This window comes from Lichenostomus cassidix, chromosome 10, assembly GCF_008360975.1.
Source record: "Lichenostomus cassidix isolate B80296 chromosome 10, HeHo_3.0, whole genome shotgun sequence".
In the NCBI taxonomy this organism is placed as follows: Eukaryota; Metazoa; Chordata; class Aves; order Passeriformes; family Meliphagidae; genus Lichenostomus; species Lichenostomus cassidix.
In genome coordinates this window covers 18,755,813-18,886,170 of record NC_139491.1, presented here as the reverse complement: position 1 = coordinate 18,886,170, position 130,358 = coordinate 18,755,813, and the positions used below count along the sequence as shown (strand labels likewise).

The window sequence follows — 130,358 nt, the reverse complement described above, 5'->3', positions numbered from 1 at the left end:
GGCAGTGGCCACTGCCTGTGCCACCCCTGCTCCCCGATTGTCCCTGAAATCCTCCTGTCCCCTCCTCCCATGGTGCTCTCACACCTCCGGGCTGGGAGGAGACCCTGCAGTTCTCCTGGAGCGGGGCAGGGGCAGCTCAGCCGTGCCAGGGGAGCAGGAATGGCAACATTTCCCGTGTCCAGGGAGAGCAGAGAAACACCTGCCCTGGGGTCGCCGAGCTGTCTCCGAGCCTGGGGGACACTGCCCGTGGCAGGGGGCAGCAGATGAACTTTTCCAGCCAAACCTGGCTGGGATTCATTCACACGGAATCACTGAGGTGGGAAAAGAGCTCCCAGACCACTGAGTCCAAGCTGTGCCCAATGCCCACCTTGTCCCCAGCCCAGAGCACCGAGTGCCACATTCAGGAATTCCTTGGACACCTGCAGGGATGGGGACTGCAAACCTCCCTGGGCAGTTCTAAGGCCTGACCACCCTTTCCATGGAGAAATTCCTGCTGCTGTCCACCCTGAGCCTCCCCTAGCCCAGTCTGAGGCTGTTCTGTTCCTGTCCCTGTTCCCTGGAGCACAGCCTGACCCCCCGGCTGTCCCCTTCTGTCAGCAGCTGTGTAGAGCCACAAGGTTCCCCTGAGCCTCCTTTGCTCCAGGCTGAGCTCCCTTCCCAGCTGCAGGTTCTGGGACACAGCGAGCGTTCCCTGGGCACGGCGGAGCCCCTTGGCCGTGAGCTGCGCCCGGGGCTGTGCCACGGCCGGGGTGGCAGCGCAGCCCGGGGACAGCAGATGGCAGCGCTGCCTCGCTGCTGAAAAGCTGCACGGCATGGGAGACCCACGCTGGTGCTGCTGCTTCCGAGTGGCAGCTCAGGGAAGAACTCAGGCTGGAAATCCCATTTTTCCCATGGAAGCTGTGGCTCCCAACCTAGGACCAAGGGTTGCCTCAAACACCTGCAATAAATTGGTGCAGCACTTGTAGACTTTTCCCCAGGAAGAACAGCTGCCCAGCTCCACCTGAACTGAGACTGGATTTAAACCAAGTCACCTTCAAACAAGTGTTCCTGCAGCAGCTCAGGGTGATTTAACTCAACAGCCTTTGCCAAAACCACTGACCCATTGCAGCTTTTCATAGGATCAGAGCATGGTTTGGATGGAAGGGACCTTAAAGCCCAAACAGTGCCATCCCTGCCATGGGCAGGGACACCTTCCACTGTCCCAGGCTGCTCCAAAGCCCGTCCAGCCTGGCCTTGGACATGTTTAGGGATCCAGGGGCAGCCACAGCTTCTCTGGGCACCCTGTGCCAGGGCCTCACCACCCTCACAGGGAACAATTCCTCCCCAGTATCCCATCTATCCCTGCCCTCTGGCAGTGGGAAGCCATTTCCCCTTGTCCTGTCCCTCCATCCCTTGTTCCAAGTCCCTCTCCAGCTCTCTTGGAGCCCCTTTAGGCACTGGAAGGGTCTCTGAGGTCTCCCTGGAGCTTCTCCTCTCCAGGTGATCACCCCAGCTCTTCCAGCCTGTTTCTGTGGGATCAGGGCTTCCCCAGCCTCACTGAGGCTTCCAGCTGGTGACACACCTCCATGTGAGTCTTGAAAGCCAAGCCTGGAGCTGCACTGTGGCTCTCCAGAACCTTCCAGACACAGCGAAATTCCTGCCTCTAAAGCAGTTTGCCAGCTCTGCAATGTGGTGGCACCACAGAAGTCCAGGGAAGGGACATCCCAGGAAACATGTAGGGCTGGCAGGGCATGGCAGGTCTGGAAAGGGAAAGTCAACCTTGGCAACCGTGTGGGAAAGCAGCCACGGGAATGTGAACATAAAGGGGAAAGAGGGGAGAACAGCCCAGGTCCAGCCTGCACACCTGCCTGGGGAAGGACAGGGAAAGCCTGAATGCCATGGAGTGCCAGGGACAAAGTGAAATCCAGCAAGGATTCACTCTGGGGCTCCCCACTGGCTGTGGGGGAAACTCTTCTGAGCAGTGCTTTCCCTCCACAGGCAGGGCTGCAGGCAGCTGCATGAGGACAGCAAGTTTTCCCCTGGCCTTTAGCAATCCCAAATCAACTTTTCCCAACTACTTCCCAATTCCAGCTCCTGCTTCCCACCCTTCTTCCAGCACACTCTGCCCTTCCCTCTCCACAGGCACAGGGACCATGGCTCCCACAGGCAAACTCTGGGAAAACACTGACTTTTCCTGGTGATTCCTTAGGAGAAAATCCTGTTCCCCAAACAGGCTGTTCCAGGACATCCCAGCCCCAAGGGAGCTCTGCCCACAGCAGGTTGGTCACAGTGACAGTGTCACCACAGCCCTTTTTTAGCCCCCAAATGCACCAGTGGCACTAGTGCCAGCCTGGGAGCAGGAAGTGGTGCTGCTCCAGGACCTGGAGCTGTGGATCCAACACGCTGCATCGCTGTGATGGGATGTTCTCCAGCTGCTGCAGAGGCTGGGAGGAGACAAGCTGGGATGCAGCAATAAAATCATCCCCCATGAACTGAACCCAAACCAGGACTCACTCTTGGGAGATGCAAGCAGGGAAAGCTGGGCTGCCCCAGGCCCCTGTGCCTGGAGCTGTGGCCATGTCCCCTTGTCCCCTCTGTCACTCCAGACTGGCTGTGCCTCCAGCTCCTCTGATCTCCTCTCCAGGAGGGGAGAGCTTCGCCCCTGGCTGCAGACCTCAGGAGAAGGGAAGCAGAAGCTCCACCAGCGGCTGGCAGGGCCTTGAAGGCAGAGCTGGAGCATCCAGGGGCAGGGAAGGCCTGAGCTGAACTCCAGCCCCTCTTGGGACATTTCTGCAGTGAGCACGAGGCTGCTGCTGACCGCCAGGACACGGGGAGCAGGCTGGGGACTCCGGGGGCTGCAGGACACAGCTTTGGGGTCAGACACGCCAGGGACAGCCCGGGCAGGGGTTTTCCCGGTGGAAGCCCAGGGAGGCTGCGTTCCCGACAGCCGCATTCCGGCATCCCTGTGCGCCAGAAAACGGCGGAGCCCATCGCTCCCCGGCGGCAGCGTCTCCATGGTGACAGCATCCCCTCCGCGGTGACAGCAGCCCCGCCATCCATGCCAGCCCTGCCAGGGCCGGGTGCATCCCTCCCTCTCTCCCGCAGGGGTTTTCCCTGGCAGCCGCTGCTGCGCCGGGCACATCCCGCTCCCACCCGCTCCCATCACTCCCGCTGCGGTGACAAACAGTCCCTGGCACCGGGGACGGGCGCGTAGGCGCTGGCAGGGAGCAGCTGCCAGGGAAACCCTGCCAGGGGCTCTCCATCACTGCCGGTGCTATCCCAAACCCTCTCCCGGCCCCCCCAGCCCCGAGGGTTGTTCCGGGGTTATCCCGGGCGGGGGTGTTCCTGTCCCGGGGAGCAGCTTCCCCCTAGCACTGGGACCGTGTCCTGCCCTCCCCAGCCTAGACCCTCTCCCGCCCTCTGTTCCTGCCTGGCTGCTCCTGCTTCTGTAGATTTCTCCACCTTTTCCCGCAAGGGCGCAGAGCTCTCACAGCATTCCCATGTCCCGAGGCCAGGCTGCAGGAACAGGGGCTTCCAGAGCTGCATTCCCTCCTGGATCCCTACAGCAATTCCTGCCCTCCCTGCCCGGCTCTGGGCACCAGCACAGATCCCTGGGGTGCTTCTCCCCAGCTGGGAAGGTGGGGATGCCACAAAGGACAAGGCAGCCCCAGACATGGGGCAGGAGGGGAAAAGCTACCCAGTCCTGGCCCCAAACCTGCCAGCACAGAGAGGACCCTAAAAACAGAGCACACAGCCCCATTCCCAGAGCCAGCACCTTCCACAGCCTTCCTCTCCAACCAAGGCCACAGAGCACCTCCAGGGGAAGCAGCCATGGCCAGGGGGACAGAGCACAGAGCTGGGGCTCAGCCTTGCCCCACAGCTGCCCCCAGCAGCCAGGAGTTAGAAGGAGCAGCAGCACCCTCAAGAAAGGGGGTTTGGGTAGCGAGTCACCCCAAATCCCCCAGCACTCTTACCTAGGCACACACAGAGGGACCTGCTACTCCTTCCTACTGCTCCTTCTTGCTGTCTGCTGCAAAGAACTGGGATAAGCTAAATTGGAACCTGCTTGTACCCCACACTCCTCAGGTGTTCCCCATCACCTCCCTCCCAGGTGTTTCCCCTCTCCCTCCCAGGTGCTTCCCATCTCCATGCCCAGGCCAGGGCCTTCCCCAGCTGCAGGACATTTCCCTGAGTGCCCAGCCCAGCTGCTCCAGGCTGGAGCTGCTCCAGTCTCTGCCCTCCCAGCTGGGCTCTGCTTTGGCTGGAAAGGGGGCTGGGAGCAGTGGGGCGTTAATGGGATGGGAGTTGGATTAAGGACGGCCCTTCTCAGCCAAGGCTGCTCTGTGAGAGCCATTGGGATCTAATAAAACCCACCAAGCAGAGATCAGCATCACAATAAATGAGAAATGGATGCCGAGTCCCCGCAGTGGCTGTGACTCACAGACTCCTAGAGGATATCCCCGAGCGCCCAAGGCCGGTATCTGCCTGCTTTTGTACCACTTGAACCAAACCCTGTGATTTTGGACACCACTCTGCTGCAGACGGGGAGGAAAAAATGCGTGAGTTGTGTCACGAGTGCCCCCAGGTGTCCCTGCTCGTCCCTCGGCAGCCCCTGCTGGGTCTGTGGGGTGGAGCTTTCACGGCAGAACCGATCGAAGGCTCATCTCAGCAGCTCTGCAGAGCTGTATGCTGTCCTGAGCCCCACGGCCTCCCCGGGAGCACCGGGCTCAGCGGGACATGAACACGAGCTGTCCCGGCGCTCCCATGGCGGCAGGGAGCGGGCAAGAATCCCTCAGGCCAGCGCTCCTGCCCGGACAGACGTGTGCGGGCAGGGATGTGCCCTCAGCGCCGTGCCGCTCCTTCCCGCGGGTCCTGTGCTCCAGGGAACCCACGGAAAGCAGGAATGCTCACGGAGGGGCGGCGCTGCAGCCCTGTCCCCTATCCCTCCTCCCGAGAGGGAGAAGCTCCCCGGCGCGGCGGCTCCGCTGGGTTTCTCCGCAGCGGCTGTTCCCTCTGCCCATGGCGCTCCCTTCTCCAGCCTGTTCCCTCTGCCCAGGGCGCTCCCTTCTCCAGCCTGTTCCCTCTGCCCAGGGCGCTCCCTTCTCCAGCCTGTTCCCTCTGCCCAGGGCGCTCCCTTCTCCAGCGCTGTTCCCGGGCTGCAGCACCAGCCGGAGCTCCCATCCCGGCAGCTCCAGCCCCGCCGTGGTCTTGCGGAGGGGCTGAAGGGATGCTGGCCGGAGCTGACCACCACATCCTGCGGCCGCAGCGGTGGCCGGGAGCCACCCCCGAGGCTGGGGAGGACAGCTGACCCCGGGTCACCCCCAGGGCCAGGTGGAGGGGACAGCACGTGTGCTGCTGCGCCCGCACCGCGTGAGCGCCGCTGCCATGGCAGCCGAACAAAGCGGCTGGGGAAAGACACGGAATGAAAGGGAAGAGCGAAAATGACCCTGGAGAGCTCTGTAATTTGCAGCACAGCCGGGGACAGCGGCTCCCCGGGGAGGGAAGGCGTTCGGACGCGTGGCACCGCGACATGCTGTTAACGCCTTCCTGCCCGGGCCGGCAGTGCATCTCCGGGCTGCTCCCGGGCCCTTCCCTTCCCTTCCCGCCGGCCAGGCTGGGACAGCTCCTGCCCCACGTGCCTGGGTGGAATTCCCACAAAAGGCCTGGCATTTGCAGGGCCGCAGTTCCCGTTGGAACCCAGGAAACTGCGGTGTCTCCTCACTGAAGCAAAGGAGCATCTCCCTCTCCGGAGAGGCTCCGGGCGGTGTGTGTTCCGATCGGGAGCTGGGGAAAGGGGGCTGCGGGGAGCGCTTTGGGCTCAGCCGGGAGCTGCAGGGCTGCGCTGCTGCTGCTGCAGAGGGGAGCGATCGGCTCTCCTGCCTCTGAAATGGCACAACCGGCTCAGGGCTTTGTTCCCTCACTGGCCGGAGGAGATGGCGCTGTCTCCAGCTCCATTAAAATCAGAGCCTAAAGCCGGAGCGGGGCTTGAGAGGAGGGTGCTGGAATCAGTGAGACACAATGTCTGGGGCCTCTGCAAATGATGTGACAAAACCAGTGTAGACACCAAACTCGTGCTAAAATTCAGCCCCTTTCATTGGCAGGGAGGGATGGGTTTGGAGACATCCCTGCCCATGCAGGGAGCAGTGCCCTGGGGCAGGGACAGGGCTGGGGACACTGTCACTGTGCTGGCTCTGACCCCCAGCTCCCCAGGGGTCACTGGGAGCAGCCTCTCGCTCCAGCCCACAGCTTGCCCGGGGAGCACCCTGGGAGCTCAGGCTCCAGCACGGAGGGTCTGCACTGGAAGCAGAGGTTCTCAGCACCTTGGGCTGTTCCAGCCTCTCCCCCGGGTTCCCCTGCCAGCAGAGCAGCGTCCAGCCCAGGCTGCAGCTCTGCCAGGAGCCGATAGCATCGCTCCCAACATGCCTGAGCAGCTGCATTTCATTTCTGCAGCTTTCTGAGCTGAGCTTTGGGCTGACAAACCGGGGCAGAGGGGTCAGAGGCACACACACCCCCTGGGGTCACAACGGGGGCATTTGCTGGGGTGGGGAAAGGGACAAACGGGGGGACCAAGGAACAGCAGGGACGATGGAAAGCTGCTGCAAAATAGCCTGCAGCTTGCCCTGCTCTGTTCTCCTCCCCCTGCAGGGGCTGGAGAGGTGGCAGCAGTGCTGGGCAGGGCAGTTACCCCAAGGGAAGGCTCCTGCCTCCTCAGGGAATGAATTACCCCAGGGAAGGGTCCTGCCTCCTCAGGGAATGAATTACCCCAGGGAAGGGTCCTGCCTCCCCAGGTGCCAGCTCTGCCTCCAGCTCCCTTCCCTGTGGGAGGCCAAGCCTGACCCCTGTGCTGTCCCTCTCTGGGCTCCCTCAGCTCAGGCTTTGCTCCCAGCCTGGCTCCCTGGGGCTGGATTCCCATGCTGTGTCCCTGTCCCAGGCAGGTACACGGCAGCTGGCAGGGCTGGGCTGGGCTGGTGCTGTTCCCTCACCACATCTCCAGTCTCACTCTGCATTTGGGGCCCTCAGGGGGTGCCCTGCTCCAGCTCTGGCACCAGGGCATTCCCAAGGCACGGGAAAGTCCCCTGGCAGCGCTCAGGGGTGAGCAGCGAGGTGTCCCTGTGCCCCAGGGGCAGCACTGGGGGCTCTGCCAGGCCCTAAATCCCCCCCATGCGCTGTTCACACTCTGTGCCTTGGCCAGGGGTGGGGCAGTGCCTTGTGCCCCTGTCCCACCTCCCAAAGGGGTCCTTTCACACAGTAACTGGTTGCAGTGTGCCTCACGGCCTGCAGCTGTGTGCCACTGTCCCAGCAGTGCCCGGCTGGCACCTCCGAGCTCAGCCCTGGGGCTGGGGCACTGAAAGCTGGCACTGCTGCCGGGTTTGCTGTATTTGAGGTCAAATACACACCCTGATGTATTGATTTCTTTAAAGGGGTGCTTCCCAGCTTACTCGTGGTAGGGAGGGAGTATTTTCCTTCTGGGTATTCCCAGGAATACCTGGCAGGGTACCTGAGCTCTCCAGTCCTGTGCCCAGTGCTGCGAGATCCCTGAAACTGCAGAGGACATGAAAAAAGCACTCAGTGGGAAGGCACTGCTGGGAATTGCTTTGTTGTGTTGTCTCTGTAACCCCAAAATCTGCCAGAGGGTGCATCGATTGTGAGCCCAGGAGCTGCTGCCTCTCTCCAAAGCCAGAGCCTGCTGTTCTCCGGGGCACAGGGGGAGTGGGGTGGGCAGCTGGTCCAGCCAGGCCTTCCAAGTGTGCTTTAAGAGCTCAGATCTTGGATTTTGTTCTAGTCCAACCTTGCAAGTTTACGCATCTTCTGTGAAATCTTAATTTTAAAAGAAATGTTGGCTCGGGCAGGAGTAACAATCTGTTCCCCCTGTAATAGGAATGGCATGGAAAATAAAAAATCTGGCCTAGAAGCTCCTTTTGAAAGGCAAACCAAACATCTGAGTGCCTGAATTCCCTCATGGAAACACCAGGCCAAGGTGACCCCCAGGAGTCACTGCCCGGTGGGTTTGGACAGGAGGAACTCAAAGCTCAGAGTCAAGGCCAGCTTTACCCTCCTAAAACACTTCAGCTGCCGCCCTTGGCATCCTCCTGCAGCTGCTCCTCTGCTCCCTGTGTGGCTCCTGGGACAGTCCCTGGCTCCAGGGCTGTGTCCTGGACAGGGCTTCTCTCCAGCCATGGCTCCCATGTCTGTGCTAAAGTGAAGGATTTTCCAGCCCAAATCTGCAAAGCAACTGCCACACTTCTCCCTTGGTCTGGTGAAAACTCAAGTGGAGGGGGAAGTTTTGAACTTTTCCTACCAGGGGCTCAATACAGAGAATGTGTGAGGGGTGAATGCCCTGCCAGAGCTCCAGAGGCATCAGGAAACCCAGAAAGACTTGAGAGGATGTGTGAGGTGGTGAAAACCCTACTAAAGGGAACAGAGCAGGACAAGGCAAAGGGCTGAAATGAGATTTTCCTTCTTCAGAGCTCACCTCATGTTGCCTGGAGCTCACCAGGGGAAGCACACAGCGAGTCAGAGGGGTGGGTTTTTCATGTTTTTATTTACTAAGGTTTTTATTGTGTGTTTTATATTGCAAACCCCACCCCTAGAACTCTTCCCCTCCCTTCCCCCCAAAAGAAACCAAAATAGAACAATAATAATAATAATAATAATAATAATAGTAATAAATATAGTTCCACCTACTGAGACAAGCCTAGTGTTGACTGGGGTCCAGCCAGAATAACTCAATGTTGGCTACTGCAGTGCTGAGAGCTGGAAACCCAAAGCAGATCCCCGAGGGAAGCAAAGCCAAGGAGATGTCCCACAGCGAGGGTGGCACAGCTGGGCACAGCTGGGCACAGCCAGCCCCGGCTGCCCCTGGGTGTCCCTGGGGCTCAGTGCCAGCGCAGCAGCCACGGGACAGGGATCCAGGGGGATGGAGGCCTTGCCCACCTGCCTTCCCACCCAGATCCAAACGGAGCTCCCGAGCTCTCCAGGTGCTCGGCCAGGGGCACTCTGGCACACGGAGGGGGGGAAAGGTTTGCTAAAAACCCAAAAGAACAGAAAAGGATATTGTGAGTCTTCCTTCTACCTCTGAAAACATGAGAGGTTCTGTGAGTCTGCTTCAATTCCTGTTTCCAGGTGAGCCTGTACATATTTGGAAAAGCAGGATCTAGAGGTTATAATTGTCACCTGCCAATCAGTCCTACAGGAGGGTCAGGATTGACATGTATTTTAAAACTAGGATATACATATATATATATAAATGTGTGTGTGTGTGTGCTGACACGTGTGCATAAATAGGCTACAGATGTGTGTGGCTACCCTATGGATATAAAAGCTGTGTGTAGATATAGACACATCTATAAAATCTATCCACACACACCCACACCCACACACACATGCTCACCCTCCCGCCACACACGCTCACACGGACAGAGGTGCATGGAGCCGCTAGAAAAAAACATTTCCAGAGTCCCCCCGACCCTTTAAGGAAGACCAAAGCTGATCCCATCTGAATCCGGAGCCACCAGAGCAGGGGGAAGCAGGAGTGCCCAGGAATGCAACACTCAAGGTACAGGCACGTGGCAGAGAGTTCTGCAAACGATTCGGTATAAAAACAACTGCCAGCAGGGCTGGGGGAGCTCAGAGGGAGGGGTCGGCACTGGGGTCAGGCAAGGTTTTGGCACTGCTGCATGGAGTCCTGCATTCCCTGGAGGGCTGGGAGCCGGGAGAGCTGGGACAGGGAGGCTGCATGTGAATCTAACGAGTGTTAGAAAAGTTGAGCACCTGACTTGGACAGAGAGGTGGCCACAGACACCCCCAGGCCTAAGGAAACCCCGGCCAGAGAGAGAGGAGGGATCAGAGTGACACCAAAGGAGACGTTTGCCCTGGAGGTAAAGGCTGTGGCTTCTCAGTGCTGCTGGCCCCACTCTATGCTCTCCCCACGGCGGCTGGCCCAGGTCAGGGAGCCCAGACCCTCTCCAGGTGCCCCAGGCGTGTCTGCTGACGCTGCAGGGGACAGGGAAGCCCAGCAGGCGCAGGCTCTTATTGCTGGTGAAATCAAACCAAGGATTTCGGTTCCCCCAGCAGGGGACAAGCACACACCATGGCTGGCCAAATTTCTGGGCTGATCTGGTTGTAATGGTAAAAACACCTGTAAATCTGGAGAGTTCTTGCCTGGGCACCAGAGCTGTCCTGGGTGCCCCCAAACCACCCTGGGCTGAGGAGGAGCAGGGCTGGGGACTGCACCAGGGCTGTCCTGGGTGCCCCACATTGCCCTGAGCTGAGGGCTGCACCCACTGCTCAACCCTCCTAGTTCTCCTCAGAGCAGTCACCCATGGACAACCGAGATAAGTGACAGAGGGGACAGAGTTAAAGCGCTGCCTCTTCCTCCATCCCTCCCCGTGCTTTGCACACACCACGGAGAGGCTGAAGCTTGGGGCTTTCTGCCCGGAGTGCTGTCTGAGCCAGAGCTGCTCCCACTGCCCACATCCCAGAGCACAGAGGGATAATGCCTGCCCTCCCAGTGCCTTACGAGGGATTGCTCCCTGTTCCCCGGAGTAAGAGAGGGACAATCCGCAGTGAGGCCTGGCCATCTCCTGGTCACCTTCATCTTCCTCAGCTGGAGTCCAACCCAGCCCTCAGCCCTTGGGAAATCCCTGGAGGGGTCTCCAAGGATGAAACCCCCCTTCCCGGTTCCTCTGCCACCTGCTGAGCTCAGGAGGTGACCTGGGAAGGGGGGAGGGACACTTTTGGTGTGCGCTGGGCCACCCCTGTCCCCCAGCCCCAGGGTCACAGCCAGGGCTGTTCCACAAACAGCAGCTCCAGCCTGACCCCGCGGCCTCTTCCACAGCCCACGTCAACCTCGGGGCTTTGTCTCAACAGGAAAACCTTTTTTGGTGGCTTCTATGGCTGCTCATTCACGTGTTCCAGCTCAGGCACGTGCCCCGGCTGTGCATTACCTCGTTGGATTAAATTTGCTCGTATCCTTTTGTTCCATGTATTAAAATATTCTATAAAATCAAGTGACCAAAAATCTATAGCTCTAAGAATACCTGGTTATCTTCTTTTTTTTTTTCGTTGTTTTTTTCTTTGTTTCTAAGCACAGTTAAACCTAAACAAAAGAAATGGAGGAAAAAAAGAGAAAAAAGCGGGAGTGGCGCGGGGGGAAGGAAAGGCAAGAACTGCTCGGTGAACTCATCAGGAGCTGATGGCAGGGCTGGCACGGGCAGCTCCCCCGGGAGTCCTCACAAATTGGAGGGCAGTTTGGACCTGACGGGCTCCAGATCCCCCGTGAGCACGATGGACTCCTTCCGCCCGCCCGCGGTCACAGCAGCAGCGCCGGCCCCGAACACCAGCGGGTGCGGCAGAGAACCTGAGGACATCTGGCGTGGCAAAGTCACCCGCCCGGGGATGGAGCTGCACGGCTTGCCCAGCAGTCCGCCGCCGGGGAACGGCGAGAAGCCGGACACGGATTCCCTGGAGGAATGAGGAGAGCTGCGGTGGCCCAGCGGCTGCGGCAGCTCGTGGGGCAGGGAGGGCTGGGAGGCCGAGATGAGCTTGATGTCCTGGTTGAGGCGGCCCGGGGGCCCCGCGGCCCGCAGCGGCTGGGGCTGGCCCGGGGGGCTGGCGGGCTGCGGCAGCAGCAGAGAGCCCTGCGAGCCCCCGGCCCCCGCGGGGCCGCACTGCAGAGTCCTGCTGGCCGCCGGGCTCTGGCTGGGGGGGCTAAGGCCGGAAGGGGTGAAACAGGGCGAGCCCACGGCGGGCTGCTGCAGCGGGGACGCGGAGGCGAAGGGAGGCCGCTCGTGGTGCAGCTGGGCTACGGTTCCCGTCAGAGATCCTAAAGCACTTGGATGTGTTTGGCACGGGCCCGGGGCCGGCCCGCCCGAGGCCTGCGCCAGCTGGCTGAGGCTGGACGAGGGAGAGTTGGAGGAAAGAGGGGGCTGGAAGTGGTTCATCCCCGCCAGGGTCCCGCTGCCCGAGAGCTGCTGCAACTGTCCCCCCTGCAGTGGTCTCGTGCTGGGCTGGAACTGGTTCAGGAGGCTGGGGGGCGAGTTTGATGAGAGCTGCGTGAGGGATGTCGATGGGGAGCTGGTTGTGGCTTGCTGGAAGTGCCCAAATCCACTGCTGGAGAGAGCTGGCTGCTGCTGCTGCTGCTGCTGCTGCTGCTGCTGCTGCTGCTGCTGCTGAGGCTGTGGCTGTTGCTGCTGCGGCTGCTGCTGCTGCTGAGGCTGTGGCTGTTGCTGCTGCGGCTGCTGCTGCTGCTGCAGGGGCTGAGCTGAGCCCAAGGGTGACCCCGAGGGTGCATTTTGGAACTGGCTCAGCCCCGCCGACGAGGTGCTGCTCAGCCCCGGCTGGCCGGAGCCTCCGGGTGGGGATCCCACCTGGAAGTGGCCCAGGCCGGCGGCGGCCGAGAAGCCGGCGAGCTGCTGGATGTGGAAGGAGGAGGACGAGGGCGTCTCGGCGCCCGGCGTGTGCAGCTGGGACGGCGTGCTGGACGGGGAGCCCACGGCCGAGGGGCCGGCGGACGGCACCAGCGACTGGAACCGCTTCAGCTGCCGCGGAGTCTGGTTGGGCTGCTGGCCCAGGGAGCCCAGCACGGACACGGGCGGCCGGAAGATGGCCGTGGGCAGGCGCGGGTGGTGGGTCAGGGCGATGGCCACCGAGGTGGTGGCGGCGGCCGCCTGCAGCGGGGCCTGGATCAGCGGCGTCCAGATGACCGGCGTGGGTGTGGAGGCGGCGGCGGCGGCGGCCTGCACGTTGTGGGCGCAGTGGGCCATCTCGCGGTCGTGCTGCACGATCTGCTGGATGATCTCGTTCTCCTGGTAGTTGAACACCCCCGAGTTGAGGTCGTGCTGCACTTTGTGCAGCAGGATGGAGTTCTTCTTGCCTGTGGATGAGGGAAGAGAGAAAGGGTCATTGTGGGGCTTCCTGCCAGGCTTCCCTGGAATGCCTCCCTCCGCTGTCCCTGTGGGATCTGTGCACAGTCCCTGCTCCAGCAGCAAGGTGACAAACACCATAGCTCCTGCTCCTGGGGAACAAACAACCTCGAGATCCCGCAGAACCGTGTCCTGCAGGACACTGCTCCTTGGAGAGTAAAGAAGCTTCTGGTAAGCATGGCAGGCTGGCGGCAAAGCTAAGGATTTGGAAGATTTCCTTTTTGTACCTGAGTTTCCATTAGGAAAAGACAATAAACCCTCAGAATATAAATCCAGTGAGGTCTCCAGCCACTCTCCAGCTTCACCTTCTCCTCCTCTGTCTCATGTGCCTCAGTCACTCTGGAGTCAAAGATGGGGCTTCACTTGAAGGAAATTTCTCTGAGTTAGGACTTGGTGATCTTGGAGTCTTTTCCAACCTGAAGGATTCTGTGGTTCCATCCCATGACTTTGTGAGCTGGAAAAGCTCAGCTGGGCCAGGTAGGGCCCTCAGGCATCCTGCAGCTGCCATCTGAACCTGGCTGTGCCCTTAGAGCCCCAGCTTTAGGGAATGTTCCAGCTGGATTCCCAGCCTGCAGCCAGAGATTCCCAGTGCTTTGCCTTTGCACTGGGCTGGAAAATGTGGTGGAATGGTTTGTCCAGCCTGGAAGTGCACCTGGCACCAGTGGGATGAATCCTAGCCTGAGGGACAGAGCCACCAGGGCAGGGGCAGGGCCTGGAACCAGAGGAATCTCCTTTGGATCCCACCCAGCCAGCTCTCAGATCTTTCTGATCTGAGGCACATCTAGATGACAACCAGATGGTTGGTTTTTTTTTAGTGCAGGATGTAGCTTTTAAATGTGTAACAGATAAAAGAGTAAGAGTTTAAGGACATGCCTCTTACTCCAGCCAAATGGAAAATCAAACATCTGGCAGGAGAGAGCTGGAGTGACACTCTGAAGAGGGTAGGTGGCACCCTGGTGTCCTAAAAAGCCACTCTGAAACGGCAGAGTCTTGCATAGAACTCACTGAGTTCCAAATCCACCGCCAGAAAAAGGTGAAACAACTCTTGTGCCAATAAAGAGGAAATTGTGAAACAGGAGGGAGATTGCAGTCACTTCCACCGTGATACTGGGAAGATAAAGTATGTTGAGTTCTCACTGCAAAGCATGGGAAGTACAGAAAATCCCCCCATGGACAACAGCAGGGAGTAAGGACAGCATGCTCAACTCCTCTCAGAACAGAGGTGGTTCCTCAGCGACAAAGGGAGCTGTTCCCCAGCATTGCCTTCCCTCCAGAAGGAACCAGCAGACTGCTCTGAGCCAAGCCCACGGAAAGGCAGGAGCAATCTGACTGGAATTGCAGATACACACTGGAGGAACACAGTGAAGATTTTCCCTTCCCTTCCCCTTTTCAAATCGGGCCTTTCTCACCCCACAAAGGCCAGGGAGTGGCTCTGAGGGCTCTGTGGGGAAAGCTGCTGTGGGCTGAGCTGCCCTGAAATGCTGCCAGAGTTCTGATCCTGGTTCTGCGGGGATGTGGGGGATGGGATGGGATGGGATGGGATGGGATGGGATGGGATGCTCAAAGCTCTGCTGTTTTGCCTACTGCCAATCACTCCCTTCAAAAAAATAGGCAGAAAGGCACTTTTTTTCCACTCAGAGCAAGATCCCAGCCTGATGAGGACCCAATCCTGAGGGCAGACAGTTTGGAGCAGCTAAAGTCATTCCAGGGGCTGGAAGTACGTGTGTAGGAATTCTATAATGGCTGTTCTGCTGGACTGGAATAGCACTGGGTACCCCTGGAGGGACAGATCCTGCTCCTGCCCAGAGCCTAAGGCAGCACCAACGTCACCTTCAAATGGGGTTTGGCAGGGAATGGCACAGGAGGTCACACGGAGTCATTCCCACCTGGATCTACTGAAATCCCATCAAATTAGAACCAAAGAGCTGCTTGAACACACTCAGAGACACCAACTGGAGAGAGGAGAACCTGCCTAGTGCAGGGAAGGGAGGAGGTGGCCAGTGCTCCAGAATTCCAGAGGGACCCAGACTGCAACTTTGCCTTCCCTTCCCGGAGTCGAAGGGACAAATCCCAGCATGGGCAATGTGCAGCTCCTGCAGCGCTGCAAGGTCAGGCTGTGGCTGGGGACAGCATGCTGAGCTCAAAGCAGGCAGGTGACAAAGCTGCTGTCCCCAGATAAAACCAGCCCGAGGGAATGGCCAGAGCGGGAGGAGGGGGAACAGCTTCCCAAAAACTCGCCGGCAGCCACGGCCCTGTGCTGTTGTCATCACAGCTCATCCCACTGCTGGAACTCCCTGTCAGCTGGCTGTGGCTCCTGGCTGCTCTCTGGGCTGATTCCCAGGGGAAGCATGGGATAAATCGCCCTGGATGCTGGGGTTGGTGTCCCCAGCTCAGGGAGCAGCCACAGCCCCTGGTTCCTTGGAAGGGCTGAACACACCATGCTGATGCTTCCCAAATGTGCCTGGTATTTACTGGAAATGGTTGGATCAAAGCTCCTTAGGTTTGTGTCAAGTTGATAAAGTAATGCCAGTAAAAACCTTGGAGTGATTCTTCCTGTTGGTTTTTAAAACAGAACACTCCATTTTCCCCTTTGAAAATCCCATTACACTTCACTGTTTCCCTGAGCCCAGCTTGCCTCTATTAACTGTTTCATTAGATCACATTTTTGTCTTCTGTTTTGCCAAGAAAATATCAAATTTCTCCTCCAGAACCCTGCAGAAGATTACTGAAAATGTTCTTCCAGCCATTGAAGGGGAGAAGAATTTTTTCCAAGCCATTTTTCAAAATTGTAATTGGCTGGCAAGCTGAAAAATGAATTGGCTTCGCCATTGTAATGAAGTGCATAATTTACATGATGTTTCCACGTGCCAATACGAGCCCCGCTGGTTGCTGCTGGAGAAAATGCTGCTTCCCACATGCCCCAGAGCAGAGGAACCATCTGCAACCACCCCGAGCACCACCTCCCCTCCCTGCCTTCAGAACACCCTCTGGGCTCTGAAAACTCCCTGTTTGCCTCACTGCAACAATGGGCTAAATATAGGGGGGGAAAGGAGGATATTTCGAGCCTTGGAGATGTTCAGAGCAAAGCTCCTGGTGCTTTGAAGTGGAGTGGGGTATGTAAAATTATGGAAACGAAGCAAACAGATGTTGCTCCCCTAATTAAGAACTGCAAAGTCAGATTTGCCTCCACTGTAGATAGCACACAAAAGAACAGGGAAAAAGGCTCATGTGATTTCATAAAAGGAGCCAGCACTCAACAATAATTCGTCTATCAAACAATCAAAATTAGCTTTCTGTTGTTAAAATTCTGCCCAGACACAGGGGAAATCAGCTGTGACTTTCTGTTCCTTTCTCCTTTCAGTTCTCTCCGAGCCCAGTGGCTGCACTTTAAGAATTCAGGTCACTAAATTGCTTTCTGAATTTGCATGTATTTGCAATAATCTCGTTTTATGAGGCTGCCTCCTGCCCTGGCCTGCTGTTGGCGTGGCTGCTCCCTGCACAGGGCACTTCCCACAGCTCCTCACTGATTGTCCTGGGACCAAGGCTTTGCACATCCCAGCTCAAAGGAATTGTTAACCCCCAGAATAAGGGCTCTTTCCCTGTTGGAGAGATGTGAAAAATGGATGGATAAAAGCACAGATGAATCCGCACTGAGCTGTATTCCCTGCCGTGGGAAGGGTTCTGCTCGCAGCTGAAGGAGCTCTTGGAAAAGAGCTCAGCAAAGCCAGCTGGATCAACGTTCAGAGCATCCTCAGAATACTTCCCAAACTGCTCTGGACGCTTGCAGTGACTGCCCCGAGAGCCTGGCTGTGGAAATCCATGGATGTGTGAGCCCTGGGGGCACATTTAGGATGGACAATTCCTTCCCTCCCTGTACAGCTTGGGCCTGTTGCTGATTGCTTCCCCGCTTCCAAAAAGCAGATTATCCCCCAAAACACGTGGTGTCCCTGTGGACAGCTAGAGCACAGCAGGTCAAACACACACGGAATAATGGCACCTGATGAATCCCAGCACAGCTCCATTCCGGATAAATGAAGCTCTTCCCTCCCACTCTCCACACAGAGCTGTGCAGAATGAAAACAGGGAATTATCCAGAGCTGGGCAGGCTGTGACTGTCATGGAGGGTGCAGGGCTGTGCCATTCCTGCGGCTGTGACTCCACAGAGGGTGCAGGGCTGTGCCATTCCGGGGGCTGTGACACCCTGGGCTGGGCAGGCTGTGACTGTCACAAAAGGTGCAGGGCTGTGCCATTCTGGGGGTTGTGACACCGTGAGCTGGGCAGGCTGTGACAGTCACAAAAGGTGCAGGGCTGTGCCATTCCCGGGGCTGTGACACCCTGGGCTGCCTCGGGCACTCGTGGCTCTTGCTCAGCACTGCAGGCTGAAGCCAAGAGGTGCCAAGGCTCCTGCCCTCCCTCCCCAGTGCCCTCCGGAGCTGGCAGCTGTGACAGGACACGCTCTGGGACACTGTGGGCACGCTGGCACTGCCAGCTGGTGCGCTGAAGTGTGGGCTGGCTGCAGACAGCTCCTGGAGTGCCTTCAAGGCAGGGAAAGTCCCTCAGGAGGAGAGGTGTCATTGGTGAGCAGGGCCTCCTTCGTGTGATTAAAAAGAGGGTTGGAAATTATTTATCAAGGTGCTGGGATGGTGAAATGTTACCTGAGCAGGCGTTTTATCTGGATGCAGCCAGCAAAGAGCTTTGTGGCCAGCAGAGAGCAAGGTCAAACCAGGGCTCCTGAGCTCTCCTCAGCACCCCCACTGCTCCTCTCTGGTGTGCCCGGGGCTGTGAGCTCCTTCTGGAGTCACAGGAGGAATGGCACTTCATATTCAGGTGAGCAGGGCTGCCAGCTCCCCTTAATTAAGCTGAAGTAATTGGCATTCCCCCATGGCTGGTGAGTTACTGACACCTCTCCTCAGGCTAAACACAAAATGCTCTGAGTCACGGCCTTCCATTCCAAAGAAAAAGAGATTCAGGGGCTCAGCTCCTGCTGAAGTCTGAGCTCCCACCCTGTGCCAGGGAGCCCTTCCAGGTGTGATTCACCTGAGCCACCTCAGGAGCCACCTGAGGAGAGACACATAACCTCTAAATGCCTTTTTCTCTCTGCTGGATAAATCCAGAGCTCCACACTGGAGATGATGGGAGACAATTTTGAGTCAGAGGAATATCCAGTGTCACTTCAGTGTGAGTCCTCATGGACAGTGACATTTGTGGGTTATTCAGGGGAGGAGAGAGGACACCTCTCAGGAGCACCTGTGTTCCCTCTCAGGACTTGAATAGGAAATTCCAGCCCTGTCCAGTGGGAATTTGCAATGAAGCTTTGTGCCAAAGCACAGCCACGCTCCCCCTGCACACCTGGGCTACAAACCCAACGGGATCTCAGCTGCAGGAGTGTGGTCACGAGCTGGCAGGCCAGAAGTTTGGGGACAGCTATTTTTGTGGCTTTTTATAGACAAAGCTTTTCAAATTCCTGCCACCGGAGTATCTTGAACAGACACTCTCACGCTGCAATAATATCATAAATTATATTTAGAGGCTGGAATTGTGTTGTCTTGGCTTTTCCTTGGTTTTTTAGCATCTGCAATGCCTGGAGGAAACCAGAGGCATCTTTAATCCTGACTTAACTGGCATCTTTGTAGCAAAACATATGCAAGTGGCATTCAAAGTATCTGCATTTCAAACCACGTGGCAAACAATTCCTGAGGAAAATGGAAACAAGAACTTCCTCTGGCTTCTAGGAGGCCTTCAGCTCTCACCAGTGACCTTGATGTGGGTGGGGAGGACCTAGTGCCAGGCATTCCTGGGATTCATTTCAGCCCATGGAGCAGCGGAAGAGCATTGTCCCCAATATTCCTTAATGCTTCAGAGCACTTGGGTTTGCCAATATTCACCACCCTTGCTGGCTTTACTTTCAATGAGCATTTAAGTGGTGGTGTTTTACAAGTGCAAATACTTGTGAAAATCTAATTTGAAGCTCCAGTGGTCACTGAAAGCCAGTTCCAAAGGCAGGCAGGAGCAGAATGGTGTGACTTACGTAACGGGGCACTGCAAACTGGGGCACTCCACAGACACTGTCACACACAGGGAGAGAATCCCTCACTGCAGAACCCACAGAGCCTCTGCCACACACAAATCCTACACACAGCCTTAGAGCCTGGGCAGGAACCAGAACAGGGGCTGATTTAATTGGGGGTAAATGATCATTAATCAGTGATCAGCCCAATTTCTCTCAGTGTCAGCCTTCCAGCCCTGAGCCTGTGGAGTGTCACAAGTGAGACATTCTGCAGGCTGAGGAGTTCTCAGAGGCTGAAGTTACTCAGACTTAAGCAGGGCCACAGATCTTTGTAGCATCCCAGCCTCTGTCAATTCACGGAGACTAATCCCTTCCTGCTGCTTCCCAAACCCTCCAGTGGCAGAAATCCCACAGATGTCTCTCCAGTCACTGGGACTGCATGGACTGAGATTTTCCTGCCTGCTCCCTTGATGCACAGGGGGAATACTGGATGGATCTTGTCCTGGTACCACAACAGTGACAGGGCCCTCTGAGCAATCTCCTGTACCCAGTGAGGTCTGGCCTTCCCAGGGACATTGTCACCCTGGCCTTCCCAGGGACTTTGTCACCCTGGCCTGCCCAGGGACTTTGTCACCCTGGCCTGCCCAAGGACATGTTGCCACCCTGGCTTTCCCAAGGACATTGTAACACTGGCCTTCCCAAGGACACATCACCTGGCAGAAGGGAGCTAGGGAATGCACCACCGACTTGGAAGGAGGCTCCCCTTTGCTTCCACCTTGTGCACAGATCCTGAGCTGGTTGGGACAGGAGCCACTATATGGTCCTGCTTCTGTTCATCCCTGGTTTTCAAGATCTGCTGTTCCTCAGCTCCAGTCCTCCAGGATGATTCCTGTACTTCCAGAGAGTCTCAGCAGAACATGGCAACCTTGAATTCCTTCCAAAATCACATGCTGGTACAGAGCTACTGCCCTGCTTCTTCTGGAGGGTGCATGTGCCAGGGGAAGGGAGGAAATGCCTTATGGAAAAAGGCAATTCCACAGGATCTGCCAGCTCCAGCAGGGTGCACAGAGCTCCTCTGGGCAAGTCCATGGGGCAATTCCAGCCATGGAGTGCTGGGCACCACAGGGCTGGAATGGGCTCGGGAGGAGCTGTTTCCCAATAGATGAGATGTGGAGCTGGGGGGAGGCAGCTCTCAGTGTGACTGCCAGGGACAGCAGGGTTTCCAGGGGCACAGGGACTGGTGCTGGCTCAGGACAGCAGCACAGCAGAAGCAAGGGGGGCAGTGGCACAGCCCTGCACCTGAGGAGCTGCTGTTCCACTTGCTTTGTGTCACTTTCTGACCTCGTGCTGACATTTGCAGCTGCCTGGGGAAGGGGATTTCTCCCTGGGGAAGGAGCATGTGAGGCTCTTTGTGCTGGGTCAGAATTTTCTGTGGATTTCAGTTCCGTGTGCAGGGGCACAGAGCTCAAGACAAGAAGCACAGGATGATCTGCACACCTGATCCCACAGTCCCAGAGAGCAGCAGGCTGAGCAGCAGTGAGCAGCCAGACCTGCAGAACTTGAGATCAAGCCAAGCTAGCCCATCCTGGCACTGATATCACATTTTCACTGTGGTTTGTACAGCCTCATTTCAATTACCCAAGGGCTGGGCCTGCTGCCACTTCCACCAGGGCCTCCTGAGCTTGGGCTTTGCCAAACTGCTCCTCAGGGTCACACTCCATGATCTGCAGCAGCTAATGAGATGCACAGAATCCAATGCTCCTGGCAGGAGAAGCCCCAGAGGCACTGCCCCCTGGCAGGGATGGAGCTCAGTCCCTATCCCCTCAGCCCATCATCCTCCTCACCCTCGGCATTGTGCTCAGAGCTCCGTGACCTTTCCATGCGGGAAGCAGTGGGAATGCAAGCACTTTGCAGGGATGGATAAGGAGCTGAGCAAGTGACACTGGGACTCCAAAATGCTCCTCAGCTCTGCAGCCTTCCTGCATGACTGTGCATTGGTCACTTCATCTCTCTGAGCTGAGCACCTCTGGCTGTGACCAAGGAATGTTATCCTGGTCTTCCTTAGTGGGAGAGGAGACAACTAGAAAAGGATGTCTACAGCACAGGCTGTGTCCCACACAGGACAGGGAGCATCCTGTGATGGGTCACTGTGAGCTGGAACAATCACAGAATCCCAGGGTGGTTTGGGTTGGAAGGACCTTAAAGTTCATCTCATCCGACCCCTGCCATGGGCAGGGACACCTTCCACTATCCCAGGTTGCTCCAAACCCTGTCCAGCCTGGCCTGGGACACTTCCAGGGATCCAGGAGCAGCCACAGCTTCTCTGGGCAACCTGTGTCAGGGCCTCACCACCCTCACGGGGAGGAATTTATCCCTAATATCCAACCTAAGCTCACCCTCAGTAGGTTTAGATTAGGGTCCTGGAGGACAGACAGACTGGGATCTCCTTCCTTTCCCAGCCCCCGCCCAGGAACTGAGCCCCGAGCCTGGAGAAGGCTGCCAAGGCAGCAGGGAAAGACGGAGCCTCTCCCCCTTGTACTCACCAATCCTGTCCAGCCTGTCCAGAGCCACGGTCTCGAAGGCTCTCCTCATCATGGGGTACTCCTCCAGCACCTCGTTGAAGTTGTCCACAGACAGGGAGTAGAGGCGGCAGTAGGTGTCGGCTCGGACGCTGGCCGTGCGCCGGCCACGGGTCAGCAGGCAGATTTCTGCAAGGGAGAGGGCTGAGAGCAGGGCAGGGACACCAGGACCCCTAAAATCCCTCCCTGCCCCTCAGAGCCCCCTCCCAGCCTGCTCTGCCCCAGAACACACAGCCAGGGTGAACACTCTGTGTGTGCACCAACATTTCCAAGTCGCGGGGGCTCAGCTGTGGCAGTGCCACACACAGCTGCTCCTCAGGGGCTCTGCTGGCCCAATCAGCCTGGCAAGGTTTGTTCTGGGGAAGTATCAAAGGTGGCATCGTGCATTCCCATTGGAGGAATTGTCTTTCTCCAGCTCCTGGTGGGCACTGGGAGCAGGAGGTCAAGCCGTGCTCTCTTTGAAGCCAAATCTCTCTAGATTAGTAGTGAGGCCCTGTGCTGACCTGTGCCTTTGGTGCCTGGTTGGAATTTCGATCCCTGCACCTGGAACATTTCTCTTTCCAGAGTTTTCAAAGATTTTTATGTCTGTGCCACAAGCACTGCCAGGGGCAACATGTCAGGGGCACCTCCCAGCTCTGTGTGTGTTTACACTGCTGCCATGCTCTCCTCAGCACTCAGCTGGGTACAAACACACAGCCCTTGATTCACCCACAGCTCCCTGAACACTCACCAGAGAGCTCCCAAACCCTGCTGTCCCACTGCTGACAGTCTGGGCAGCAGACAGGCACTCAGGACAGATGGTGTGAGCTGCAGAGTGACAGCTCCCTGCTCCCCAGCAGGATTCATGCTAAGTCTGCCCAAAGCCCTGCTCCAGCAGCACCACAAGGTTGTGAGTGCATTCCCAGGCTGCTGATGCCTTAGGATTTTAGCTTCTGTATTTTTCATCTATCTGTAACCTTGTAATGCCTTTTAGTGTATAACTCCATATAGGGTGCTAAGCTCCTGCTCTCTCATTTTTAGACAAAACAATTCCTCTCTAAGCCCAAAACTCAAGGACACCTTACTGTCTCAGGCCCCAAGATATGCAAAAACCAGTGAATTATGGGGAGCAAACTTGGGCTAATTGACTTCATTACCTGAAGCTGTAATTGGAGGATTAACCCCAGATATGCAAAAGGACAGAACTTATAAAGTATGAAAAACCCATGACCTGTTTGCCATTTAGGGTGTAGCCCCTGGGTGGGCTGTGAGTGCCCTAAATGCACCTGAAGGCCCTTCAATAAATATAACTGCTTTTTATTCTCCTAACTTTGTCTAGCCTCTGCTTTAGGTAAGCCCAGCAAGGCATCACTGCTTTCCCAAGGAAATGATGCTCAGGAGGCAGTGCTGTGTGTGTGAGGGGCTGTGATGGAATGTCATGGGCAGTTCCAATCCCATCTGTCAGTCAGGGGATCCTGACTCCAACCCTCCAGCTCCCAGTCCCAGCCTGCAAACCCCTGGTGGTCCAGGGAGGTCCAGACAGCTTGTTTCACATGAACCAAGAGCAGCAGGAGAGTGGGAAATGCATGACAGAGATTTTTGAGAGGAAAAGCCTCCCAGAAGGGAAGGCAAGGCAGGTTTGGCTCTGCCTCCCCTCAGCAGATCATTAAAGGAGCTGCACTCGGAGCTTGTCCTGCTGCCTGCCTCGGGCTCTCGGAGCTCTCACGGGCTCTGACAGCAGAGGGGGCTTTGTGTCACTCCTGAGAGCAATGCCCTAAATCCTTCCCAGCCTCCTGCCGCTCCCACTGCTCCGGAGCTCTGCTGCTCACACATTCTGCCTGCCTGCTGACCTCCAGGACACTCTGCTGAGCCACAGGCAGGGCAGGTGAGGGACTGCTCTTCCCTCCCTGTTTCTCCAGCCCCTCGTGTGGCAGGTGCCAGACAGCAGGAGTAGGAATGTGCCTGGAGATCTGAGAACAGGCTGTTTTTTACCTTTAGGTTCTCAGCTTCGTCGAGCTGTCAGAAAGAACCTGCAAGGACCAAGTTTCCCTGCTGTGTTTTGTTGTTATTTGTGACCCAGGCTCCTGCAGTGCCCACCAGTCCCCTCCCACTGCACCATCCCCTCTCTGGTGAGCTCTGCAGGTGGAGCTGGAGGTGCTGGGGGTCACTCCCAGTGGATCCAGGCTGATGTCAGGAATGCCTGAGCCCAGCAGGGCTGTGGCTGTGGGAGGGGGAGAGAGCAGCACGCACCTCCAAAGTAGGAGCCGTCGGCCAGCTTGGTCTCCTTGTTGCCCTTGGTGAGGACACTGACCACGCCGTGCTGGATGAAGTACATCTTCTTGCCGATGGTGCCCTCGCGGATGATGTAGTCCCCGGGCTGGAACACCTCGAACTTCAGCTTGGTCAGCATGGATGTCACGAAGTTGGGGTCGGCGTTGGCAAACAGGGGCATGGAGGCCACCAGCTTGCGGCAGTTGAAGTTGATGATTTCCTGCCCACGTGGGGTGCGAAGGAGAGACACGAAGAGGAGGGGATGGGGAGCAGAGAGGACACATGTGGTTAGTGAACACCTGTGGAGATTCCCCACCTGAGCTGTGCATTGCCAGGTGGGAGAAACTTGCTGCTGCCTCGGTCTGGCTGCCTGTGCAGGCTGGGGCAGGCGCTGGATGCTCTGAGCATGGAGCAGGGCGAGCTGGACCCAACACCACCTTCACTGCCTTCATCCCTCTGCTCCCTCCTCCCCAACACACCCAGCAGCCCTGTCTGTGCAGGACGCCGTGGGCTGGGAGGGAGCACAGCACTGTGAGATGCTGGGTGACAAACCCAGGGCTCCTCTCTGGGCAGTGTCACAGCTCACCTTGGCCACCCCGGCTCTCTGCTGCCCGTGCTAGGCAGTGAGGTACAAAACAGCACAAATGTGCCCCGAGGAGGAACCATCCTGGGCAGATGGGGACAGTGCCAGGGAGGGCAAGGAGAGGAGCTCAGCAGGCACCAGCAGGGGCTGGATCACCAAGGCCGGCTGAAGAACGCCCAGCTCAGCTGCTCAGCTGTCAGCACAGCCGGGCCGTGCCTCCCCCGGGGCTCTGTGTCACTCGCAGGGTGACAGCTCAGGAGCTGCTCCGTGCCCTGGCAGCTCCTGCTCAGGATGCGCTGCTGAGTCAATCCCCCAGCACAGCACTCCACGGGAATGGGGATAACTGGAGTTGGAAGGAGGATAGCTGGAAAGATCTGTCTGCTCCCCAGGGAGGGTTTCAGAGGGGTGCCCTTGGAAACTTGGGCAAAACCGGGTTTAAAATCTGGCTAGCACTCGCTGAGCTCTTTTCTCCACCGTGGAGAGGCATTGCTGGGGGAGGGAGGCAGAAGGCAGGCCTTCCTGGGGCTGGTGGGGGACAGTGGGGACACACCTGGGACACCCTGCACTGCCAGGATGCAGCAGGGAATCAAAGGAAGGGGAGGGGGAAGGGGGCTTCTCTGAAGGCTCCTTCTTCCTTTGGCTGCACTGCTGTTCCACCTGGTGGATGGGCACGAATGAGGCCAGCACAGGGTTTTAGCCAAACCCATGAGTTGGGAGTTGCTGAGCCGCTACCCCAGCGGCACTGGAACGCTCCCCGCCTGCTCCCCGCCCCTCTCACCTCGCGCAGCGGCTCGCTCAGCTCCCCCAGGATGCTCTCCTCGTCGAACATCTTGCCCTGGTAGCGGTGCTCGTAGTAGTCGTGGATGCGCTGCCGCATGTCGGCCGGCAGCTTGTGGAAGGACATGTACTGCTCCACCTGTTTGTACTGTGTGGGACACAGGGGGGACAGTCACCAGGACAGGCCACCGGCGGGGACTGCTCCCTTCGGCCACGCAGGGAATCCAGAGTGGGACAGAGTGGCTGCCTGATCCCACTGGGAGGAGCGGCAGGCCCTGTTGTTGTGTCCCCCAAAGGGCTGCCCCACTCTGGGACTTTGAAACCCATCGTCGGCCAGGTGGCCTAAGGAGACTCCTCCAGGTTCCCTGGGTGCTGAGCAGCCTGTGCTTCCCTTGATGTCTGATGGGTTTTTTTGGTTTTTTTCATTATACTTTTATACCCTTTTAATATACTTCATATCCTTTCCTATTCGTGTACTTTTACTCCCTTTATTTTAGCTCCACATGTTTATAACTTTTGTAGTATAGCTTAGTTTAGAATTTTTTGGAGAAGACGAAACATCTCTACAATCTCAAGAATATGAAGCACCAACTTTGAACAGAGCCTCATCCTTGAGACATGTTTTTGTAAACTAAATTGTAGCCTTTTGGGGGGGAGGTAATTAGCATAAGGGGGCAATTACTTCATTTGTTAGGTTTCTTATTGGGGAATTTTAGATAGGTATGCTAATTGGTGAGGTGTAGAAATTGTATACGCATGGTACCCACGGTTGCTTTTTCCGTCGTGGTACCACCTTTGACAAAGGTGCACCTGGGATCCTATTAAACCAAGGTAATACCCTTTTTCCTGTACTGCGACGTCTGCATCTCAATTTTTACCAGCATTTTAGGGATCACCCTCACCCATGGCCAGGGTTGGGAGCAGGGCTGAGGAATGTCCCCTCAGCAAATGGTGCAGGATGGCAGCAGGACAGTTCCCCTGCTCCCAGTGAAGGTTGCCCGAGGCACACAGCAGGATGGTGCCCAGGCACAGAGGTGCAGCCCCTTGGGGCTGTGCCAGGGGAAGCACAGAGCCTGCCCGGTGTGCACTCCCAGCCCAGCTGAGGGCACACTGGGATCAAATCCCGGTTATTGGGCTGGAGCTGCACAGCCCAGCCTGCTGCTCCTCCCCTCTGTGTTCCTGCCCGCCCTGCCACCATGGCACCTCTCCTTCCCCATTAATGTCTCCCCCTTTTCCTGCTTCCTGTGATGCCGGATGATTTTTGCCTCTTTTTCTTTTATATATTTGTAACCTTCCCAGTACTTCTGCCTACCCTTTTCCCCAGCTAGAAAGACCAAACACATTCCAGAGCTCCAAGCCTGGGGAAGCACAAGGCCCCTGTCCTATCTTGGTTCTTCCTGGGGACCAAGGTCTTTGAGACACATTTTTATAAACAGGTACAGCTAGTACCAAGGGTGGGGGCTCCAGAGAAGGGGCTTGACCTGGGGGAAATTGCATCACCACTTGTCCTCCAAACTGGTGCTATTTATCAACTATGCTAATTTTCTAAAATTTAGAAGACTGTATTCAGCCCTCTGGGGCTGGACTTCTGTGGGTATTCTTCCAGAAGTGGTCCTGGAGCTGCAAGAAAGATCCACTTTTCTATGAGCTCCTCGACTGAAATTCTCTCGAGTTCCATGTCTAGGCTGAAAAAGGCAACACCTGTGCCCCCTGCACTCATCCTAACCCACCCATATTTTTACCTATGGTTTGCACTTCCACCGTGTCGCTTTGAGGGCAATCCGAGGGCACACCCTGACTGATGGCAGGGCAGTTTTGGGGATAAATGGTGCTTTCTGTGAACAAATGAGGCATCCCCGAGGGCCATGGCTGTATCAGGGCCCTGTTGTCCTTGAGGTGCTGCAGGACAAGGTGTGTGCAGGGGAGGGTCACTGGTGGTCACTGGTGGTCAGTGGTGGCAGTACAGGACATGACCCCGAGTGTGTGTGACGGCGAAAGCTGACACAAGGACTGTGCTGCTCCTTTCCCTGCCCTTTTTCCCTGATCAGTGTGTCCCTGAGTGTCCCTTCAGTGCAGCCGGAGCTGGAGAGGTGATCAGTGAAGTTGTGCTCAGCACAAGTCCCTGCTCCAGGCACAGCCTGTGCTGGCACTGCCACCAATGCCACCCGCAGCACGGGGAGCAGGAATCACCCCCGGGAGCCAAGGTGGCACAGGGGACACTGGGGCTTCCTGGCATCCCCAAAGCACAGGAACTGGCCATGAAATTCCTGATCCCTCCAGCCTGGCCAAGGCAAGGAGTCACCACGTCCCACTGGCAGGAAGCCCTGCCCTTTGTCACCTGGATGGCTCAGGCTCTGTGGGGACTGCCGGTGGCAGGACAGGATGTGCCACCTGCTGGGTGCCCAGAGGGAATGAGGGAGGGGAAAGGAGTGGAAAACAGCAGCTCCCTCGTGGGCCAAAGAGAATTTTGCAGGTTCAGAGCAGAAAGTTTAAGGGGTTTTGGCTCATCTGACCGCAGATGTCTCCTACCACTGGAGAGGCAGCATGAGACATCCATGGACTGGGCAAAGTGGGCACAGGATGTGGGACACTCACTATGGAAAGGGAAATCATTAGGAACGAGCTTCTGCTGGCTCAGGTTTATGAAATTTATCTAAAATCCACAAAGGGTTCTGCTTGCTTTAATGCTGCATTTTTGTCGAATAAATGATTTGCCAAAAATATCCCCTTGTTCTCTCAGTCTTAGAGCAGTGGTTGAGCAGGACCAGTGACCAGTGTCACCAGTGCCACCAGTGCCTCTCCTCACCTGCTGCAGCCTCCTGCCCCTGTCCCTCTCCTCCCCTCCATCTTCACCTGCCCTCTGCTCGCTGGGAAAAACATCCCCACACTCCAAAGATCCACCAGCCTGGGCTGGATGGGTGACTGGGACTCTGCTCATACATCATGGAGCATGGATTTATTGCTCTGCCACAAAGAGCAATAAATTCCTGCTCTGCAGTGTCCCCGGGGTTGTCACATTCCCCTGCCACCGCTGGCCCCAGATAAGGCTCCCAGGGAAAACAGGACAAATTGACTTCCCCACAAGGAGAGGTGCTGCTTCCCATTGCAAATGAACATCAGGGTTGGAAAAGAGAACTGTGAAATAAGGAGCCATCATTCTCTGTCGTGGTGAGTGAGAGGGACATCTTGTCTCTGCTGCCTCTGCTTGTGCTCCCTCCTCTCACCCAGGAGGGTTTTGGGAGCCCTCAGCTCTCCCTTGTGCAGAAATTGGGGCAGAAAGCATCGACCCCTCCTTTTCATGGTGAGAAACTGAGGATTCCCTTGGGTTTCCCCCTTCCCCTGGAGCTGCTGCTCTGGCAGGGTCAGGCACGGTGCCACGCACAGCTGGCCCTCTCTAGAGCCACTCGGGGTCCCTTTGCTGCCTTCCAGCTGTGGCCAGGCCACCCCTGCAGCCCCTTCCCCTCCTCCTCCTCCCTGCTCAGCCTCCCTCGTCTCCCTGTCCCCAGCCTGACCTGTGCTCAGAGCTCGGTGGCCTCTCTGAGTTCAGCTGAAAACACTCATTTAGGAATTATTTCAATCTCTCTGAAGACAATCGAGCCCACTTCAATCCCAGCTCATTTTCTTAAGACTGTTTTTCCTCAAACAGCCCTTGAAGGAGGCATTAATATATCAAAAGGAAACCATTTAGCTGAGTATTTCTGCCTCTATAGCTGGCCACTTTCCCTCCCTGTCTCACCACTTCCCTCCCTTTCCACCAAAGCTCAGATCACTCACAGCCCAATGCAAACCAGATATTTTTAACTCCTTCCATGCCCTCAATATCCATCAGGAATCCTCCTCTGACAGGGATAAATCACTGAAGAGGCTCAACCATTTCCTTGCCCTGGCTCTGACCATAAAAACCAGGCTCATGATGTGACTTTTGGGGTGTCCTGTGCAGGGCTCCATGATCCCTGTGGGTCCCTTCCAACCCAGAATATTCCACTGGCACTGCTGGGATCCTTCCAGGATTAGGCTGGGATCACCATGGCACCGGGTTTAACTCCAATCACAGCCTCCCTATTTGGACTCCATGGAAGTCACCAGAGATGCACTTGTGGAAGGAGAAGGAGGCTCAGGGAAGGGCTGTGGTGCTCTGTCTGCAGGATATCCTTGGAGGCTGGGGAAAGAGCCATCCTGTCCAGTGCTAGGACTCTCTTGTGGATCAGTGCTCCACAGGGGAAGGATCAGCTCATGGAATCCACCCCATGGAGGGTCCTGACAGGACACAGCAGAATATTTGTTTTATTTTCCCTGATACCGGATTAGGAGTCAAACAGTGCAGCTCCCCAGCACTCAGTAGTCATCAAACCCAAAGAAATGCTGAGTTTTTGGCTTTTTCTCTCTCATATTCCCACCCTCAGGATTTATCCCGTGACCAGATCTACGCTTTACTCCACATAATCATTCCCATGGAATCACAGGACTGCAGGAGGGGTTCAAGGGAAGGACAGAGAAGTTCTGGGACATAGGTTGGGAGCCACCTCCATTCTGCAAAGGCTCGATGTGATGTTCTGGTTGTGAGCCTTTCCAAAGGCTGGATTAATTAATTCCTGTACCACAGCCCTTGCTCATTTTGCCACCAGAAAATGAGTTTGAAGTGTCCCCTCCAGGAAAACCTGAGACACCTTTCCTCTCACTGTACAGTACCTTTGGGAATTATCTCACCCAGAGATCCCTGATCCCTTGCTGGGGCACAGACAATTCCTGGAGCTTCTCTCCCACTTTCTCTCCAACATTCATTCCCTGGGGAGGGCTGCAAGGATCAACTGCCTCCCCTTGCTGTGCACCAGCTGCTGTTGAGGCAGGGATTATGCTTTGGACAATCCCATTGCTGGGCTGGAATGGCACTGGGCTGAGGAGGATCAATAATGAGCCTGGTGAAGCCCTTGTTTGCCTCCAGCCATCCCTGCTGCTCAGGGTTCTGAGGGAAGCAGACCCAGGAGGTGTGGGACAAATCCCTTTCCATGGAATAAATGCTGTGGGTGTGGGGTTTTGGTTGGTGGTGGTGGTTTTTGGTTGTGTGGGTGCTGAGCCCCAAGGTGTAACCCTGGGCATCCCATGGTGGATGCAGCATGGACAAAGCTGCACACCTGGCTATGGAAGCAGCCTGTTTTCCCTGGGAATGGCACAGGAGGGAATGCCTGGCTGGGCTGGAGAGGCCCCATCCTGGCACAAGGCACTGGGCCAGCACAGGGCACCTGTGGGCACGATCAATCCATCTTTAGAAATGTCCCAGGATATTGTGGAGATGCCACTGGATCCACACAGCTATAGTGGGACAGGGAAAAGGGCAGCAGGGCTGACCCCAGAGGAGCAGCAGGAGGCAGAGGAGGTGCAATCTGCCCCCAGGGGCTGGGGATGGGGACAGGGGAGCAGGGAGTGTGTGCAGAGAGGGAGCAGCACTGGGGGAGCAGCAGGACAGGCTCTGCGGGGAGGCTGCAGCACCAGCTCTTTCCTTCTTTATGTACAGCTCAGGTGCCAAAATGAATCTGCAGGCTGATAATGAAGTTTGAAACCCCTCGCTGGGATGGGAGGAGCTGCTGGGCAGGGACATTCCCTGCCATGCCAGCACAGGCAGCCATGGCTCGGAGCAGGTGCCACTGTGATGGGCACAGGGCACCACGCCCTGTCTGCCTGCCACCCTCAGAGTGAAGGTGTCACATCTGAGCTGCGACTCCACTGTTCCTGACACGTTTTACAGCTTCAGAGTGGCCCTTCTCTCAGGAGTGGGAAACCAAGTGTAAATTCACCATGAAATATTCTTCTGCAAGAGCAGGAACTACTTAACCCCACTTTGGTTGAGGCAGTTTGCACTGCAAGACATTCTGGAAAGAAATTCATGAAGCAAACATTTCTGTTTTATAACCAACCCAGGATTCTTTCAGGGAATGGATGAAATAACCCTAAAACAATTGGCACAACTGGATGTTATTTATAACACCCCATTCCCTGTTTTTTATGTTTTTTTGACCCTGCAGACCACCAGAACCCCCTGGGTGCAGAAAAGCTGCCCTGAGGCAGTGCTGCACCCCAGGGCACAGCAGGTGACACCATCCCTGAAGGACATCACTGATCAGCCTTGCCATCAACCCCGGCTGTTCTGACTGACAGCAGCATGGGACACAGCAGTTCTCAGGCCATCCCTCCACAGAGGGAACAAAACCCACTGCAGGCACGATGGGATAAAGCCAGGCTCTCCAAACTTTTTCCAATTAGGGAATTTGATTACATCTTGCATTTGATTAAGTGCTGCAAACACCTTTAATTTCTGGAGTGCTGCACTCCCTGCCCTCTCCTTCACACACATTACCCAAGGAATGAGGGAGCTTTGCAGCTTCTCTGACCTCCACAGGGGATGCTGGCTCAGGAGGAGACTCCTGAGCTCCAGGAATGTGGGAATGATCCCTGAGAACTCACTGGTGACCAATCCTCTCGGGAATGTCACTTCCAATCCTTCCTGGACCGGTAAAGGACGCGAAGCTTCCCCCTTGCCAGGTTTGTGGCAATGTCTGCCCAGCCCAGTGTCCCCCAGGCAGCCCTGGAGCCCCAGGAATTCCCACAGCTCCAGCACAGGGTTAATCAGCTGTGTTGGGGTTATCCAGGAGCCCAGGTGGGAGCTGTGTCCCCCCATTCCCTGCACAGCTCCTGGGGAGGCAGCTCAGAGCAGCCCAAAGCCACCAAGGGCACAGAGAGCTCCTCTCCCCCTGTGCTGGGGCTGGGCCAGCTGCTTGGAGGAGGAGGAGGAGGAGAACTCCAGCTCCTGACAAAGCAGATTTGGAATTCCCTCTGCCAGGGCCTGGATCTGCATCTGGGCACTCAGCAACACCTGAAAGGTTTGCCTCAAGTCAATTTGTCTAAATACTCTGAGGTTAATCAGACCCTGGAGCTCTGCAGCACCCTGGAGCTGTGAGTTCCGCAGTTTCATTATGGACCATAAAAAAGCCCAAATCACTCCTTAAACTGCTGCTAACAAAACTCTGCTGCTGCTCTCCAAGAAGGAGCAAGGACTGTCTAAACCAAGGACAGACTCTCAGCTCTCAGAGCAGTGGGCAGCCCAAGGGCATGGTCAGAAATCCCCTCCAAAAAATACTGGTCCAACATCTCCAACAGGGATAGAACATTCCAGTTGCTGCATTTCAGCCTTTACCATGATTACACGTTTTTCAGTTTCTCTTTCCCGAATTCAGGGTGCTGGCAGAAGGGCTGAGATGTTAAACCTGGACAATGAAGTGCTTGGGTAGAACATTCCAGTTGTTGTATTTCAGCCTTTCCCATGAGTAAACTTTCCCCAGTTTCTCTTTCCCGAATTCAGAGTGCTGACAGAAGGGCTGAAATGTTAAAGCTGGGCAAGGAAATGCTTGGGTAGAACATTCCAGTCGTATTTCAGCCTTTTCCATTATTAAACTTTCCCCAATTTCTCTCTGTCGAATTCAGGGTGCTGGCAGAATGGCTGAGATGTTAAACCTGGACAATGAAGTGCTGGGATGGGCAGAGCAGGGGATAACTGTGGGCAGAAGGGCTGTGCCGTGTTTGAGGAGCTGGGGTGATGTCAGTGCTCTGCAGGGCTCTGGAGTGATGCTCTCTCTCCCCAGCGCTCCCTGCCCGTCCCCCTGCAATGGTGCTGCAGCACGTGCTGCTCCAGGATCCTGCCAAGGCGGTGTGCAGCTCTCTGCCCGGAGCCAGGATGTATTTTAAGCACGAGAGGCACTGGAGGGACTGCTCAGGGAGGAGGAGGAGCGAGGAAGGAGGGTGGAGAGCAGATCCTGAGGGGAGGTGAGGCTGTGCAAGGAGAGATTAGGGCTTGGCTGGGCTCTGCAGTGCTGACAGCAGCAGTTCCCTGCTCTGCGTGAAGCTGGGGAGCTGAGCCTCCCTGTGTCCTGCTGGGAGTGAGAGCGAGTCTAGAACGTCCCTGCCCTGCTCCACGGAGCTGCAGCGAGCAGCACAGTCACCCTGGCCAGCCCTCAAGGTTACAGAGTGCTGGGGAGGATGACAGGGTGTGCGTGGTGACTCGACAGAAATACTAATCCAGCTGAGCTGCAGGATTAGGGGAAGAAATTAATGGGAGAACCTGCAAAAAGAATGACAATAACTTGCATATCTGGCTAGCTTGTTCTTCTCCTGGGCAAGGAACGCTTTTCCTCTCATGAGAGCCACGGTTACACAGGCTGGGGGGGAATTCTGCAATCAGTGAGGAGCTCAGTTAATGCTTGAGCTAATCCATGAACAGTTGAAGGGAGTCTTGTACCTCTGCTCCTGTCCTTGATTCCCTCCACAGCACCCACACCAGCTCTGGCACTGATTGGGCTCGAAAATCAGCTCTTTCCACCCACTAATGTGGCAGAAAACTGACCTGGGAGAAGAAATGAGCTCAGGGAGGGTCTGGGAAGCTAGAAGAGCATGGCCAGCTGAGCACAGGGAGCTGTGGGTGAGAGCAGGGGTGTTCTTGGTCAGAGCTGTCACATCCGTTCAGGTGCAACATGGAACTGCACACCACCACTTTGGGAAATGTTCCTGTCAGAACCCTTCAGGATGGACCTGCCGTGGTGTTATCTCACACGCAGGAAACAGACACCAGCCTTGGGTATATCATGGAGTTAGACTCCAGAGGGAGGTTAAGAGAGAGGATCAGCTCTGATCCTGCATTGTCTGTGCCCATGGGAAGCTCTGATGACACAGACAGGGCCCTGCTCCCCTTGCCCCTGGCCTGCAGTCACCCAGTCCCTTCAGAGAGCCACATCTGCAGAGCTGTTCCTGTTCAAAGGGAGGCCAGGGCTGGAGCTGCACCATGGCTGTGCCACCTCCACGTGCTGGGAGTGCTCTGTGCCACAAGGGACTCGGGGGATGCCTTAGGATTTTAGCTTCTATATTTTTCATCTATCTGTAATCCTGTAGTGTACAATTCTAGGCTCCATACAGGGTGCTAAGCTACTGCTCTCAGCGTTTTTAGACAAAACAATCCCTCTCTAAGCCCAAAACTCAAGGACACCTTACTGTCTCAGGCCCCAAGATATGTAAACAACAGTGAATTCTGGGGGAGCAAACTTGGACTAATTGACTTAATTACCTGAAGCTGTAATTGGAGGATTAACCTCTCATATGCAAATGGAGAAAGCTTATAAAGTATGAAAAACCCATGACCTGTTTGCCATTTAGGGTGTAGCCCCTGGGTGGGCTGTGAGTGCCCTAAATGCACCTGAAGGCCCTTCAATAAATGTAACTGCTTTTTATTCTCCTAACTTTGTCTAGTCTCTGCTTTAGGTAAGCCCAGCAAGGCATCAGTTTTTCTGGCACCCCAGATGGGAACCTCAGCAGCTCCCTGCCCTGGAGGACAGAATTCCCCCTCCAAATTCCCCACGGTTCCTGCCACCCTGTGAATCCCACCCAGCTTCCCTGCCTGCCTGAACCAGCACAGCACCAAGGGAGATGCTGCAGAAGAAGATTTGAACAGGACAGGGATTGAAGGTCCCAAAGCTCAGGGAATCCAAGGCTCCTCTTGGAGCCATTAGGCAGCACAGCTTGGCGTTTACTCCACTTTTCCCTGTTTGTCCAAGGGAAGAACCAGTGGCTTGGCAGAGGTCTGGACAGTCTGAAACCTCCCAGAAATCCACTCCTGAGTCTTGTCCCAAGGGTCCCACAGAGCAGAGCCTCCAGGGCAGTTCCCAGCTCCAGCCTTGTCTCCTGTTTGTGCTCATGCTGTGCCTCTCCCTCTCCACCGGGTCCCTTTCCTCAGCAGCTCCCAGAACAGCTCCACAGCCCCTGCAGGCTGAGCTGAGCCCTCAGGGTGCTCAGCTGAGGTCTCTCAATTGCTGCTGGCTTTCACCAATCGACCTCCAAACTTGTTGAGATTCTTTCTCTAATCTGCTCCAGCAGACACTTTGTCCCAGGAGGACTGAACTAAATTGAGTTGCAGGGCTGCAAATCACGCAGCAGCCTCATTTTAATCGTGGCTACTCAAGTGCTAAGGAATGCAGAAAGTAAATACATATTTGTTTTTAGGCCATCACTTGTCCCGTTTGCAAGAGGAGAATGAACGTGCTCAATCCCTGGGGCTTTGATCTAGCAGGAGAACTTGGGGAATGAGCCTGCCAGAAGCACGGCACAGGAAATGCACCCTCTGTCCAGTTCTCTCCCCACTGCCTTTGTCCCAGAGCCCTTCTCCTGGGGCTGGGAACCCTTTCACTCATATCCCCACGTTCCCACGAGGGTTTAATGTTTCCTACTGCCCCTGGCACCCTTCTGCAGTCCCTGCTGCCTTCCTGGGGCCTGATTTCCCTGAGCATGGACCGAGATACAAGTGCCAGGGTGAGGCTATGCCCTTGTCAAAAGCCCGAGTGCCCAGTGCCGCAGGTGCAGCCTTGGCAGCGCCAGGCTGCCCAGGTGCTTGGCTTTGCAAATCAGTCCTTGACTCCTCTGCTCCTTCCAGCACATTGGAATGAATCCTCTGCGTGCCGAGATTGGATCAGCCTGTGCTCCAGTGCTGCAGTGTCCTTCTCCCTGGCATGCCCTGCTCTCCAGCGGGATCAGCCCGGCCGAGCTGGACCACAGAGCTGGAACTTGGGATGCTCTGGATGCATCCCAGGCCTCCATGCTCTTCTCCTGGGCTTCTCCCTTCTTTTAGCTCCAGCTGGGGTTTGGGATCTTCCCTATCCTCTGAGCATGAGTCAGCCTCTGGTGTTCTTTGCTCTCCCCCTCTGCCCTGCTCTCTTCCTGTTGTAATCCCAGTGTCTCAAACCTGTTCCAAGGTCATCCCACCTCCTCCCTGGATTTAAAATTCACATGCCCAGTGCTGGCCACAGTTTCCCCACCTGAATCACAGCTCCTCTCTCACCTAAACTGCACCTGGCAGGGTCAGAATAGGAACAATTCCTCTTCCTAATCTCCAGATCCAATGTATCCATAAGATCCATAAAATCTCCCTGCCCACAGCATCCTCAGCCCCACTAACTGAGGGCAGCTGCTTTTTTTTGATGCCCTGCCCAGCTGACAAATTCAGTGACTGGCAGTGGCAGCCTGATCAGCTGTGCCATTTGTGGCTGTGCCCTTCATCCTGCAATCCAACAGCAGTGCCATGAATTCAGCAGCCACCTGCAGAAGCTGCTCCGAGCTCCCGTGCCCTGATCAGGGCTTTGGGGGTTGTTCTGGAGCTGCACTTGGAAGCACCGGAGTGAATAATCTGGATACTTTCAAAGAGAGCACTTGCTAAACAAAAGCTGCACATTCTGGAACGTTCACTTGGGCTTTGAAAAAGACGTGGGAAAGGAAAAAGCACCTCACGATTTTACATCCCGGTGACATTGATAACAGTGATGTACAAAGACAGACAGAAACAACAACAATCACCCCCTCGCCCTGCTGCTGGTAACTGATCTTGCTTCTGTTTCTTCCTGAGGGGTGCTGGAGTGCTTGGATGGGGATGGATGGCCAAGGGACAGCAGTCCCAGCACAGAGACCACAGCGGGCTCCTCCAGCCCGCACAGAGACCATCCTGGGCTGCCTCTGGCCACCACTCCAGGCTCCCTCTGACCACCCCCTGGGCTTCCTCTGGCCATCCCCCTGGGCTCCCTCTGACCACCCCCTGGGCTCCCTCTGGCCACCACTCCAGGCTCCCTCTGACCACCCCCTGGGCTCCCTCTGACCACCCCCTGGGCTCCCTCTGGCCACCACCCCGGGCTCCCTCTGGCCACCACCCCGGGCTCCCTCTGGCCATCCCCCCAAGCCCCCAGCAGGGTTGCCTTACCTTCTCCTGGTACTGGCGCCGTGACGAGTCGAGGGACTGGATGAGGGCGGTGGCGTGGCCGATGAACATGGCGTAGCAGGTTGCCCCCACGATCATGCTGAGCATGGTGAGCCACACGTCCGACATGCCCACCGGCGCCTGCTGCCCGTAGCCGATGCACAGCATGTGGCTCATGGCCTTGAACAGGGCGTACGAGTACTGCTTCCCCCACGAGTCGTTCTGCGGGGACAGGCACGGCCTCAGCACCCGGCTGTTCCGGGGGTGAGGCAGGAAACACCCCAAATCCATGGTCAAAGCACCTCGATAGGTTACACATGCAGCTGAATTCCCTGGGGGCTTGGAGGGCTCTGGAGGCTGTGGTGTCTTTGAGCCCCCAAACTCCTCAAATCCACTGTAACTCCTATATCCCTCACTGGCCCTATAGCCCACAGAGCCCCTATACCTCCAACCCCTCATAACCCCCATAACCCCCATATCCCTCACTGATCCTACAGCCTGCAGAGCCGCTATACCTCAAACCCCTCAGAAACTTCATAACTCCCATATCCCTGACTGACCCTATAGCCTGCAGAGCCCCTATACCTCAATGCCCCCACAGCCCCCATAACTCCCATATCCCTCACAGAGCCCCTATACCTCAATGCCCCCACAGCCCAGCTCACTCCATTTGGAAAAACAAGCCCAGATTCAGCCATCTGAGATCCCCACTTGGCCCCATTTTTTCCTGATCCCACGTGTTTTTCCCAGCAGGGAAGGCAGCCAGCCTGCCCCACTGGAAGCTGGGATAAACCTGGATGCTGCACTGGGGGATTTTCACAGGGACCCAGTGTGGGAGAAGGAACTGAAGGGAATCATTCCCTGCCCTGGGAAATGGATTGGAACAGAGCTGTGACAGAGAGCCTGAGTGAGGCTGCCAGCACTGGGATCCGAGGGGGGGAAATCACTGCCCAGCAATTTAGGAAATAGCCACGATCTCTGGTCATTACCCGGAGAGAGGAGAAGGGCACAACATGAAGCTGATAATGTCTGGACAGGGAGTTCTTCTCAGTGGAAAATGGGGCTTTTTCAGGGAGTTAAGGAACTACAAATGGTCTCATTTGAGAGCAGAACCATCCTGCCAGCAGAGGTGTCCTGAGACACGTCGTGCTCTGCACTGCAGCTCAGTGATGACACCGTGGCCCAGGGAGAAAACTAGCACTGCTTTCCTGCTGGTTGTGATCAGGGTGAGCTCACAGAACAGCTTGAGGTGCATTTACCATCCTGGGGGTTCATCTGCCAGCAAGCCCTGCTGGCAAACCTTGTTGGGGAAATGCTCTGTCATCACACTCTGCTCTGACAAGGAAAGCCTCTGCTGGGTGGCACTCGTGGCAGCACTGGGCATTCCTCAGCTGCTCTCTGCTCTGGGGAAGGGGCAGAGGTTCTGGATGGAGCTCTGCAGACACTGCTGCGGCACTCAGGTCACTGCACAGGTGGCCTGGTGGCTTGTCAAGAAACAGAGAATTCTCCTGTGACCTCCACCCAGAGCACTGCTGGGAGCCCTGGAGTTCACTGGGCACCTCCTGGAGGTATCTGATCCCACCTGGGAGGCCAGTGACCTCTCTGCAAACAGCTCCCCAGGGCCATTGATGCTCATGGAAATGTCCCCTGCTCTTCCAGGGGGCAAACAGTGACAAAGCTGGCTGGGAGCTGTGGCACAGGGCTGGAACCTCTGCAGGGGCTGAGGCTCAGTTAGGAGATAAGCACAGAGCCAGGTGATAGCATTACCTGGCCGCGTTTGGTTTCATCATGCAAGACAGGCCTGATTCCCACTGCAGCAAGAAGGGCAAAGCCACGCAGGTGACAGTGGAGCTGACATTGGACAAGTGGCATAGTCCCCACCCAGGACAGACTGCTCTTGCTCCTGCCTGTGCCAGCCTGGCGGGGCTCACCTCCTAGCAAAGCAGGAACCTGTGCAAAACCACCCTGGGACCAAGAGAGAGGGGTAAGGGATAAAATGGGCATTGGGGACTGCTGCTGGCTGTGTCTTTGACTCGTGGGCAAGGAGCCACAGCCCAAAGGAGCCACTGGCAGGAGAGGGCAAGGGGAGTTTTTCCCTTGGCCGGGGCACAGGAAGGGTCTGGCCATGGGAGCTGCTGGAGGTGCAAGGCCACAGGAGTGACTCCTGCTGCTCCTTGGCCCCCAGGCCTGTGCTGTGGCTCTGAGTCCTGGCCAAAGGAATGGGGGGGGACATTTTTCACCCCAGGTTTGGTGGCACTTTGCAGCCCCACTTCTGCTCCATGCAGGCAGCCAGCCTCTCCTACAGCTCCCCTGGGCATCCCTGCATCCTGCACTTCCAGGAGCCCCTTCCCCTCGGCCCTGCAGTCCTGGCACTCCCTGCACTCGGGAATGGCAGCTGAGCCCACTCATTGTCCCTCATCCCGGGGCAGCAGCAGGGAGCTGTCACACTTGTGTGTCACACCTGTGCTGAAAATGCTGCATCCCTGCGAGGGTGGGCAGCACATTCCTGGCTGTGCTGGGCACAGGGAGCAGGGCAGGGGTCCTGTCCCATCCCCCTCTAAAAGAATTCCTCCCCCATTCCCCAGTGGGTGCTGCAGGAAGGCTGCTGCCCTGAGTTCAGTGTGGCAGTAGTTTAACAGGGCAGCACATCTCACCGCAGAGCTGAGAGCAGGCACAAAGCAAGCACCGAGCTGAAATTCCACAGGGAATCTGGGCAGACAGAGCAAGAACAGCTCAGCTAGAAAACTGCCAGGGTCTGTAGTGGCTGTGAACATCTGGGCAGCAGGCAGGCTGGAGGTTTAAAAGGCATTCTTGCAGCGGCTTGCTGCTCAGGAGTGCTGTTTACAAGGAAGCTTGCCAGTGTTTTGTAGGAATTAGTCATCCCCAACTCCAGCATTCACCACCCCTGCAGCCTGCAGAAACACTACGGGCTCACTGGGAATCGCACAGCTCCAGCCCCAGCTCCCAGCAGGACAGGCTGCCAGCCTGAGGAGGGCTCGGGGATGGCAGACAGAGGGCAGAGCTGCAGGAAAACACGGAGCTCTGCAAACAAACCCTGAACACATCAAGGACTGCTCAGAGAGGCTCTTCTGTGCAGGGGAAGCCTTTCAGAGCAATTACCTTCAGGATACCGAGTGGAAAGAGCTCTGGGCTGCTCTCTGATGATTCTGCACTTACAGCTCTCATACAGCTTTAGTTTTCAGGCTTTTTGTTTACCACAGGATGAGCAGGCAGGTCAAGACCCGAGTGCTTTAGGGCAGCCTAGAAGAGGTCCCGAATGCAGTGTGGGCACAGGTTTGTCATTCACAGTGCCACGGCTCATTCCCATGAGAGCCATACCCTATGGAATACCCCACTACACCCATCCCACTTCTCACATCCCAGAGTGGCTAAAATAGCCCATTAGGGCAGGGGAAGGAGGCCTTAAACTGCAGGGGAAAATGACTCCTCGTGAAGCAAATCCCAAAGCAGAAGTGGAGCTATGGATCTGTGCCTGATCCCAGTCAAGAGGGGGTGATCTCAGAGGCACTGAGCGCTTGCAGAAGGCAGTGAGATGACTCTGAAGCAGTTTCTCAGACTGGTTTGTGTTTAACAGCCACACTAGCAGTGCTGGAAGGGCTTCTCTGGCATCAGAGCCTGGCCTGCTCAGATCCACCTTGGAATACTTGGAGACACTTCCTGGAACACTTCAAAGGCCCTGCTGGGTTCTGGAGTACCTCACAGAAGCACCCAAAGGCAAACTGTGGGGTCTGATGGGGTATTGTGGTTCTGATGGACATGTGAGTGTGTCTGGTTGGATCCTCCCTGGAGAGGAGGAATGAGGGGAGTAAGGACATGGAGAAGTACTGGAAGCTCTTGGGATAGGGGCACAGTCCTTGGGCACAGCATTATCCTGACTGACACCATGAACTCAGGAGCTGTCCCTGGCCATCCCTGCCCACCCCTGGAACTGCTGCACTGGGGAAACACACCTCCAGATGCAGGGAAAGGATGGGAATAGTGGGAGAAGGAATGGGGATGGCAGATCAGACTTCACTTGGGACAGAAGCTGCCTGTCCCGGGCATGTTCCCAAGGGAAGCTCCGCAGGGCCTGCACCTGAATCAGGGATTTGCTCAGAGCTCGAAGTGCCCCTGTCCCAATTGTCCCAGTCAGCCTTTCCTGGGACACCCCTGAGCCCCCTCTGCTCCTGGAGCTGCAGGCCTGGGCACCCACACCTGGTCTGAGCCCCCACCTGAGCACCCACACCTCATCTGGGCACCCACACCTGGTCTGAGCACCCACACCTTGTCTGAGCACTCGCACCTCATCTGAGCACCCACACCTCATCTGGGCACCCATACCTGGTCTGAGCACCCACACCCTGTCTGAGCACCCACCTGAGCACCCACACCTTGTCTGAGCACCCACACCTTGTCTGAGCACCCACACCTTATCTGAGCACTCCCCACGTCTGTCCCCCTTGGCTCCAGGATCCCATCCCAGGGGATCAGCCCTGCTATTGCCACTCCTGACAGACTTTCTGGAACAAGAAATCTCCTGCTGAGATCGCTGTGCCTGCTGAAGAGGGCAGCAGGGATGTGCCAGGCCAGAGGCTCTGGGGGAGTTGGGAATTGCAGCAGACCCACACAGGATCTCTCTCTCTCCCAGAGCCTGCAGCCTTTCCTCTTCCCTCTCTCCTGTAGCTGATGCTGGAGCCCCTGGAGCTCGGCAACAAATCCTGCAAACAAATCCTGCCTCAGGATGCAGCCAGGCACCAAGTGCTGCTGGAGATGGAGCACGAGGCACATGGAAAACACCAGGATGAACCGGACTGGGGGATCTATCGAGGGCCTGAGATGATTTTGGCAACACCAGACCCCTCACAAATCCCCTGGACGAGGATCAAACCTTTCGGAAGCAGATGGGAGGTGAGGAGGTGATGAATCTTCCTCCCCTGCTGCATGGAAATCAGGGCTGGTTTTATGGAGTGCCAAGTGTGGGAAACCCCGGAGCAGAGGGAGAGCAGCACCAGCACACTCATGGACAAAGCCTCCAAAGCACTTGGACCTCATTGCCAGCTCCCCTTGGCTGCAGCAGCTCCAGAAGATCCCTTTCCCCCAGATTTCTGGCTCCTGTGTGTAATCAGAGCAGCTGTGCACCAAGGATATTTATTTATCTCCTCAGAGCACTGACCAGGCCAGGACAGAATGTCCCAAATGTCCCAAAATGCCCCAAAATGCAACCTCCCAGCTCCCTGGCACAGAGGCCATCTCCCCTCCCAGCCCTGTCCATCACACAGAGCCATGCTGGAAACTCCCAGCCACATCCTGGCACCTGAGAAGAGCCCAGAGCTCCAGTTCCTCGTTTCCTGACCCAGTGGCCTCTCCCAACACTTTCCTCTAGCCCAGATGTAAATTGTTTCACTGGTAATGCCATCCACATCCACTCCCTAGGACGCATCTGGAAATCTTCTCAGGACATTAAAGGACATGATTGTGAGAAAAAAACAATCTGGTTCCACCAGAAACACTCCTGGCACTGTTTGTTAAATATTCTAACCCCAGGCTATTTTGGGGCTGGCATGTTCCTGCACAGCTGGGGTGGAAGCCCCCTGAACTATTGGTGGGGCATTTCTCCAGTTCTTCGTCCCTCATTCCTGAGGCTCCATTTTCAGGGATAATGATTTTTTTCCCCTCTTCTATTAAGTGGAACAAAAGAAAAAAAAAGAAGGTGATTTAGCTGCAGAGAAGAAGCAGGGAAAAAAATCCCCCAAGGCAAGTTTAATTCCCAGCTTCAGAGGCTCTCAAGGCTGCGGCATGAGGAAAGCTCTGCTCTGGAGAGGAGCTTCCTCCTGGAGCCTGCTGAGCCCTCTGCCTCTGGAATGCATCCTTCCCCCTCTCCACAGCCTAGCTGCTAGGATTTGCCCTGGCTACACCTTTTCTCCTTCTGTCCCATCTCCCGCCCCTTGAGCACAGTTGGCAGCTTCACCCCCAGGCTGTAGCTCTTCCCCAGGGATGGATGGGAAGAGGCAGGAGCTGCTGCCATCGGCAGCCAAATGTCGGCAATTGTGCTCCAGATCTGCTGCTCCAAAGCCATCCTGCAAGGGCACCACAACCAGCTGCATGTGGGTTGAGTCCACCTGCCCCTCGGAGGATGAGCTGAGTGTCCTTGTAGCCCTGAACAGCACAGTGAGCCCCAATCTTGACTGCTCCTGCCATACCAATGATAGAAAGGCAGTGTGGGAACGCCCAGGCAGCTGGGCATGGGTTGCTGGAGATCAGCAGAAACTCCAGGCTCCAGAGCAGGCAGTCTGGCACCTGGCTGCAGCAGGAAGTGAACCATCCTTGCAGAGGGGAGAAAGGAATAAACAAACAGCAAACAGACGACTTTTCCATGGATGCTCACTGCTCCAGGCACGGCCAGCCTATGCCCACAGCCCTGCGTGTGGGAGGCACGGCAGGCTGGCACATCTTTGATCCATTTTCCATTTGTTCTGTTCTGCCCCAGTGCCTGATTATTTCCTTTTGTTCAACAAGAAATTGGCTGGGGGAATCTGGAGGTTAAGAACTGCAATAGGCAATTTTTTAAGCTTTGTCAGTTTTTGCTGCTTAATCAACTGGACATTGTCCCTTTGAATAAAAGCTCCTGGATTCTCAGCGAGATGGCTGAGAGGTACCACGAGCTCGCCGTGCCTCTGCCATATGGTGCCAGCCTCGCTCGCAGCGCCAGCAGGGCACGGCCTGGCACGGCACTGGGCATCCTGGCTGTGTCCAGTGCGGGTGGGGGTACCACCGCCCCTTCCACGGGGATGGGGCACAGGGATGGCACGGTGGGAATTGTGGATCGGCCCCACCCTGCCTCTGGGACTCCCTGTGCCCGCATCCCGGCGGGATGCCGTTGCCGTGCTGCTCCTTGCTGCTCCATGCCAGGAGAGGGAGCCTGGCTGCTGCCGTGCGCGGCTCTGCCGGGGCTGCTGCTGCTCCGAGCCGCGGGACTGTGTCCCTGCAGGGTCTGTCCTGTGTCCCTGCAGGATCTGTCCTGTGTCCCTGCAGGATATGTCCTGTGTTCCTGCAGGATCTGCCCCTGCAGGATCTGTCCTGTGTCCCTGCAGGATCTGTCCTGTGTCCCTGTAGGATCTGTCCCTGCAGGATCTGTCCTGTGTCCCTGCAGGATCTGTCCTTGTGCCCCGGGACTGTGTCCCTGTAGGATCTGTCCCTGCAGGATCTGTCCTGTGTCCCTGTAGGATCTGTCCCTGAAGGATCTGTCCTGTGTCCCTGCAGGATCTGTCCTGTGTCCCTGCAGGATCTGTCCTGTGTCCCTGTAGGATCTGTCCCTGCAGGATCTGTCCTGTGTCCCTGTAGGATCTGTCCCTGCAGGATCTGTCCTGTGTCCCTGTAGGATCTGTCCCTGCAGGATCTGTCCTGTGTCCCTGCAGGATCTGTCCTTGTGCCCCGGGACTGTGTCCCTGTAGGATCTGTCCTGTGTCCGTGCAGGATCTGTCCCTGTGCCCCGGGACTGTGTCACTGTGGGATCTGCTGGAAATCGGTGGGACAGCCCCAGGGGATGTAAGGAGGAATGGGAATCTCTGGGATGGCAGTGGGCGCTGGAGGGCTGTGACCCAGGGGCTGGGCTTAGGGCTGAGAGGTGGGCTGGGAAGCACAGGATGGGGATGCTCTGGACGGCAGACCCCACCCACCACCCCTGAGCTGATTATTTATAATTATTTATTTGGGGGCTGATGAAGGGGATGAAAAGATCCAACCCCTGGCGAGGGCTCTGCTCATCAGCCTCACTCACCGGGGGCCTTCCCTTTGGAATGAGAGTGGAAATTGGGGGAAACAGGGGAAAAAGGAGGAAAGGCAAGCAGGTCCCAGGGCTCTCTGTGTGGCACTCACCACCATGCGGTTGAGGGACACCCAGCAGTCGTCAGGGAAGTCCTGCAGCATGGGCACCAGGAACTGCAGGCAGCCATCCCAGTGGCACAGCAGCAGCATCATCCCGATCAGGTTGACAATCCTCACCACGGCGCTGGCCAAGTCGTAGGTCATGTGGAAGATCTGTGGGGCCACAGCAGCAGGTTAGAGGGCAGCTCCCCAAAAACCACCCCAGGGTTAGAGGGCAGCTCCCCCAAAAGCCACCCCAGTGCAATTCCAGCAGGGTCAGGGTCCAGAACCCTGCTAGAGGGATGGAAAAGCTGCACCAGCTCCGGTCAGGCACAGCATGCAAGCAGAACCTTGCTGAAACCAGCAAGAAAAACCAGTAAGCAGAACCAGCTGAAAAACGGCTTAAAACCCAAAATACAAAATCATCATCTGTCACTCCTCTTGCCCTGGGATTTTGCCTTCTAATTGACCATTAAAAGCTCCGTAACTCCTTCTACAAAACAAGCTGATTGCAAATATTTCTGGCCCACTGGCCACTCCTCAGGAATAAACTCTACCATTCCATCTTTCAGCTGCAATGCCTTGTTCTGATTTCTGTTCTGGCTGGATGTGTGTTGCACAGTGGCCTTTGTGCTGGGTGTCAGCTGCAGTCCCTGCACACAGCAAATGCAAGGAACAGCCTCCAGCTCACAGAGGCTTCTGCAAGAGCATCTGATCCACCTCTTCTCTCGTGTTCCTGGTGTTCTGCTGCTACCTCCCTGCCAAGGTGGGCAAGGAAAAGAGCCACGGCAGAGAGGCCTGGTTTGCCTGGTCTGTCAGCTCTCCACGTGTAAAATAAAGCTGCGAACACAACCTGCTTACAGGTCAGAAGGGACACAGCCCCTGATCCAGGCTCAGGTGCCTCACCTGGGGGAGAGGAGTGCCAGGGGGGTTTGTGACACAGGGGAAAGGCTGTGTGATGTGTGGCCAAATCCATGCAGCTCCTGGCTGCCCCAACAGGGACACTCCTGCTCCTCCCACCACCATGGCACTGCCGCCTTCGCCCACCCCAGGGATTGGCCTCTGATCCCACAGAGCTAAACAGGCAGAAAACCTCTGTTAGCAGGGAAAGGAATCCTGTTTTTCCAGCTGGCACTGGCTCACCCCTCTGCTGTCAGAGCTGGCTGTCCGGCTGGAATGGCTGTTTCCAGCAGCCATCCCCACCGAAGGGTCACACACCCCAAGTGATGCCCACATGCCCAGCCCACACTAAGGGAGCACAAAGGATGCTGGAATGCAGCAGGATGAGTGATTTGGATAACTGCTGCTAACTCCATTATTTCCCTGCATCCAGGCTGGAGCCCACACTGCCGGTGTGAGAAAGGCCATTCGAGTGATCTTTCGGGGCTGAAAAGAAGAATATCTCCAAAATCCAGCATGAAAGGCTGTTCCAGGAAATCCAGCTCTCGCTGCTGACTCAATAGGGCAGCATGAAAGCTGAGCACATAATTCATAAAGAATAATTCCTCCTGGTTTCCTCTTTTTTCCTCCCCCTGCAGAAATGATCATTCTCATTTGGATAACCCAGAGCGAATCCATCCTGTTGGAATGAGAGCCCGGGGCTGTGCTTTTAATGAAGCTGGAGCAGCAGTTTGCAGAAGGATCTTTTGTGCCAGCAGGGTTTTTCTGTGCTAATGACTTTTCCTCTCACACCTCTGGGTGTTTTTCAAAGAGCTCCAGCCCTGCCATAACCCAGGGAACTCCAGCCAGGGACAGGGAGAAGCCCTGTCAGACCGAGGAAGTGCCTTCCTTCGTTTGATAGATGAAAAGCAGAGAGCGAAGAGCCCGAGGGCATGGATGGCTCTGGGAACAGGTGATGGATGTGGAGCTTCTGACAGGATGGTTGGGATCTATCCCAGTCAGGGGAGGGCACAGGGCCTGGATTTTGGTGCACGCAGAGAGGGCAGAGGGTGGATTCAGCTCCTGCCCTGCACCTTGGGATCTGCGTTTGAACACTGGAGCCACTGGGTGGGGACAGAGCCCCTGAGGGTGACACACCTGGGAAGGAGGTGCACAGTGGCTGAGGGATTCCCAGAAGTAATTATGACTATGAACTGCAAATGTCTGAGCTGCTGGTGAGACACCTCCAGCTCCAAATGTCTCAGGAGTTCCTGCTGGAGCCAGGAGCAGGAGGAGAGCATGGATTCACATTTAGAAGATATTCTTGGATAGAGCTATCCCTGTTTCCTGACAGTCCAAAACCCCAACCAGGGTTTCTATATCCCTGCTACAAAATGGGCTCTGTCCTTCCAGCCTAAGGACACCTTGCAGTTCTTCCTGAAAGGACAGCTTGGGAAAGTGGGAGGACCAAAATTCCCTCCAAAAGTCATCACTGGTTATGTAAGAGCTCCATCTTGGAAATTCCACTTCTATGGAACGAGCTATTGGGATGCTATCAGAAGGAATCTGAAATCCTGTCAGCCCCAAATCACTGTGCAGCCCTGCCCATCCTGGACTGCAGCAGCATTCCTGCAGGAATCAAGGACACCTCGGGGAAAGGGGGCCTGGATTGGGCAGTGGCTCCAGTCAAGGCTGGGTTTCATTGGGTGGCTTTGTGCTGGCACCATGGCCACCAGGAGCCCTCTACCCGGGCTGGCTGGGGCCAGGGGGAGCAGCCTGGAGCAGGGCAGGAACTGCTCTGGGCACAGCCCCTGGGCCTGGGCTCTGCGGGCACAGCTGGGCTGGGATGGCACTGCATGTCCAGGATGGGATGGCACTGCACAGCTGGGATGGGATGGGATGGCAGTGCACATCTGAGATGGGATGGGATGGGATGGGATGGCACTGCACATCTGGGCTGGGATGGCACTGCACATCCCTACTGGCTTTTCCTGTTGTGGAGGTGCTGTGCCTGGAACAAAGGGGGTTCCCTGGGGTCTGAGGGTCGTGCTGTAGAGGATCCCACAGATCCTGACGATCCCCCCTGGAGCCAGGCTGAGCCAGCAGCACCTCTGGGGCTCCTGGACAGATCCTGCTGCACAGGAAGACACTGGAACTGCTTGCTGCCCTTCACTGCTGCATGCCAGCACAGCAGGAATTCTGCAGCTCCAGTGCCGCTGGTCTCGAGCCAGCATTGGTGTCTGTACCCACACCATGGTTCATGTACAGCTGGGATAAATCCCTGGGGATCATCAAGGAGCTGTGACCCTGCTCCAGCTTCATAGGAAGCAAGGAATTCACTCTTCATTTATGGCTTAAAAAGCCCGCAGACCTGAGAAGGAAACGCAAATCTCCACAGAGAATCACAACAGCCTCGTGTGTTGCTGTGAGTGCTCCAGGGTCAGCGTTAAGGGTGTTCTGCTGGGAGGAAAAATGTGTTTACTCACATTTAAGAAGAGTATTTGTGGACTTTGGGGAAGAAAGTTGACATGTCTTTCAGCCTGCCTTGCTCTCCTTGGCTTTTGAAGATAAGAGAGGTAAAGATCCCTTTTCCTCCCAGAGGCATTAGCTGCCTTTTCAAACCTCGGTGCTAATCTCCCGCAAGGCTGGGGATAGCTGGGTGCTGCCTGAGCTCTTCTGAGCCCAAAATCCAGTGTAGCCACATCGCTGAGGGGGCTGTGCTGAGGGCTCTGTGCTTCACCCGACCACTCATCCTGGTCAGCTCCAAGCCCAGCCTGGGCAGGGAGCTCCTTCCAGCCAGCATCCACCCACAGGCAGCTCACTAGAACACCAGGGCTTGGCTAATTTGGGATCAGTGCTGGTTCTTGTGGCAAATGGCACCTTCTCCACACTCAGCCTGAGTCCTGACTGACACAAGCCAGGGAGGAGGGGAGGGCTGGGATGTGCAGATCCATCCTGGGAGGGACAGACAATGAACACACAGCTGGCAGGAGGGGCTTTCCCAGGGGACAAACCCTCCCTGGGCACACACAGAGCACTGGGGCATGGCCAGGAGCCCTGAGCACAGCCAGGGACACAGAGCCACCCTGAGCCACCCTGAGCATGGCCAGGGCACACAGAGCCACCCTGAGCACAGCCTGAGCACAGCCAGGGCACACAGAGCCACCCTGAGCACAGCCTGAACACAGTCTGAGCACAGCCAGGGCACACAGAGCCACCCTGAGCCACCCTGAGCACAGCCTGAGCACAGCCTGAGCACAGCCAGGGCACAGCCTGAACCCACCCTGAGCACAGCCTGAGCACAGCCTGGGCAACAGAGCCATCCTGAGCACAGCCTGAGCACAGTCTGAGCACAGCCAGGCCACACAGAGCCACCCTGAGCCACCCTGAGCACAGCCTGAGCACAGCCTGAGCACAGCCTGAACACAGCCTGAGCACAGCCAGGGCACAGCCTGAGCCCACCCTGAGCACAGCCTGAGCACAGCCAGGGCACACAGAGCCACCCTGAGCACAGCCTGAGCACAGCCTGAGTACAGCCTGAGCACAGCCAGGGCACACCCAGAGCACAGCCAGGGCACACAGAGCCACCCTGAGCACAGCCAGAGTCAACCCTGAGCCACCCGTGGCCCAGCCAGGACTCAGGGCTGCCAGGGCAAGGGCAGCTCCCCCAGGAATTGCCCCTGAGCAGTGAGCCCACCCCACTGGGACACACTGGGGGGTTGCAGGAAGACAAAGCAACCTCTCAGCTGCTCTCTCCCCTCTCCTGGTGCTGCTCTGGGAAATGCACCCTCAACCCTCTCCTTGCTCCTTTTTCACCCTCCCCAACTTCCTTTTTATTCCTCCAGTGATGGCACGCTTAAGATGTGTCAAAATATAAACTGGTTTTACTCCAAAAGGTCTCCTGTCCTGAGTAGCTGCTCGGGTTTTGGTGAAGAATGGCCACCTTCTTCTTTGAGAAGAATGGGCACATTTTCACACTTTTTTCTTTCGAAGGATGGACAAAACGCTGTTCCAGCCACTCAACTATACAGAGGTAGAAACTCCCAATTTCCGAGGCAACTGTTGCTGCAAACAGGCTGAGCTGGGGAAGGAGAATCACGTGGAGGAACCCAGCTGGGTTTATTCCCACCTTGGGAAGAGGGATCCCTTTGGAAGGCACAGCGCTGGGCCGGACACCTCTGGGCTGTGCTGGGCACAGTGTGTCTGCCAGGAGGAGCTGGGATCCAGACTGGTTGGGCCAAAGCTCAGGAGGAGGAGTTGGGATCCAGATTGTTTGGGGCAGGGCTCAGGAGGAGTTGGGATCCAGATTGTTTGGGGCAGGCTCAGGAGGAGTTGGGACCCAGATTTCCAGATTGTTTGGGGCAGGGCTAGGAGGAGTTGGGATCCAGATTTCCAGATTGTTTGGGCCAGGCTCAGGAGGAGTTGGGATCCAGATTTCCAGGCTGTTTGGGGCAGGCTGGCAGCACAGGCCCCCGAGCAGATGGAGGTGTGAGCAGGGACACTCTGTGGGCACAGGCACATCTGATTCTGTGCCCGCTCTGCCCACACGGGCTGGGGCTCTGGGCTCACTGCTTTCTGCTGTGCCAGCACGCACACCCAGAGCCAGGAGATCAGGTTTTACACGGAGGCAAGAGTTTGGGGTTGATTATCTTTTTCTGCTTGCTCTGCAGCCGGTGACATAATCAATGTCAGCAGAGTTGCTGATGCTGCCTGGAGTCAGGGCTGTGATGATTCCCGGGCTGCTCGGGAGAAGGGGTTGGGCCTGGGGCTGAGTCTGGCCCGGCTGCTGCCATTGGAGGGAAGTGCTCCCAGGCCCAGGTGGGAGCAGAGATACTCAGGCAGATTTTACACTTCAAATCCTTTGTGCTGCCGTGGCACTTTTCCTCCGCAGCTCTCGGGGGGCTGTGCTGACATTGATCTGCTGTGTTCCCTCCCTCCAGGGATATTCCAGAGGGGCCAGCAGGGCACACAGCAGGGAAGCTGAGGGCACAGTTTGGACCCCGAGCAGGGGATGGCAGCTGTGATCTCCCGGGCTGTGAAGGAGGCAGGCCGAGGGGTGTCCTTCCCAGGCAGGGCAGCACAGCCTGGGGCTGGGAAGCTCTGGAGGGCACCATGCAAGCCTCCAGCTCCTCCCCTTCCCAGGATTTAACCCTTCCCAGGCAGCCTGCTCCTGCCTCATGGAAGTTCTTCCACACGTAGGAGGAGCTCAGGGAACAGAAAATAGCAGCAAGCTCGTGCAAAAGGGAAAAAAAGGTATTTTCTTGCCTTCTCCCTCCGAGACTTGTGTCTACTGGAAAATATTTACAGCAGAGAAAGGTGAAATAGCAGGGCTAATTAGCACGGGGAAGGCTGGCGTGGCTGGCAGATGTTGATGGATATATATAAACCCCCAAGATCCTGCCACCACCGTGTGTTGTGCCTCTTGCACTCTCGGAGTTGAGGTTGTCATGACAGCAGCCCCCCTTCCTCTCCCCATGCCACCATTCCCAGCCTAGACTTTAATCTTCATCATTTTAAGAACTTTTGTCACCACGGCAACGTGACACAGACTTTTAAAAATATTTTCTAGCACACCTCGAGCGACTGTCATTCCTGCACGGTTCCCTTTAAACCTCCAGGAAAAACCATTTGGGGTCGGGTTGAGCAGGGTGTGAGACTGTGGCATTGTCACCTCCCAGGGAACAGCAACACCAGCACTGAGGCTTTTTCCAGCAGCTCTGTGACTTTGGAGGAAGGTCTCCTTTGCTTTTCCATGGGGTTTGTGTTCCCACATGCCCCCAGCTCAGGCTTTCCACAGGATTCTCGGTATGGTGAAATGCCTTTGGGAAAAGGGAAGGCAGACGAGCCCCCAGAACTGTGAATAGGTTGGGTGTCTCGTTCTCAAGGGGAATTAGATCTCTCACCTGTCCCAGGCTGGCTCTAATCTCTCGTGGCTCTTATCTGCATCTTTGGGAACTGGAGTTCTCCTGAGAGGCTGGCAATGAATCACGGCTGGAAATAGGTCATGGGCTTTTTGGGACGTTTAAGAATGACCACAGTCACCAGACAAAAGGTCTGCCTTGCTCAGGAGCTAAACATAGCTGTGCCCAGGGAAAGGAAAATCTGGGATGCTGAGGGAAAAGGAGGCTTTGACACCTGAGAAAGGGACAAGGAGCACAAGTGGTTGGAAACTGGGGCCTGGAAATGGCTCCAGAAGGGGCACTGAGGGTGTACAGGGGGGTGCCAGGCTCTGACTCGGGGCAGGATTCCCCTGGAAATGGCTCCAGAAGGGGCACTGAGGGTGTACAGGGGGGTGCCAGGCTCTGACTCGGGGCAGGATTCCCCTGGAAATGGCTCCAGAAGGGGCACTGAGGGTGTACAGGGGGCTGCCAGGCTCTGACTCGGGGCAGGATTCCCTGGGAACAGGGAGCAGAGCAGCACGAGGAGGTGATGGATGCCTGGCTCGGGGCTGTAGCTGAGGCTGCAGCCTCTACCAGGAGGGCTCATGTGGGGTCTGCCTGATCCAAAGCTCCCTGGGCTAAGTGGGAAGAGCCCCTGGAATGCCCTGAGCTGCCAGGCCCACCCTGGGTGGAGGCAGCTGGTTGGGAGCAGCACAGACACAAAGCACTGCTGGCAGCACTGAGCAGGTTCTGCCATCCCCTGGGCAGTGCCTGGATCCATTTCCAGCCAGGACATTCCAAAGCTGTGCTCAGAAAGGGGATCCCAACCCTGTTCCTCCCAGAGCTGGGCCGTGTCACGACTCCTTGGAAGCTGTTGGACTTGCATGAAGTGAGAGCTTCAGTGCAGTCTGAAGGTCCCTGATCAGGAGGTAGAAGTTAAACCCCCGGAAATTAAATCTATTTCTTGTTTCAGAGCTGCTGTTGGACTTCATCTGAAGCTCCCTGTGCAGCACTGAGAGCAGACCCAAGGAACGTCTGGTGGGCCACAGGTGCCTCCCTGTCCCCAGCCCAGGAGCCAGGGACTGCCAGCTCTGTTTGTATCCATAAACAACATCCACAGCCAGGACACGGCACAAAGGCAATCACAGCCAGAGAACAAACTCTTCAAATGGGAAAGGGAATTGTCTTCTCAGAATTCACACTGCCTGCAGAACAGCCCTCGTTCCCAATCTGGAGAAAGAAATCAGCAGCAACCTTTGTTTTCTCACCCCTTTCAGTCCCACCTGGATTTTTTTTTTTTTTTTGTTTAAAATTCAGAACAGATTTTTAAAATCCTAGCTGGATCCCCAGGGATCCATATGATTAACACCTGAGATTGGATATGAACTCATCAGGTCCTGCCCTGGAACCACAACCTTGCTGAGGAACTGAGGAACTCCTGCAGTTTGCTCTTGATCAATTCACATTATTTCTTTCAGGCTACCTGCATTTCAATCAGGAGAGCAAAGCACACACATGAGATCCCTCTGCTAACCCAGCTGGGGTTTCTGTAGGAGCACAGGGGAAGAAGAGAGCCCAAAATGCACTCCCCAAAAGGAGCCAATGTTACAAAAAGCTAAGAATGCTTTCTCAGTGTGACTATGAGTTCAGATTTACACAAACCAGCTATAAATCCAACTTCCTGCTTACCATTTAACCTCTACTTTTTCTCAGAGGAGCCATTAAAGATGGACTCCTAAGGTTTTGTTCTGATTTTTGCCATTACCTAATTTTTGCAGTACAGCATTTGAGCATACTTTTAAATACCAGAGGAAATGATAAAATACAGAGAGGCACTTTTATGAACTGCATGCAAAGATATGGAGTCTTTTAAAAGCAGATCTTGTAAGCAACCCCAGTCGGTGTTTCAGGGTTTGGTTTGGGGTTTTTTGAGAGAATTACTTCTTAGGCCAGGTTGTCTCTGCTGGGCAGGGCAAGGGGCAGGTGAGGTCCTGGCACATGCCTGGGGTGAGATTTAGTTCTGTTTGCCCCAAAGCAGGAGCTGTGGCTGCTGCAGCTGGGCACAGGACACTCCGTGCTCTGCAGGGACCCCGAGTGCTCTCGCCGAACTCCATCCTGGCTTTAATTCCATTACAACCACGGCAACCAGGCACAACTTCCAGCCCGGACTCCTGGGATGCTGTCGGTGGCTGTACCAGCCAGGGAGGGGCTCCTGGCCGGCCTGCAGGGAGCTGGCAATGTTTCCTGTGCCCCGGTGATGCCTTAGGATCTTTAGCTTCTATACTTTCGTGTATCTGTAGTTTCAGTGTGTGATTTTGGACTCCATACAGGGTGCTAAGCTGCTGTTCTCAGCCTCTTTAGACAAAACAATTCCTCTAAGCTGGAAATCCAAGGACACTTTTGCTGCCTCAGGGTCCCAAAATATACAAACAGCAGTGAACTGGGGGGAGGAAACTTGGGGTAATTGACATCATCAGCTGAAGGTGTAATTGGTGGACTAAGGTTCAATATGTTAATGAACAAAACTTACAAAATATGAAAAATTTGTGACTCAGTGTCCATTTTGGGTGTAGCCTCTTGAGAGGCTTTGTCTGCCCTAAATGTGCCTTCGAGGCCTTCAATACATTTAACTGCTTTTTAATCTATCTTTGTCTAGCCTCTGTTTTAGGCAGACAGAAGCTGGGCCAGGCTGTGGGCACCAGGAGCACAACTTGGTCAGTGCTGGGCTTGCCCTGAATTGCTGTGACAGGGACCCAGCAAGGATGAACCATCCTGGGGGCTCAGCACTGACACTTTCACTGCCCAGACTGATGGAAATGCATATTCACGCAGTGCCACACGTCCCAGGCGGCCCAGGACGGGGGACAGGGACACAAATGTGCTACAGCAGCCAGGTCAGCTTTTCCTGCTGCACCTGAGAGGGGACAGCTCCCAAGGGGACAGCACAGGGAAAGGGAATCCTGAGAAGCTGCACCTCCCATAACCTTGGGACACACAGCTGAGGCTGCTCCAGCCCCAGCAGGAGAGCACAGGGGGAAGTGCTGGGGAAATTCTTCATTTCCTCGAGGAATCTAAGCCAGGGAAAACTGGTTTTTAACTACCATGCAGCCTAGGTGGTATTTATGAACACATGGGGGATTAATCCCCACTCTGGTTGTGTATAAATTATATAAAAAACAAGCTCAGGCAGAACAAAGACCTTGAAAAGCAGTATTTAAACTCTGCCTAAAATATTCCAACCCCTCCATTCATATCTGCTGGGCAGGAAGAGAGTCCCCAAAGGCTGCCATGTTAATTAGAAACCCAACAGGAAATGCTGCCTGATGACAGCTATCAGGGCAAAAATCCCAGGAGCCTCAGCCAGGGAAAAGCAGGAGATGTGCACAGCTCTTTGTGGGGTGTAGCACTCCAATATCCCAGGAATCCCAGGAACAGGAACAGCTGGACAGGGCTGCTGTAGGGTCAGGCAAAATTCAGGGGTGTTACAAACCCATCCCTGTGTCTCTGTGCCTCCGAGCCTGGGGTTTGGAGAGGATGGAGTCCCCTTCTAATTCCCTGGATTTCTGTCCTTGAGACAGTGTGGGGGTTCTTGGGAGCAGAGAACCCCTTCCAGGGGCACTTTGGGGGTTCTTGGGAGCAGAGAACCCCTTCCAGGGGCACTTTGGGGGTTCCAGGAGCTTTCTCCACAGGCAGGTTTCCATCCTTCCCCCCAAAAAAGCAGTAGGAATTCTGTGCCAGGCCAGTCCGTGCTGGAACAGCCCCAGCCAGCAGCAGAGCATGGCAAGATGTTCCCACAGATGGTGACAAAGCCCTGATCAAACCTTTTCTTCTGGCTGCACCACGTGAGCACAGAGCATTTCAGTGGTGTTCCTCTCCAAAAAGCACATTGTGGGATAGAATTATTGAAACAAAGCTCCTTGCTCCCACCCAGTCTATGCTGTTTTCCTTCTAAAATGGCTTGGCTGCTGCAAAAGTTGGAGTTTTCCTTTGAATCCTGCTGGGAATGGGGCCTGGATTCTCTCCTCTCCTGGCCTGACCTCCCTCACCCACAGCATGCTTGGAATCATTGCTCTTGTCCACCTGACAGCCCTCAATACACCTGGAGATCCCCAAACTCCCAAAGTGCCCTGGAAGGAGTTCCCTGTGGAAAGAGAGCCCCTGGAACCCCCAGAGTGCCCCTGGAAGGGGTTCCCTGTGTTAGGAGACCCCCAGAATCCCCCAAAGTGCCCCTGGAAGGAGTTCCCTGTGGAAAGAGACCCCCAGAATCCCCCAAAGTGCCCCTGGAAGGGGTTCCCTGTGGAAAGAGACCCCCAGAATCCCCCAGAGAGCCCCTGGAAGGAGTTCCCTGTGGCAGGAGCTCCCATGGCTGAACAGCTGCTGTCTCAAGGAATGTTTCCTGGATGGCTTCTGGAATTTGCTGCCTTTTCAATTCCATTGACTGCCCCTCTCTTTGCTGAATATAGCTGGAGAAATAAATATAGTCCTCATCTTTTTCTAGCTGCCTTATTGCTTTGCAGGCTTTTTTTTTTCTTTTAATCTCTTCCCTTAAAGGAAAGAATGCCAAGCTTTTCCTTTCTTCCAGGTTGTTCTCATCAGATTTCTCTGAACCCGCTTTACTCTCTGGTGCAGAAGTGGCCCAAGTAACTAAAATTGGGTTATTTTTAGACTCAGTTAACCTACAATGGCCATTTTGATTATTTTTAGTGCCTGTCTCCTCCCTGTGCTCCCTCAATCCCCACTCTCTTTTCATCCCCTCCAGCAGAGAAGCAGAAGGGAAGAAGCTACAGAGAAGCAGCTCCTATAGAGAAACTCCACTACAAAACACCAACAGAGCTGCTTTAGTTCCTGGTGTTTACTCTGCTTGGTTCTTGTTCAGTGGAAAAGAAGCTCAGTCCGGTGGGAATTCACTGCTCACTGCACCTCTCCTGCCTTGCCCTCCGCAGTCTGGAGAATTCTCCAAGCTGCTTTAAGGACACCTCATCGCTGTGAACCCCCAGCCCAGCAGCAGGAAAATCTGCCCCCATCAGAAGAAGAAAAAATGATGGTGGCAGCAATGAGGAATGGCCAGAATTGGGGATTGAACTCCTGGAGAATAACAGCACTGATGATTTCTTGGCTCACACCACCAGCACTGGATCTGGGAGGGCTCAGGGAATCACTCCTGGATCTGGGAGGGCTCTGGGAATCAGAGAATCACTCCTGCCCTGACCACTCCACCCCTGTGGATGAGAGCTGTGCAAAGAAAAACACTCAGCCCATCCATGCTGGGAGTGAAGGTGTCCTGCCCATGGCAGAGGGTTTGGAACCGGATGATCTTTCAGGTGCTGTCCAACCCAACCATTCTGTGAGACCACAATTCCATGAAGGCTGTGCCTGCTCCATGTCTGGATTTGTACTGACAGTGCAGATCCCACTCAAGCTGGGACTCCAGAAGAGGTTCAGACCCACAGCAGGAATCAAGGAAGGCTGACACTGCCTTTTCTACCCCAGAAATTCCTACTGGAGTGGTCAGACTGCAATAGGGCTGGCTCTGTGCCCTTGAGAGTGAGCCCTGCTGTAGGAGGGATGGAGAAGGCAGCCGTGCAGTGCTCCAGTGCTTTGCATTTCCCATCATGAGTGTCTTTGCCAAGAGCACTTCCAACCCAAGGTGGAATTATAATTCAGTGTCAGATGATTATGAATGAAGCTGGATCCCTGACACCACAGAGCTTTAGCAGAGCAAAGAATAGGAATCAGGACACGCCAGGCAGAGGATGGAGACACCAGGAGCAGCTGCACTGTATGGGATCAGGCAAGGGGAACCAGCAGGGCACGAGGGACACTTCCTAGGCAACATTAAATCCTCCTTTTGGAAAGCTTTGGCACTCCATGGCTTCCTGTTTCAAATAACACCACTAAGTTCTATCTCTGTACTTGTGGTTCTCTCCCTCCACAGAAGGAACAGGGATTAAGCTGCACATGAGGAATTCTGCCTGAGGAAGTTGGGCTGTTTCAAAACCTCAAAAACCTCAAAAACCAGAGGTTAAACTGAGCATGGGATGAAGCAAATGCAGGGCACCAAACCAGAGCTCTTCAGATTTCGAAGCCCAGATGGGAGAACCCAGATGTGATCCTGCTCCATCAGTGTAGGGCTCAGAACTGTGGGACCCCAGGTCTGTGTCCCATCCACTTGAAATCCCACAGAATGTACGAGTTTTCCTCCTTGCACTAAATCTGCACTCACAGCACCATCACATTCCAGAGTTTAGTGTCCATGGTGGGTGAGACCTGGGAATTCAGAGAAGATTCTCCTCATGACCACCCAGGAGCTGGTGACCTCCCCCAGGGAATTTGCTTGGAAGCACATGGAGGGGGTGAGTACTCCTAAGTGCAATAAACAAAATAACCAGAGGGATCCAATATTTCCCAGCCCCCAGGGGAAGGCTGGGAATAGGAGTCAGGAACAGATGTCTGATATCCCAGTCTGGATCTCCCTAAAGCACCAGGAACTTCAGGCTCTGGAAGGATTGGAGCAGTGTTCAAATGTTTAATGAGTGTTTGAAGCTGAGCTTTGCAATTCCCTGCCATAGCCAAGAGATGATCTGAACATCAGGATTTCATTATGGATTTCAGCTGTGCTTCAGATACCGTGGAGGACAAAAACCCTTCTGACAAGACAAAGAATGTGGTGATTGTCTCCTCTTCAGATCTGCTGGATAGGGACAGGAAGGTGAGGAGGGAAGTGTTGAGGAACATGAGGGATGAGGTGAAGGGGTTGGAGCAGAATGTATTGGGATGCAGTCGGAGAAAACCCTAAACTGGACCTCAAGGGAAAATACTGACTGGAAGAGTCTTTCAGAGTCTCTGCCCCTGGATCCCTGGAAGTGTTCAAGGCCAGGTTGGACAGGGCTTGGAGCAATCTGGGATGGTGGAAGGTGTCTGTGCCCATGGCAGGGGTGGGACGAGATGAGCTTTAAGATCCTTCCATCCCAAAGCAGTCTGGAATTCCATGATTCTGTGACACAGCAGCATCACCTTGCTGAAGGAAAGGCAGGAGCCCACAGGATTTAGGGCACTGGGAATCAGGGCTGAGGGGAGCACAGGAGGCTCTTGTGGGCAGCTGGGATCTGCCCAGCCCAGCACATCCTGGCTTTGACTCACAGCAGCCAGGGTGACCTGGCAAACCTGGAAAAGCCACCCAGGGGAGCCCAGCAGTGACAGGCAGGGACAGGCCGGGCCAGCACAAAGCTGAGTGTGGCCCGTCTGTGCTGTCACCTGCAGCAGGGCCAGCGGGGCTGTGCTGAGGGCTCACAGGCAGGATGAGAGGATGTCCTGCTCCCAGCGGTGCCCATGGCTCCAGGAAGGATCCATTCCCATCCTGGGAAGTGTTGGCCATGTCCCTGCTGCAGGAGTCTGTCACACCTGGCTCCCAGCGGTGACCATGGCTCCAGGAGCCAGCAGGATCTCTCCTGGCCATCCTGGGAAGTGCTGGCTGTGTCCCTGCTGCAGGAACCAAGCCTGTCACACCTGGCTCCCTGTGCTGCCAGCAGGAAGCAGGGCAGGGCACAGCTTTGCTCCTGCTCCCAGGAGGCTCCAAGGACACTGCTGTCCTTGCAGTGTCACCTCCTGGGCAGCCACCTGGGCTGCCACATGCCCAGGCTCCCACCCGGAGTCAGGCCCTGCCCCCTGTGTGGTGCTGTCCCAGGCTCTGCCCCACGCCAGCCCCGCTTGTTCCTGGCCCTGTGTCCTGTCCCTTCCTGGTGCCAGTGCTGGCATGTGGAGCTGGCAGCTGCCCCGATCCATCAGCACATCCCCTGCTCTGTGCCAACTGTCAGTGGAGCTGGCACCTCGTGCAGCCTCCCCACCTTCCTGGCTCCACAGAGCAGGGCAGTGCCAGCCCCGGGGAGGCACGGGAAGCTCTGCAGCACCTGCAAACCACGGATGGCAGCAGGAAGGAGCCATCCTTCCTGTGGGGGGTGCTGGGCTCCAGCCCTCCTGCTCAGGAAATGCCTTGGCTGCCATCAAATATTCTCCATCCCTTTCAGCTTGGGCTTTCTACTTCAGTCTCTGTGCAAATATCCTGTTTTTCCCCATTTCCCAAACAGCAGAGGGAGTTTTGGGTGGGATCCAACAGCTCACATCTCCCCCAGGAAGGAGGGAGCACGAGGGAGCACAGGCAGGCAAATTTTGTCTCCAAATGACCATAAAAATTGCTGGCTAATCAAAACAGGCACTGCTTCACTGATTGCAGCACCGGCTCCCCTCCCTTCCTAATCCCCCCTTAGCTGATCAGGGTCAACTGCTGGGCTCTGCAGCTCTGCTCCTCTGCCTGGAGAGCCTGCAGGGCTGGGAGGGGAAGGCTGCGGGAGCAGCACAGCCTGGCAAGGCAGCAGCAGAGCCCTCCAGTGCCATCATCCTTGGGAGCTTCCCCCTGCTCCCCGAGCCCAGGGTGTGCTGGGATGCAAAACAGGAGGATGCAGCCGGGCCAGGGCTGGGCAGGGGCTGTGGAAGGTGTCACTGACACCCAGAGGGGCACAGACCCAGCCCAGTTTGGATGCAGGGGCTGTGGAAGGTGCCCCTCTCTGGGGTCACTGACACCCAAAGCAGTGCTGGGGAAGGTCCTGAGCAGGAGCAGGGATCCCTGTGGCCTGGCTGTGCAGCTGCACACGGACTGAGAGGAGGCTCCAGAGCTGCCCCCTTCCAGCAGCAGATGGCAAGTGCTGCCAGCAGCTGCAGGGCCCCAGTCAGCACTCTGTGCAGCACGGCCACGGCTGAGGGCTGCAGATAAGGGAGAGAGCTCTGAGATAAGGCTCCTTCCAAAGGCTGGGGCTCCTGGAGGAATTTGCTGCGTGCTGCCTCTCTGGGAGGGGAGGAGGGAGAGGCTAAAGGCCACAGGAACACGTTCCAGCCTGGCTCCAGACCTCACCGCCTGCATTCCCAGCTCTCAGCCAGCCAGGATGGAAACAAGGTTTTTTTCCATCTTCCCAAAGTGGGCTGTGCTCTTCCTTCCCTGCCAGCTGCTGAAATGACCTTGAGGAGGAAAAGGAGAGGGGCAAATAGTCCATGTATGAGAAGCACCATCGTGGTGTGCTCATACCTCATGTCCATGGGACACGAGAGGAGCTCCAGGGAGGATCCCTCAAGTTCCCTGGAGTGCAACTGCACTCTTCCCACTGCATCATGGGGAGCACTGCTGGATGGACAGCTCCAAAACGTGACAAATGTTGCTGCTTGGAACATTGAACTGATGTGAAACAGCCCCTGCAGATCAGACAGAGCAGCACCAGGACACACTGGGGGATGCCACAGGCCCTCCCCAGCTCTCCTCTCTCCTGTCTCCTTTCACAGGAGCCCCCTTCATCCTACTTCCCTCCTCTCCTGCATCTCCTTCCCATTCCAGAGCTGGCCTGGCTCTGCCTTCTGTTCAACACCAAATTACCAGCATGTCTCTCGAGTCTGGAGGGAAGGGAGCTAGAGAGAAAGGTCCTTATCTGTCCTTCCCCCAAGCCTGGGGTGGTTTATCAGCTGAATGGGCTCCTGGTGGGATGTCTGACTGCTGGCAGGGAACACACCTGGGGAGGGGGTTGGGAGTGCAGAGGGACAAGGCTCACCCCATTCCTGTGGGGAGGAATCTGCTGGAGAAGGAAGAGGGGTTTTTTCTCCTCTCTCCACAAAGGTCATTGTCATCCTTCCTGTGCAAGAGGAGACAGGAACAGAGAGGAAGGTGATGACTCCACTCTGCACCTGCCATGGATGCTCCAGCACAGGGCAGGGACACAGAGAGATCCAGGGAGAGTGAAGTGCTGGGCTCACGACCCCAAAGTCCAGCGGGGCATTGATCCACTCCAGGCCACCAGAGGAACATCCCCTGCAGCTGGGGAGTGGGTCTGAGAGAAGCCTCTGGGCTTTGGCTGCCCCAAGTCTGGTAATGAACTCCACAGTTCCAGCCTGATTCCCTGCAGCCTCAGCAAGCAGGAGCACAGTTGGGATAAAGTGGAATTAGTGGCTGTTTGGGTGATGCACGCTGGAGAGGAGGCTAATCAGCCCTATTCCAGGGACGGCCTCTCCAAACTGGGCTGCACTGAGCAAATCAAGAGGAATTAACACCCGCCACTTTGCTGGGTGGAAAAAATATATAAATGAAGAAAAAACAAACACAGCTGCTGCGTCTTAACTGCTCTCCACCCTCTCCAGGGACTTGAGGAAAAGCAGGCCTGTCAGCTACTTTAAGGGACATTATCCTCCCAGTTCCTCTGCAGTGTTTACAAGGAAGCGCTGCTGCTGCATGTTTGACTGCTTGTCAGTGGCAGCACAGAGAGAGGTTCTCCCAAAGTTCACCCTCTGGAGCTGCTCCACGGTGGAGCAGACCTCAGGTGATCCTGGGGGAGAGCAGGCTCCAGCTGCTCTCTGGCTCCAGTCATCTTCAGCCCCTCACTCAGCCCTGATGTCCCCTCAGACCAGCCTCCCTCTGCTCCAAATCCATTCACACAGACCCTGATCCTTCCTTGATGATCCATCCTGGCTGGATCCAAACCTCAGAAACATCCCCTCCAAATGCCCCATTCTCTCCCAAGCCCTTGGATCAGAGATCCAGAGAAGCCATGACCCCACTCTCTCTCTGCTCACACTCCCTAACGACAGTGGACACTGGAGACATCCCAAACTGATGAGGCTGAGATGAAGATGGGAATGTGCCACCCTGGCTCAGGGCTGTTCCCAGTGAGGAGAGGGCACCTTGCAGAGAGGTGAGTGCCTGTGCCACAGATCAGTGGGATGGTGCAGGGTGGCACCTCAGGGGCTGAAGGAGCTGCAGCTGTCTGGGATCTGTGAGGTGACTGCATTACTGCCTTCATTTCGTGGCTCTCGCAGCTCAGCCCAAGCCCAGAAGGGAGCCAGAAGAATCCTGGTGTTTCTGTTTTCAGATCACATCTCTCACTTCCTTTTTCCAGCTGTCACCAAAGGCACAATGTTCCCCCTGAGGAGGCCCTCCCTGATTCCTGGCTTCTCCCTCATAAATACTGGATGAGCAAATGGCAGATACCATCACCAGCAGCTCAGCAGGGAGCAGGGCTCTGTGTGTCACCGAACCCTCCGCGGGTGCTGCCACCCACACGAGGACGTACCAGGGGCTGGGCAGGGGCACATTAATGAACAGCAGGGCAATTAGCCTGCTCTCTGCAGCTCTGTGGCACAGCCCTGCTGGGGAACTGGGCAGGCATCACCCAGCCCCGGCAGCTGCTGCTCTGCAGGACTTGTGGCTTGGGGAGGGACAGGACACAAGGCAGGAACAGGTACCCAAATACTCCTGAGCATGTGGGAGGAGAGAGGGTGATAGACACTGGAATAACAGAGGATGGAGGCCATGCATTCCCTGGGGGAAGATCACCTGGTGCAGGGGTGCTTTGATGAAATTGATGGAAAAAGTGCTTGGATTGAAGTTCTAAATGCACTTCCAAGTCCTTTTCCAAGAAGGAAAGTTTCCCCATGCATTGCAAAGAGATTTCAGAAACATTTTCCATTCCAGTGTGACTCTGGGAATGTGGAGATTGCCTCACTCTTTCCTCTAGCCCTTGGAGTATTCCTGCTTTATCAAAACTGGGAGAGGGAGGAGTTAGAGCAGACAATGAAGCTTAAAAATATGCATCCTTATGAGAGAAGCAAGAATAAAATGTCATCTCTTAGCCCTGAAAAAGTTACCACATTGATTTCTGCTTCATAAAAATGAGGTTAAGTTGAATGCATTAAGCTGGCAAACTGGATAATTGCATGTCCTGAAACTGTCTTCCAAACAGCTCTTTTCACAGCGGGGCTCAGAAAATAACTTCATCAATGAGGCTGCTGCCCATGAAACTCTCACACACCTCTGGCTCGGGCTCTTGTCCTTCCTGAGGAAGATTTCTCCTTCCTTCGCCTCACACTAGTGGGGAAGGCATTGCTGTTTTATTCCATTGCCATATTTCTGGCAAGGAGAAAAGTGGGTCAAAACCAAAGCTGTCCTCAGGGCTGGGGTTTCCTGCTCCAGCTCCCCCCCCACACACAGAGCCTGGAACTGTGGCAGGCCAGTTGTTCTCTGGAGTGGAAGCAAGAGCTGCTCAGGGGCAAAGGCTGGCCTCAGGATTTGGTGCCCTGTGGAAGAGCATTCCTTCCTTTCAGAGCCAGCCCTGACCTTTCTGCAGGGCTGGCACTGCCCTGTGCCCCTTGGCCGTGCTTGGAGCATGAGGATGCAAACTGACTTCAGTCTCTCCTGGCACAAAGCAACTACACAGTGCCAAGTTTTTTCCAAGCCCCCTTTCCCTTGTCCTCCAGCAGCCAAGTTGATTTTTGTCCACGGTCCTGTCTGGGCCGAGCTGCTGCCTCATTCCCAGCACTCCCAGCTCTGGCACGCTCCTCTCCAGCCCTGCTTGCTGAACACAATGAGCGAGGCAGGGAAATGCTGTTCTCTCCAGCTGTCTCATTAAAGTTTCCCACTTGATATGAATGCAATCAATAGTGCCTTCCTGGAAGAGGCTTTGAAGAGGAGCCATTAATTTGCACCCACTTGCCAGGGCTAATGTGCCTTAGACAAACTGGCCTCCAAGTCTGGGCTGAACACGAGTCTAAGGGACACAACCAGACCTGGCATTGGATCAGGAGCCCAACTGGCATCAGGAATGTCCCCGTGAGTGGTTCAGCAGCTGCTCAGCTGTGCCCAGCAGCAGCACTGTGTGTGTGCCGCACAGAAGATGTACTGGCACCAGGCTGGGTGGGCTGGGGGGCACAGACACACCCTGAGGGGCTCTGTTCCAGCTCCAGGGAGGGTACAGCCCTTCCAGAGGCCTTCAGGGTGTTCTTTCTACAGAGCACAGCCCTCCTGAGGGGTAAATCTGTGCTCCTACACATTCCAGGGAATGGGCACTGCCCTTGCTGCTTGCTGGGCTCACAGCATTTTGATGGGATTCAGAAGTTCCCCACACTCTGCCATTGGAATATGGGGCTGTCACAAACAGCCCTGGTACGGCACATCTGGAGTGCTGTGTCATGGAGGGACACGGAGCTGGAGAGGCTTTGGAGATGAGGAAGGGCCTGGAGCACCTCGGTGCCCAGGAAGGCTGAGGGAGCTGGGACTGTTCACCCTCCTGAGGGCCCTGAGCCCTGGGTGTCCCTGTGTGCAGGGAGCTCAGAGCAGGGCCAGGCTCTGCTCCAGGGACCCAGCAGTGGCACCAGAGGAACGGCAGGGACTGAGCCCAGAGAGTTCTCCTGGCACAGGAGGCACAACTTCTCCACTGTGCAGTGACCAGGCCCTGAACAGATTGTCCAGAGAGAGGGTGGAGTGTCCCTCACTGGGGATATTCCAGAGCTGTGCCTGGGTGGTGCCTTCCAGCCTGACCCACCCCGTGACTCTGCCCTAGGTGACACCTCCTCTGCTGTCCCCTGTGGGACAGCACCAGGGCAGGCTGGGCCCGGGGCAATAAACCCCATCAGCAAAGCTCCATGGCATTAAACCTTGGGAAGTGACAGTGGCAGGAGGAACTCTGCCACCTCTGTTATTGTCACACAGCAGCGATGATGCAGCCTCCAACCACAGCGGCCTGAGGCACGGCTGGGCACAGAGCTGAGGCAGCTGATGCTGGCACAGCAGAGGGGCTGTGAGCTGCCCCAGAGACTGGGGAACCCACAGGGGAACCCACAGGGGACCCCACAGGGCCAGGGAAGGGCCGTGAACTCCCTGAGAGACTGGAGAACCCACAGGGGACCCCACAGGGCCAGGGAAGGGCTATGAACTCCCCAAGGGACAGGGGAACCCACAGGGGACCCCAGAGGGCCAGAGCAGGGACACTGTGCAGAGGCTGCAGGAGTTTAGGGAAGGGAAGAAGCAAAGGCTGGTGCAGCACGCAGCTCTCCCAGCGACCAGGGAGCATCAGGAGAGCAGCCCTTGGCTTTAGGAAGCCCCTGAAATCCCAGCCCAGCACGAAAGCCCAGCCTGAGGGACCCTGTGCCCCCAGAGCACAGCCTGAGCCCTGGCAGGACCCTGTCATTGCCACTGCCCACCCCCTGCTCTGTGGGCACTCCAGAAGGGAGCGTTTGACCCCAGTGCTGCTGCCTAGGGCAGGTTTGGTCCCACGGGCACCTCTGTGCTGACAACACAGCAGGGCAGAGCCACCCCTGAGACACCAGAGGGCTCTCATCTCCCTACAAACCAGCTCTGGACCCCTGACCTGGAGACAAACGTGCCAATCCCAAACCCCAGAGCAAGTACTCCCTGCTCACACCCTGCTGTTGACACAAGACACTTGCAGCACTGCCAGAAGGTGACTGGAGAAAAAAGAAAAGCTTTTTCCTTTTCATGGCAACCTCCGTGGCTGCACAGCTATTCAAATATTTGCCTGGCTCCTTATAAATTCATTAGAAGCCATTTTTGATGATATTCTCTTTGAAACTGTATTCCCAGTGCCCAGGTGGGGAGCTGAATTTGCATTAGAGCAGCAGAATTTCCTGCCAAAGACCAGCTCCTCCAAAAAAACTTTTCTGGGTGTCTTTCTCCTCCCACAAGGCAGGGGATGGAGCACTGGGGATGCCCATGGGAAGGAGAGGGAAAATTCAATGTAAAGGAATGAAGAGAATCTGTTTCCTTCTGTTGTCTGCTCTCCCTCCACAAGGATGTTGTGCTGCACAAGTGACAACAGTTCCATGTAAAAGGCTGTGGTAAAATTTCAAAAACCCTCTGACTAGTATTTCAACAAGAGAGTTTTGCCATTTGTTTCAGGGCAGCCAGGATTTTCTCGGAGAGGCAAAGATGTCTCCAATTTTGGGTCACTTTGTGCAGTGAGAATGAAAATTCCTGTACCTTGCATTATGGTTTTAATAAGCTCCTGTAAGCACATTAAAGACCAGTGCTTAATAAGGCTTCAGAAATGAGGTAATGCAAATTTGGGAAGAAACCCAGCCCCCAATCCCCCTCCAGCTGAGAGTGGGAAGTGGCTACTGGGACCTGAGAGGACGCATTCCGTCTGTCCTAAAGCTTCTCTGTAATATGGAAGCTCGAGGGAAGGACAGCACTCAGGCAAGTTTGCAAGGTTTCAGTAACATAACAGCCTGAAAATCACCAAATTGTCCTTTGCTTCAGGTTTCAGCTGCAAAACACAAAAGCTGTATTTTTTTTCCTGACAAAAATCTGAAAAAAAATCCGAAAAAAATCCTCACTTATGAGAATCTTATCATTGTGGTATATATCAAACCCAGATAGTTCCTTTCCTTCCCATCATAATCCCTCCCACAGAGTCTGCAATCAAAACATTTTGGTTATCTTGGCCTGTGTGCTATTTGGAAACCAATTTATGGGAGCAAGATTGTGCTATTTTTCCAGTAAATAAGTCAACATAGTTTGATCCTAAATGCAGGTTACTGCACCCCAGCATCAACCACAGGGTAGATGCTGTGCATACATCAGGGAAATCTCAGAAAAGTGAGGATTTGTGACTCCTAGTCTGACCTGGATGGTTCATCCTAATTGAATCCATAGGTTCCATGGTTTTTCTGCAATTTTTCTTTCTGCTGGGGGACCTTGGGATGAAGTTTGTAGGATGTTCCTGTTTGGATGTCCTTGCCCTGCACACTTGGACAGCCCAGTAGTGGGAAGGCCCAAATCCTTGACCCTGGGACAGTGGGACAATGGGACAAGGGGCCAATGTGCTGCAGATCCAGGAACCACTGACCAGCCTGGAGTGGTTCAAAGGCTGAGATGATGACAGTTTCCCTGGGGGAGGACAAGGCACAACTGGAGCAGCCCTGTTTGCTCTGACCCTGCTGGATCTCTGCTCCCAGCTGGGGAGCTCCAGGACACTGGGACTGGGCTATGGATTTGGGGCAAGCCAGGCCCCAGCCAGGGTGAGTGCAGCTAATCAAACTTCCAACTGCAGGGGAGACATGGCAGACACTTCAAAAAGACTCTATTTATATTCTGCCCTCCTGGTAAATTCATTCGTGGGACCACTCAGGCAAAATGCATCATGCAAATGAAACTGCTACATTTGGAATTAAGCTTATTTTCGTACTCCGGTGAACACGAGTGCCTCAGATTGTTTTTCCTGCCTTTCCCCTTCCTTTTCTCTTTAGGTTGTTTGCCCAGCTGTATCCCCAGAGCACCTCAGTGGGCTCTGGGGGAGGAGGGCTGCTCTGAGCCCCAGCAGTGCAGGTGGCTGCAGCCCCAGCTCGGAGCCCACGGACTCCTGAGCAGCGCTGATGTGGAACTGATGAGTGCCTGGCTGCTTTACAGCACTGCAGCCCTGCTGAGGGCTGCTCGCTGCAGCCTCGATGATAAATCCATGCTGAGCAGGGACAACTGCAGGGGAACGAGCAGAGAGGCTCGCTGGGAGCTCAGGAAACACCCACTTCTCCTGCCCTCATCCAGGGATACGAGGAGGCTGAGTGAGGAGGGGGCCGTGGTGCTGGGCCCCTCCCTCCCCGGGCAGTGACTGCAGAGTGGGGATGCTCTGCCCACACACAGTGCCCCAGTGATCCCTCTGTGCATCCCCCTCGGGTAACTCTGCCTCAGGGCACCCTACACAAGTTCTGCTTCATACACTGCTCTCCAGAGGCCCAGCATGCCCTGGCACACGTCCTTTCAGCTGCTCTGGTCATAGGCAAAGAGCTGAAGAGAGAAGGGCACTGCCAGCAGATGAGCACGGAGTGGGACTGTGGGGAGCACAGCAGAGCAGGCCTGCAGCAACCCCTCTGCCAACAGTGCTCCTCCTTCTGTAGCTGTGCACACCCAGTCAGTCCAGTCCAACACTGCTCCTTGCAGCACTCCCAGATCACCACTGATGGTGCAGGAAGGAGAGATGGATGTGGCCTTTCAGACAGGGATCATCTGTAGGCACTTCAGAGGGAGAGAGAGCTGTCAGCGTGGCTGCAGGGAGCACAACTCCCAGTGAGGATGGAGCAGCACTCCCCTTCCCGTGTCCCTGGTGCTCTGTGGCAGGCACTGCATCACTGCCTGGGGATCAGCCCTGCCCTCTGCCTCCCTGCCCCGTGGGGAAGGTGGAAGAGCTCCCAGGGACACCCTGTCTGCAGGAAGGGCTGCTCGGGTGAGCCCTGTTTGCACGGCCGCTGCTGGTTGCTGTGCGGGCGCTGCAGTGCACGGCAGAGTCTGCATTGCAGTGCCCAGCCCAGCACCTTCTGTGCCCTGCACGGGCAGCACTGCCTCCCCCGGGGCACAGGGGACACCCAGCTGTGCTGTTCCCAGGGCAGCAGCACACAGCAACAGCGTCCCAGCAGTCCCATCATGAGACACCCTGGAAATGGCTGCACAGTCAAACTGTGAGAAGCGAGAGAGGGAAAAAAGCTGATCTGCTTCTATTTGATCGTTTTTCAAACAAATCCAATACAATCAACAGCAAATATCCTTCAATCCTCCTCTAGCACCTCCTGGAAGGGAAGTCAAGGAGCAGGGGGAAGCACTGCTGTGGGTGCCTGTAAATCTGGGCGAAGGAGCCACTTTAACAACAGCCTGAGCCACCACCTTGCCTCTCTCGAGCCTCTCGGATTGGAGGATAGGGAAGCAAAGCAACTACGGGACAGGAAAACACACCTGGAGAGATTTCAGTGCTCTGCTCAGCCCCTGGCTCCCTGAATCACCCCAGAAGGACACTTCAGCTTTATTCATTTCCACCTCTCTGTGCACTCCTGCCTGAGCCTTGAAGCAAATGAACACAGCAGTGAATTCTGAGGGCTGTGGCTGCCTCCCCCCAGCACGTGCCCAGCACCTTGCCCAATGTCACCCCAGACCGCAGCAAAGCTCTGCTCTGCTCTGAGTGAAGCACTCACAAATTATAGCAGCACAAGGATGAGGTTTGGGAAGTGTGCTCCAGTGCTCTCCTCATGAGCTTGGGCTGCTGGCAGGAGGGAAGGGCTCAGCTCCACCAGGAATTAGTGTTGTGACAGCTCGCTGCAACCCAGCCATGACTTGCATGGCTGCTTCCCCTTCACATTCCCAGCAGCATGCTCTGCATTAGATCATGCTCTGCAGCGGGCTCTGCTCCAAAGCTCAACACAGCGTATGGGGAGGACGATGAAATGGCCTTGACCAGCTTTCCTTGGCCTGAAAATATGCTCCTGACATGAAAGATGCAGGGAGTTTTCTCTCTGCTTTGGAGAGCACGGAGATGGGAGGAAAAAAATTATTCTCAAGCTGCTTGCAAGGTTGTGGCTTCACCCACATGACGCCTGACAACTCGCCCTGCATCCTGGAATTCCCCCTGGGAACAGCACGGGGTCATGGGGTAGTGGGGATGTTGCTTTTCACCAGACTTTTGTCTGCAGATTGCTCCTCCTTCCTCTTCCCCTTAGCACAGTGTCAGAGATTGCAGAAAGCAAGAGGCTTCTAACACATCCCCATGCTTATCTCTTTATCCAAGACATAAGCATGGAGAAGCAGCAGATGGCAAACAGATGCCACAGGTTCTGCAGATCAGCTGTGTCCAGCCCAGTGCTCAGAGCTGTTCCTGGACCTTTGGGGGCTCTGGGAGGGCAAGCCCTCGCTGTCTGGCTGATTGCTCTGCTCACCAGCTACACAATTCCTGCAAGGGGCCCCACCTGTGCCCACCCTGCTCCCAGCCCACGCAGCATCTCCACGGATCACGTGGATGCTGATGGTGGAGCCCACAGCACATTCCCAACAATCTGCAGAATTCCCTTGGGAACCTGCCCCCACACAAGTGGCAGGAAGGAGCACGGGCACTCGAGGCAAGCCCTTGTGGGAGAGCAGAGCTAGCAAAACGCCCAGGGCTGTGTCTCACCTCCTCCCACTGGTGGATGTAGCGGATGAGGCGGGACAGGCGCAGCAGGCGCAGCAGGCTCAGGATCTTGGTGAAGCGCACGATGCGCAGGGCCCGTGCCGTCTTGTACACCTCGGAGTCGATGCGCGTCTCCACGATCAGGAAGATGTAGTCCACGGGGATGGAGGAGATAAAATCCACCACGAACCAGCTCTTCAGGTACTTCATCTTGATCCTCTGCGGGTCCAGGATGATCTCGGTGTTGTCCTCCACCACAATGCCTGTCCGGAAGTTGAGGACGAGGTCGATGAGGAAGAACGTGTCTGAAACCACGTTGAAGACAATCCACGGGGTGGTGTTTTCATCCTTGAAGAAGGTGATGCCCACAGGGATGATGATCAGGTTCCCCACCATCAGCAGCAGCATGGTCAGGTCCCAGTAGAACCTGGACAGCGAGACAGAGACATGTGAGATCAGCCATGGAGCAGGAGGTCGGGCAGCCTGGGTCAGCAGCACGGATGAACTCATCCATCTCTGCTGTCAGTCATCCCCTGAGCACACACACTGCACAGGCTGCTAATTGGCTAATTAATATCAGAGCAACACTCCTGCTCTGAGCTTCGAGGGCTCAGAAAGGAGCTGAGCCAGGGCTGGGCATGCCTGCTTGAACGCTTTCCTGGGAGCTGGGAGCTGCCTGAGGAGAGACTGACAGACCTGTGGTGCTACAGGGGTTGCTGAGTAAGGAGAGAACGAGGACTTGGGAGGCTTTGGAGTCTGTGTGCCAATAAAGCGTTTGGGGTTAAACCATCAGGCCTTGCTCCTGCTTCCTGATCCTTCTTCAGAAGCAGCCAGCACTGACAGCTTTGGGATCAGGAAGGACCTGAAGCCTGTGTTCTCATCGACAGCCTTCCGTTCAGATTCCTGCTGAGCCTGGGCTCCAGCAGTTTAGTCCACACTCTGCAGGCTCCTGTGTTGTACAGAAACAATCAATAAAGCTCGGAGTCACGTGCCTGGAAATACCTATTCCGTTTCTAAGGACAGTAACACCAACATTTAACTCCTGTTCCATGAAGCACAGGCTCCAGGAAGCTTATCCCCACTTCAGTGGCAGCTCAGTGTTATCCAGTGGACCTTACAGTAACACTCAGTTTTGTTGTGAAGGCACACACAGTCTGAGTAGAACCCTAATTTATTTGTTTGGGATTTTTAAAAGATTTTTCACAGATCCACAATCAGACAATGTGGCCACAAGTGCCCAAGAGTGAGGGCTAACACCTTTCCCAGTGCCAGAGTTTGCTGAGGAGCCTCACTGCTCAGCACAGCCCCTCCAAATGTGTCACACAGAGATGCTGATGCACTGTGGGCTCCCATTGACAAGATTCCACCAGCTCCACGTTGTGTACTATAGGTCAATACTCTGATATCGTTAGTTATTAATACAATAATCTAATATTGTTAGTTGTTAATACAATAATCACCACCTCGGCACAGGAGATGAGCAATCACCTCAACAGCAGTGAGAGCATCAGTGTGACCCTGGATTTACACAGACTTGTCCAAGGGAAGTGTTGGGCTCCTGAAGGACATGCACATGCTGCTCCTCTGTCTAACACTTTCAGCCAAAACCCCTGAAATGTTTCAGGATTTGCTTTAAAGACCCTCAAGCTCTACCTTCGTCCTACCAGGTTTGGCTGTAACCTGGACCAGGCTGAGCTGCTGCAGAACAGGAGCTCCAGAGCAGGGCAATGACATGGTTTGTTAAACTCTCAGCAGGGAAACCAAAAGGGCAGAATATGCCTTAAAAGACTTCTCTGTCTAGAGCCTCTCTCCCTGCTAAGAACACTTTAAAGCACCTAAAAGCATCTTTCAGATTCCAGCCCCTGCCCATGTACAGACAGGGTCAGCAGCCAGCAGCACCCCAGCAATTCTCTCAATCATTCAGCAGGGGCTGATGGGAACTGATTTCACAATAAGCAAAGTTATTCACCAAATAGCTTTCTAAAAATGCCCTCAACTCTCTCTGCCTGGCTCTCAGGGTGCCAGGAATCCTCCCCTCAGCCTGCAGGTCCAGGGGTGCTGGCAGCACTCAGCAGTGGGATTTGTCCATCTGCCTCAGGAGCGAGGCTGTGGCACCCAGCAATATGCATTAATATCAATCTGTGCTGTGAGCTTCCTTAATAAGGGCCTGAGATGATGCTGCAGCTTTCCCAGGCAATTAATCTGGATAATCGCACAATAGCAGGAAGTCTGGAAGCAGTGTGTGCATTATTACCGAAAATAAATAACCTCCCAGCCATCTTTCATGCACCTTAGGGAATACACAAGGAGATGTGCACAAAGAAAATGAGTTTTCCCAAGTTTCAAATTAATGGCATGAGCCTGGCACAGCCAGGTTTGCGGAGACAGGAAGGTAAATGCCTTTTTTCTGAGATCTTTGCATTTCTGTGCCTCTTTTTTGGGCTGGGTGGGGATTTCTACGCTTGGCAGTGACTGGGGACACTGCCAACAGTGGCAGGATGGCTCCCAGTTCAAGGAACGTGTTTCCAACACACACAAGCCCAGTGAAATGCTTTCCCCTGCCTGCAGCACTCCCTGCTGCCCCAGCCTCTCCATGTCCAGTGTGGTTAGCTGTCCTGCATCCTGATTTCCAGCATTTTCTGCTCTCCCAGCCGAAGCTCCAGCAGCTCTTCCCTGCAGGCTGCCGTTCCCCAGGGTGTGCAGTGTGGGCAGGAGAGGTGCAGTGCTGAACCCCAGTGCTGTGTGCTCCCTACTGCACAGCTCTCCTCAGGGCTGCTCTACCGACTCCAGATGTTGTCACAGCTCTGACCTTGAAAGCCACCACTTAAAACCACACGAGGGAAACTTTGGTATCCAGTGATCCCTCTAACAAAGGTGTCAGGGAGCAGATAACCTTCAGGCTTTATGGAGGAGGCAGAAAAAGCTGGAAACCACCGAGAATTTGGTCTGCACACCAACTCCAGCACCTGCCTTTCCACTGAGAACTGCCTGGGAGTTAAAATCTCCCTATTAAGATTTCCACAGCTCCTGCACATTTTCATTTCACCCACATAGGAAGCAGGATCTGCTCAGGGTGGCATCAGTGCATTTAGACTTAATTAGACTCTCTGGGCCCGCAACACCTCCGAGGTCTGATACCATCCAAGTGTCATTTTGCATTTGCTCCGAGGAACATCTTTTCCCTCCCTGTAAATTACTGGCCACAATGACTAACGGTGCATGTGATGTATGTAAGGGCAAGCACCAGCTATTAATAACCCATGTTTTCTGCATTTTTGTTGTTCCTTTCACCCAGGGATTCCACGGGGCTGACAGTGATGAAATTGGCTCCGCTGCACCCAGGAGAGGCAGAGTGATTATCCCTGCCTTGCACACAGAGGAGCCACATGGCAAAGTGAAGAGCATGGGATTTGTCCACAGAAGTCTGAGGCTAAGCAAGGGTCAGGATCTCAATCTGATTGTTGAGTTTAACCAGATCTGAAGCCATTCATATGGCTTGCAAAAGAGCCTAACAGAGATGCATCTCTCGGACATCTCCCTCTGATATCTTGCCTTCTTCTCACTTCTCTTCCTGTTTCCAAAAGCCTACATAAAAAATTAATAAATATGAATGTATTGTTTTATTACAGTTGACTCAGTGCAACTGAACAGCTCAGAGCACAGGGAACAGGCAGCACTATATAAACCAGATGTCTTGTTCAAACACCCTTGGTTTTTATACTCCATCCTACTCTCTGCACGCTCCTTGGATTTGAAAATCACATTTTAACATGCACCACTACCTCGGATCTCTTAATTCCTGATCTATTATTTAAACAGAACGTGTCTGAGAATTAGTGTGGCACAGACACTTCAGGAATCTGTGCTCCTTAAGCACTGCTGTGTCACTCAGCTGATGTGACAGCCTGTACACTCTGTAGGTATTGCTTTGCAGGTTTGGAATGTTGGACCATCTTCCTGCTTCGCCTAGGGCACACTGGAACAGCAGGTCAGCAATATTGCTTTTGGAAGTCATTTTTTACAATGAAATGAAATTTCCTTTTTCAAAACCATTGCACGGTGCAGTGTGGGCAATTCCAGTGCATGAGCTCAGGAAGGGTTGTGAGGAATTGGAGAGAAAGCAGTCAATCCCAGAGGTCAGAGGTCCAGCAGCATCACCGGGTCACAACAGCACCCAAACCCTGCCCCTGAGTGGGGCACATTTGTGGTTTCTGAACCTCTGTTCTGGCTCTGTAGTGTTTGCAGAGTTCAGAGAAAATGGCCTGGAGTAGCCTCACCTCCAAAGTAGCAAAGCTTTTTGGGTGCTTGCAGCTCTGGGCTGAAGTGAGGTGCTGCCTCTCAGTGAAGCACAAATAAAAACGCACCTGCCTGGCGATGCCAGGAGCCAGGAGATTCTCCCAGCCCTGGAATTCAGCTCTCACCCCGTGGCCAGCCCTGCTGACCTCCCAAGAACGGCTTCTGAATGACCGCAGCTTGTTCAAGCCAAGCCCCAAGGCAAGCCCAGCCGCTGTCCCGCGGCTCGGTGCTGACTCCAGAAACAGAGTGCCACCTACTGAGTCCCACACGGAATCTGCATGCCCTGCTCGGTGGGGAGGAACTGCTCCTGAATTCCCGCAGAGCTGATGGAAACCTGCCCTTCTGCCCGGAGTGGCAGCTGCCTTGCCTCGCTCTGCACTGCACAGCGGATCAGACTGCCGTGCTCACCGGCGGCCTGGCAGGAAACAGGTCGTGCTGCAATTCCCAGGAGTGCCGTGGGGCTGGAAATAGAAATCACCTCTTGGAAAGAGCATTGGCCAGGTCAGGGTGGCTGCAGCCACGGTGGGAGCAAAGTTGACTCCAGAAACAGCCATTCACAGAGAACTGAACACGGCTGAACACGGAGGGAGCAAGAGAAAAGGCAGGAGGAGATCCTTGCCTACCTCTGGAAGCATTACTTGTCCCAGAATAGGTGTGTTTGTACTGCAGAGTTACAGACTTTGCTTTATCCCAGGGATAACGGGAGGAACACGGTGATTCACTGCTCCTAAACACGCTGAAGGACACTGAACCAGCTGCGAGTCCAACAATTCCCTTGTGGGAAGAATTCATTTATTTATAGGGAGTTTACTCAAGTACCTGTGCACTTTGCCATGAATACTCACCAGAAGAAAGACTCAAACGAGTTACAAAAATATTCTGAGTGCTGTGTAATGGGAAAGGACCCGGCTGAAGGAAAAGACAAACAGTTTTAATTCCTCCTGACCGATCTATGCAAATACTCGCTCTCCTCTGCCATCCTGACTAAAGCTCCCGGAAGCACTGCTAATTAGCCACGCATTAGACAGCAGAGCAGAGTGCTGCTGGGTCCCAGCCTGCTCCAGGATTCCCTGGATATTTGCTTCTCCTGGAGCTGTGCTGGCTCCCGGCTGCTGCTGGGCACGGGGGCACCAAATCCAGCGGCACTGCGGGGCATGGAAAACCAACAGTGGGGATGCAGCGGGGCTGGCTGGCTGGGAAAGGGCTGCACCCACAGCACCTCCTCCGGGTGACAGCAGGGAGCCTCTCCCGTCCCTTCGGTCACCGCGGTGCTCAGCTGGCTGCAGCGTTACTAGGATGGGATGGAATTCTGTCCCCTGCCAGGAGCACAAGGCCTGGGGGACAGCTATGGCTCGAATGCTTCCATTATCAGTGGGAAAAGTGGGGAGAGCTCCCAGCACAAACGAGCTCTGGGCCCAGCAGCACTTTGCATCTGGATTCCTTAAAGCTCCTGCGCTGTCCCTGACAGAATTCCCATCGAATGCAGCTGGCAGTTTTACCCGAGGCAAGATATTCTCCAAGGGCTGCACTTAGCCTTTGACTTGGATTATCTTCAATCTCCATAATTGCTCACCTAATCTCCTCCGAGCAGTGCCCAATTCCAAACCATGTTTCAAGTTTGGAACATATGCTCATATTATTACCTTAAAATATAATTACATGGGTTTTGGTAAGTGGAAAATTAAGGAAGCTATTGCTTATGTAATACTTGGAGATGGCATTTGCAGTCCAAGCAAGGAAGCATTTTCATTGCTTCTCTATCATTAATTTTTAAATCTAACACTACATTATTAAACAATAATCAACACCTACATTTTTCAAAGTAATGTCCAAACATTAATTAAATCCCAGCAGATATAATTAGGAAGGTATTATCATCCTATATTGCAGATAGGCTATGAGATACTGAAGATTAAAGAAACTTATTCAGAGGTAGAAGTACCACCCAGTAAATGTGGTTGTCTACACTCAAGAGAGGTTTCCAGTCATGTTATAATCTATAATTTGATCAGCAACAGCAATGGGGAAATTTCTTCTCTTTTCCATTGTAAAAATATAAATATACACATTACTTAGAGGTGTTTTTATTCCAGCAGTAATAGTTGACAATTTGCAAACACCCCGTGTGAGGCACTGATGGATTTAAGCAATTATGACTGGGTACATTGTGAATGATGCCCTTTCCTTAACTCCCAAAACACAGGGCACTCTATCAATCGCACTGAGCTGCAATTGCAGCCTCTCTGCTCTGCACCCACTGCTGCCAGGCTGCCCAGAGAGGTGGCACCTGAGTGACATCCAGGGGCACCTGGACAGGCTGCAGAGGCAGCTCGGGGTGACCCTCAGCAAATCCAACATGGCCAAGGGCCGGTGCTGCACCTGGGTGGGGACAACCCCCGGGATCAATCCAGGCTGGGCATGTAGGGATCGAGAGCAGCCCTGGGGGTGCTGGGGGTGAGAGCTGGAAATGACCCAGCCCTGAAACCCCCTGTCATCCCCAGCGTGGGCAGCAGGGGAGCAGGGATTCTGTCCCTGTGCCCTGTGCTCAGGTGACACCTCACCTGCAGAGCTGCCCCAGCCCTGGGGCCAACAGCAGCAGGACGTGGAGCTGCTGGAGAGAGTCCAGAGAGGTCATGGAGATGTTCCAGGGCTGGAGCTCCTCTGCTCTGGAGCCAGGCTGGGAGAGCTGGGGGTGATCACCTGGAGAGGAGAAGCTCCAGGAGATCTGAGCCCCTCCAGTGCCTAAAGGAGCTCTAGGAGAGCTGGAGAGGGACTTGGGACAAGGCATGGAGGGACAGGACACAGGGAATGGCTATGAAGTGAAAGAGTTAAGGTTTAGGTTAAATATTAGGAAGGAATTCTTGGCTGTGAGGGTGCTGAGGCCCTGGCTCAGAGAGGTTCAACCCTCAGGTTGCCCAGAGAAGCTGTGGCTGCCCCTGGATCCCTGGCAGTGTCCAAGGCCAGACTGGACAGGGCTTGGAGCAACCTGGGACAGTGGCAGGTGTCCCTGTCCATGGCAGGGGTGGCACTGGATGGGCTACAAGGTCCCTCCCAACCCACACCATTCTATGAATCCATGTGACAGTGATTTTTGCAGGAGAATTCAGAAGAACTGAGGCCTAGGAAAGCAGAGCTTCTGTCGAAGGCAATCCACCAAGGAAAGGGTTTGCTGGGATGAAGGAGCAGCTCAGTGCTCAGTGCTCAGTGCTCAGTGCTCAGCTGCCTTTTCCATCAGGTATCACCTCAGGAGGGATGGGAGGGAGAACCAGCGCCGTGCTGGGACACTCAGGATCACCCAGGGAGCTGCAGAGGAGCCCCCAGGAAGCTGTGCTGAGTGTCCTTTGCAGAAATTCCAGTCACCAAGATGCAGACATTTCCCTGGCCTCCATCTCGGTCTGCAAGAGGCTTTATGAATCAGCCAAGATGGACAGTCCTGACCTTCTGCAACTTTCCTGGAACATCCTCATGGTGTCCCCTGCTTTCCTGCCTCAGAAATCCCAGCACTTGGCGTTATCTTTGTGCTCAAGTGCACCAGCCATGAACCAAACCCCGTGGAGTGTTGTTCAAGCATGTGAAAAAACCAACAGGCTCTTATCCCAAGGAGCTGCTGCCACCCCTGCTCAGAGGTGTGTGCACTTCCAGTCACACTGGGAAGTGAGGATGGGGCTGAAGTGCCTTGGCCAGGACAGCAGCACTCCAACTGTGAGACAGAGACCCTCCAAGGTGTGAGTGGATCCACAGGCTGGGCTATCCCCAAGCTCAGCCTCAAAGACTGAGCAAACCACATCAGGACAGAAAGGCTCCTGGAGGCTGAAGTGCTGCAGCCTGCCTTGCATCTGTCCCAGGATAACGAGGGCTCTAAGCCCAAGCTAACCCTGCAAGGGGCTCCACGGGACCTGGACAAGTATTCCCAGGGTTTGTGTGCACCCTGCTATCTGGTGAACTCCCAGTCCTACAGAACCAAGATGCTCCTGCACTTCCCTTCCCACCATGGCACAAGGCTAAGGAAAGTCCCAGTGGGTTTGGCCCCAAGGGGTCAATGCCCACTGTCCGCAGCTCCTGCTGCCTTCCTGCCTGCAGACAGCAGCCTAACAAATTAAAGCCTATCTTAAATCTATACTTAGAACCCAATCTTCCCAGAAAGGTAAAAATAAACAAGATTTCATTTCTCACACGGAACCAGAGATAGCCACAAGAGACTTGGTTTGTTCCGGCTCTAAATTTGGAGCATGGAGGCCAATAGAGCACACATCCCATTTCCGACTAAAGCAGTATTATTAATATTTTCTCACTTGCTTGGACACAGCTATTAATATCTCATGGAGAATTCCCCTGCAACAAGCTGCAGAAGCAGTGAAATTTTTATGGGTACTACTCCTAGGAAAGCTTCTCCCCGCTCAGTGTGAAGGCCCAAAGGAGCAGTGTTTACACACTGAACCTAGACAGTTTATTGGCGTTCTCACAGCACCACCGAGGAGAGCACAGATATAAATTGTCCTGCAGTGGGAATTCACTGCAGCAGAGGCTGGAGACACCATGTGAAGATGGAATGGTGCATTCACTGCGAGGTTTACAGGATTCCTCAGGAAGGGAGGCAGGGCAGTGCAGCCACCAGCAGCCCCATGTCTGGAGAACTCCTGTCCCCATGGAAGGCCAGATCATTTTGGGTCCCTGCTGAGGGGACCCCCTCCTCACCCACAGCACTGCACAAGGCAGATTCTACTGAACACCTGGCTCACCAAGTCCCACCAGAAGGAAACTCCCACCCCACAGCCTGCAGGGTTACAGAATTCAGCCCCATGGTCTGTTTGCAGCACTGAGCCAAAGCTGTGCTGATGGCACAAAGCAGAGTTAACCCTGTCTTCATGCCCCACCCTATGGCACTCATCAATATTTGTGGATTCCCCTCGTCCTGCCCACCTGCAGCTGAATCCCAGGGGTTTCCAAGGTGCTGGATGTGTATTGATTCCAGAGTTCCCAGAATACATTATGCATGAGCTGCCATGCTCAGGGTCTGGCAATTCTGCATTGTTTGATCTCCCGAAATCTCCTGCTTGTATGAATATGGAAAGGTTCCTCTTTGTTTGCTGCCCATTGATCCAGACATTGACCCTTCTCCTGTGTGCATTTATCTCTGATGATTTAATAATGAAAAAGCCCAATAAAGTGAGGAAAGGAAGGAAGCCCCTTCAGGGGGGACCTATTGCCATGGAAACATGCCACATGCTGCTGTTGTAGAGAAGGGATGGATCAATAAGGGCTGCAGCTTCCAAGTCATCAGGAATATGTTGTGGAATGGGAAGGATTAAAGCCTAAAGACATGCATAAGTTGTGACATGATGAAGTTCAGGCCCTGGCCCATGTCCAACATCCAGCATGAGTCAAAGCCCAGTGATGGGCAGGCGGGCAGGAAGGTGGATCTGCACCAGGGAGCTCTGAGCTGTCTCAGAGCTGCAATATTGGGGAAGGATTGCTTTGTACACAGGGATAGGAAGGAAAATTATTGGCTTTGTATGAATGCTGTGAATATGTATCACGGAATCACTGAGTGCTTTGGGTTGAAGGGCCTTAAAGCCCATCCAGTGCCACCCCTGCCATGGGCAGGGACACCTGCCACTGTCCCAGGCTGCTCCAAGCCCTGTCCAGCCTGGCCTTGGACACTTCCCGGGATCCAGGGGCAGCCACAGCTTCTCTGGGCACCCTGTGCCAGGACTTCACCATCCTCACAGGGAAAGATTTCTTCCAAATATCCAAACTAAACCTACAAGTTTCCAGCGTGAAGCCATTCCCTGTGTACTGAATGCACATCCATCTGTCCATGGAAAACATCCATCCATGTTTCCTTCCATCCCTTGGAAACAGTCTTTCTCCATCTTTCTTATGGCTCCTTCAGGCCACAATTAGGCCACCCCCAAGCTTCTCCTCTCCAGGCTGAACAATCCCAGCTCTCCCAGCAGAGCTGCTCCATCCCTCTGCTCACCCTGGTGCCTGCTCTGCACTCTCTCCAGCAGCTCCAGGTCCTTCCTGTGCTGTTCCCCAGGGCTGGGGCAGCTCTGCAGGTCTCACGTGAGCACAGGGCACAGGGGAGAATTCCCCTTGCCCTGCTGCCCACGCTGGGGATCAGCCCAGGGCAGGGGCTTCTGGGCATGTCTGTGAGCTCAGAGCTGCTCCAAGAGTGACACAGGACACACAACACCAACAACAGGGACTTTCCACACTCCTCTCCTCAGGAAGTCACAAGGATGACAGGCTGCGTTCTTAAATATTTTGTGTTGACGTGTCTGTCTTGACATAATATGGGTTTATGCGAGCTGAGGATGTCACTCTCGCCACTAGGAAGCCAAATTTACTAAAATCAAGCACTAAAATAAGGCATAGAAATGACATGAGTCACACAAGTAGGTAAGAATCCCAGTTTGGAGAGTGGGGGGTGTGGAGGGGACATTGCAGCGCTCTCTGCGAGCTGTTGGTGTGCCTTGCACTGACATATTTATGCCCTCATACTCTGCAGTCGTCCCCAAGGAAGTGACAAACCCAGCTAAGTCATCTGCCAGCTGAGAACAAGACTTGCTGCCACCTGAGATGCTATAAATGTTCCTCCTGGGCATTGCTGTGCCCTGCTCGTGTGGGTTGGGACTCACAGCTCCAGTGGCCCCAGAGGAAAGTGAGGTTTCTTAATGGCTTCCCACTGCCAGAGGCAGGGTTAGATGGGATCTTGGGGAGAAATTCCTCCCTGTGAGGGTGGGGAGGCCCTGGCACAGGGTGCCCAGAGAAGCTGTGGATCCCTGAACATGTTCAAGGCCAGGCTGGGCAGGGCTTGGAGCACCTGGGATAGTGGAAGGTGTCCTTGCCTATGGCAGGGGGTGGCACTGGATGGGCATTAAGGCCTTTTCCAAGCCAAACCCTTCTGGGATTCTGTGATTATTCCAACAGTCAGGGTCTCCTGGAGGCTGCAGAGCCCAGTTTTGGGATAGCTGCTGTAACCTCTGAACCATGCAGCACGAGAACCACATCCCCACAGGTCCCTCACAGGCACAAACATCTCTGTGTGTAGCTAGCTGAGCACTGGGCTGGTCACATCCACCTACCCCACAGTGAAATGTGGCTAGCACAGGTCTTTCCCATGAGAACTTTCTCCTGTGTTTTATAAACAAAGATAAAGTTTGGATGTTATTAAAACAGTGTCTCGAGATTTGGACAGTTCAGGCCTGGCCAGTCGGGCCTAGGGGGAGGTTTCTGACTGACCAATCTGGGTGACTTCTGAAAAGTCTATATAAGTTGGAATCAAAATAATAAAGTTCTCTTTTCTTGCCACGCTGAGAATCCAGGTCCTTTCTTTGCTAGTGGCTCAACAGCAACAGTGAAAGACCAAAAAGCACAGGCAGAGCTCCCTGTGCCCAAGGATGGACCAAACCTGAAGCTGAGGGAGCTGCTGTTCAGCTCCAGGATTTACTCCATCTCTGCTCCCTCAGCATCTCTCTCCACCTTCCAAAGTTCCCAGGATTTATGTCTGAGACAAGCAACAGCATCTGCCAGACTTCAGCACTGTGCACACATTCCTGCTGCGTGAGCCCTGGATATGCCAGATGGGGCAGGGAGGAAAGTCAGACCTCTTTCCTGCTGAATGGCAGCATGGGAATCCTAAAAGCTGCCAGAAAGAGGTGACAGAAGCAGTTTGGGGTTTTCCAGTGGCCTGCTGGAATGATCATATTCAAAGCTGCCTCACTTGAAAGGCTCCAGACTTCCTAGAGCACAAGTTCAGCCAGAGTGACAGAAGGTGCTGGCTGCTTGTGGCTGTCACCCCTGGCAAGGACAGCTCCCCACAGCCCTGAGGGTCACACAGCACAGGCAAAGGACACTGCAAGAGAGGGGTCACTCCCAGCCAAATCCCTTCTTTCCCAAGTGTTGCTCTGGGGCTAAAAACACTCTGGCCAAAAGGGATGTCCACTCCAGTGTGGATTTTCTGTACCCAGTGAATATGGCCTAAGCCATGGATTGGGATGGATGGAGGATGGATCACATTGTGTTTCTGACCTTCAGCTCCTCGTGATCCCTATTACTTTATGGGAATCCTCACTGATTTGCACCCTTGCTTTAGCCCTGGTGGGGAATGTTGGTGTTGGCACCAGTGCTGCAGATAAAGTTCAGCACCAGTGCCAGCCAGAGCCTCCTTGCATGGGCAAGGAGTGGGATGGAAGGGAGTAAGGTCCCCAAAAGGTAACGAGGCACTGCCTGTGTGTCCTGCAGCCTCCAAAGCACACAGTGCTGCTCCTGCCCAGCTCTCCTGCTGCTCACATCACACTCTTGTTTGTAATGAGTTATTCAGGCTGCAATGGAGCACAATGAATCCTCAAAAAGACTAATGCTGCTGGGATCTTGGGGCTATTCAGGTAGCCCAGACCCCAGACAAGAGATGAATCACCTTCTAAAAATGCAGCAGTTAAGAAAAAAAATAAAAAGTCCAATTGCTTCTGATTATTTTCAGTCTCAGAAGAAACATACTGTACTGAGGCTGTGCTTACCTAAGGCATCCACGTGAATCCACTATCCCTCCCCCTGGAATGGCTGCTGAATTAATTACTGCCTGTACTGAAGCACTGTGGAGCTCCCCAGAGCTTGGTTCCCTTTTGACCTCAAAGCTTTTTAGGGCAGGTGGCTGAGTCTCCCAGCAGCATCTGCCAGCCAGGGAGACTGAGGCACAGAGGGCAGATATTCCAGAGGGTCTCACTCCCTCAGCAGAAAGGAGAGCCCAGGAATTCTGACATCCACTCTGGTGTCTGAAGGGCACTCAGCTCTCAACTTCAGCTCCTCATACCAGGAGCCACCAGGCTCCAAAGCCCCTTCCAGCTCCTGAGGAGCTGTGACTGTCCCTCCAAATGTCCCTTCACTGGACTGACGAAACAAGGAAACCGAGCAGAAACTGAGGGGCAGCAGGAGGCTGGGGGGAAATGAGGAGGACCTGGTGCACACTCTGAGACAGAAGAATGAAAAACTCACACAGTGGACATGTAAAATGTCCCCAGAAAGGGGAACTGAATCACAATTATACACAAAATAAAGAATTTGGTGGCCACATTCAGGACATCCAAGGCCTTTCCCTTCCTGTCAGACAGTGCTATGCACAATCCTGGAAAGGAGCAGGGGATCCAGGCCCTTCCACTGAGCACCTCCTGCCTTTTGCCAGGACCTGTGATGCTGCTGGATCTCTCCTGCTCTCTCCAGGACATGCTGCAAATTTCTGACTGTTGATCTTTGTGGACAGGTGGGGATTCCCAGGGGCTTCTCCTTTATCCAGTGTTGCAGGGTCTCAGTGACCCACAGAGTTCTTTCCAGTCTTTTTCCTATTCAAAACCCTTCCAGAGGCAGCTGGAGCTGCAGCCTCTTCTGTGCTCAGCATCCCAAATCCTCACTAGGATATGGGGAGTGCACAAACCTTGCTGTAACTCTGCTGTGCTCCCCCAACACACAGAGTGCCAGAGACAGGCAGACAGACAGTGATGGGCACCATGAAAAATGCTCAGATAAATCTTTCCCACTATGGGCTGGACTTGCCCTGCTCTATTTAAGTCAATGGAACAAAGCCATTGAGCCCTGGGGGAGCAAGTGCCAGCCCTAAATCATTTCTTTGATTAATTGTTCTTGGGAAGGAAGAATTCATTAAGCATTCCGCTCAGCAATTAGAAATAAATATATTTTTAGAATGAACAACCTGCCAGAAACAAGCTGTTTCAGAAATATATTCAGCTTGATGCATTTTCCGTCAATTCAGAATGAGGAGGCTCCAGCCTGCCAGAGGGACAGGCTGGGAAAGGGACACTGAGGGACCAGCAGGGCAGGGCTGTCACTGAGGAGCTGCTTGTAATGCCTGCATCACTCAGGTTCAGTCTGTGTGAGCAACCCGAGAGTGAATAATGGAGTTTATCTGTATATTCCTATTCCAGCCATAAAATGGGAATGTATCTCCCTGCCATTCCACAGGAATATGACAAAGCTATTCCCACACACAGCTGGGGCAGTGCAGATATGAGAGTCATGCAAACCCAGTAAATAATGACACCCCCTCCTTGCATTTGCACTTTAGCATCAGGCTCAGACATGCTGCAAGGGGAATGTGAAATAACAGCCTCTGCAAGGAGTTTGGGACATAGAACTGCCACAGCCTTTAGATGTGAGACATGCTGACACCATAAATTATCACCAAAAGGACAGCGGGACAGCTGCCTGTGCCAAGGCAGTGATAGCCAAACACTCAAAGGTGCCGATTCTGCTAAATGAGGTCTAAATGTGTATTTTCAGTTTTAAATCCATACATCAAGGCAGGAACTCAACACAGGGGCTGTTCATGCCTGAGCCCAGACAAGCACAAGGAACTCTGAGATTGGCACTTTGCCCTCCTCACCAGTCTAGAAAAGTCTGCTTCTGGTCCTGAGTGAGAAAGAGGAAACTCTAAAAGAAACTCTTAAAGAACCTAAACATGCTCTGGGATCTGAGAGTCACAGCCACAAAAGACCATTCCAGGCTTTTAAGTTTTGTGCCTTAAAAGAAAAGACAAGTCTTATCCTTTGGTTGTGGTGCCTAGAGGCAAGTCTGTTCCCTGCCCTGTTTTGGGAATGTAGGATGGCAGCGGTGTCTCGATGAATTCCAGCTTTTCCAAGAAGAACACACTCTCAAAGGGCCCTCTTCTCTAAAACATGAACCATCCTTGTAGTTTTTCCTTCTGCACACACAGGCCTCAATTTGAAGGCCACTGCAGCAGGCACTGGCTCAGCTTTTGATTTCAGCAGGGATGTGCTGGGCTATCACATAAATTGGCTGGGAACTTGTGCACTTCCATCATGATTACATGATTTCTGTGGTTTCCTTCTTTTTTAATTAATGTAGTCCTTCTGCTTAAGAAAGCCCAGAGTAGGGCAAGAGCTGGGGTTTTGCTCTTGTTCTTTCATCCCAGCAGCAAGGTCTGTGCTGTGCCTCAGCCCAGTTGGCACTAGGAGAGCACAGGGAGGCTGAGGAAGAGGAGGAGGAAGAGGGGTCAGCGGTGAGGGTACCTGGAGAAAGCTCTGAAGGCACTCCAGCAGTGCTCCAGGAGGGAACAGCAGAGGGTCTGTCTCTGCAGGCCAGGGATCAGCTCTGCTCTCCAGTGCATCCAAACCCATACTAGATGTTCATTAGTGATTCAGACAGTAAATTAGGGATCTCCTGCAGGAAAGGCACCTTGAATCAGAAAGAGCTGTTTTGTGGGCAAAGAGCAGGAAATTCTGGGCTCTGAACCACTTCCATTGTAGCAAGAGAGTGCCAGGCTCCCTGAATCCTGCCTTGAAGAGCCACTGCACAAACACCAGGCTGGGAGTGGAATGTGGGATCAGCGACAGAAGAGTGACACCAGCAGGGCCCACCCAGAGCCTGGATGAGTCTCAGCGTTCCTGTACAGGACACACACGGGCCTGAGGTGCCCCCAAGGAGGGAAACTCATCCCCAGGGCCATCCTCCCCAGTGGATTTGGCTCCATATGTCTGCTAATGAACCTCGTTCCCAAGGAATGCTGATCAATCCTCGTGCATCCAGGAGAGCCCTGGTATGTGGAGGTACAGTGTCACCCTGCCCTGCAGGCAGGCTGAGCTGGGGGGATACAGCAGAGCCACTGCAGCTCCAGGGCAGGAGGGGAGCAAAGCTGGAGCACCTGAACTGTGCTGCCCTTACAGTGTCACCTGCCTGCCTGCAAAGGTCAGCAGCCTGCTCTGCCAACAGCCACAGGCTTTTATCAGAGGGCACTTTATATTGCTACAGAACTCCTTTATTGGGAATATCCTCCCTTCCTCTTCCTGAGCCAGCCAGAGCCATAATTTGCCTTGGAAAAGCAAGTTCTCAAAGAGCTTGTGAAGAATTTTCTTCCCTCCTCAAGTGCCCAGCTGCGCTCCACTCTGGAGGTACAGCCACCCATATTCTTTTTCCCTAACTGGGCTGCAGATCCTGGTATCCCAGTCTGGGGCAGGCACAAGTTCCCACTGACCTGTCCTGACTCCAGAGAGGTGCCCTTTCCCCAGAAAAACCTCGGCCATGAGGGTGTGGAGACAAAGCAAGGCCCGAGGCTTTGGGCCAAGCTGCAGAGATGGGAGGGCCTAACTGCAGGCATCTAGTTGAGCTCTTTCACAGCTTGTCTCTGCACCTCTTCTCTGGGAGAGGGAAGAAATGCTGCTGGCCTGCCACTCCTGAGAGTGTGTGTGTGTGAGGATTGCACTGGAGGAAGTGTTGGAGAACAGCTCAGCCCTGTGACAGCCATGGCCTAGCACAGCTGCCAGGTCCCAGAGGGGTTCAGCCCTACCTTCAGTGTCCCCACAGCCACACTCATGGCTTGCACTGTCTGCCATCCTCACGGACAAACCAGCACCTCTAGCATTTCCCATTCCCCTGCAGAGGGCTGGGCTGACAGGGGGACTGAGCTTTGGAGAATCACACTGCTTTGTGCCCTGCTTTTACATCTCAGCTGTGGGAACCAGGACTGGAAGCACCTCTGAGGGGGTTTAGGGTGGGAGGAAGAGCAAAACAGAGGTGGTGGTGGTGTGGGAGTGGGAATGCCCACACTGTGGGAGCAGGCAGAGGGATCTATCTCTGTGCAGATGTTTGAGGGGCTCAGCTCTGGCTCACGCTGCTCCCAGCCCAGCACTCCCAAGGTACTTTATTATTAGCTGCACCCCCGATGTTATGCATTAATTTCCTCAGCAGACTCATTCACACACACACAACACATCCACCCACACGCAGCAATGGCTAGACAGACACAAAGCATGCAGCAGCCAATTATTTGGGGTGGGAACAGCTTGCATTAGCTCATGATGAAGATTAGCCTTAATTCTGCTGAGCTGGAGAGGCTGGAGCTGTGCTCTGCTCTCCTGACTGACTGCGGAGCGCAGAGCAGGGCAGATGATGTCAAGGCAAATCTTTTTTTGTCTGCAGTGCAGATTTGGCTGTGTGAATTTACTTGCAAATGAGGCTTCCAGATCCCCTGTTGGAAAGCAGGAGTCCTAGGCCATACCCACAGCTGCCACTGTTAGCCCAAATTCCTGCTCGTGCTGCAGAAGGAGTTGCCCTGGTTTGGAAGGCTTGGGCCCAGCTTCCCACCAGGACCAAGGAGAAGCCAGTGGGATTCACAGGAGAGGATGAGGGAGGAGCCCATCACAACGGGACTACAGGAGGAGAGCCCCAAAGGGTGCAACCTTCCCTGTGGTTTCACAAACTGAGCACCCAGAACTGTCCAGAAGCAGCCAGGGTGCAGCCAGCAGCCCCTGACACATGTGGAGTGTGATTTAAGCATGTTTGTGAGGCAGGGTTTTGACACATGTGGAGTGTGATTTAAGCATGTCTGTGAGGCAGGGTTTGACATGTGGAGTGTGATTTAAGCATGTCTGTGAGGCAGGGGTTTGACACATGTGGAGTGTGATTTAAGCATGTCTGTGAGGCAGGGGTTTGACACATGTGGAGTGTGATTTAGGCATTTCTGTGAGGCAGGGTTTTGTTCCAGTTCCCAGCTGTGGGACAGCCTGGCTGTTCCAGCCACAGCACACACACAGCATTGCCCTAACCAAGGCTGGCATGCTCCTTGCGTTTGCCCTAAAAGCCAAGGGTCACCCAAAGGATCCTGAAGCCACCCAGCTTCAGGGATGGTTTCTAGAGCTGCCACAGCACAGCAGGGACAGACACCTTGGCAGCTCCTGTGCCAGCCCTGGTCCTTGGGAGTGTTTACTGAAGTCAGGAGTCACACATTCCCAAAGAAAGGGTAGCACACCCTGCAGTACACATGACTGGCGAGGGAAAGATGGAACATTTTCTTCTTAGAGCATCTCCAAACCCCATGCAGGGGCTGCACAATTCTCATTTATGGACATAAAAGGTAAAATCCATCTTGCCTGCCTCTCCATGCAGGCTTTTCTCCTATCTTTTTCCAGCCTAGTTCTAAATGTGCCAGACAATTGAGCACCATACATGGAACCACCTTCCTTACTAGGACAAAGGAACCAACGATTCAGAAATCACCTAACAGTACATGGATCCACTCATTTTTGGGGTCCAAATAAAAGACAGACAACAGATGAGACCACATCCACAGCACTACACAGAAAAGGAGAATCCCAAAGAAATTCTCATGAAACTGCCTGGCAGATGCCAACCCCACCCCTGCTGGCATCTCCTCTGGCATCTGCTGTTACATGAAAATATTTTAGAGTCCCCCAGCATCCTCCGTGGCCCCTGGCAGCACCATCACCCCCTTTTTCCAAGCTGGAGAAATCAAGGCATGGAGAATTCAGTTCAGGATGGCTGACAGGTCCTAACTGTATGCCTGACATCCCTTCCAGCTTGTCCTTCTGTCTGCTAGGCACTGCTTGTCATTCCAAGTGCATCCACAGCTAAATGAGCATGATACGAGTGCTTTGTATGGGCATCAAGGAGAACAGACCATCATCTGCAGTCTAGACTGGTCCTGCCTCCTGCCCTCCCCACGATTCACAGGAAAAGAGGGATGGAAAAACATATTCCTCTTGTTATTAATAGAAGTATAACTTGTGCATGCATTAGTACTTTGAAGTGAAGGGGGAAAGGTCAAGCATCAAGAATTTGTGCTTAATGAAAGTGGGTTTGCTGTTGTTAAAAAAGCTGCACAGAGCCTGGCATCATTATCTTTTCTCTTATCGCCTGGGCTGCTGGGAGAGCTGGTCCAGGCCATGCCAGGAGTGAGGTGGGCACTGCCTGGCTCTGCCTGATGCAGCTGCTGCTCTGCAGAGCCAGGCTGTCCCTGTGCTGATTCTCTGCATGGGAACACAGAGGGGGACACAGGGAGGTACCCTGTGGGTCTCCAGTGCCTCCAGAGCCGCTGAGATGCACAAGGCACAAGTGCCTTGGGTGATGTCAGTGCTGAGCTGAGTGAACCCCATGCTCTGGAATCACTGGGAAGGAAAGGATTTGTTCAGTGGAGTCCCCCAGTCTCTGGAATGCAGCTGTTATCTCCTCCCGAGCGCTGATAACTGCCAGACCTTGCCTTCCCTCACCCAGCAAATCCAAATGCACCTCCCCGCGGTTTCCAGGGCTTTCCATGCCCTCGCCGTGCTCAGGTGGAATGAGGATCACGCTGTGACAGTGCCCAGGCTCTGAGCAGGAGCAGAAGTGGCTCCCAGCAGAGTTCCTGTGCTCCCAGTCCCAGTGGAACTGCGCACAGGGCTGAGCAGGCACTCCCTGAACAGCTCCTGACTGCCTGGCGCTCACAGACACCCCGAGCACAGCTGTGACAATCAAAACCAGGAGTCAGAGCTCCTGCACCGGAGTCAGCTGGCAACCTGCAGCTCCTCTCCTGCCTCTGAGCAACAATGCATGCACAAGCACAGACAACCTCTCCATCTAAAGAGGCCGAGAGTTAAATCCTTAATTAGCACATTTGGACGAGTCACCACAAATGAGATTAGCTCTCGTGCATCGCTGGAGAAGCTGCTGTGCCCCTGGAATGTGTGAGTGGTGGGCCCTCGAGCTGACCTTGGAATTCCCCTTTGGATGCTCATCTGCTTTGCTCTCACGGCACTGTCTTCCCCTGCTGCCTGCGGCGTCTCCTCCGGAGATAAGAGCCTGGTTTTCCTCCATCCTGGTGCTAACACCAGGCACGGGGTGACCACGTTTGATACTGCACGCAATGAATAATTCCAGTGTGGAAGGGACTTCCCAGCTAGCAAAGCATTCAGCATGGCAAGGGGCAGGAAAAGGGCTCTCCAAGAGCACCTTGTTAGCCCAGCACACATCCGCTCCCCGTGCTGTGTTTCTGGAGGTGTGAGCGCCGTGTCTGCTGACAAAGCCGGGCTGGGTGCTGTCAGCACTGCAGAGCTGCACGGAGCCAAGCTGCGTCCTGCTCTGCCCTGGGCCTCCCCACGCCCAGCCTGCTCCGGGGGACCTGAGCACTCCTCGCTGCTCCTCCTGGAGAGCAACCTGCATTCTGAACGTGCAGGGCTGCTTGGGCAAGAGCCCTTGTCCTGCCCTGCAGGCTCAGGAGGGACAGATTTACAGCCACCTCACCAAGGAGTGCTCAGCTCTGTGGGGATGAGCTCTGAGCGCTGCTGGGGAGAGAGGTCATCCAAACGTTTCACAAAGGAACTTAAATCAACCCTTTCACCGTAAGGACTCTGACTCCTGTGCAAGGGAAGCAAGTAAATCTCGTGAATCTCTGGACATCTGAAAGGCAATGATGTCACCAGCTGAGCACTGCCTGGCTTGAGAGATGGTTGTGGACACTGCACCTGCAGCCACAGTCGCAGGAACACACGTGGGACACACCTGGGAAGGAGGAGGACAGCACCTGCATCTTTCCCATGGAAATAAGCCCATAAGCTCTGTCACACACCAGGGAAGGGATGTAAGAGCATCTGTCAGAGTTGGTGATGTTCTTAATTCTTCCTCTTGGCCTCGAGTTCTGGAAATGGTCTCACCCCTCCTCTCAGCCTGGCCTGTGTTCAGCCACAGAGCTCGTGGCACAAACGTTTCGGGGGCAAATCTCGAGTAGCCACTTCCCTGCAGCCTGACCTTTCCCTCACACTCTGCAGTGGAAATGGGCTTTTTGAAGTTCTCAAAAGGAGCTGGCACCTTGCTTTTTGAGTGACATTCATCTGTAGGTAAATTGATTTAATAGCTTGTTAGAGTGCCAATTAGAACCAACAATAACTCAATTGACCTATAACTGCCTTGGCACCAACACAGCTTTCAAAAATAAGAGAAAGGAGGAAATCTCTGCTCTGGCAAAGATGAGAGCTCAGATAGTTGGTTTCAAGAGCAAACTGAGGGATTCATGGGCTTGCTAATGAGATGCTCATAACACATCAGAAACAAAGACAAATTTCAATGGTTTCGAGCTAAAATGACACTATGTTATCTCCAGACAAAGATCACTCTTTTATCTGTATAATAAATGGATTTCAGTGCAGCAGCAGTGGCTCTAGAGCAGAAAAAACCTCAGTGCCACAGAAAGCACTAGCACAGTTACCTAACCAGAATAACACTGGATTGAAACCCCAAGTTTACCTCCTTAAAATAGGACTGCAAAGTCCTACACTGATTCTGTGGGTTTTGCCCTCAGAAACCACATTTTTCCTTCAAATAAAATCTATTTCATTCTCCTGCAGTGGAGATTGTGCTTCTAGACAAATTCATCATTTTAAATGCCTAGGTCTGAGGATTGAGATCTTTCAAATTTAAATAACAGAAAATGGGTGTCTTTGTCTAAACACTGGCAGTGTCCAAGGATAGAGAGAAGGATAATGTGGAAGGGTTTTAAATTACTGGGAAAAATGATCCATTCTTAAATCAGGAAGGGGATGGAGAAAAATGAGATTGAAGAGTGGGAAGGACAAGAGCAACTAAGAATATGTAGGAGAAGGAGCTGGTTTGGAGAGACCCACCCAGAGAAAAAGCTGAAGGATAAGGATGGAGACCAGAACTGGAGTGAGTAAATGCCAAGTGAACACACTGGAACATTGCAAGGGGTGAGGCATTACTGAGAACGAGGGGGAAATCAATGATCAGATGAGAAGGAAGCTGGACATTGGGATCTAGGACTGGATGGGCAAGAAACCTGCCACGAGGAGCCCAGAAAATGGAGATGGCACTGGGGGGTGAGAAACACAAACCTCAGGTGAGAGATGGGGAAGACAACAGGTTGGAGAGCCTGGTGCTGAAGGTGAGAAGGAGAAAACAAGCAGGGAGTTTGTAACAGGCAGAGTGTGTTTCCTCTGGAGCCTGGAATAACCCAGGAATGTGGTGCAGCATCTCTCCTTTGCTGTAACTCCCTGCCATGACCACTGCTTCACTCAGAGCAGAGGGCAGTGCAGCACAGCCCTGAAAAGCTCCACACCTGTAACGAACCCAGAGATATTATTGTGCCAAGGGTAGAGACTGAGTTGTTTTTAAAACCTTAACAACTGTACAAAACACTGCATTAAAAATCAGACTGCAAAGTCAAAAGCTCGGGGTCAGGGAAAGCAGCAGACAGGGGCTTGGCTGTGTTATGTTACAGCATGACATGGATCGAACCAGTGCTTCCCAGAGAATTCCTGCCTCCTTCAGGACGAGGAGGGCTTGGGGCAGGTGTGTGCAGGAAGGAGATTTTCCACAGGAGCCTGTTTGCTGCCCAGCCTGCAGGTTTGCAGTGGAGGAGATACGGAACTGCAGGGTGAGCTGTGCTGGCCAGGGCAGGTGAGCAGGGCCCAGAGCCTCCCTCTCGGCCAGAAAGCTCCTGCAGAAGTGTCAGGCAAGGGGCCCAATCCCAAACTGGAACTGGAATAACATTCGGAGAGGATGATGGCAGAGAACACGATGTCATTGTTTACAGCAGTGATGATTTTTTGCTATAACAACAGACAAACCAACATCAGCAGAGCCTTGGGAAGAGGGTGGGTGGGATGGGCCCATTTCCCAGTCTGGCTGCTCACGGAGCCAGCCTAAGAAATGGTCCAAACCAGAACGTGCCAGTCCTCTCAGAGCACCCATGGCTCCTAAAGCAGGTCCTCATGAGCTCTGTGCCCTTCTCGGAGTGCCAGGGATGGCACATTCCCTCCGGAGCCCCCCAGGGCAGAGCTCTGACCAAGGGGATGCTGTCAGAGGCCTCCTGCTCTGCACACACGGACCTCAGTTCCACCACACCCAGTTCAGAAATGGTTTGACCTCAATCCCCACTGGTCTGTGCCACCTCACTACAATCTGGGGATGATATTTCCAATTTCCTTGCTGTCAGGAAGTGAATTGAACATTTATTGTTAGCACAGTTGAATATTTTGTACAGCCATGAGAAAATTACCCTTTTTTTTCACACCAGGATCTGAACGAGATATAATAAATAAGATACGTTATCTTACAAGGAGAGATGAAGAAAATGTTAAATTGTTTTTCCCAAAGAAGCCAGCCCTGAGTGCACTGAGGGAGGAGCTTCTGTGGGAGAGATAATGTCTTCATCTACTGGCAGAGATTGGTATGAAGGGCCTGACTTGAGTTTATGCAGAAAATCTTAATCACAGCCCTTTGTTAAATCTCAATGATTGCTTTAGTTTTTATTTATGTTATTTTATCTCATTTTCCCCACATGAAAACACCATAATATTAGTCCCAAAATATTTTATCATGGTGATCCACTGAGGTGTTGCCTTTATTGAGGCCTTCCTGATTTCCAGCTCAGGCACCTGGACATGGCTCCTACAAAAAGCTGTATTCCTACACAGATTGTTTGGTGTGGGATTATTTATGCTGTGCCCCCTGACAAGTGAGCTGGGGCATGAAGCCTGACTTGCCTATGGACATGAGAAGTTTGGATGCAGGAGTTTCATTCCATTAGGTCACAGTCACAAACCCGTGGCTCTTCTGCAGCCTGACTGAAAGTGCACTGAAGACAACACAGACCCAAACCATGCTGTCAGTGGAACACAGATTATCCTTTACATTACTCTTGTTTGGATCCCCTCGTTCTGCCCTGGGAATTGCCAAGCAATTCTCTGCAGCAAACACAGGGGGTCTGTCTCCAATCTCTACATTCAGTGTCCCCCTGCTATTCCAAGGCAACCCCATCAGCACAAAGAAGAGGGGAAGAGAGCCAAACCTGGGAGCTGCCCCCTCCAAACCCAGCCTGTTGGCCCTTCCTGCTCCATTCCAACACCAGGCACAGGTTCTGCCCCAAAGCCACTGTTCCCTGCCCTTTCCCTGAGCGCAGTGTTCCCTGACCCAGAATTCCCAAGTGCTGCACATCCAGCTCCACACGGGACACTCGGAGCAAAGGCCGAGTCATAGGATCAGTTTGGGCAGGACTGGAGGGAGGGTGGCACGAGGAGCAGCACTTTGGGCAGGAGATGGAGAAAAGGGCATTACTGCCCGAGAGCAGGGAGCTACTCCCTCCAAGGGAGCTGCCAAAGTCAGTCAGCACGGCTGGACACTCCACAAACTGCTCACCCTCCTGAAACACAGCAGAAAGCTCCCCAGTGAGAAGAGTCTGCACAAACAGCAGCACTCGGACAGGCACTGGAAATCAGGGCTGCTCAGGAGAGTGGGAAAGGTAGACACACATCCCTCCCATTTCTGCTCCATCCCCCAGAGCTGCTGGGTTCAGTTCTTAGGATGATAATTAGTGAATCCCACTGATTCCCCCTGAGAAGAGAGGCCGAGGACATTGCAGCATGAAGGGAAGCAAGGATTTTGTTCTTTCTCCTACCTTATATCTCACACCTGAGCACCTGGACCTCCCCAGGGTCCGAGCAGCCAGGGAGCTTGGACAGAGGCAGCAAAAGGAATAAAGGATCTGTTTGCACACAAGTATTACAAGTAATGGAGACCAGTGAAAAGAGAAAGTCTAAAATCTGTAGCTGGGTCTGCTATCGAGTGGAATGTTTGCCATTGTTTTCAAAGAGACAGCAGCTTCTCTTCAGTGTGAGGAAGTTAATAGATTACTGGGCAGTGAATAATGTGCAGTTCTATTTACATCCACTGCTGGAACTATTTTGGGCCCTCAGATAGTGTATCTGTTCTCAGGTCTTTCTAAAAGCAGCATGCTACACTTTTTTTGCAAGCAATTCTGGGCAGCTGCTCCAACCCATATGCTTCAGTCAGCTACAAACTAGACAGATCATTGTTTGCCTGGAATTTTTTTATTAAACCAATTGTACTGGATCAATGCTTCCTCTAAGCAATAAAATACAATTCTGTCTACCCAGTGGAAGAGCTTTCAAAGTCACAGATAAATCTCGATCTAGGAAATACAGTGTGGCTCTGCACTGATGTGCAATCAACCACAGATGCAAATGAACTCCAGCTGCCAGCACACACATCTGCACCTCAGAATGGGAGCCAGGATTCTTAATTTTCATTAGAAATTGCTAAGACACCTTTTAAGTGCTTCTAGAAGCAGCCCACTGCATTAGTCAGGAGTACTCAGGGGCACCAAGCTTGATTTTTATAAAGGTCATTTGATGTCTTTTCCCCTCACAATGGACTAAAAGCAGAGATCAACAGAGCCTGAATCTATATTAATTTGTTTTACTCTAGGAGGGTCATAGATTTGCCACTGGAATTAGCCCTATTAGATGCTAAAATGGTAATTTAATGAGACAATGATGAAAGCCTGTGTTCTATTCTAAATCAGGAGCTCCTCTGGAAGCAGAGCGCGAAGGAGCGGCGGCTCCGTGGAGTCGGAGAATCGCACCAATGTCATTTCACAGCAGTGCACCGGCCTGGAGTGTTCCATGCAAACTTCCCAGCTCCAGCTGCTCCGAGTCACGAGGGCTGGAGCCCCACCAGAGCCCGAGCCTGGAGAGGTGAAGCAGCTTGCTCCAAGAACACAGAAAGCAAGCTCGGGGGCTAAACCTTTCTTAGCTGGAAACTTGACCAGCAAACGCTGCTGCACAGCTTTGGTGCCAGAAAAGGGCAGGATAATGGAGCCTCCAAGACCCCAAGGCTCCGGATCCGCACCTGGCTGGAACATGGAGCGGTCAGGAATTGCACTGTGTAATTCCCAAAGCACACAACACCCTCCTTTGGGCCACAGATAGAGCTCCTGCAAATATTTTGATAAGATCTACTCTGGTGCAATCTGCTGCATTCCAGAGGTCAAAAAATGTTAGCCATATTCACAGGAGTTGTTTCCAGGAGTGATGCTTCAGCAGAGGGAAAGAGGGAACACAAAGCCCAAACAGAAGGTGGAAGCTCTTCCCCTTCAAGGCAGCCATTGTCCATAGGTCATTTTCCATGGAAGCCCACGCATGTTCCCCAAGCAGCATTCCTATCCGAACAGATCTGCTGCAAGTGACCCAGAAACAGGGGTGAGCAGACCCTCCCTGAAAATATCCCCCCCGGCCAGGCAGTGCTGCATGCAGCTCCTCCTGGCCTCATCACATGGCTCTGGACACTCATCCCACTGCCCCGTCCCAGGGTGACAGCAGGGACACAGCCCGTGCTGCTCAGCTGGGCTGAGCTGCTACACCGATGCACAAGAAACACAAGCCCACCTGGAACGTGCCCCAGGGTACAGAAACCCAGCTCCCTGTGCCCTCCCTGCACAGATTGCCAGCTCTGCCAGGGCAGGATTCTGTTAGGAGCGCCAGGCATCCCCCATGCATCCGCGGAGCTCTGCGTGCATGGAGCAGCTCAGCGCCAGCAGGCTCCCTGGCATCATCTGCCTTGGGAAGCCAAGGCTGGCCAGCAGATCCCGTTCCTTTGGGCAAGGCTAGCAGTGGCCCCATAGCCCAGTGCCTCAGGAATCAAGAGTTACCTCATCATTTTATGGAATAAGCACCCTTACAAACCCCAACTCTTGGGACCATCTCACCTTGGGCAAGGTGGTGATCTCAGCTCCTGCTGCTGAAGTTTGCCAGGCTGGGTCTGTGCTGAAAACAGGCAGAGATATGGAAGGGAGTAAACCCACTACAGAGACAGAAGGATACGGAAGCTGAATGCTGCTTTTGCACAAATTCAGACACAATCCAGAGACTAAATCCAAGATTTCCTGAGGGTGCGACACACAGAGCACACTTGCTATAGTAACCCAGGGAAGCACGGTAGTTAAACTACAGACCCATGGCAAATATTGCAAATACAGCTGAGTATGAAACTGGTTTTGTTCTTTTGAAGGCTGCTCATTCTCACATTTCAGTGTTTGGGAGCTATTACTCGATCAGTCTCACTGTGAGGCAATTTTCTCCTGGTTCCAGTGTGGGATTGGGTAAGGCTGTGCTTGCAAGCACTCTGTCTCATGCTGTAGCTGCTGGAAACCCTCCTAAGCTCAGTCAGCTGTGTGCTTGGGACACTTGAATGCACTGAATTTAAATGACAGTGCAGTCTTCCAACTCACAGAGCCTTCTAATAACATTTGTTAATCCAAGCAAATATCAAGGAATCTGGTCAGTGCCAGTGCTGAATCTGCTAAGCGTCTGGGCTGCTCGCTAAATCCCTAATTGGCGGTGTCAAGAGGTTTCTGTCATTCCTGCCTTTGGGAGCCCAAATCCACCCCAAAACTCCTTCCTGCAATTATCTTGCTAACTGTATTTTGGGGAATTGTACAAGGTTCCTTGCAGAGTCCCAGAATTCAATAAAATCACGGACTGTGACAAAGATATGTTTGAATAATATTCTTCTCCTGTATGCTTCTGAATGTGAGATGCAAGCCTGTTGTAATTAAAGTTGAAGCAATAAACCTTAGCCATTGATTGCACCCAGTAATTAATTATTGATTGCAGTACTCTACATACATATTGCAGAGGACAATTCACCTGTGCAGCAGACGATACTTTGCTCTGAAATACCCAAACACAGCCCCTCTGCTAAGCAGGAATTTTCAAAAACTGGCTCTAGGGTTTCCAAGTTAATTTCCTTATTAACCTCCATGGAAATGCTGCTGTGGAGTGAGAGCAAGCCATTACTTTCCTGAAGTCAGTGTTAACTATTCCCTATCCCAAATAATTTTGCAAATGAGGATGTAGAGATGCAAGAGAGGCTCTTTCTCTGGTAATGAATGCTGCCATCCCCGGCACATCCCAATTCCTGACAAGCCATGCTGCAGTAAGACGCCCACAGAGCAGCAACAGTAGCAACATCCCTGCCTAACTCTTGGGAAGGAGAAGGGAAAAGACTTGGAGGTGTGAAAATGGGAAGCATCAATCAGGCAGAGCATCCATGGAGATGTAGGACTAGTTAAGATCACACACCATGCTTTTAGTCTAGAGTTGTGCAGCAGGTGGGAACATTTTTCACCATTTACGCTGAACTTAAGGAGAGCCTTTCCATTATAAAAAGCCAAAGGCAATTGGTTTAAAGACAATTTAAAATGACTGATAGTGTAGGGACACTAAAGGTAAGGTGAAATGTAAGTGAAGCCTGCGGCTTGTTTGAGCGGAGCAGATCCTGGCTGTGTCCTCCAGCTCCTCACTAGGAAATGACCCGGGAAAGTTCCATCGGGGTGGGTGCCCTGGGCAGGAGGTGGCATGGGAAGCGGCAGGCCAGCTAGTTTGGAGTGGGCCGGGAAAGGGGGGGTTGTACCTGAAGTCGCTGTAGGGATGGATGATCCAGAACCCGGCAGACTTAACCCTTTCCTGCTCCCTCTCCACGGCCTTCTGGCTGCCAAACATCCTCAAGGAGAATTTGTTGACTCCCGGCTGGAGCATGGCCCCAAACTGCCTCTGCATGAACCCGGCCTGGCCCAGCCTCTGCTCCTCATCTGGGGTGATCTGGTCGCACCCTGCGCCTGCCTCCACTTTGATGGAGGTAGAGGAGCAGGCCCGGGGGGGCGGCTGCTGGGGCTCCGGGGGGGAGGCGGGCGGTGGGGGCACGGGCAGCCCCTGCTCCAGCTCCCCGCTGCCGGGGGGGCTCCTGTCCTCGCCGGGGGAGGCCGGCTCGCCCTCGCCGCCGATGAGCCGCTTCTCCTCGGCCGCGTCGTGGAGGTGCCGGCTGGTGAGCGAGGACAGGCTCCCTTTGAAGCGGCGGCAGTCCCCGTTGGTGCTGGTCTTGGCGCCCTTGCCGCCGGCCTCCGTCTCCAGCAGGCCGGGGTCTCCCCCTCGGCCGGGGTCCCCCGCTAGGGCCCGGGTGCTCCCAGCAGAGGGCGAAGGCAGTGGCTTGAGCCTGATGCTTTTCCTGCGGGTGTCCTTGTCGCTGTCATCCTCCTCGTCCATGATCGACGCCTTGGGTCCGATCTGCTGGGGCAGGCTGTAGAGCCTCTTGCGCATGGAGGGGGGCAGCTTGTCCATGGCCGCTGCTGCTGCTGCTGCTGCTGCTGCTCGGGGACAGGGAGAGACCCCCGCGCTCTGCCCGGCGAGGGGAAGCGGCTCTGCCCCCAGGCCCCTGCCCCCGGCTCACGGGGCACGGGGGACCAGAGGCTGGCGTGGCATCTCCTTACCAGGCTGTGGCATCCACAGGCTCTGCATCAAAACACAGGCTCTGCATCCAGAAGGGAAGGGAAGGAAAAAAAAAAAAAAAAAGAAAAAAAGAGGGAAGGCAAAAAGCCACCCCCTTCTCCTCCGTTGTCCCGATTTGGCGACTTGCTGCTTGTCTCCCCTTGGTGAGTGTCACTGCAATCCCTGTCTGCTCAGATGCTGAGCACTGGGCAAGAAGTCTAGAGGAGAGCCACACACTTCTGGCTGGAAGGCGAGGGAGGGCGGCAGCGGCGGCAGCAGCCGCCTTGCCATGTTGGCTTCGAGATGCAAATGTGCCGTGGCTCCCGGCGGGCAGACATCATCCGGAAAGCGAAGCTCGAACCTCAAACTCCTCAACCTGCCGGCCAATAACACAATGAACTGCAACCTGCAGCGGCCACTGCTTGCTTACATCACTGTCATCACTTATTCCTCATGCAGCCCCTGCTCCTGGGAATATTCATGAAGCGATCCCATTCTATTGGGTTGCCATAGGAGCGACTACAGCGCACAGGCTCTGCCTACCTGAGACAGCACCCGGGCTTCTTAAAGGGGCAACGCCCGGCAAGCGCGGGGCTGCGGCCGCCGCGGGCACCGCTCCCCGGGCGCTGCGGGCACCGCGCTGCGGGCAGCGGGCAGAGCCGGGCCCGGGCCCGCCCCGCCTCAGCGGCCCCCGCCGCCGGGCCGCCGCCACGGTATAAATAGCAGCATCGTAAACATGACAAAGTCAATAAACGGGAGCGAGAATATGCCTTTTTCTCTGGGATGCGGGCGCTCCCCGCTCCGCCCGGTGCTGTGGCTGCTGGGGGCAGGTTTGCTCGCGGAGGCACGGGGGGTTTTGTGGGAAAGGGCGAACCCAAATCTAAGGGAAAACCAGCGGTTCACCTTGAAAATCTCACTTGCATGCAAAGCAGGGGCTCGGGGAGTGCCTGTGTTCCCTAGCAGAAGTTTGCCTGCTGGGAACACGCTGCCTTTGCCCCCGTCTGCAGCGTCCCGGAGCTTCGGAAGGATCCTTTTTCCTAGGCTGTCTCGCTTCCCCGGTAGCCTCGCTAACCGGTACTACTGCTCTCCTGCGGGCTTGGATCTGGAGAAGTCATTCAAAAAAATAAAAATAAAGGGCAGCCGCATCTGGGCGAGCTTCCCCGCCGGCCTGCGGGAGGCTGGGCTGGGCTGGGCTGGGCTGGGCTGGCGGAGGCAGTGTGGGATGCGTGGGCTCTCCCTGACGGGGGAACCCCACTTCCCAGTGGGCTCCTGAGTCAGCACTTCCCGCCGGTCCCGGCAGCTGCTCCCGGGAAAACAACAGCTCCGGCTGGGAATCCTTCCACCCCTCACTGCTGGCCACAAGGCACCTCCAGCCACGAGACCAAAGCAGTGGGGAAAATGGCTAGAATTAGGTATTGCCCTCCGTTTTGATATTTGAGAGGGTTTTTTGGAGAAAAAGAGGGAAAGAGGTGGCAATCAGCTCTGCCTGTGCATCTTTGGGAATAGCTGTTTATTCTGTTTAAAAAGCTCTTAGACTGATAAACTGGTTCAAATCATTCCTAGTGCCAAGCCTTTGAAATCAGTGGTGTTTGATTAGGAATCTGTTTGGCCATATGAGAGATTCTGGTGTATATTTTTGTAGAGATTCAGCATCTGAGGCTTTCTAGAATGTTTGTTGTTTCAGACATTGCAAATCCTACCTGCTGGGAGAAGGAAACCACGTGAACTGCGCAGGCAGGGAGGCTGAGCACAGGCAAGGAATGCCCACGGCAGGCAGGGAGGAAATCCCCACCTCACCTCCGTGCTGCTGCTTTCGGGAGCAAATATTCCCCTTTCCCTTGCAGGAGCCACTGGCCAGGGGTGACGGTGCCACGGAAAGCCGCAGGATGTTCCTGCAGCTCCACGGCAAGGAATTGCTGCTCAGCAGTGACTTCAGCAGGCACACACACAGCACATGCTTCCTCATCTTTGTTTGCCTCTCCCTCGCTCTCTCCCCAATCCTTTCTCCCATGTGTTCACCTGCTCCTCTTCTCCTCCCACCTCCTGGCGCAGCCAGACTGCCTGTGACTCATTCCAAATACTCTACAGTGCAAATATCATTTAATATTATTATTTTCATCACCATTTCTAATAAAACAAGCTTTTCCGGGGAAATAAATTTCAGTTTTTCAATGCTCCTGTAGATTAGATAATGTGAACTAAGCCAGGGAGAGCACTAAAGGTCTTTTCCCTGTTTTTCTTCCCTCCTCCAGGCACTGGGGATGCTGAGGTGTAAGCACTTCTGTGCCTCAGCTGCAATCAACTGCCTTCCAAAAGGATGTGTTTTGATTAATGAGGTGCACAACATCTGAAACTGATGCAGCTCCTTGAGCGTAGTCGCTCCTGTTCCCAGGGAATGACAGAGCAGGAAAGGACATGCTCAAGGAATCAGGCTGTTTGTCCTCTCCCAGCTGTAGGTGTTCTAGCTGGCACTCGGAAAATGCCACACTCTGTTCCCTGGCCTTGCTGGGATTGTTCTGCCTGGTTTGGGGACAGGGATCAGGGTCTGGAGAGGGGGAAGAACAGTCTGTCAGTCAGTCAGAGCCCTGCAGAGGGGGGAGAACAGCCCAGGGCATCCAGCAGCACAACTGCCCTCTATCCCTTGTGCAGGAGGAAAGGCTGCCAGCAAAGGCTGCTGGCACACACTGCACCATTCCAGAGGGATGGAGAGATCCCTGTGCCCGGGAGCTGGCACTGCCCAGCCCCCACTGCCCAGTCCATACATCTGTCACATTTGTTTTCAACTATCAATTACACCTGTCATTCCTCACAGAATTCCTTACAGACCACAGCTGCCTTTGCATTTCTCTAGAAAGCATGATGCTCCGTGGAATCACCTGAAGTGCCAAATCCAGATGGTACCTCCCTGTGTACCTCTGCCCCCAAGTGTGGGTTCCTAAACACTCATAAAAAATTGGCTCTAGCAGTTCCAGGTAACCAAACTCAGAGGAATTTTTCGGGTCTTTAAAATGTAGTGACAATTTTGTGTTGAGAGAACTTCAAAGTAATGATATTTTATTTGAGAGCCTTCCAAGAACTAAGTGTAGGGGATGGAATTATCCTTGTCTAATGGTATGAAACCACTGTCATGGATGGAATTTATTGCCAGCATTGTGGCACTGCTCTCCATGGCAGCAATGCACCTTTAGAGGCAGATTTTTACAGTACTTCACTAAGTCTTGCCTATCATTGGCTGCACGGTACATTCAGAGGGGGTATGGAGGTGTCAACTGTCAGGAAAAGGCAGAACTGGTTTTGAGGGAAATTATCTTCTTTTTAACAATATTTGTCAGATACTCCTCTAAGGGACTTGGCATAGATACTAAGGGAATGGATTTAGTAGGGACAATGCAGGTGAAGCAGCCAAAGATTGGTTTGTTTCTTAAGGAATTTTGCCAGCTCATATTTGTATGTATTTATTTATATATATATATACATTTACATGGTATTTTGATAAGAATCCAGTGCTGCACTGCAAATGTGAACGATCCCATTGCAAATGAGCTCAGGACTCCAGCAGGACAGACTGAGAGCCATAAAAGCTGCTATCTGTAGCTCAGGGTACAGAAAGCAGCAGTGCAAGCTGGTCTTTTAGGCCCACCTTTGCTTGGGTGAGAGCTTCCATCAACACCTTGAGCCTCTGGATTCTCAGGTGAAAAATGAGTCACTGAACATGTGGCAGGGCTTGCAGGAATAGGAACAAGTCCTTTCAAAGCTGCCTGTTGTTCCTAGCAGGCAGCAGGTAACTCATAATTGGCATTTGAAACTCATGAAATATTCACCACTACAAACCAGGGAAATTCTACCTTGGAGTTCTGGTGGGAGAGGCTGCGCTCGCTGCCTCTGCAGCTTCCATCACAGCTGGGAGATAATGAAGAAATAATAGTGATAAATACACAAATCCTGGCTCCCCCTCAGCCCTGTTCATTACCCAGGTGTGCTGTCACACTGCACTCATTGAAATTCAGCCAGGGCTCTCTTCCTGCTCTCTGTGTTCCTCAGAGGAGCTGCAGAGTGGGGATTGGAACTTCTGCTGAGGCCAGTTGAAGGCACAATCTTTATCCTGGCTGGATGAAGAACCAGCTGAGCAATGGGAAGGGAGATCCATGCCTGGATGCTGGGCTCTGGGCAGGGGGACAGACAGAGGATCCCACAGGGCTGGTGCTGGGATGGAAGGAAGAGCTGCTGAGGATTTTGAGGCAGAACAGTTCAAAGTCCATCACTGGGAGCACAGAGATACTGAGCAGATCCCCAGCGATGGGATTGAAGAGCCTGGCACGGGAGGCAGCAGCAGGAGCTCAGATACACAGCAGGATGGAAAAGCTGCTACCAGGAAGTGCTTGGAGAGCAATATTCATTCCAGCTCCCAGTGGTAAACAAAGCTGGAGCAAGCCCACTCTCTTCACCCTCGTAACCAAGAGCAAAATGTGAGTACTTGTCTAGGATGTAAGGGGGTTGCTGGGAATGTGCTGACAGCCAACAAACAGCTTTGCCACTGGACTGAAAAAAGGAAGTGTTATCCAAAAATTCAGCCATGCTGGTGGCTATGGAAAGAATTCCCAGACTCTGCAGCAAATAACCCCCTGAGATTTTCAGGATGTTTTGCAAAAGATGGTAATCCTCACTGGAGCAAGCAGCTGAAAATCCCAGCTAGGGACAGAGTGATTAGCATGAGCATCTTGCCACCTGACCTTTAATATTCCCCATGGAGAAGAGGAACCTTCCTAGAAATAGGAAAACAGAGACAGGTAACATGGATGGAGCTGAAAGGAAGAGAAGTGACAGAGCTCAGAGGAGCTGCTGAGATTAGAGCAGATGCACGATTTAGTCACAATTAGCTTACAAAGTACCACAATTTTTACATCGTGGTCTAAACTCTACAAATGAATTCTCCAATATTCACAGAAATGCTCATATTGAGCTTATATCTTGGACTTCAATAAAATTTACCTTCCAAATACATATTCCATCAAATTTTCATTTAAAACCCAAGCACTGGCTTATTTTCCTCCCCTGATCTGGAGTTATTCAGGAGAGGGTTCAGCCAGCACAGGGAGGTTTGCCCCAGCTGGATCAGCTTAGTGCTTATCAAACAACTCCTTACCAAATGGTGTCTTTCAGCAGCATTGAATGAGCTGCAATCTCCCAGACAATAAAGGATCTCTCTACTGAGCCTGTCCTGCTGATGTATCTCCTGTCTGCATCCACTGCACTATTCTGGATCATCAGGCAGTGCTGCACTGGATGGGAAATGTGCCCCTGTGTCCCACAACAGCCTCCAGCTTTGGCAAGTCCAGACTCTGCTCTTGGTGAGCTGCATTCTGTCTGGGCTCACTTTAACTCTCTCTTATTTTCAGAAGTTACCAAACAAACTCAACATCACATTTCCAAATCCAAGGTTTCACAGCCATACCCCATGTCAGGCACTTGTACAGCTCTGATTTAGGAATTCATAATCCTCAGGGATGTACTTTAGCAATGCCTCCCTCTCTCCAGCTGCTGAGACAGGCAGAAGATTGGAAAATCTGAAATAAGAGACTAATTAGAAACAAGATGCTCTGCCAGCAAAATGGCCATAAAAGAAGATCCCTGTGAGTGGAGTCTCCCATGTCTGACGTGTAGGAAATAGCACAAACCTTCCCTCCATAATTCACAGCTCTGCTGCCATGGATTCTCCAATGGCTACACATTTATTGATGCTGGTGCCACGAGCAGCAGCTTTGAGCAGGAGACTCTCAGAGATCCCTTCTAACCTAAATTACCTTCTAATTCTATAATGCTGTGACTCAAGAGGAATTCTCTCTTTACTGCAGCCACCTACCTCCATAAATATGTAGGAAGATACTCACTTTGAGACAAAATCCCTCTGTCAAATTTGCTTTAAATTATCAAACAGGTTGAAATATCAGTAGGAGGGACCTGACACACTGATGGATACCAGGTGTGACTCTGCAAGATTCCCTTCTTCAGGCAGGCAGCAAGAAGCCAGGATTTGGGAGAACAACCTCAAGACATTTCCACTCTGAGTCACCATTTCTGGACTTGTGAGAACAGCCAAACTGCAAACCTGAGCTTGGCTAGCATGTCTGAAGGAGAAGAGCTTCAAGCAGATGCCAGTTGCCCCTCCCAGACACCCCTCCTGGCCATGGTGCCCACAGAGGGATTTTCAGGAGTTATCCCTACCCTCCATAACTTCAGTGGAGCAGAGTTTCACTAAGATGAAAACCCAGCCAAGGGACACACATTTTTTCTGCCTGCATTTCATTCTCACTGGCACAAGCACATCCTCTACAAACAAGCAGACAGGCTAGGCCAGCCTGAGTCCTCCAGACATTCCCATTATCCTGGAGGGAAAGGGGGGATTTGTGCCACCACCACATGTGTGGCTCAGCAGCAGTGTCAGCACTGTCCAGCACCTCAGGAGGCAGGAGATAAGGAAAGGAAGGGGAAAAGGCTTCACTTGATAAGGCTGGAAATAATTCTGTGATTAAAATAAAAGCCTGCTCTGTCTGGGCTTTGCTTAGAACCACTCTTGGGTGGTACTGCCTGTAGCCTGCTCAACACCAGAGAGGTCTCATGGTTATCCTAAATCCCAGGTTATTCCCTGCCTGTGTCTACACCTGCGTGTTTGTGCCTGTGCTGGTCAAACTTTGGCCTCAATTCTGGATCAAAAATGTACTCCTGATCCAGTGTGGGCCTCTGTGTGTCATTTGTTGCTGTTGGATAATTACAGGTGTTACATAAAATGCTGCTGATGTCAAAAGCCAGCAGAGAATGTGGCAGCAGAGGAAACAAGCTCGGGGTGTCCAAATGCCAGCTCAGAGCTGCTTCCTTTTTGCTTGTTTAGGTTCAGAGAAAGCTTTGGTGAGAGGAGCTGAGCAGAGAAAAGACAAAAGGAAGATCCAAAGCAGAGGAGCAGGGCAGAGCTCCCTGGAAACATGGGAGGAGGGCAGGGGGAGAATTGTCTGCACTGCATGATAAAGTTGTGCTTGCAATGCCACCAGTAAAGGACAATCTGAACTTCCATTCTAAGCCGCTTCATGGTCATTCTTCATCTCAGCTATCTCAGCTGACATTCTGAACACCTTATCTTTACCAAAAAGGGAATTTCCTTCTTTTGAAAGATAAAGCAAAACCGGCTGGCTTTGGAAACAAGAAGGTTGAATGTGTAGAAGAGAAAAAAAGAGAAAATGTGTTTTTCCCTCTTTTTTACATGGTAGTTGAGGAGCCAATGTATTACCCAAGTGGTTAATAAGAGAACGAGATTTGGGCTTCCTAATAAAAGAATGTGTAAGTGCAACACTTGACAAAGATGAAACACCAGTAAAGCCAGGAGGGGGAAGGCAGAAGGTTCATTCCATGTTTCCCTACCTGTGCCTGCCCTTCCCTGGATGCCCCTTGCCTTGTGCTAATGAATTCCATCCTGCAGGCACCTCCCTGGCTCTCAGGCCAAGGACTAACCAAGATTTCCTCCTCGCCAGAGGCACCCTGATGAAACCATGCCAAATGCTGGGATGCTCCTGGAGCTGAGCAGGGGGAAGCACAGTGCCCAGCCCTGCCCCCTGCACATTCCCAGGGCCCACGCAGGGACTCCCCACGGATTGATTTTCACAATGGTTTTCACAATGATTTTTTTTCTCCCCACATGATTTCCAGCCTGTGCTGTTGTTTGTTTTCAACACACTGCTGACCTTTGTGTGAGGGTTTAAACAAAGCTCTGCAGGCTCTTGAGACCATTGCCTTGCTAGTATCAGTTCATCACTGCAATAAATGTGCCTCGGTGGATGGTAGCCTTGGTTGTGTGTGTTTTTGTGAGGGGGAGGGATCCCTCACCTGGATCCTCTGTGGACACTGAAGCTTATTTTGGTGGAATCAATGAGAAATTGCAGCTGTTAGTGCTCAGTGCTGCTGGGTGCAAGGGCAGGACAACACCCAGCAGCTCTAGATGCTGCTTCCTGCTCCTGACAGTGCCCTGTCCCATGTGAATTGCAGAGACATTGCTGGGAGCAGGACACAAGACAGGCCTTCCTGATTTCCCCATAACCATTTGCTGACAGAATGATATTCCCTCCTGTGCTCTCCTACTGCCTGATGATGTCTTAAATCTTCTGTTCAATGGAGCAGCTTCTCTGAGATGCTTCCTGTGGGACACCAGGCAAACGGGGAAGTGGCATTTGCTTCACCCGCTGATTTAGGAGGAGAATGAAAATAATTCTGGTTTTTGGGTTCTTTAGAAGAAAAGCTTAAATCTTTCTGGCAGAGTTCTGGATGATGCATGCAGCCCTACACATGGCTGATCTGTGGTGAGACAATGGGGAGCAGCAATTTGTGGTAACCTGATTTTGGCAGCATTTCCCTGGTGGCTTGGCTGCTTCCTTGGCACGCAGGCTGGCCATGGTCCCCAGAGAGCCACCAGAGCTCGGAGAGGTTCAGTGTCCCCCTCTGGCTGGGCCCCAGGAGTTACACACAGAACGCCTTGGAGCATTTCTGCCCTTCAGTGGGGCTGGATCAAGCCTTGCCCGAGGTGGCACAGCCCACGTGTCCCTCCAGCTTCCCAGGGTCTCCATGTCCCCATGGTGTCTGGCACAAAACACTGATTTCTGCCGGCTGTTTCTGCTCACATCCCTAGACACAGAAAGTGGCTAAGCACACCCAGACACTGCCATCGTTCCCTCCTGCTCCCATGGAGAGAGGGCAGGCTGAGGAGGTGACACCTCAGGGCACACTGCAGCCCAGGGAAAGCTTAAACAACAACAACAACAACAAAGCCATCACTGTCCCCCTTCAGAGCAACTTCGTGTCACAGCAGACGCTTGACAAGCTGGGATCAAAGTCTGCTCAAAAACGAATTGCATAAATGATTAGCCGCTTCTGGGCTTGTTAATTCTTTGTTTATCACCTTCTGCAAAACCTTTCGCAAATCCTCATTTCAGTGGAGCAACAAACTTCCACTTTCTTGGATTTGCAGGCTTCACTTAACAGGATTAGGTTCCAGGATTTCTTTGGAAACCTGTGGTGAAATCCCTCATTCATGAGTAGTGGGGGGGAAAGCTCACAATTTTGTTGTTGCTTTTCTAAATTCAAACTTCTCAGGAGGGGAAGAGTTCAGAGCAGGTGTTTGCCAACTATGACTTTCCATACTGGGAATGCTTAACTTTCTCTAGCAGTGACAAGACTGGAGTGGGATGGTCAGAGAATGATCCTGCCCTTCCCCTTGGCTGGAAGGGTTTCTACTGAAGCAGACCCTCACAGAGATGGTTAAACTCTCCCCAGGACTTGTGGGAGCAGGTGTTGGCACCAAATCTAAGATGAAGATCCTGCTCAGCGGAAAAGAACTGGGAGACAGACTTTAATAGAAAAGATCCTGTGAGCTTAATCTTTTCTGGTTAAGCAGAAGGAAGTGTAAGTAATTATTTGATAATCATCTCTAAGTACCCACATGGAGAGGTGGAGACCTGGACACGGAGGACTCCTCACACCAGCAGATGGAGTCGCACAAAACACGCTGCCTGGAAGCTCCACGCCTCCAGGCCAGAATTAAGTTAATAATTTTTAATGTTGAGGGCAACTAACCTCTAGATTAACATGATGAAGTTCTCGTAGACTCTCTGTCACGGGAAATTTTAAGAAGATTAGATATTTTTTTCATAAAAGGTCTGCCTCAGCTCAATCCCAGATACTAGATTTGAATCTGCAATCAATTTGGGTTCGTCCCAGCTCATGTCACACAGGAAGGCAGCGTAAATGTTAATAATGTTCCTTTCTATATTAAATCCTGGAAAACGGAAAGGCAAGTGAACAGGAATAGTGACTAGAATGCTCACACTCTTTTCTGAGTCATTTGTGAATATGCTCTACTGCTTACATCCAGCACAAATCCCTAAAGAGCTCTTCTGGCACTATTGTGGGGTTTGATTGGTAACTTTTACCATCCCTTTCTTTTGTCTATCCATGTTAGGACCTTCCCTTGGCCTCTTTGGCTGCTTAGTTCCTCAAAAAATGGATTTGCCAAAGCCTTTCGAAAATTCCAATGGGCAGCATAAATCAGATCTCCCTTATTCCATTTATTGATGACTCTTCCAAATGTCCAAGAGGTTTGTAAACTCTCAGGACTCCTTTTGACCTGTCCCAAGTGGACGGAAGTAGATCCTTTTGATCCAAATTCATGTCCTGTAGGAGGTTTGTGGTGCTCAGAATTCAGGATTCTGGGTTTGGTTACAGTGATCTGTTTGACCACCATTTCGACCTGCTTCAAAGGAAGACTCAGAATGAATCAATTTTTTGGGGTTGTCTCTGATTTTTGCTGGGAGCACAGCAGTGTGGTCTGATGGTGAATCCAAACTGAAACCCACAAACAGCAAATTCTGTTGGTGCAAAATGTCTGTTTTCCTGTAGAAACGGAAAGCAGAATGATGAGATTTCCCGGTCTGGGTGATTGTATTGCCTGGATTTCCAAGTGCAATGAAGTCAGCTTCAGCCTTCATGTTTTATTAATGCCTCGTAGCTCAGTAAAATGAGTAATAAACTGGCACTTTGGAGAACTGATGGAGCCATTCCCAAGGCTGGATGACAAGTAACCATTCATTTACTAAGCTCCCTCCGGCAGTTTTGCAGGATACATACAAAGGAAATCAAGGAGCCACTGAAATAACCACTTTGCACCAAAGGTGCTACTTAGACTAGGTGCACAAATTCACTTCAGCACCTTCCGTCTGCTTTCTGTGCAGGGAAAATGAGGAAGAATGGTCACCTTGGCCAGATTACCACAACAAAATCGATGTTGGACTCGGGATTAAAAACCTTCAACAGCCTTGCTGTCACTTTCAAATCGTTACTCAGCATCCTGTAGCGAAAATCCCAATTAGTTTGAGGGGTTCTTTCCTCATAAATCCACTCTTTCATTCTAATTCCTCTTCATAAAGGGACCAAGGAGAGAGGATCTGAAATAGGGGAAAACAGGCAGAAGTGCTCTTAGATCTGTGTTTTGCCTGAGTGAGAACAGGAAATTCACAGATATTATCACTCCCATGCGCACTGCTGGGACAATTTTCCTCTCTACTAAAAATTAAACCAGGGAAACCATATGCCCTGCTCAAATTCTCTAAGCAAGGCTCATTTGTAGCATGTCAAGCTGGCAGCCTTTGTGACTGCTCACTGAAGCAAGTTTTATTGCTACAGGAGATGAAATAAGGAAGATGCTCACCAGAGAGAATCCAAAAGATTTCACCAAGGCCTCTCAACAAAGCAGTGGTAGGAACTAAAATGCAGGATTTCCTAATTCCTCATGCCATAATCAGCCCACTGGAACAAGCTATTCCTCTCCACTTGTGCTTGTTCAGTGCTGCCTCTTAACACCAGAATCCAGCTGTTGCCACTGAGCTGAAAGCAGCTTTTGTTAAGCATTTCCCTAAATGCATTCCCAGGCAGGTTTGTTTGCACTAAACCTGATGAGCCAGCTGCCACAACTTCTGGAACGACCCACTTCAATCTCCAGCTGATGGCAATGTTCTGACCAGAAAGGAAATCCCAGGCTGGAGTTTTATGGCTTGACAGCCTCCCGTTTTTCCTGTGGTGTATAAGGAAAGGGATAACAGTGCAGTACACAAGGGCTGGTGCTGCATTACCCAGAGGACCTCCTTCACCTTCCATTCCTGCAGATTCCATACACTGGCCAGTAGATCATCTCATCAGGAACTGGAAGTCTTCGTAGGGCAAACAGAGCAAGTGGGATTAACAAAAAGAGCCCAGGTTTGTAGTCAGAAAAGGAGAAGGCCCTGCTGTTCCAAGGTTGTTCTGCATTTTAGATCAGTAACAATGAGCAACCTCCCAGGCAGAGTGAGCCAAGGTCTCTGAGCCTCCAGCAGCTCTCTCTGCCCCATCCACCTGTGTGCTCCATGAGCCTGAGGGAAGGAAATGGGGATCCTCCCAGCCTGTGGAGCCTCTGGAGAACTGCACCCACTGCAGTCTGTGGGAATCATTGTGTTGGAAGACAGTGGTTATCCTGCTGCCCTTGGCAGAGGTCAGTCTGGAGATGCTGGAGGTGAGGGTGTGTTTCCCAGAAGGAATGGCAGCACACGCGTGACATGGATTTATGCTTGCAGTTCAATAAGTCTGCCTGCCTGAATCCAACCCTAATTGTAGTGTGTCTCACTGATGATTTAGAGCATTTGATTTACTGATCTGATTTTACTCTTCCTGCAATTTCACCTCTTTGAGCAGATCTTGCCAGCAGGTTTTCATTACCAAATAGGTGGGTTTTTTAAATAGCACAATTGCAAGTCATAATCATAAATATCAATCTTCATAACTCATCTGAGCACTCCATGTTCTTGTAATGTCGTGTGTCAGGATTCTGCTGCAGAGATAAAGCCCCATCCGTGCAGCTGCCAGCCTCTCATTCCTTTATTGATTCTGCCCTAGTTGCTGTAATTGAGTTTTTATCCTTACCTTGCTCTTCAGTGTATAAATGCCCATCAGAGACAGGGAAAGAGACAGCCCAGGGAGTTCCACGGCTCAGCTCCTCTCAGCAGAAGAGGGTGCTGTGCAACTCTGATTAAAATGGATCCTTCAGCAACTGAGGAAGTTCAGCTGAGGACTGCCTGTCCAGGTATCAAACCATGTTATTCGCACGTCAGCAGACAACTAGGAAAAAGTTTATATTCCTTATTTTGCAACTGGATGGGATGAAGAAGAGAATAATCTGCAATTTTCCAGCACTGACTCATCTGTTCTCAGTTGCCTGTGTTAAAGCAAGCCTTACAGGGGACTTTTGTTTAGTTTATTATCCAGGACACGTCACTATTCTGCAAATGTTTGCACGTTCAAAATCCAGATTCACCTTTAATTTCGTTTGGGCAGCTCTGTTTCTATGTGTGTTTGCAGGTGTGTTTAGGGACTGCGTCCTCAGCTGCCAGGCAGCCAGGGAGCCTCTGTGCTATTACTGCAATAAACAGTGAGTTACCCACCCCTGGCACAAGAGGCAGGGAGCTGGGTAAGGCCTTTACTCTTTAAAATTCTCAAGAATCCAGCACAAAGATTGCTCTGACACTCTGGAGTTACACTAGGCATACAGATATATCCTGGACTGAACTATTCCAGCTTGGAATTGGGAACCATTTCCAGGGCTGTGCAGCAAGAATGAGGCGTGGATGTGTGAGTTGGTCGGGAAGAAGCAGAACATTTTTGGCCTTTTTGTGCTTCTACCACTAGAGAGCAGGAGAAGGGTTCTCCAGGGTGAATCTGCAACCAGAGGTGCAGGTGGAAGTTCTGACAGCACTACACCACCCTGTGTTCCATGGGGACAAGCTAATTCTTTATTTCTTCTAGCCTAGACTCCACCCCAAGAGAAGAATATTCACTATTAAGGGTTGTATTCTGCCAAAATCTACCTAGAAAGAAGGACGCTACATTCATGTGCTTTGTGGTCTGTGATAATTATCCTGTAGGTATTTTGGCATCATTAGGAGAGATATCGCTCTGAACTATGAAAATTGGTTCTATGTTTTCAGCTTTTCAGTTTTTCCTAATGTTTTGGAAAATATAGGATGCAACTACAGCTGTGGATCAAACAGGAGAGGTGGTCTTCATGGTCCAGTTCTGCTCTCCCTTCCTTTTTCCTTGCATTCACAGGACTTTCACAAACATTTCTATTTCCTAATCCAGAAAAATGAAGAATTTTTTGTTTTGCTTCCTTGGTTGTCTGACAGATTAGAAGACTCCATCAGTTTTTTAAAGCCCCTGCTGAGAGCCAGAGGCAGTAAAAGCAGCAGAGTGTAGGAGGTGGCTGGGGAAATGCAGCTCCTCTCTTTCAGAGGCAATAACCTTTATCTCAGGTTCATTGTGGCATACAGAATAGCAAGGTGAGGTGGAGATGCCAGGAAAGGACTCCTTGCCAGGAAAGCTGTCGGGATGTTTTGAGAAAGAGGTGCTAGAAGCCCTGCAGGACACTGTGTTCTGGGCTCTGCCTGGGCAGTATCAGGTGGTGCCTTTAGGGGAGGCTCAGGACTCTGATTTCAGCTGTACACGTAACTCCTGTCAAAAAGCACAGAGCAACTGTGATCTGCCTTCCTTCTCATCACGGGAGAAAGGACAAAGCAGTGAAGCACACAATGGACGAAGATCCCTAACAGAACCAATGGATCCAGAGTGTATTTCCCAACCCACATCCTATGCAGGGTCTGTGGGAGATTGTTCTTGCCTGCCAGTCACATGTCCTGCAAAACCTCCCGGAAAAGGATGCTGTGAACCCGCCTCTTATGAGCAAGTGTTGCCTGGGCCTGGAGGTTACTATTGGATGTCTGTATCCAGCAGCTCTGTCACAGCCACACCATGGCATGGGAGTGACACTGATCTGTTCAGGCAGAATTCCTGGGATTTCACACTCCAAGGAGCTTGTTCTTGTGCTGTGTGTTTTAGAGCACATGCACAGTAAGGACAGGGGGCACAAAGGCAGGCAGGTACCAGGCAGAGTTTCTCAGCTACTCTCAAGTCCATTCAGATTCCCCTCTGCTTTGTTCCTTCACAAAAGTAGCTTTTTCCACTGCAGTCATTTTCCCCGCAGGTTGGATGGGCAGCTTGTGCTGAAACCCAAGCCAGTGCTTTTCCTGACGGCGATAACCAGCTAAGGTTCCACTTTCCATATTGACTGACCTAGTTAAGGCACAGGCACGGCCTGGAGAGCTGCAGAAATCTCAGGTGCCAGGCAAGGGAGCACAGCCTCCCTTCCTGCTCATGGGGAACAAGGTGCACTTGCTTGCACAATCCAGCTGCAAACTTCCCTAAGTGGACTGCTGCAATCAAGGAATAAATTATCTCCATTATAGTAATGTGGTTTGGACAAAAATCCTGTTAGAAGTCCTCACTGGGAAGCCACAGTTTCTCAGGTTTAGAATGGACAGGTCAAACCCTGTGATCTGACCTCAACTTGGCTTCTAAATTTGTTTTAGACTCTTTTTCAGGTTAACTGAATGAAAGGCTTGGTAGGAATTAAAGCTAAAAAATAAGAGAGATGAAACGAAGATCTGGCATGGCTTTGAGAAGGGAAGATGTGGAGTAGGAATCTGTCACTAAACTTCATTACTTGTCCACGTTTTAAAGTTCAAAGGGTATTTACAGTTAGCACAAAAGGTTATGTCATCTATCTCCAACTTCCTTAGTGGGAAACTCTTCCAGAACATACCCGGCTTGATGCTTAGAAAGCTCTTCTCCAACTTTTCAGCCTGAATTTCCTTGTGGAGCACTCAAGGCCGTGTGTATGAGCTCACACACAGAATCACAGACTGCTTTGGGCTGGAAGGGACCTTAAATCCCATCCAGTGCCACCCTCTGCCATGGGCAGGGACACCTTCCACTGTCCCAGGTTGCTCCAATCCCTGTCCATCCTGGCCTGGGATACTTCCAGGGATCCAGGGGCAGCCACAACTTCTCTGGGCACCCTGTGCCAGGGCCCCAGGCTGACCACACCACACAGCTTGGTGTCCTTCACTTGATGCCACTGTCCTATCACTGACAAAGATGTCAAACAGCACCAGTCCCAATCCGACCCCTGAGGACACCACTGGTCACTTGGACACTGAGCCACTGACCACAACTCGCAGTTGTGACCATCCAGCCAATTCCTCACCCACCCTGTGGTCCATCCATGTCTCTCCAGTTCAGAGACTGGGATCATGCAGGACAATGTCTGATGCTTTGCACAATTTCAGGCAGATGATTCAGTTGCTGTTCCCTCACCCCTCAACACTGTAATCCTGTCACAGAAGGTCACCAAATTTGTCAGACAGGATTTGCCCTCTGTGAAGCCATGCTGGCTGTCACCAATCACCTCCTTATTTTCCATCTGCCTCAGTGCAGATCTGCTCCATCTTGCTGGGTCCTGAGGTGAGACTGCCTGGCGTGTAGCTCCCCAGACATTCCTTATTTCCCTGTTTAAAAATACATGTATTACATTACTGAAAGTCCCTTGCTGCCAGCCCTGTCCTCAGCAGATTGAGTGGGATTTAGTCCTGCTGCAATTCTAATACCTTAGTGAGGGGTTATCACTCTGCTCTGCTTTTGTTTGTTCTGTTGTGATGGGCTTCATTAGAGTGATTGAGAGAATCCCAGCTAAACCCAGCCCTTGCTGATAAGGCACTACATAAAAAAAAGTCTCAAAGCTGCTGTTTGAGAGGGCTGATGTTCTAACTGAACGGTCAGGGAGCAAAGAGAAGCCAAGGGTGGGAAGGTGCTTCAGTCATGCTCACAGAGTCAGTCAGTGGGGAAGGCAGGTGTAGGGCAAGGTGTCCTGAGCACCAAGCCAGGTCAGTGTACTCACACCGAGTCTCTGCTGTGACACTTTGAGACGTCAACTCATTTTCCATTGCCACAGCCTCACTGTGTATGGAACAGATCACACCTAAACCAGCTCCAGTCTCAACAGATCAGTTCACACAGTGCAGTGTGGAATGTGTGTAGCTGCATTATGAATAACCCTGGTGTTCCTGCAAGGCTGCACCACCCAGCTCGGGTGTACAACTCTGGTGTCCCTGCAGGGCTGCACCACCCAGCTCGGCTGTACAACCCTGCTGTCCCTGCAGGGCTGCACCACCCAGCTCGGGTGTACAACCCTGGTGTTCCTGCAGGGCTGCACCACCCAGCTCGGCTGTACAACCCTGGTGTTCCTGCAGGGCTGCACCACCCAGCTCGGCTGTACAACCCTGCTGTCCCTGCAGGGCTGCACCACCCAGCTCGGCTGTACAACCCTGGTGTTCCTGCAGGGCTGCACCACCCAGCTCGGCTGTACAACCCTGGTGTCCCTGCGGGGCTGCACCACCCAGCTCGGCTGTACAACCCTGGTGTTCCTGCAGGGCTGCACCACCCAGCTCGGCTGTACAACCCTGGTGTTCCTGCAGGGCTGCAGTGGTGTTGTGTGGGTGGTGGTGTTGTGTTGGGGTGGTGGTGTTGTGTGGGGCACCACCCAGCTCGGGTTTACCACCCTGGTGTCCCACAGGGCTGCAGCACCCAGCTCGGGTGTGCCTGCACAGACACATCAGTGTGGAAGTGCTGCTGCTCAGGTTGCCCGGGCAGCTCAGAAGAGCACTCCAGATAGGGTCCATTCCCCAGGCAGGAAGGTGCCTGTGGATCTGGGGTGTGAGGGCAAAGGTTGATGCAGAAAATAGCAACCAGAGCTCCTGTCTTGTGTTCTCAGCTCTGGCTGTGACTCATTACCTGAGTTCTGTTTAAACTGCTGTGCCTCCAGGGTCTCCTGTCAGCACCTCTCTCCACTCTGATAAGTAAGCCCACCCTCCTTCTCACAAATGAAAACCAAAAGATGTTGAATTGTTCTTAATTTAAGGCCAATAGCTTCCCCACATCCTACATACTGTGTGTGGCCATGGGCAAGACCTGGGGCCTCATGAAAAACTGGAGGTAACTTTTCACTAAAATGTATCAGAAAAATGAAAGAGAAAGCAAAGGAATTTTCAGGGAGAATCTGCAGTGGCACTGCATTATGAAAGAAGGAAACAGTAAAATGCCTTCTTTCCCACTGTGGTGAAGTTGCATCTATAATGTGGTGCTCTGTGGTAGGTTCCTTATTGACAGAGTTTGCAGAGGGTTCAGAAAAAAGTGACACAAGTGATGAGGGAGCTGAAAGGACTGACTTGTGCAGAAAGATTAAATTAATCCAATTAAGTATGTATAGCTTGGCTCAGCAGTGACTGGGGGCCCTGAAAGCCACCTCCCAGTAGCTGAAGGGTTTGAATTGAGAAGGGCAATCCAGTTTGTTATGGGGTGCTATCATGAGAAGGAAGGGAAGACGAATGGAGTAACGGCAGCACAGGCTAAATCCCCAGAGTTTCCTGCCAGTGACAAGCTGCTGCCAGTGACATATTGATGCTACATGAACCATGCAACTGGGAAGAGACATGTCCAAGACTTGTGGAAATAAAGGTCTTGAGCACAAATGCCCGAACAGCTCTGATATCCAGAACTGGAACACTGGAAGGGAAGATGCCCTGAAGTCAGTGTAGAAGTCACTTCACCTACTGCAAGCTCCTGGACAAGTGTTTGGAGTCCTTAGGAGAAAGGAAGCAGCAGCCCCTGTGACCTTGGGCAGTGTCACACAATGAACGTGTTGGCACCAGCAGGGGCCTGGTCATGCACAGGGAAACAGCAGCCTTGAGGAGCAGAGCTCGTGGTGACACTGAGGAGAAGGATGTTCAGGAAAGGACACTTGAATGAGTCCCACTTTCCATGAGCCTGCCCTTGAATGCAGCTGAGGAGCAGAGTCAAAACGGAGGGAGGCAACTTCTCTTCAAGTGCAGCTTTCAGCCTCACCCCTCAGTTTTCTTGTGCCCACGTATTTTCAGTCTCCGAGCAAACTGAAAGTGGTCCAACACTTGCTAATTGCATGGTATCCCACAGAGCTCTCACAAAACCAGGGACTAATCAGAGGACCGAGCTGGGGAGTGTGTATGTGAACAGCTACACCTGTTAAGCTCCTGCAGGCAGCCTTCCTAACTCTGCAAGAAAGCACGATGTTGCCCTAATTCAGGAGAGAATTCCACCTTAGATCTGTAAAATAGGCAGCATTACAGTCCCCTGCTTCCTCACAATATTATGAACTTGATAATCTATTTGCCAAAACACCCCAGAACTCTCTGGATGAGAAAAGGGCTGATGCTTGTCCAGGTTCCCTGGACTTTACCAGCTCTGCAGGGAATCAACATTATGTTATGGACAAAGGCTAAAAACTCTCACCTTTCTGCAGATTATCCCACTGCCATCAACTGATGTCTCACAAACCAAGAATAACCAGCCTAGTTATTCCCAAAATCCAGCTCTTTCTTTATTCTTAGGTGGTCAAGGTCAATATCCAATCACCCTGTTGGAGAGGCCTGTAGGCACTCCAAGAGGTTCAATGGCCCAAGAGTCAGGGACAACTTTTTCCCCAAAATCTCCCCAGGCAGTCTTTTCCAGAAGATCTGATTTGCAAGCTGCTGGAAGATCAGCTCAGAGTATCTTTAGAAATAACAAAGTATTGAGTGCACACCTTGGAGAAAAAGCCACACAGATAAGATCAGGATATCAGTTTCAGCTAAAACGCTGGGATTGTGCTTGAAAGAAATCAAATGCTTTCAAATTACCAAGCTTATCTCTTTGCCTTGTGTTTCTCCTGTGCCTTGAAGACGTCTTTCCCTTTCTCTGGACAATGGGGGCTGCAAAGGAGCCTTTTCAGTGTGTCAGGTCAATAGTCCAAAGACTGAGAAGGATTTGTGCTATAGATAGTAACAGCATCAAAGAGGCCATTACATCTTCAGCACCAGTAATCCCCATTTTAAAAACTCCATTATCTGACTGGTTCTTCATTTGCTTGTCACGTAATCCTTGTTGTTGTGGTAACTCAGGAACAAGTGCTGGCAGCTTAACAGAGACAGTGATGGAATTGCCTGTCCCTGGATTTAGTCAGGATGGTTATGGGCAAGACAGAAAGAAATCAGCGACTAATGGAGAGTTTGAAGATGATAACTGAGCCAGGAATACAGTCTGGGAGGGTGCTGCTGTGATTCTGAAATACTTATCAGAACTTCTTGGGGACCGACCTTTTTCTGATTTCCATGAATCATTCAAGAACAAATCCCTGACTCTATTTTTCAGAAAACCATTCAGTGTAAGTCATAAATAGTGAACAGGTCTGTTCTCTGGATCAGAGATTGCTGAATTTCTGCAGAAATCAATGTCTGCTCCTGGGATGAAGGAAAATGGGTTCTTTTATTAACCAGAACAGCAATTATTTGTTAATATTTATATCATCTTCTAGAAAATTAGATGTCTTGGGAGAACAAAAAGATGCAGCACCTCTCTGTGCCTAGGCTGCCAGCTGTCATCAAGTTCAAACTGGTACAAAACTGAATGTATTGACCTCCACAGGAGTGTTTGGCTTCTTTTGGAGGACATGAGCTGTAAGTCAGCCTTCTCTTTGCTCACTACACTGAAGGCAGAAGTGGGGCTCATTTCCCATCAAAACCAAAAAGAAGCCAAATAGGTTTGGAAGCCCATCATGGCACAGCTGGAGAATCCCTTGCTTTCAGTAACCAACAATGAGTCAGGAAGAAGAGGCTGTGAATCAGAGGGATCATCCCCCTGATCTGGAAGAGTCCATCAGGTGTAAGTAGGACCATGCAGCCAAGAGCATCTAAATCCCAAATCCAACCTCTCCACACCAGAGCCCTAGGCAGCCCAGGAAAAAGCAGGTTTCTGCAGGATTTGGGAGAGATTATCACAAAGCTCTCTTCCTAAGAATGTGCTAATATAGGGAGCACAAAGAAGAACAGTTATGGCACCAAACACTGTCAGATCATCTTTAATTCTCAGGAACCTGATGCAAAGTCTGTTTTAAAACAGCTTTTGCGGAGACAATGCTTCAGGCAGCCCCAAGGCGCAGGACCCAAGACTAAAGAGTACCAAACGAGAAAATGTGGCTTCTCCTTTAACAAGCGACCTCTGTAGTGCTTCTCCTGAGTAGGACTGAAAGGGCTCAGCCCTCAGCTGGAGCAGCTGATTGCAATATGGACTTTTGGGGAACAGCCTCATGTTTAGCCTTGAACTGGGGCAAAGCATCCCACGGAGCAGAAGCCAAGCTGCCATGTCTAAAAGGATAGCTCAGGAGCTGTCCATGGAAGAGCCTGTAAAATAGGAAGACATTAAAAGTGGTTAGGAAATAAGGCAGCTGTTTGGTTGCTTCCAAAATAAATTGTTAGGAATTAAGGAAGAAAAGATATCCCCACCTCAAACTGCTGTGTGTGTGAAGGAGGGGAGGAACAAGGTGTTTCCTTTAGGAAAGGCTCCCAGTGTTTGGTCAGTAAATCAGATGTGCTGGGGATGGATGGAAATTCTCCAGTGCTGCTCAATGAATGGCAGCTGGCACCCATCAAGGACTGAAGTGATATGATAGCTGGAATCTCCTGCCTGGAGCTGAGGGAGGGGGTAGCATCATCCTTCACTGCTTTCACTGTCACCCGAACAAAGGTGTGACATCTCTTTCTGGCTGCAGTGTTTGGACACCAAGCAGCCTCAACAAAAGTGATTTATTACTGTGTGCTCTTCATTTATTCTGTGCTGTGAATTTGCACGAAACAGCAGTTAAAGAAATGGGAAGATAAACCCGGATTTCAAATTGTCTTGGTGTGACACTTAGCAAACAAGAGAATTGCTTTACCATAAATTGCTTGTGATGGTCAGGCTGTGAGTGGCTTTAGGAGATTCCTTCCACTGGAATGAAGGAAACAGCAGCTCTGCATTCCCTGTGTCATGGAGGCTGAATGAGGAGACAGAGCAGGGAACACTCACCTTTTAGTGACGGATCTCTGTTCAAGCTGCAGTGTTGGAATCCTCAGTCCTGCACCCAGCCCTGCCCTGAGCTCTGCTGTTTGCTCATGTTTGTTCCTGAATTATTTGACTTTCCTGTACTTGTTTTGCTCACGAGCCCTGTCCTGCTCGCCCAGTGAGGTGCTGTGGGGCTGTGCCCTGTTGGGGAGGATGCTGCTCCTGCCTGTGCTGTGGGCTCCCTCAGCTGCTGGCTTGCCTTTCCTCTGGAACAGCCCTGCTTCTCCTGCTCCTTTAGTAATTCCACCTCTCTGTGAGGGCAACGGATGTGTGTGAGAGGGATGGGATGCTTGGGGTGGGATGGAAGAAGCAATTCTTCCCTGAGTATTTTCTCATTTGCAGTTCTCTCCTTTTGCATGCATCCATCATGGAATTCACCGTCAGTAACAAAACGAAACAATGGTCTCAGGACTAAGTAGGCTGGGGGATATGATAAGGAGTGTTTCATGAATTTGGGATAAGGGTTTGGAAAAAGACAGAGCAACTAGAGAATGGCTCACACTGCTCTACCTGCAGAGAGCCAGAACCAATGTCTGCACCTGATGACTGCACTGAGAGCACTAAAGGATTTCAGTTTGCTCCCAGACTAAAACTGCCTTGCCTATTAAGAACTGAATGAGCCATGGAAAGCAAACTTTCTCCCTTTTTAGAGTGGCGCATGCAAGGAGAGGACAAGGTTTTCTGCATGAATAATTTGATAAATATGCAAAAGTCTGGAATTCTTCAGGGCTGTTAAATATTTATCATTATGAAAACCATCCATTTTCAATGGGAGTGTAATTTGAAAAGAAGGCACAAGCTTTTGGGCAGGTGAGTAATCTGAAGGATGCATGCCTCAGTTTCCTAGATGAAGCTTTTCACAACATAGGCACGAACTACTTCCAATGTGATGTGCCCCTGTCTAAAGATATTAAAGGATGAGTGGATGCACTGAAGTATGCTTCTATTCCATAGATGGATTTGCCTTCATGTTCTATTCAATTTAAAGTAATGAAATTATAAAATCTCAGTACAACAGAATGAAGAAACTGCTGCTCATGCTGCAGAGCTCACAGCAAATTGTACTCATGTCTCACTCAAGCATGTGAATTGCAATGATGCTCATTTCCCAGCAGTCTGCCTCCTAGGGAACTTAATAGACTTCTTCTTGCCCTTCTTCGAGAAGAGCATTTTAATATCCCAAACTTGCAAATAGGGTCATATGCAATTCCATGACTCCCCCAAGGTTACAGCATCTCAGTTTCCAATCCAAGCGCTAGACAGTTACTGAGCAAAGTAAATTTCAAGAGTAGCTCCCACACTGGGGAAGATGTCCAGGAACAAACTTGCCTTAAAGCCAGAGCACATCTATCTGTAAGGATGATTTGTCACACACACTCAGAGGCCCTTTGCTCTTAAGTTTACCCAGAGAAAACGAAGGTCAGGATTTGTGCACTGAACTCCTGGCACTTCCAGCTTCTACAACTGTTGGGTGGACAACAGAGCCAGGATCAAACTTCAGGCTGCTCCAACAGCCTCGCACCCTGCTGGAAAACATGGAGCCCTAAAGCAGGATTGCCTGGAGCAGGGATTACACCGATGGCATTGTGGCCCTGGGGGCACTCGGCTCTTCCCTGCAGGTCAGAAAGGCATTAACTCTGAGCACCTCTGCTCCTCAGCAGTCGCTGTGTGCTGCCAGTGGCAGCATTTACAGCAGAGGGACGCAGAGGCCGCTGTGCTGGATCAGCGTGTCACACCCTGCAGGACTGTGGCAGGGTCGGAACTGGGGCAGGGACTGACACGGAAAGAGCCTTTCAGCTCACTCACCCAACACACCATTAAACAGCAGCGAGGCACGCACATCTGGCTAAAGGCTCTCCTCCCGCATTGTTACAGGTTCTTGGAAGGTAGATGGATGGATGGATGAGACCCGTGAATAAGTGTGACAGTGGCAGTGCCTCTGAAATAGCATCTCTGTCACTAATAGATCCTCTGCTCTGCACCTGAAGGGGAAAAGGCCCGTTTGCTTTGCCTTTCTTGTTGTTGTTGTTGTTGCTGCTCCTACACAGAGCTCTGAAAATAGATCTGTACAGTAAACAGCTCTGGGGGAGAAGGTATAACTGATGATGATGCCTTGGATAGAGGCACCCTGTTGATAATGAGACTGGGATAAAAAGGCATTTTCCACACCATGTATTTTCACTTTTTTCTTCCCCTGAAGTGATACTTTTGGGGTTCTTTTGAGTTTGTCTGAGGTATATATTAGCCATAAAGTATGTGAGATAGTACCATCCCACCTTGAGAATATTTTGTATATTGGACTGAGTCTGATACACATTTACTTTTGTGCACCTTTACTAGCAAATATTTATTTCTCTAACTTGGTTCTTTAGCTCAAGCAAAACTTAGTAGTGGTGGTCCAGTGTTTTATCCTGTCCAAACCAAGATAAGGATATGGAAGCAGAACTCTCAAAGAGGCTGAAGTGTGACATTCATTAAACAGCAAACACATGAAAGACATAAAACCTTTGAAGTAATGTCTGGCTAACAATGTTATTCAATATTCAATGCTTTTCCTCATCTAGAACTCTTATCTTTCACTACCACCCCCCAAAACAAATAACAACATGAATCTGTGATGTTTGCCTCGTACTCTTAATTTGGAAGATGCCGCATTCAAGAAGCACCAAATATTTTGAGAACCAAAAGAAAGAAAAATTTGGGATGTAACTATGTTGTTGAAGGAACTGTATTTAAACTGCCACAGCTGACAAGCTGAGCCAGAGAGGCAAACTTAAAATACACCAGATTTCTCCAAGTGGGCTGCTGCTTACACGGGAGAAATGATCCAAGCGTCCTCTCCAGATGGCACAGGCAATTGGAATTCCTTATGCCAACACAGAAGGGGCATCAATGAATTCTTAAAAATCAGATTAACTGTAAGATATTTTAGAATACCTGCACTGATGACACTGGGATGGATTCCTGGCTGTTTGCTCAGTGAGTCTGAGAGCAAAGCGAAGCCCATGAACCCAAAGCTGAGCATGCTTTGGAAAAGAAGCTTCACACAAATGGTTCTCAACATCACTTAGAGCAGAAGAATCCCATCCAATCCCAAATTCCACAACGACATTAAAATAGCAAAAGCACTGATTAATTAAGCTGTAAAGTTTCCACCTCCAGACCTCAGAGGCAGAAGGAAGGATAGAACCAATTAATATACAAAAGCAGAAATAAATAGAACAGGCAGCTGCCTGGAATCCCATTAACTTCTAAAATAAGCACAACCCTGAAAATAACATTTAATTTTATGAACTTTTTACTTGGAAAAAAAATCTTACTTGATCAGTAAGATCTATCCAAGTAAAAGGATGATTCTAGGATTTCACACTAACAACAGCAAGAAATAATAACATAATTTAGATGATTTATGCATTTACAGGGTTTAATTAGTGGCTACTGAATAATTAGTGACCTGTAGGTTATATCTTATGTATACAAAATATTAAGAAGTATTTGAAATTCGAGGCTCCCCCAGCCTAATTCTTGACTAGTGGAGGACAGAAAACTTTCTGAACTGTTTCCTTTCCCATGGCTCTCTGCACTGAGGTTTTTAATGTGTATTAACAGTCAATAATTCTTAATTATTAAGAATAATTCTTAATATTTTAGTATCATTCTTCCACTAAGCATGAGACTCCTACTAGCATGCAGTATTTTAAGAGATATTCTCCTCAGGTGCTTGATGCTCCTAGAAAGCTGCAGCAGGGACTCAGGGTGCCGATTAATAATTCCCAAACCTACCACATCCCTGAAACATCTCACGGAAAGAAAATATACAAAATCTCTTGATCCTTCACAGAGCTGTCTTTATATTCTAGTTAGAAGGCATCCCATATATGCAGGAGATGGCAGAAATTGCCAGTGTTGTTTTTCTTACTTTGTGCTGTGTCAAGCACCCTTTCGTACTGTGACCAGGATAAGCTATTTCCAAGGGAATGACATGGAGATTCCAAGGGAATCTACACCAGCAGCCAGCCAAGAGGGCCCTGCAATGACACAATGCTGCTGCAGGACTCTCTGCTGGTGTCCCTGGTTCTCTTGTGGCACCAGCACAGTGTCCCACGGCATCCCCAGCTGTCCCTGCCATCCCCAAGGACACTGCTCTGTCCACCACAATGGCCCTGCCAGGAACAGGCAGAATAAAGAGAAGCCTTTATGAGTCATGGGCAGAGCTTTCCAACAGCTGCCAAAGGAGCAGATCAGAACTTCTTCGTGGGGGTAACAATTACTGTCCCTGGCTTTCAATAGCTGCAAGTCCTTCCACTGCCTTCAGTGAGCTTAATGCAGCAACAGCAAGGTGAGCAGTGTGGCTCTAATGCACACTTAAATCTTAGGGAATTCAGCAGGAATGCTACATATCCATGTGACATCCATGACCTCACACCAAAACACCTTTCAGAGTGCTCAGAGCACCATGAGTAACATCTGTCACCGGTTCTTCCGTCCTCTCAGTAGGGGGAAGGCATGTGCAGGTCAGCTGGAGCCAGCTGCATGTCACATATTTGGTGTCAAATGTCAGGATGTCGTGCACCTCACATTGAGGCAGAAGGAGTCTGGATTTGTCAAGGTCCTTGGCTCCTTTCTAGAGGCTACCAGTGACGAATGCATTGCTCAGGAGGGATTTGTTTGACCAGACCTGGGTGCCTGCAGTCAGAGCTCAGTCACTGACTCAGCTCTCTCCATAGTCAATGCAGGCCCAGCTCCACTGGTGCTGAGAACACAGAGGCTGAGGAGACTCAGGCTGCACAGTTAAAATTTTCCTTCAATAAATGAGTCTTCAGATTGTTTTTACTATGAAATGCACAAGTTTGCAGATGCTTCTCTGCAACTTTTAATTACGAACGCCCTGAGTTGGTTTTAATGCAACCTTGGGGTGGGTGTTCAGAATACAATGGGAGTGTGTTTGACATCTCTGTAATGATTTTCTTCTGGGAATGGATGTGCCCATTCACAAGGAAATCCTATTCAATAACCTTCTTGTATCAGCACAGTCAGAATTAATCACGTCCTCCATTACACAGGGCAGAAGTTTCCATATCCCACAGGAATATGCTGCAGCCTGGGTAGAAATCCTCTCCCTGAGTTACTGATTGTTTTGACAAATAGGGTCAAAGTGTGTCCCACAATTACCCCAAGTTCTGAGCAGCTGCAGTGCTGGTGAGCTGAAGTGTGTATATATATTTATATATAAACAGCTCGGTACTCCAGCAGCAATAAAGTGCCTCACAGTCCTGGTTTTCTGCCTGCACATCTGGAGCACACACAGCAGTTCCACAAAAAAGCCAGAGACCAAACACACCAGCATTCTGCTGACTTCCTCACCTTGGTACTGCTGCAGAGAAAGATTACAGAAGAAAACTCCTCCAGTCAGCTCCAATTGCTGGATAATACACTGGTGTGACAGCCTTCCCAACAGAAAACGAAGTGGAAATCATTTTAAACTCAATGAATGCATATTTTTAGAGACAGAGTATGGACTGCTGAGATTCTGACTGTGTTTCAGAGCAAGGAAAGCCTGTTGCAAACTGACTGAGTGGAATCAAAGTACTTCCTTGTCCACAGTTTAATAAAAATTAGCACCTAAACTGCAAACATTTGTACAAGTGATGCACAAGCCCAACACATAGAGGTGCTTCTGCTTTCCTGGGAATACTCAGGGTTTCCATTTGGCAAAGCTTCAGCAGTGGCATCTTGCAGAACTAGAACACGGGGCAGAAATTACACTTCTCCACTCTCAAAATGCAACAGAACAAACAGGAAATCAGATTTCCAAGCAAATCTGTAATGATGGAGTTGCCAAAGTTTATCTGGGAAAAAGGAACCAAAATTCCCTGGGTCCAGGATTTAACACAGGTAAGAAAGCAAACAGAAATATCCACCTGCACCCACAGAGAAATACACACAGAAAGTAATTCAAATTAACTTCCTGAGGATCCACAGATAGGAAAGCTTTGCCCGTTCCTTGTGGGAATGAGACAAAGATTGGCAAAGTGATAAATAAGGACTCATCTGTCAGTAGAACATAGTGTGATGTAATACAGCAGTATTCAAAGTCAAACATACACGAAGAAAATGTGGAAAGATCTGAAGATTAGGGGATTGTAGCCTGACAGTGGCCCTGAAAAGAACTGCTTGTGTGAGCTCTTGGGGCTTCTGCGACCATGGGCTATAAACAGCTGGGAAGTGAGGAAGAAGCATGAAGATCAGTGAAAAAGATGTCTTAATTACAAAAAAAGCAACTCTGTAAAATGTTAGCCAAAGCTGCATCCCTGCAGTGCACAGATGAGGCTTTAGGCACCTCACTTCAGCAGTGCAACTCAGGCCACTCCCTTGGGTGTGCTCGCATTGTAACTGGCGACTGACAGGCTGAACTCTGCCCAACAGATTAAAGGTGTCCTTCATCCTTTTCCCCTCTTGCAGCTAAAGGACTAACTTGTCAAGGCTGCTGAGCACTGGCTGCAGAAAGCCAGGTCTGTACTGGTTAAACCTGCGTGCTTGTTTCCCTGCTTGGAAAAAGCAAACTGGCTCTTGTCAGGGCCCCTGTTGCCAGTGCTGCTAACAATCAGTGGCTTGCGTGGCTCCAGACAGACTCCTGCCTCGTGTGCCATGCTTTTGGCTAACAATATGTCAATTCAAGTTACAACTGCTCCGAGGAAAGAGCCTAAAAATAGAGGCCTTCCAGGTGGCTCAGCAGACGGATCGTTTGCTATACATGGCAGAACAAGTTAGCCTTTTCAGACTGTGCTTTTCGAGTAAAAATACCCCAGTACCTTATGGCAGGAGTCAGCGCTAGCCTCAGACAAAAGAAGGACTCAGCAAGTACCTCACTCAGGTGCCTGGCTGCAAGCAAACACTGGAGCCCTTCTCCTTCCTGCCATCTCCTGCAGGATCCTCTGGTGGGCTCAGCAATGTGTACTGGAGAGAGGGAAGTGCCCTGCCATGACCTGTCCTTGCCCCTCAGCTCCCTGCTGCCATCTGCTTTCCTTGCCAAGGCTGCCAGGTAAGCATGGGCCTGGCTAGGCAATAGCAGTGTCCACCATACACACCCCACATACTCTTCACTTCATGGAGAATGACTGCACCACCTTTCTCCTGCATCCAGCAGGAAGAGTCATTCCTACCCACCCCTAATTCAAAGCAACTCTGAGACACTGCAGATTTTTCCTCAAATTCCTTTCTGCTTCAAGCATAGCAGCTGCCACTTGCAGGAAACCCTGCAGAGCAGTTCTCCCTGGGCACAGCAATGCCTGACAGAGAAACTGCTCCATCTATCACACTCTGTAGGCCATCAGCCAGGGCTTCCCTGGATTCATGACTTCATTCAACAACTTCAGCATCATCTTCAAATCAGACATTCCCAACAGGGCCCTTAATCCTCAGGAAACTGTCTCCTGAACTGTACTCTTCCTTAGTGCAGTCCTTTTTTCCTGGAGCTCTGAACTCTGTGGTATATGAATCAAAGCACTGACCAACAGCAGCTTCTTAGTACACAGAGAAGATTCCAACTAAATTGCTCCTCTGAGAGCATCCACAAAATATCTCAATACAATTGCAAAAATAAATTGTGCCCTGTCACTGTGTAAAATGGAAGAAGAAAAATGAATATTGAACAGCCACGGATCCAACCAGACATAGCTCCTGCCTGTCTTCCAGCCAAAGTTATAATTACTTTTGCTATTTTATCAAGTTTCAAGCAATGCACTTCAATGGAGGAAGTTAGCAAGAACAACTCTGAAGTTAACATGGGTGTAATGGAATTTGTAAACTCTCGTATAGGAAAAGTCATCAGCTGGAACCTGAGCACCCTGACTTGTTCCCTCTGACCAGCAATGACTTGCCAGTGTCTCCTGGATCTCCATGCGGTTTCAATGAGTGTTTTGAAGTCTTCAGAGCAGAATTTTGTCTTCTATCTATTTAACTCCTTTCTGGACATTTCTTTCTGGGATGTTGTTCTCATCCTTGCAATAATATATCCATACACTTCAATAATAGGAAGTATCATGGCCGCTCTGCCACATGACCCAGATTAAATTTTAAAGTTATAACATTAGCTGAAATCTTCAGTTCTTAGTGTCACATCATGAACAGATACTCCCACCTTTTTCTGGTAAAAAACCAGTTGTATTTCTAGCCACACATGATTCTGGCCAGGCATTACCAATTGCAGAGGTCATGGCAATAGAATGAACTCTTAAAGCTCACCTACCAATTCTCAATTGTTTTTGTTTTCAGAGACCTTGGTAGGGGAAAATATTATTCATTTCCATATTTATGAGCATATGATACAACACTTAAGATATTGTGTCATCAAAACATTGCTTTATATGGGTTTTAATGGGAGAAAATTCACAACATCTGTTGCACACCTTTTCCCCAAGCAGTGTCTCTGACCCTCTGATTCTGAAGGTCATTTTCACAAATTTACAACCATTTTAAAACAAAAATCTGAGTTCAAAGAGTGTGACAGAGTGACCCTGCTGGTTGTCTCCTAGCATATTTCAGGTAGCTGAGGATTTACCCAGTTTTATCTGCTTGCATTCTGACATGAGGGAGTAATTTGGAAATCCTTCTTCACGGAAATAACAACCAAGTTCAGAACTAAGTATTTGAAAATTGAGTGGCACTTCATGGTATACATTAAATACTGATGAGTGGTGCTTGAGCCTCAGCGATTTGGCAAATCTAGAAAAGGTCACTGAGCAATTAAGTAACCCCTAGAAGTTGTTTCAGGACATGTGTTCTTGCTTCTTGAAGGCTCATTATGAAAGCAGGTAGGAGACAGAGGATAAAGGTGTGCACGCTGCTGGAATGGATAATGTGTGTACTGTGTGCAAAATTCACTTCCCCAGCTGCTGGATATGATATGCTGAGAGTTTCTTTTAGTTGGAGTTGTCTGGATATTTTTAAAGAATGAATAAAGGGATTTTATTCATCCCTTTTAAAAGTCTGAATAAAATAGCTTTTTTTTTAAAAAAAAAAAAAAAAACTACCAAAAACTCTGTAGTATTAATAAAGATGGTGCCTGGGTTTTGTGGCTGATTTGATTTCCTGCATATTATACATGGCTAATACAACATCTATTTATTTCCCTATGGTTTCTATCACTCAAAGAAGCAACTAGAAAAATGTGATTTTGAATAAGAAAAGGATCATAAGAGCAGAGGAACAGACTAAAGATCTGTTTCGAGTCCAGCCTCCAGCAGCAGCCAGTGGGCACATTCCTAATGCAGGTTCACAGGGGCTCCAGTTTCCTCTGAGAAAGAGGGAGACACCACATCCATGTGGTGGGCCAGGCTGCATTCTTCCAGCCCTGCTTTTACCCCCCTCCATTTTTTATTTATATGCACCCCAAAGCTGCACTGAGACTTTCTTGCCTGCCAAGCTTGGCCTCTGCAGCACCACAAGTGCCTGGGAAACCTCTCTCAGAATCCCCCACCTCGCTGCATACCTTGGGGGAGCAGTGGCCACTGTTGGGAGTGTTTTGGAGGAAAAT

At 52.6% G+C, this 130,358-nt stretch overlaps 1 protein-coding gene across 1 annotated transcript; it reads right to left on the bottom strand.

The window, feature by feature from the left end:
- Positions 1-11,210: 11,210 nt before the first annotated feature.
- Positions 11,211-100,006, bottom strand: HCN4 (hyperpolarization activated cyclic nucleotide gated potassium channel 4). The gene is made up of 8 exons (XM_085071060.1): positions 98,571-100,006; positions 70,248-70,671; positions 44,750-44,911; positions 36,878-37,096; positions 25,100-25,246; positions 23,718-23,958; positions 21,453-21,617; positions 11,211-12,853 (listed from the first exon to the last, which is right to left on the bottom strand). The coding sequence occupies exons 1-8, from the start codon at positions 99,272-99,274 to the stop codon at positions 11,211-11,213; spliced, it is 3,705 nt and encodes a 1,234-aa protein (XP_084927186.1). The 5' UTR covers positions 99,275-100,006.
- Positions 100,007-130,358: the final 30,352 nt, after the last annotated feature.

What these genes read in the sequence shown, in the direction of transcription:
- HCN4 (XM_085071060.1), bottom strand. Translation starts at nt 99,274, where the DNA reads ATGGACAAGCTGCCCCCCTCCATGCGCAAGAGGCTCTACAGCCTGCCC. An exon ending in GGCGCCAGTACCAGGAGAAG is followed by an intron (nt 25,247 to 36,877) that starts GTAAGGCAACCC and finishes TGTCCCACACAG; the next exon opens with TACAAACAGGTGGAGCAGTA. An exon ending in GGACAGGCTGGACAGGATTG is followed by an intron (nt 12,854 to 21,452) that starts GTGAGTACAAGG and finishes CCTCATCCACAG; the next exon opens with GCAAGAAGAACTCCATCCTG.